The sequence below is a fragment of the Lucilia sericata genome, unplaced genomic scaffold (assembly GCF_015586225.1).
Source record: "Lucilia sericata isolate MDLA Ls3-8-SP2 unplaced genomic scaffold, ASM1558622v1 Contig001465F_arrow, whole genome shotgun sequence".
Classification (NCBI taxonomy): Eukaryota; Metazoa; Arthropoda; class Insecta; order Diptera; family Calliphoridae; genus Lucilia; species Lucilia sericata.
In genome coordinates, this window is record NW_023995394.1 from 1 (window position 1) to 122,229 (window position 122,229).

The following is a 122,229-nucleotide window of genomic DNA, read 5'->3' on the forward strand; positions in this document are numbered from 1 at the left end:
TTAAAAGAGGGACATTAAGAAAAAGAGCGGGGGGGCGAGAAACGGGAGGGGAGAAGAGACAAAGGAAAGGAGGGGGGAAAGAAAAGGGGGGAAGGAGGGGCAAGAGAGGGGGAAGGGAGGGGGAGGAAGAACGAAAACAGAGAAAAGGGAAACACGAAAGAAAAAAAGAAGGGGAAGGAAAGGAGGAAGAGGGCGAAGGAGAAGGGGCAGAAGGAGGGAAAACGAGCGAAAACGAGCGGGCGGGCGAGCGAGCGAGCGAGCGAGGAGCGAGCGAGCGAGCGAGCGAGCGAGCGAGCGAGCGAGCGAGCGAGCGAGCGAGCGAGCGAGCGAGCGAGCGAGCGAGCGAGCGAGCGAGCGAGCGAGCGAGCGAGCGAGCGAGCGACCGAGCGAGCGAGCGAGCGAGCGAGCGAGCGAGCGAGCGAGCGAGCGAGCGAGCGAGCGAGCGACCGAGCGAGCGAGCGAGCGAGCGAGCGAGCGAGCGAGCGAGCCAGCGAGCGAGCGAGCAGCGAGCGAGAGAGCGAGCGAGCGAGCGAGCCAGCGAGCGAGCGAGCGAGCGAGCGAGCGAGCGAGCGAGCGAGCGAGCGAGCGAGCGAGCGAGAGGACCGAGCGAGCGAGCGAGCGAGCGAGCGAGCGAGCGAGCGAGCGAGCGAGCGAGCGAGCGAGCGAGCGAGCGAGCGAGCGAGCGAGCGAGCGAGCGAGCGAGCGAGCGAGCGAGCGAGCGAGCGAGCGAGCGAGCGAGCGAGCGAGCGAGCGAGCGAGCGAGAGAGCGAGCGAGCGAGCGAGCGAGCGAGCGAGCGAGCGAGCGAGAGCGAGCGAGCGAGCGAGCGAGCGAGCGAGCGAGCGAGCGAGCGAGCGAGCGAGCGAGCGAGCGAGCGAGGAGCGAGCGAGCGAGCGAGCGAGCGAGCGAGCGAGCGAGAGAGCGAGAGAGCGAGCGAGCGAGCGAGCGAGGAGCGAGCGAGCGAGCGAGCGAGCGAGAGCGAGCGAGCGAGCGAGAGCGAGCGAGCGAGCGAGCGAGCGAGCGAGCGAGCGAGAGCGAGCGAGCGAGCGAGCGAGCGAGCGAGCGAGCGAGCGAGCGAGCGAGCGAGCGAGCGAGCGAGCGAGCGAGCGAGCGAGCGAGCGAGCGAGCGAGCGAGCGAGCGAGCGAGCGAGCGAGCGAGCGAGAGCGAGCGAGCGAGCGAGCGAGCGAGCGAGCGAGCGAGCGAGCGAGCGAGCGAGCGAGCGAGCGAGCGAGCGAGCGAGCGAGCGAGCGAGCGAGCGAGCGAGCGAGCGAGCGAGCGAGCGAGCGAGCGAGCGAGCGAGCGAGCGAGCGAGCGAGCGAGCGAGCGAGCGAGCGAGCGAGCGAGCGAGCGAGCGAGCGAGCGAGCGAGCGAGAGCGAGCGAGCGAGCGAGCGAGCGAGCGAGCGAGCGAGCGAGCGAGCGAGCGAGCGAGCGAGCGAGCGAGCGAGCGAGCGAGCGAGCGAGCGAGCGAGGAGCGAGCGAGCGAGCGAGCGAGCGAGAGCGAGCGAGCGAGCGAGCGAGCGAGCGAGCGAGCGAGCGAGCGAGCGAGCGAGCGAGCGAGCGAGCGAGCGAGCGAGCGAGGCGAGCGAGAGCGAGAGCGAGCGAGCGAGCGAGCGAGCGAGCGAGCGAGCGAGCGAGCGAGCGAGCGAGAGCGAGCGAGCGAGCGAGCGAGCGAGCGAGCGAGCGAGCGAGCGAGCGAGCGAGAGCGAGCGAGCGAGCGAGCGAGCGAGCGAGCGAGAGAGCGAGCGAGCGAGCGAGCGAGCGAGCGAGCGAGCGAGCGAGCGAGCGAGCGAGCGAGCGAGCGAGCGAGCGAGCGAGCGAGGAGCGAGCGAGCGAGCGAGCGAGCGAGCGAGCGAGCGAGCGAGCGAGCGAGCGAGCGAGCGAGCGAGCGAGCGAGCGAGCGAGCGGGAGCGAGCGAGCGAGCGAGCGAGACGAGCGAGCGAGCGAGCGAGCGAGCGAGCGAGCGAGCGAGCGAGCGAGCGAGCGAGCGAGCGAGCGAGCGAGCGAGCGAGCGAGCGAGCGATCGAGCGAGCGAGCGAGCGAGCGAGCGAGAGAGCGAGAGAGCGAGCGAGCGAGCGAGCGAGCGAGCGAGCGAGCGAGCTAGCTATCGAGCGAGCTATCTAGCTAGAGATCGAGAGCGAGCTAGCGATCGAGCGAGTATCGAGCTAGCTATCTATCTATCTATCTATCTAGCTATCGATCTATCTATCTATCATCTATCTATCTACTATCTATCATCATCTATCTATATCTATCTATCTATCATCTATCATCTATCTATCTATCATCTATTATCTATGGTTGGATTAAAAGTACCTTTGAAAATTACCTACAACACAGATTTTTACTAAAAATTTTGATTAGAAAATCTGAATCAGTTTTATATTTCAAAAGCAAATTTTGCCATTTTTTATTCGACTACCTGAGCCATTTGTGGTCGCCTATTCATTGACTGGCATCCATGCAGGTGGGATCCAAATGCATAACCAAATTGCACAACAACACACCATCACGTAGAGTCAAAGCTAAGACCCTTATTTCCGAGGGTGGGAGCATTGGCCATATGATCTGGTTGTATGATCTGGCAGCGAGTAAGCCAATCAAACACACTCACGCCATAAATCACTATTCGAGGAATTGTTTAAGGCGGCAGCCACAGCACCACTTACTCCGGGCATAGTGGCCACGCCTGTAGCAGCTGCTGCCGAGCCCACACTAGATCCGGAACTATTGTTGGCCATTTTTATAAAAAAACCAGACAGTTAGTTTTTGAGAAAGGCGGAGGGACAAGAGAAATATTCTAACAGGGTCACGGGGAAAATTAATAAAATAGTAACAAATGTTTCTTTTTATCAATTTGTTTTTGCAGTTTGTTTTTTGTTTGCTTTTTTGGAACAAATATATTTTTAGAATTTTCTTTTTTATTTATTAAATAAATATAGTTGGCTGTATGGTAGTGGTGGCTCATTAATTATTTGGAATTAAGTTAACCAACAACAAAAACACTTAATAGTAGCAGTAGCTAAAAAATTACAATACACTTTAGTACTACAATTAATTAATTAATTTCTATTGTAGTAAACATTTTATTCATAACACTTCTTTTTTAAATTTCGATTTTAATTAACATTTTTTCAAGATTTGTTTAACTTTTTGCATAAATTTGAATTATTTTTCTTTCTTAGATTTACTTTTATTTAACACTTAATTTATACACCACAGACAACAATAAAAAAATATCATCATCAAATCACAAATCAAATAGCAAAAAAACTTTGTACACTTTTGTCTGCTTTAATCTAAACGCCAAAAAAAATGGTTATAGCTATTTTATTCGCAGCCAGAATACAAGGCGTCCTTTCAGCTTGAATGTTTCCCAGCTTTTGATAGCAAAATATCCTTCAGTAGCTTTTTTAACAATTTTCACTCTCTTTTTTAAGATTTTCTTTGCATTCTATGAAAATTTCCCTGTACAGGAATTTTCTTTTGATTGTTGTTTTTCTTTTTTTATTTTCACTTGTATTTCCACTTAATTTTATTATCACTGCGCGATGTTAATAAAAAAATTCATATCGTCTATTCTGTTTTGTATAGAAATTCTTACTAGCTGTTTAAATGGAATGTCAAAAATGACATAATCATAATAAGAAAAATAATTAGAGATGAGAGTTTTTGTTTGTCAAAACAGAAACACAGGGTGTGGCAGAAAAATGAGAAACTTGAGTGTAAATAAAGTTATCGATTGGTATTATTGTTTTTAAATGTAATAAATTCATTAATTTGTTAAAGACCTATAATCTGTATTGTAGATAATAATACAATCTAGTCAAAAGGCAAGACTACAGATATGCTTATAGTCTGGACTATAGACAAGACTCATAGTCTGGACTATAGACAATACTATAGTCAGGATTATAGACAAGACTATAGTCTGGACTATAGTCTAGAATATAAACAAGATTATAGTCTGGACTATAGACAAGACTATAGTCCAGACTATAGACAAGATTATAACCTGTATTATAGACAGGACTCTAATCTGGACTATAGACAGGACTATAGTCTGGACTATAGACAAGACTAAAGTCTGGACTATAGACAGGACTATAATCTGGACTATAGACAAGACTATAGTTTGGACTATAGACAAGACTATAGTCTGGACTATAGACAAGACTATAGTCTGGACTATAGACAAGACTATAGTCTGGACTATAGACAAGACTATAGTCTGGACTATAGACAAGATTATAGTCTGGACTATAGACAAGACTGTAGTCTGGACTATAGACAAGACTATAGTCTGGACTATAGACAAGACTATAGTCTTGACTATAGACAAGATTATAACCTGGATTATAGACAGGACTATAATCTGGACTATAGACAAGACTATAACCTGGATTATAGACAAGACTATAATCTGGACTATAGACAAGAATATAGTCTGGACTATAGACAAGACTATAGTCTGGAATATAAACAAGATAATAGTCTCGACTATAGACAAGACTATAGTCTGGAATATAGACAAGATTATAACCTGGATTAAAGACAGGACTATAATCTGAACTATAGACGAAACTATAGTCTGGGTTATAGACAAAACTGTATTCTTTTCTTTTTAAAACTTTTAAAAACTCTAGTGACACTCTCAAATTCCAAATAAAAAACTTTATTTTTTGTGCTTTTGGACACTAGTATTGGACACTAAATCAAGACCAGCTGATCCCAGTTATTTATTATTTTTATTATTACTATTATAAAGGTATATAATAATACTAATTTTCTTTTACTTTTGTATACAAAAAAAAACAACAAACAAAATAAACGTTGAAGATAAATGGTTCATGTATAATAAAGATATAATAAAAATAAAGATTTTTATCGCAGATCAGGATCCTCATCAGCAGCTTTCTTGATACGCAATAAAATGGTAGTATACCATTGATCCAAACGTGAAATGCTATCATAGTTTTTCACAGCCTCGGTGAAACCATCAATATTTTGATCCTCCAAATGTTCACAAAGAACCTAGAGTATAAAATAATTAATATTTTAATTTTTTTAATTATTGATGACATGAATTACCTTAATCAATTTATATTCTCTGGAGTCTTGGAATGCTGGGTATTGATTGGAGTATTTCTCTATAGCATGTTGGGCATTTAATAAATCAATACTTAAATGACATAAGGCGGCCCTAAAGAAGTATTCCTTGGCACTGTACTTCAGTAAAGAACTTTCCAAGGAAGTGGCAGCCACCTGGTTTTTGTTTAGAATTGAATTAGATATTTCATGAAAGAAAAAAATCTTGCCTTTATTCATACCTGTTCATATATGGATATGGCTTTTTCATAATCTTCCATTTGTGCGGCATATTGTGCTACTTTCAGCATACATTTATTTGCTGAACTAACTGATTCTTCTCCCTTAAAATAATCTGCAGCTTGTTCATAATGTTGTATGGTTTTGGGTAAAGTATTGGGATCACTTTCATACATTTCCGCTATACTTTGATGATATTTAGCGGCCATGGTAAAGCGTCCCATGTCGGTGTAAATATCTATAGATTTTAATAAACATTCGACGGCTTTCTCAACATCAACCTTATGAAAAATTTATGGAAATTAATTTAATTGATGAGGAATTTAATGGAAAAAATAAATTTGTGTTACAGTGCGAAATAAAAGCAAAAAGATGTTTATATATGTATGTATATAAATCATATATGTATGTACGTCATTCATAATATACCTTTTTATAACAATTCGAGGCGTCGGCATAACCAATTCCAGCATCATGACGACTACCATTACGGGCATGTAAATTAGCAGCTTCACAAAAACATTCACCTGCCTTAGTCCAATTTTTTGACATTTTAAACATATTACCAGCTCGCTGGTAATGTTCAATAGCTTCTTCCAATTTATTGGAACCACTAAAAAGCAAAAAACAAATCAGCATAAATCATCGATAACCCATGGAATATACACAAATAATATCACAAATAATTTTAATTGCCAACATAACAACAAAGCTAAGTTTGTAAGTGTAGGGTGCATAAAATCTTAAACACTTTTTTAGCATAAGGTCAAGTTTCTTAATAATAAAAAAGTCACCATATTTTTTATATTATTTCCCTCTTGTGTTAAAATGACTAAAAATTTCTCCACACACAAACAATTTCTTTGTTGTCAATTATTTATTTGATCTTTATTACCCAAATAGTGCACTGAAGAAACCCTTTTGTTGAGTCAGCTTTTTCTCAGCCTCGGCCATCAGTTGCATGGCCTTTTCCTGATTATCACCCATTTTAGGATTTGCAATTTATATAACTTTTTAGGCACAATATTAAGCTCTTGAAAATGTCGTTGTTTTTTCACTTTTTTTTATATATATATTTACGATTATATTTATTTGCGTTTAAAGTAAATAATAAAAAATTGACTTTCGATATAGACTTTCTGGCAAAAAAAAAGTATGAACATCTGTCAAAATACGCAGAGTTGTATATTTTAGGCCTAAGTAGGGTTTCCACTGCTATCACTTACAAAACTACATATCTACTAGGGTTCTATAAATCGACTTTCGAATAATCGAACAATCGACTTTTGTCGAAAAAAGTCGAAGTCGACTATTTTGTTCCAAAAAAGTCGATAACTTTGTAAATAAAAGTCGAAAAAAGTCGAAAAGTCAAAAAATCGGAAAGTCGAAAAAGTCGAAAAGTCGAAAAAAGTTGAAAAGTCGAAAAAAGTCGATAAGTCGAAAAAAGTCGAAGAAAGTCGAAAAAAGTCGGAAAAAGTCGAAAAGTCGGAAAAAGTCGAAAAGTCGATAAAAGTCGAAAAGAGTCGAAAATTTTAAAAAAGTGGAAAAGAGGTCAAAAACTCTAAAATAGTCGGAAAAACTCGAAAAAAGTAAAAAATAGTCGAAAAAAAGTCGAAATAAATCGAAAATAGTCAAAAAGTCGTAAAAAATCAAAAAGTCGGAAAAAGCCGAAAAGTCGAAAAAAGTCGAAAAGTCGAAAAAAGTCGAAAAGTCGGAAAAAGTCGAAAAGTCGGTAAAAGTCGAAAAGTCGGAAAAAGTCGAAAAGTCGACCATTTATAAATACTAAAAGTCGAAAAGTCTAAAAGTCGACTTTTAAATAAATGAAAAAGGTCGATTTTTCGACTTTTCATAAAATGGAAAAAGTCGAAAAGTCGACTTTTAACTAAATGCAAAAAGTCGAAAAGTCGACTTTTCGTTCCAACTATAGAACCTTAATATCTACAATTTCAGCAATTTACTGATTCTCATCAAAACTACGGTTTTATATTTGTAACTTCTAAAATAAAATTTTCCGATCCTATAAAGACTATATATTCCGAGTCCGTACCATGTCGGTTGTTGTTGTTGTAACAATTCAACTGTGGCCGATAGTTCTTTCCTGGGAAAAAAAAACTTTTGATTGATACAGCTGTCGCTGGGTTTGACAATCATTGAACGACTCGGGTCGTTCCTGAGTGAAGATCCATACCGGTCAGTCCCTCTGTATGTCCATATGTATTTTGAAATTAGTTTTCTGAAATTTTTCTACAAAATTTAAATCTTTAATAATTGTATCAGACATGCTTTCTTGAAATTTCTTACTTAAAATCAGCAAAATCGGTTTTTTTTTATCATTGTTGATTAGTTTTGCCACAAACACAGATCTTTTTTGTTTTACAGGAGTTAACATGGTTGAAAATGATTTAAATGGGAAATACATATAACTCCTGCAAAATGGAGTTACATTCGAATATCGGAATTACTAAACATAAATCTAATATATATCAATAGATATCGTATTACTAACTAAAACCTGAATCGGCTTATAATTAACCATAGCTCCCACTATTCAGCGAAAGTTTTTCCGGATCGACATATAATTGGTCATAGCTTCCATAAAGTCCATTTCTCAAAATCACTTAATCTTAAATAAGTATACTCGAAAATGTTTAGTTTACAGTTCCTATATGAAGTTCACTTCTGAAAATCCCTTAATCTTAAAAAAGCATGAATTAATAATTATATCGGTATGCAATTTAAGATGCGAAATATTTTCCGGAACGGCCAGACCATTTAACGATGTCCGTAAGTATGTTGAAAACTATATTCTGAATATCACATTGAAATCCATTAAATTATTGAAACAACTACATAAAATTTTATTTCATAATAATCAAAAGTGCAGTAAAAAGTAATAAATTTAATTGAATTTCCATCTATTCCACATAAGCCGGTAATTCACTGCTATCCTTTAAGGTATCAGTACTATCCAAACGACGACGTGTAGACAAACCCAAACGTCTTGGTTTAAATTCTGAACCCATTGTAATGCTATCGGGTATTTTGCGACCCCTAAATGTAGCCGTTTCAAATGACGGAGGTGGCGTGGGATTTTTCTTCTCCGTATGCCAAACTTCGGATGCCTTTAGAGACGCATCCAAAGGTTTAACTTGTGTCACTGAACCCTTAACAGAAGTTTTGGGTAATTTTTTCTTATAGTAAAACACCTCCAAAGCCAAAGTAACCATAGCCAAACCCAAACCAAACAGTGTGGCTATAAAGACACCACCCAAACTTTCCAAAGTAATGCCTTCTTGTTCCTCCGATAAAGGACAATTGGCACGAGTATGATTCCAATATTTTGCCTTCAACTCCTCGAAATAGCGATCCTTTTGTAATTCCAATAAAGCATAGCTTAATTCGCTCTAAAATTTAGTAAAATTTTAAGGAAAATAAAAAAATAAATTGAAGATTAAAATATGAATCAGCCTACCGATAAATGTGAACCCTGCTGCACTGCTATGGCATAAGGTTGTTCGGCAAATACTTCGCCCACCTCGGTTAGATTACAATTTCTGGTAATTTCATATTTAATTTCCGATGAATCATGTATAAAGGCAAAATCAGCATTTATATGTTCATTAACTTTTCGAAAACCCTCCTCGGTATCTTTAACTGGCATAGAGCTATTTATAGCTAATAATATATGACCATATTGCTCCTTTATAGGATAATCCCAAATGCTGGAAACAAAATAAAAAATTTTAATATTTTAAGAAATATTTTCTGAATTCCTTAATTCAGACCGAAATTTATGGAAATCTCTTGAAGCATTTAGTGCCAACTCCTTCCACATGCGATAGAGTGTGTCTTCGGCAAATTTCATATTTATAAAATATTGATGTGTATCGGAACCATCTACCACCGTGTAATTTATACGCGACTGTCTAGCTAATTGTTCTAGAGATTGTACTGGAGTCTGCATTCTTTCCACGGTTAAAAAGGCAGCCAAATTTGCTGTAAATGTAGCCAACATTAAGACCACAAACAGCCAATAGGCGGCCACTAATATGCGTCCAGATACCGCTTTGGGTGCTTCACCACCTCCCTGCGGTGTAAACGAGGTCAGAGCAAACCAGAAACTTTCACGCAAAGTAAATTCTCTGGAGGTTTTGAGGGTAAATAAGATAAGGAAGATGTTTAAAATTAAGTTTAAATGGTAAAAATACTATATTTTTCCACACCCACCTGCACGGATACGGATAAGCATCCTTATTATTTCTCGAACTATACGGTGAATATTTATCCATTACCCAAATCATAACAGCAGTAGCCACCAGTGCAGCAATAATACTCATCCATACCTCCACTCTTAGGACGGTCATAAATTTGAATAGTGAAGTTTGCCTTACCGGATTACGCATTACAATCGATATGCCAGTTTGTTCAAAATACGGTGCAATAAAATCAATAACTTCCTCTCGTTCCGAATACATTTTCAAAGCGGTTATCGCCATATCTGTTTCACCACTAACCAAATCTCCCACAATACCATCCCAAGTTCCAGTGTCCGGATCACGTTTACCAAATTTTCCCTTTACCGGATCTATAAGCTCATATTCAAAGTTTAATTTTTCCGCCAGGGTTTCAATGAAATCGATGCAAAATCCCTCCCAAAGGGGTTTGCCATTAGAGTCTAAAATCTTTTCGCCAGTTTTTTCATCGCGACGATAATAGCTCCAGGGAATGGCCTGAAGAATGTGAGATTAGAATTATATATAAATAAGAAAGCGTAACGATTCAAATAAGTTTAAAGAAATTTCATATAATTCTGAAATATTTGTTAAACTGATGGATTATTAATGATATATACCTCTGTTGTCCCTATCCGGAAGAATCTCTTAGCCGGCGGTATAGCTGGTATTAATTTCTTCAATTCCCCATTTTGCCAATTAGCTAAATCGGTAACGGCATCATGTTCACTCGAATAGAAAGTTATGGTCATATTTACATTAAATGTTAAAGGCGGTATTACATCAACTTCATCATCAAATTGATTGGCGGGATTTGTAGTAGCAAAAGTCATAAAATTAGTAACACTAAAATGATCTAAAATATCAAAGTTCGGAGGAACAAACTGATCCGTTTCCTCGCTGGTGGTGGCATTACACTCAACGTTCAAAGGTTTCAGCCAATCTAAATTCGATTGTCTAATATCAATTAAACTGCGGAAAATGTCCAAGAGTAAAGCTCTTTGCAGCTTTAAAATTACAAGATCGTTATAAGATTATTAGCTTTTTAATATTAATAAAAAAAAAAACTTACTGTAAAACCACTTAAACAATAGGCATCTTTCATTTGCATGGACCGGCAAATGGATCTGGGATTTAAACCAAATTTATTGGCTTTTTCCACTTGTTTTTTATATTTGAATACTCTATCCTTGGTATCCAAATAGATTAAATGCCATTCGGGATTACGCAAAAATACATTACCGGCGGAGAGCTACAAAGGTTTATATAAAAAAAAACTGTTTTATTTATTCTAAACTTTAAGAACTGAACTAGAAGAGAACTAGAACTGATCTAGAAAAGAACAGAACTAGAACAGAACAGAACAGAACAGAACAGAACAGAACAGAACAGAACAGAACAGAACAGAACTAGAACAGAACTAGAACAGAACTAGAACAGAACTAGAACAGAACTAGAACAGAACTAGAACAGAACTAGAACAGAACTAGAACAGAACTAGAACAGAACTAGAACAGAACTAGAACAGAACTAGAACAGAACTAGAACAGAACTAGAACAGAACTAGAACAGAACTAGAACAGAACTAGAACAGAACTAGAACAGAACTAGAACAGAACTAGAACAGAACTAGAACAGAACTAGAACAGAACTAGAACAGAACTAGAACAGAACTAGAACAGAACTAGAACAGAACTAGAACAGAACTAGAACAGAACTAGAACAGAACTAGAACAGAACTAGAACAGAACTAGAACAGAACTAGAACAGAACTAGAACAGAACTAGAACAGAACTAGAACAGAACTAGAACAGAACTAGAACAGAACTAGAACAGAACTAGAACAGAACTAGAACAGAACTAGAACATAACTAGAACAGACCTAGAACAAGAACTGGAACAGAACTAGAACATAACTAGAACATAACTAGAACAGACCTAGAACAAGAACTGGAACAGAACTAGAACAGAAAAAAAAAATAAGATTTTATAGTAAATCATACCAGCTATGAGAAATTATATTTTTAAGTTCTTTAAACTATAGTTTTTTTAATATTTCCTTATAAAACTTGTAAATCTATTTACATAGTTCCGAAACCAAACATTTGTCAAATATATGTAAAATTACCAGGGACTTACCTTCTCATAAATTGTATTCATATTTGTACCCTTAGCAAAAATTGCATAATACGATGGACTCGGTCGTAAATCCTTTAAACGTTGTACAATATCCACATTACTATCGGCGGCATTCATTATCAGAGTTCGGAATGGATAACCCTCTACCACTTGCAGCAGAGCCTCCGTTCTATCCTGTTCGTTTTGTGTAATTAATACTACATCATTGCCGCCCTTTTGTTGTAGAAATTCACTAAAAACATGTAGGAATGGTTTAAGCATACGATCCACTCGTAAATAGGGTATATTACGGGCTTGAACATATTCCATACCCTGATTCCAGGGATGATAGGTAAAATCCAAAATAATCGATACTTCCAAAGTTGATAGAATATCGCAAACTAAAGAAAGAAATTGAAAAATCTTAGCAGATAATAAATCACCTGATGAAGTTAGATGTAACTACAAATCTTATTTGAAAAAAAAATCGTAGTTAAAAATTTCAGAAAATATCGTTTAACGCGTGATAAATCTATGTATTGAGTATCTCAGAAAGATTCTTTCATTTGTATTAAATTACTTAACTTTTCAATATAAGATTTCCGTCCGAGATACTGAACACGGCGTTATTTATGTATATCGTTCGAAAATTTTACAGTTATTAATACAATTTCCGTCCTGAAAGTTTGACTATATAGATTAGTAGTTATTCCTAACTAAAACTTAAAACTCTATCGTTATTAAGGGTGCAGGTTTATTTTAGATCTTACAAGTTTTCATATTTCTATTATTGACTTCATCCGCATCATCTCCTTCCATTGATTCCACAACCATAACCGCATCCGTTATTTCCGACTCTAAATGTAAATTATCAACTTCCTTCAAAGCGGCCGCAATATCGGAGTATATATCCCTTTGAACAGATTCTACCCAAAATACTGAAAATATATTTTAAATAATACAAATTCATTGCTTTAAAACAAACTCAATTGAAATCAAAAAAAAAAAAAATGGCTTTTCAATCCGCCGATTTTTGTCTTAAGAAGTATTTTTAACCATTTCTATCTTACCGATATTTAAATCATTGCTTTGTACTATATGGAAAATATTCCATAGTATAACCGCTACTTTAATCACAGACATTTTCTTACAACTTTTTCTTTGGAAATAATTCTGCTGCAATAAAATCAAAGTTAATCACTTCAAATTCAAATAATAATTTTGTAAATTATTAATTTTGCATATGATTGTTTTGGAAAAGGATTCCATATTTTGTCATGCACATTGCAAGAGTAGTGCAATCGTATTTAATGATTTATTAATAACATTGTAATTTGTCGTGATTTTTTTAAATTAAATTAACCTTAGTATTACTTACTGACTGCATAGAGGGCCATTCACACTTGACGTCAATAAAATAACTATATTCACAGATTTAATGACGTTGATAAAAGAGTTGACCTCATATTTTAGGCATTATTAAGGCTCATTTTAATCCAATAGAGAAGCGCATTTTGGAATTTAAGTCAACAATCTTTCAGCGGGTCATTTCATAAAATAATCTCTTTAGATTTCATGTCGTTTGTAGGATACTTGATTCTATATTTAAATAACGATTTGCAGACTTAATCGTCATCCTGTCGCTCTTCCCCTCTAGGTTGAAAGAAACAGAATTTCCTGTTGTTAGATTTGACAAACGTTCTAAGTAATATGCTCCTATCACTTCCTTAACTTTCAGTATCAAGTTAAATATGCCAGGACTATTAACAGCTTGGATCTAAACTTTGATTTATCAACTTCTGTTGGAACATAAGTTTGTATTGAGTCGAATACTGAGAGATTGAGAAATGTTCATACACATACTAATATTTCTCCAGATCATTTTGAAAAATTATAATATAGTTTTTTTTCATTAGATTTGATGTCGTTTGTTTGAGATCTCATCTCATATTTATAGGATTATAAGGGTCTGATTTTAACTCAACAGAAGCGATATTGATATCGATGTCAGCACTCCTTTCTTCAATATTTAGACACAATTTGGACGTTTTCTCTTCTTTTTTATGATAATTGCATCCCTTTGGGATATTCGTCATGAATTGAAAATTTAAACAGATTTTAACTGACTCGTTCGCGTGCTCTTTACGAAGTTGAAAGCAGCTAATAACATTCCCTTATTCGAATCGAAATGCAGAATATTGAACTTTCCAAACGTAAAAAAATTCCATTCGAATTGAAATGCAACGTTTACCGATTATAATGCATCGGATTCCTTTCTCTTGAAGTCTTCAATAGATCTATATGTATTTATATGGAAAAGCCAAAGAATCTGTATTAAATGTAGAACATACATATGCCAAAAGTTCTAGCTGGAACCACACATACCGAATACTGATACTTGTCGGAATCAAGCTATATAGATTACTATCCTTTTAAGTTTTAAAGCTATACAACCTTCCAGTCGATATTCTGATGTCCGTTGTTGATCATGATTTCTATGTTTTGGAAGTTACGGCATTATATGAAGGAGCCAAAGAATCTGGAACTATCAAAACTAACATACGCTAGAAGTTCGAAAGGGAATCATGATCACGATTGTGCTTACAAATGGTGTTTCCGGTTTACCAGATTTGGGGACGCTAACGTTTTTTACGGAACCAGCTACACAAGTACCTTGAAAAATTCCTGGAGTTGGTGTTGTGCTTTAAAGATTAACAGACAATGACGTAAACATGTAGGATCTGGGTGGTAATGGAATTGTTGACGTTGTAATGATGCCAGATGGATTAGATTTGGACTAATCATAGTACTTTGCGATATTGTTGTCCCCTGCGAATTCTCGAGACTGGACTGTTTGGAAACAATACGTTTAGTTTCGAATGTTATCTTTCCGGATGCTATATGAAATGCGTGATTAGGAAGAGATCGATCGATTATGATCCGTTCTTGATCATTATTTCTATGTTTTGGAAGTTACGGCATTATATGAAGAAGCCAACTAATCTGGAACTATCAAAACTAACATACGCTAGAAGTTCGAAAGGGAATCATGATCACGATTGTGCTTACAATGGTGTTTCCGGTTTACCAGATTTAGGGAAGCACACGTTTTTTACGGAACCAGCTACACAAGTACCTTGAAAAATTCCTGGATTTGGTGTTGTGCTTTAAAGACAATGACGTAAACATGTAGGATCTGGGTGGTAATGGAATTGTTGATGTTATAATGATGCCAGATGGATTAGATTTGGACTAATCTTAGTACTTTGCGATATTGATGTCCCCTGCGAATCCTCGGGACTGGACTGTTTGGAAACAATACGTTTAGTTTCGAATGTTATCTTTCCGGATGCTATATGAAATGCGTGATTAGGAAGAGATCGGTCGATTATGATCCGTTCTTGATCATGATTTCTATATTTTGGAAGTTACGGCATTATATGAAGGAGCCAAAGAATCTGGAACTATCAAAACTAACATACGCTAGAAGTTCGATAGGGAATCATGATCACGATTGTGCTTACAATGGTATTTCCGGTTTACCAGATTTGGGGAAGCACACGTTTTTTACGGAACCAGCTACACAAGTACCTTGAAAAATTCCTGGATTTGGTGTTGTGCTTTAAAGATTAACAGACAATTACGTAAACATGTAGGATCTGGGTAGTAATGGAATTGTTGACGTTGTAATGATGCCAGATCGATTAGATTTGGACTAATCTTAGTACTTTGCAACATTGCTGTGCCCTGCGAATCCTCGGGACTGTGAACTTCAAATTGTTCATGAAAGAAAATGATAAATAGTTGTGCGATTCACTGGCCAATCGACCACAAAATGACGCATTCTTGATTGTAATATCGATAGATAGATAGATAGATAGATAGATAGATAGATAGATAGATAGATAGATAGATAGATAGATAGATAGATAGATAGATAGATAGATAGATAGATAGATAGATAGATAGATAGATAGATAGATAGATAGATAGATAGATAGATAGATAGATAGATAGATAGATAGATAGATAGATAGATAGATAGATAGATAGATAGATAGATAGATAGATAGATAGATAGATAGATAGATAGATAGATAGATAGATAGATAGATAGATAGATAGATAGATAGATAGATAGATAGATAGATAGATAGATAGATAGATAGATAGATAGATAGATAGATAGATAGATAGATAGATAGATAGATAGATAGATAGATAGATAGATAGATAGATAGATAGATAGATAGATAGATAGATAGATAGATAGATAGATAGATAGATAGATAGATAGATAGATAGATAGATAGATAGATAGAGTAGATAGATAGAAAAATAGATAGATAGAAAAATAGATAGATAGATAGATAGATAGATAGATAGATAGATAGATAGATACCCCACATAGCGACGGTGTTCTGAAGAATCGATAGATTTGAATACTCTACATTGTCCGATAAGTACCTTCGTCCTCTCCTGTATGCGATCGAGTAGCCTCAAAATAGACTTTGAAGGTTGGGCCGAGACCAAAAACAATTATTTACCATAACACACCCTATTGAATGATTGGGAAATGTCTAGAGCCACCACTTTCGCCAAAACGATGAATGAAATCACACAATTTTTCCGAAAGGAAGGCTAATACGCCTCCCCTTGAGCAACCTAAGCGAAACTATACTTACCACAACTTTAGAAAGTGTAGAATAGATTGCTAGGGGCGATCAGCTTCTCTTTTTTTAGGAATTGGCGTTACACTGACAATCTTCCAGGCCACAGGAAATTTGACGGCATGGAATAGAATGCTGAAGAGATTAGATAGATAAAGCATCAAGACCAGTTGCTGGTCTGTCATCTTATTTATGTAGTGATCCCTTTAAACTGCTCAATTTCGAAAGAATAGTTTTGGCATAGTTACTAATACTCTAACCAGCTCGGGCATTGCTTGATTGTTTTCCGGAGTTGCTTGCAAATAGTCCAGCTAAAAGTTTAGCTTTATCCAAGGGTTTGGTGAATGTTTGGTTATCCCTAAAAAGAGTAGGACTTGAAGAATGACAAGAAAGTTTCTATAACCCGGTGAGCAATAAAAACCTTAGCACGAAGACGATGCTAGTATAAAGCTTTTTTCTCATCTTAGGTTAACAAAAATGTGGTCTTTTTGCGTAGCGATTCAGTTTCGAAGTCTGAATAATTTCTCTCTGGAGCTGATTACAAATTCAGATTGATAATTTTTCCAATGGAATGAATTCATTTCCAGCATAATTGTTTTAAATAAAACCACTTGAAGAAAGAAATTCTTATTTCAATATTTTCTTTTTATTACGAATATATTTTTTTACAAATATTTTACACAAACAATTTCTCTTTTAATGTTAAATAAATCTTAGCGAAAACTTATAATAATACTAATAATAAAAAATATACGTATGTAGTATAAGTATGTATAAACTATATTATTTAGTAATTAAATCAAAAAATGTAAGATGAAGATGCATTAAAAGCAATTTAACAAATTTTATGAGTAACAAGTAATTAAAACACCGAGTCTTAAAGCGTTTGCATTTAAAAAAAAACATATTTCGATCGTGTTTTGGCTTTATTATGTATTTTAATAAAAATGAATAAAATACTTTTAGTTTATGAAAGTATTTATAACAAAGTGAATTTTTAGAAGTAAAACTGCTGCAGTAACAATAAATTTTTATAAGGAAATGCTTTTCTTTTTTTTTTCTTCTTTAAAATATAATTATAATAAAAATTTACATAGATAATTATGTAATAAAAACCGTTTATATGATGTTTTTCTTAGTGATAATTAAATGATTTAATGACAAGTTATAATATATAGCTATACATTTATATATTTTCTGATATTAGGAGAGGGTATTAGTAATTTTTATATAATCGTGCAAAATTGTATGGTAATTATTTTATTTTGATCAACATTGCACTAATTTACTTAAAATTGTCGTTGTTTTATTTTTAAGTACCATGCAGATGTGATAATATTAATTCGATATCTTCATTTTGTATTTTTGGAGTTTCATTACTTGTATCTGCTAGAGGTTTTTTAGCCGTTTCAATTGGTTGCACTTTTGTTGTAGTCTTAGATTTAGAGCTGCAATGATATGTTGATGTTTGTTATATTAGAACTTTTGAAAGTTGTTGAGATTTAGTAGTTAGAATTGTCACACAGAATTAATTGGTCTAAAATCAAATAATTATATTCCTGCAAGAAGATTGTAGGTACTAGCTTCGAAGTCAACCCGAGACGCATCAACTGGATCTTTCAGGCAATAGTTAGGCTTGGAATATACTTCTCAACATTTACCCATTGAGCTAAAAACAGCTTCAACGAATGCATTGCTATCCCTATTATATTGGTTACTATACGCAATTAGATTAAAGGCCGACAGGAACCTTATTAACATATTAAATTGGTTACTATCTGATTTAAGCGCTGTTCAACTGGACCTATGCTCTGCGATTAGGTTAAAGGCTCATGAACCGAAAGGAACATTAAACACTCCAGAATCTATAAATATGTATGCCGATTACTGCTCCCTCTGGTGTGACGAACGTTTATACCGCAACCAGGCGGATATATCTGCTATGAGACGATCACTAAATAAGCCAATATCTGAGGATACCCAGCAAAAAAAGTGTGGAAAAAGATGTAGAATTTTCATCACAACCCAGCAAAAAAAGGCGTGCAAAAAAAGTAGTAAATACATGGGTTCAACTGATAATGAACTGGTTCATATTTAGGTGAAACATGCATGATTTTAACATTAGCGTGTCATTGGCGTGCATGGGTTCGTATTTGGAAAAATAGTTCGGCATTAAAATGAGTGCTTACAACCAATGAACATCCGATGATTCTCAAGCGAATTTTCATTGGTGCACTATATTTATTTTAAAATGCATTATTAAAGGTATTACGAATTAATTATTAATATTTAAATTAATATTTTAGCATGATATTGATAAAAATTAAATGTGATAACAAAATAAAACAAATTTTGAATTGCATTAAAATTCATTCGAAGTAAAAATACCCATTATAATTTAAAATCAGTCAGTCAAATGGACTTAATATTACTAATTTAACAAATATTAAATACAAAAATCTAATAAAATTAATGTTATTTTTAAATTTGTTGTATGAAATGCACGTTTCCTTTAAATTCTAAGAGTATACCAAATTATAGTGATATATTACAGTTCCTATAGTAGAGTTACATGAGTGAATTGGGTGCAATTTTTCATGCCTTCACTTATGACAAATTTATTAGAATTTAGGCATGTATTTAGAACGCATTAAATTGAATACGTACTAAAGAAATCATGAAAATATCCCTTCTTCTTGAACAACTTCAAAATTTTTTTGCTGGGAACTAGTAACCCGAAGTGCTTCAAATTCGGGTGTAAAACCTATGAATTTTACATTAGCGTGTCATTGGAGGGATGTTGTTCATTTTTGGCAGCTTTGAACTACATCTGATCTTATTTTTAGAAGCAGTAAAAATCCGATATTTGGATGTCAAAAATAAAACACATTCTCTTAATGACACGCTTATGTAAATTTCACTACTCTTTCACCAAATCATGATGTACTTCAAATATGTTATTTGTAATGACTTTTCCACATCTCTTTCCTCACTTTTAACTGGGGTTTCATTTGTAAGGAAATATTTGGTTTATAAAAGTGAAAAATATGAAATCGCATTTTAAGATGTGATTAAGATGTGGTTTGTAAAGTATGACATCAAATATTTTTTGCTGGGTATTTACCCATATACTGACAAACCTCACTGCAATACTCTGGATATCACAACAGGATCAAATACGAAGAGTGGCATCCCTACGAACTAAACCTGATGTATAATTATGTCTATAACATTTTCTGCAGCAGAACCTTTACATTTGATTCAGATGGACACCGAACTATAAGAAATTCATGAAGATATCAATACTCATTTCGCTGATATTCCGACGAATTCGTAATGCCAGTAACAACTTCAATCCCTGAATAGTAGAATACTAGACTAGAACTCATCTAATCTGATTACATTTTATTTTATTAGAGATACACTTGATGTCATCAATTAGATCTCTTTAGGTTGCCTTAAACGAATGTTCTGAAATTTTGCATCCATTTCCCAAACTCAGTTCCTGTAAGAAGGCTTCTGATGTTAATTTCAAATAAAACAATCAGGTGGTGTCGCGAACCTATATTACACCAAGACGGCATAATAGCAGAAAAAGTTTGTAATACTTTCCCCATTGTCGTGATAACTTCAGAAGTTGTAACATGAAAGAACAAATCTCGTAGCGTTATGATAAAAAAAAGACAGCGACCAGTACCACCAATAATATGTTTGGCTAGGGGAAAGAATATGAGTGAATCATGTTTTTGCCACTTGACCTTTGTCATTCATTCCAAAACGCCTATTAATCTCTACAGCCGTTTGTGAAGTTCCTGCACCTCTGCTGATGACCTGGTATTCCATAGACGGAAAGTTTAGAAATGTCCGATATTCAAGAACCAAATTGGCTGTTCTTTTAAAACAATCATTATAGATTTTTTTATTGTGCATTGATCATGTCTCATTTGGCTCACAGGACATATCTATACTTTAAGAACATTATTCTAAAATATTCCAAAACCTTTAGTGCGGTCTATGTACTCGTGACTTTATTGAAATTGTTAAAAACTTTTTAATTCTTATCAATCTGTTTCTATGTGTATTTAGATCGCGTATCTAGATACAAACCTCCTTTATACTCCAGTATCCCTAGTACATTTTTTCGGTTATTGAGCCATCTGAAATCTTTAAATGGCTAACTCACTGCATTCACATCTTATCTGACTTAATAAAGATATAATTAATAAAATGATCAAAGACATGTTATATAGATTTGTTGAGCCATTAGATGCGTAACTCTCTAAGAACCTCCTTCATCTTAAATAACTAATTCCGAAAATGTTCCGTATTTAAAATTAAATGAAGATGCTACTAATAAATTGATCACAAATATGCCAACCAAAGCAGTATCACTTGTCAGCTTTTGAGGTTCAACCTCTAAACTGTCTCTCTTTCTAGGATTCCTTAGATCTCTGAAAACCTTCGTAAGATTCTCTAGCTACATCTCGAAATACGTTATAGGTAAAATTAAATTGTGGTGCTACTAAGTTAAAACTTAATTAAAAAAAAAAATAATATTTATATATTCTCTATTATTTTTTAAATTCTCGACCAAAGTATAACTTCTCGACACTATTATCAACCACTTTGAACTTTAAAATAGTGTTAACCAAAAAGGTAAGAGTTTAGATTGGAATAAATTCATGTTAGACGTATAAAAATAAACATTTAAAAATAATATTTATAACACTTACCCTCCTCCTTCATCAGTTGAGCCGCTGTTTTTACCATTTTCCGCAATCGTTCTACTAGCAGATGCTGCCCCAGCCACAGGCGTTGAAGTAGCCGTTGGATTGTTGGTGGTAAAAGCTTTTAAAGCTGCTATTTTTGTATTAGGTTGCGCAATGGCGGTAACAGCCTTATTAGTCGTTACAGTTGTTATAGATGTTGTACGTATTTTACGCTTTTTCGGTATTGTTGCTGACACAGTCTTGGCTGGCAAACTGGGTGCACAACTAAATAAGCAGATACCCTCGCTAATACGCCATATATGCTTTTCGTTTTCGTCAATGGCCACCACCATTTGGAAATTAGAAAAATCATGACGTTGAGGACTAACAGACGGCGGACCATCAGGACCACTGTAAGTATAGTTAATAAATCTTTTGGTATCTGTCTCATCAAAAGTGGTAATTTCACAATCCTCTAAAGGATCGTCATCATCGTCGTCGTCATCAAAGTTATCATTTTCCTGTGCTGTGTTGGTTGCCGCTTTAGCCACAGTTGGCGTTTCAGGTTTAGTTATAGTGTTATGTCCTTTTTGTGCCTTTTCCTTTGGCTTATTTTGTACTTCTTCGACTAATACTTTTTCTGTTTTCTTGTTAGTTTCATCCACTGTTTCTTTTTTCGTTTCTATTTTAGTTTTATTCGATATCATGGCATTTCGGGCCTTAAGGTGGATTTTGGGTTTTACAGCACCCGCTGCTAATTTTTCCTCAGTCTCATCTACAAATTCTTCTTGTTCATTTTTATTTTCTAACGATTCCTCTTTCCAGTCTTCCAATAGCTCTTTCATTTCCTTTTCTAAAGGAGCTGTTTCTTTCTTTTTATTATTACTTCGTGTACGTGCCGCTTTTGGCTTAGCCACTGCTGCGGCCTTGGTTTTAGTATTTCTGGTGTTAGCTTTAGTTTTTTGTACAGGAGATTCGGCGGGTTTCTTGCCTCTTAGCTTGTTGGGTTTCATGAGACGCGGAGACACCCGTAGGGTTTGTTGTATAAAAGGTATAGAGGTTTCTTTACTTTTATTAAGAGTTTTCGTGGCAGCAAATTCTGCCAAAGTAGTGGTGGTGCTGTGTGAGTTTATTTTACCAGGAGAATGTATGACCTTGAATGCCAACGGAGTCCTTACAATTTTTTTACCCGATTTACGTATAGTTCTTGTCACCGGTCTGGCTTCTATGGGTAAGCACTTGCGTTGTGGTGTTTTATTTGTGTTCGAGGGAGAAATATTAAGTTTAGATTTTCCTTTGACAATTTCTGGTGATACAGCCACAGCATTGTCCTCCGCTGGCAAGGTCCGGGGTTGTTGTTTTTGTTGATTTTCGGGAGTTTTTGGCAAATGCTTTTTGGCCGATAGATTTAAGGCAGTTAGAACATCTAAGGAACGTTTATCTTGTGCCGTTTGTGTTTCATCTACTGCTGTTGGTTCTGTGTAATTTTGGTTTTGGAAACATGCTGGTTTCTTGCCTTTGTCACGCATGGAATGTAACATACGCGTGGCCGCCAAGGCAGCCGATATATTAGGTGCTGTTGTTGGTGCTGCAACGGTTTTATCTTTCTTCGTTGTTGTACTAGCATCATTTTTAAGTTTCTCTTTCATACGTTCTTTCTTTAATTCCAATTCCTTAACTTGTCTGTTTCTTTTTTCTGCAGATTTTAATGGTAGCGTTACTTTTATTGTGGCTGGCTTAGATTCCGCCAATGTGTTTTGAGAAACATCAGTTTCCTTAAAAGTTTTTGTTTCAATAATCATATTCTCTTTGATAGGCGTTAGCCAACTTCTTACCGGATAACGTACTTCACCATCATTACTAACGAGCTGAGAATTTTCATCATTATCGGTAACGGCTAGTTTTTGCCATTCTTCATCTTCTGTGCTGGAAATTTCGGATAAATTATCTAAATCATTTATATTGACTTTCTTGTTAGATTCTGCAGCCTCTTTGACAGCTTTGGATTTCACCGAAGCATTAGAACTAGATGAGGACGAGGAAGAAGATGATGACGAGGAAGATGATGAGGAAGAGGAAGATTTTGATGATGATGAGGATCCTGATGAGGAAGAGGAAGATGAAGAGGATTCCTCTTCGGCAGCAGAAATTTCTGGTAAACCTGACACTAGAGTATAATGTGGATCTATTTTAGCTGTCTCCATGCTATCAACTGCCTCGGTACCGAATGATTTTATACGTTTCAAGACTATAGGTTCCACTTTTAGTTTTTCTATAGGAATTTCTACTTCGATTTCATCCATCATTTCCACATTATGCTCATTTTCTATTGGTTCACTTACAATTTCACCTTCTTCTCTTTCTTCCGGTTCCACATTATCGGTGTCATTGGCTTCTTCTGTATCTGGCTTCTTTTGTGCTGAGTTCCTTAGCATTTTATCGATGTTACGATCCAAATCTTCACTTTCATCGGGTTTATAGTAAGAACCACCTCCCGAGGAATAGTCTGTGCCGGGTACACTTTTCGGAGTGCCTATATCTTTCAAACCAAAAGGTGTAAAACGAAATCCTGGTGTTATGGCACTCATTAAAGGAGTATCCAACTCGCTTTTAGTAATAGAACCAAATAAGAAAGAAGCTGAGGCTTGCATATCATCATGAGGATCTTTTTGTTTACCAGCCGGTGTCTCCAGAGAAGGAGCAAATATACCCGGAGTGGGTGGTATACAAGAGCCAAGATTGGGATCTTTAAAGGGTGTTTCTAAGAGGAAAGCCATGTTTGCAGTTCTTTTTTCACGTTCCAAGGCTTCATTGACATGTGGTGGTGGTGGTTGAGAAATAGTTTCGGTATTATGACTTTGAGTAGTGGGTTTCAAAGTATTTTCCAAGGGAGCCTCAATTGGTTTTGTCACTTCTTCGGTTTTCTTTTCATGCTCTTTAGCTTTTTTATCTGGTTTTATGGATTTCCCGACTGTTTTCTCATTTTCATTTTGAGTAGTAGAAATTTTGGCATTTTCTGCTACTACAGGCTGTTTTTCATTTTCCGCTAAAGGTTTTTGTTCATTAACCATAACGCTTTCCTTATTAATTGGCTCGTTTAAGTTAACATTATCCTGGTTTTCATTTAACGGTTTGTCGATGGACTCGTTAAGCTGTTCATCCATTTCCAACTGTTCTTGTGATTCATTATGTAGTTCTCTAGATCTTTCCAATTCTTCAGCTTCCTTCGCCAATTGTTTTTCTTTTTTCTTAATCGCCGCCGGTTTTTTACGCCTAACACGCTTTTTGGTATTAACTTTCTTGACTTGTTTTGATTGTGTCGAGGCATTGATCTCTCGTAGTCGTACATCCAAATCGACTTTTTTGCATGTACTGCGAAAACGTATCCATTCTTGCATCATATCATTGTCAGCAGAATTTCCATCAGCTTGCGGCGGCGATTCCTCAGTTTTTTCATTTTCCTTTTCCGCTTTCTCTTCTTCGAGTAATTCATCTTCATTTGAAGACTTTGACAGTTGTCTTTTGCAAGATCTTACGGCTGTTTTGCGGTATTGTTTGCGTTTTGGTGTATTTTCATCGGCTGTAGTTTGGGTTTTGGAGATATTTGTTAAGGCTTTGGGTTTTAAAGGTTCCTTTTGCACATCCTTTGAAGCTGTTATCTGTTTGTTTATAATAGTTTGGTTGCTGCTCTCCTCGCTGACGAAGAGGGGTGGTATGTTGCTGGACTCATTTGCCGAGACACTGGTGTTCTCTGTCATAGTTTCGCTGTTAGCATTTGCCGCGGAATTTGCTATGGTTGGCAGTATTTCCACAGTTTTTATGACAGCCTTTTCGGAGGCATTATTTTCCTTTTCATCCAGTTTTTCCGCATTTTCCACTGTTTTAACTTTTTCATCCTCTGCCATGACTTTTGGTAAAGTTCTCTGGAAACGACTTATGGCCTCCCTTCTGGTGGATAATGGTGTACCCGCAGTACCCAAAGAATTAGGATCTCTGGGCGAAAATGTTAGTGTTCTAACATGAGAAGTACGTTTGCGTGGTGTCGACAAACTTTTAAAAGCTTTAGTATTAACAATGCCACTTGAGGAGGGGGTAGCTTTGTCACACAACAAGCGATTGTCCGTTGAAGTGGGCGGCACCGTATTACAGTGCTTTACATCTGCCTCCTTAATAGTTTTTTCCACCGTTTCAGGATTTTCAACAATAGCTTCCTTATGAGCACTACTTAAAATTATAGAATTGGGAGGCAATTGATTTGCACTTACCACTATAGGTTCGCTTAAGGGAATTTCTAGACGTGATCCCTCTAAATTACCCAAATTATTTGGTTGTAATTGTTGATTAACAATTTCATTATTGATAAGGAAGGGAAAATTTGTCAATAAACCATCGTTGGTTAGGAAAATGGGAAAAGTTAGCTGACCGGTGGTAGTGTCAAAGTAAACTTGTTCATCTGAGGAATCCACAATACCACTGGTGGATAATTGACTTATTAGGTTATCAGCTGTGGTATTACCTATGCAATTTTCCGGATGCTGCTTCTGAGCACTATCATTTGAGTTTAAAACAATTAATTTTGAAATGGAAAAATTAGGATCGATCAACGGTCCAAATGAATTATTCGCCAACATTGTGGGAGGATCTTGAGCAGTCAAAGCTGTTGCACTTGTTATAGAAGTGTTGGTAGCAGTTGCTGATCTTATTATGACAGGAGTACGAGGTGGTGGTACATTTGTTGCAGGTATATTTAACATATTCCTGGTTGTCATTACATTTCCTGTTTGCGCTGAATCACCTTCAGTAGGCGGTACTGCAGGTGCTGGTATTTGCTGCAACTGTATTTGTGTTGCCGTTTGTGTCGGCATTAGTGGTGGTGGTTCTATCATTGGGTATGGCAAGGGTACATTTTCTACTGCCGGCAAATTTGTATTTGTATTAATATTACATTGTATTGCTGCCGATTGTACTTGAGGCTTATTGGCTGCCTCTACCACCTCTTGTATGATGTCATTAAAACTGGGTTCCTTTTCGGTAGCATCTAAGATATTTTTGATCATTTGATCTAAAAGCTGACTTGAGGTAATTTCTTCACCAGTTAATGGCGGTCCGCTTAAAGGGGGATTCGAATTTTCCGTTTGATTGGAATTTAAAGGATGTGTTGTAGTTTCGCTGCTAGATTTAGTTAAAGCTTGATTGATGTTTTCCACTAATTTTTGTTGAAATTCCGGATTGTCTAATATAGCTTGAGAAATATCCTGTGAAATATAGAAATAGATTTTAAAATGGAATACAGAAAATAATGTATTATAGTGAATAAAAAAGTTCTGTAGGAAAAAATTTGGAAAATGTTTTTGTAAAGCAGCATACTATGGAAACATAATTTTCGGAATTCTTAATGAAAAAAACTTTTCTTCCTAAAAAAGTTTTTTGTAAAAAGACTTTTCTGAGAAAAGTGCATTTTATGAAAAACTGATTTTTGCAGGAAAGCTTTTTCTAAGAAAGCTTTTATTGAAAAAAAAAGAAATTTGAGAAAGCTTTTTATGAAAAAACTTTGTCTTTCTGTTATATGTTTTTTAAAATTAAAAAAAAATTATGACAAGCTTTTTACGAAAACCTTTTCTGAGAAAGCTTTTTATAAATAAGAAAGCTTTTATTAAAAAAAATAAATAATAATGCAAAAAATCCCAGTGATTTTTTTTATAAAAAACTTAAAAAACTTTTTTCCGTGAAAGCTTTCTGTAAAGAATTTTTGTCTGAAAATTTTTTGATCTAAAAATGCTTCTAATGAAAAAGCTGAGAAACCTTTTTATGAAAAACATTTTCTTGAGATTCTTAAAAGCTTCAATCTAGAGATCTATGGAAATTATTACTCACCGGTAGAATGGGTGGGGCCACCAAATTCTCCGCCTTTCTATTCGATCTATTTCGTGGAGTTGACTCCTTTGAAGGCTTTTCACCATTGAATATTTCATCACCATCACATTCTTCATCAACCTGTGACTCTTCCTCAGTAACACTAACATCTTCACCGTTGTCATTACTCGACTCTTGCGATTCTTCTTCAACATCCTCTTCTTCCTCGACATCTTCTTCTGTGGTAGAGGCACAAGCTTTTGTATAATAACGACGTTTATGACGCTGTAAAGCTTTGGCCGATAAAAAACAATATGGCTGTAGTACACGTCTTTTCTTCGTATAGGGCCCTAAGCGAGATGAAGTTAATTTGTGTCTCTTATTTGTATTCGTATCAGAAGCCACTTCATCATTCGATGAATTGTTAGAACACTCAAAACTTCTTTTACGTTTGGCCTGGCAGCCATCCTTTTCATCGGCTGTATTATTGCTTTGTGAGTTGGCCACAGTGGAGGCACTACTTTTGAGGTCATTCTTATTGTTACTCAGATTAGAGCCTAGTATGGCTTGTGAACCACGTTCTAAAAGTTCATTGACTTTTTCCGACAACTTGCACGGTTGCAATTGGGAACGTAAGGCATCGGTCAATTTGGGCAGCAGTTGTTCAACTTAAGTTAAAAATTTAAAGAAAGTTCTTAATGGAACTGTACTTTATAATTATAGTTCTAATATGAATATTTTACCTTTACGTGATATTTTTACATATTCACAAATAATTTCCTGTAGTTCAGGAAAAAATGAATGTGTCTGCAAGCCCTGTTTGTAGGCCGAGAATTCCTGTTTCAAATATGGTGAAGTCTTACAAAAGGTGTGAGTGGCCTTTTTCAATTTTTGAGACTTCAAATAGTCTGGCCAATGAAACAAAAACATGTTTCCAATTGTTAACTTTTTTCATTTAAAAAAACCATTAAAACAAACTTACCCAATACCAAACGTGCTATATCACTATTTAACACCACAATTTCCATGTTTTGTAATAATAAATTCAACAGAAATTGTTGTAAATTCTTTTTTTTATTTTTTGATAAATTTTCGTTCTTATTGTTTTGCGTGCTTTTTTGTGTTGTTGTTCATCACAATTTTTCCAATTTTCAACATTCACTGCATAGTTTTACTTTATTCTTAGTTTTCCTTTGATTTGATACTTTTTCTGTTTATTTATTTTAATTGTTTTTGTTGATATTATTGTATTTTAGATTTTAATATATTTTGCAATAGTTTTCAAGAATAAAAAAATTCTCAACAAATAATCTTTAAAAATCGAGCGTCACTTTGCAATTTTTTGTGCCGCTTCTTCTTATCTTAATGTTTGCGCTTCTCTTCTTTTCGTCTTTTTATTTTGACAGATGTTTATTTAATTCTTTAAGACACAGGGTTACCGAAGTTGTTTATTTTTAAAAGGATTTTCGACCATAGAAAAGGTAGGGTTCTATAGTTGAAACGAAAAGTCGACTTTTAGACTTTTCGACTTTTAGTATTTTATAAATATTCGATTTTTCGACTTTTTGACTATTTTCGACTTTTTTCGACTATTTTTTGAGTTTTCGAGTTTTTCCAACTATTTTCGAGTTTTTGACTTTTTTCCACTTTTTTAAAATTTTCGACTATTTTTGACTTTTTTCGACTATTTTCGAGTTTTCGACTTTTTACGACTTTTAGACTTTTTTTACAAAGTCGACTTTTCAACCTTTTTCATAGACTATAGTCGAGTTATCGACTTTTTTGGAACAAAATAGAGTTATCGACTTTTTTGGAACAAAATAGTCGACTTTTCGACAAAAAGTCGATTGTTCGATTATTCGAAAGTCGATTTATAGAACCCTAAGAAAAGGTATTTATTTTTCTATGTTATCGACAAAGCAAATACTAGGTGTCAGGCAGTACCTTAGTACTTTTTTATATCGAAAATACCCCCACGACATTTTCGGTACTTTTTCTAACATAAACATTTGATAAGTGGTCTACATATTAGTCAATAGACCGGTACATATTTAATATTTAGTCTAGTCTGTAGACTAGTCTCTTGTTTTGTCTAATCTATAGTCTAGTCTATATTCTAGCACATAGTCTAGTTTACAGTCTAGTCTACTATACATTCTAGTCTATAGTCTAGCGGAAAAATAGTTAAGTACGCTAAATTCTTAAAAGTACTATTTTTGTTATAATTTAAGATTTCAATTTCCCATGCCTGATAGAGATGCCATTTTTGGCGTTCATTTGACATTTTGGAAAATAAATAAACAATATGACCAATTGGCAACGTTAATCAAAACAAAATCCGTGTGAAAACTTTTGGACAGTGAATTTCTAAACGCTTTTCCACAATTTATTTATTTTTTTCTTAAATAATAATATAAACTTTTACCAATGGGTACCAAAAATAAACACAAAAAGAGTACAAAGCAGAAAGAACAAAGTACGGAAGAGAATAAACAAGATGTGATCAAAACTGATCAAGAAATAGCAGTGGGAGAAGGACCAACCGATATAAGCATGGCTGAAGAGCCGGCTGAGGAAGGAGAACACAAGAAGAGCTATAGGAAACGTAAAAAGCATTACTACAATGCTATAAGGGCACAAATGGAATTTTACTTTGGTGATGCTAATTTGACCAAAGATCGTTTTTTAAAACAACAGCTCGATAAAGATCCATGTAAGTTTCAATGGAATGGAATGGAATGAAATAACATTGTACTTCATTAAATTACTATTTTTAGATGTTCCCTTGGAGATTTTTATGACATTTAATAAAATGAAAGCTTTGACCTCCAAAGTGGAGGATATTGCAAAATCTTTAAGCAATTCTGAGCTGCTGGAGTTGGATGAAACACAGCAAAAGGTCAAGCGTAAAATACCGTTAGCTGAAAATCGTAATGTTGATGAGAAAACATTATATGTGGAGGCTTTGCCTTCAACAGCGGATCATGAATGGGTGCGGCAAATTTTCGAAAGATTTGGCAAAGTTGCCTATATCTCCCTGCCAAAATATACCAAATCACGCAAGATCAAAGAATTTGGTTTTGTGGAATTTGAAAAAGAGGATAGCGTTAATAAAGCTATTAAAGCTTTCAAAGAGTTTAATGGTGTCCTTAGTATGCAAGAAAAAGATCCCTCAGAACTAACCAGCGTAAAATCTTACATTAAGGAACAGTCAGGAGAAAAGGAGGAGGAGGACACTACATCAAATGCTACAGACAGCAGGAAAAGAACTAAAAATGATGATACTATCGAAGAAACCGAACCTAAAGCCAAGAAATCTAAAATTGAAACACAAGATGATACTGAAAATTCGCAAACAGACAATGCTACGACTTCTCAATCGGAAAGCGAAATAAAGGCTGAGGGTTTGGATGATAAAACGGTCGAGGAAGGACTTAAGAAAAAGAAACGCAAACGGAAGAAGAAATCTAAAACCACCGAATCCCTAAAACTTAAAGCTGAGCTCAATACTGATGTGGCCTACTATGAACTAAAAATATTGCCGAAAAGAGATTGGAAACGACTACGCAATAAATATCTTAACCTACAAAGAGAAAAAGTGACCGAACTGAAACGTAAAGCTTGGCGTGAACAACAAGAACTAAAGCAGCAAAAAGATGCCGCACTGGTGGAAGACAATAACTCTTTACCAGGTGGACAGCAGGAACAAAAGAAAAATTCTAAAACTGGTAATAAGCATAAATTACAGAAAATGAATATGAATTTCTATGGGGCAGCCGAAGAAGAGCCTCCCACAAAAGTAAGCATTAGCGAGAAGGTACCAAAACAGAATCCCGCATTGGAAAGGACACCCTTATTTAGCTATGAACCGGGTCTTATAGTTGAAATTTCATTTCTAGAGCCTTGTGTTAATATTAAGGAATTTAAAGCCGATATGCGTCAATATAGCTCGGTAAAATATGTGGATATCAAAGAAGGTGCTATGCAAGCTTATCTACGTTTAGAGTCTTCTCAGAAAGCAGTGGAATTTATGCAACAAATCAGCTGTGCTGAATATCAATGCAAAATATTATCCGATGAAGCTGAGGCAAACTATTGGCAAAAAATTGAAAAAGATCGAGAGCAAAAGCTAAATAAACAAGTAAAAATACCACAGAAACGGGGCAGGGAGAAGGTAAAGAAACTAATTACTAAACATATACGTTTTGGAGATGATGATGAGTGAAATACAGTAATAACTAAAAAGTTCTATAATAAAACTATATAAAGGAGAGGGTAAAATATGAAATAAAAAGAAAAAATTATGCAATTGTGGTATAATATTAAAAATATTTGAGTATATTTTGGTTTATTTTTTAGTTTTTCTTTATTATTAACATTTTAAACTTAACTTAAGGCCTAGAGTTTTTTGCTATTATATTCCCTTAAATATACAAAGAACCATCAGCAGGTCCCAGATAATGCAATGATATTAATACTACATCTATTATCGTCCATACACCCAAACCACCAAAACTAAACAGTTTACCAATACCTTCCTGCCAATGGCCCAAATAAAAGCGATCGGCTCCGAAACCTCCCAAAGTTAAACTTATTATTACAGCCGTACTCCAGCGATAACCTTGTGTCCAATTACACTTAATATTGCGCGAAAACGAACGGTTACCCAGACAAAAAACATCCGGACTAACGGTACAGTTGGTTTTATAATATTGGCCATTTACCGAATTGCAATTGCCTTTTTGAACACATTTCTGTTGCCATTTCTCGGTTTGATAGCAATAACGACAATTCATTTGATGCCAAAACCAACGGCTACCCTGGCACTCCACCTGATGCAAAGCCGAACAGTTGACATACAATTCTTGACCATAGTGGCAGGTGTAATTGTAGTAACATTTTATGCATGGAAACTGCAGTTCACTACAATTTATATTGGCTGTATTCTGACACTGGGATAGCTGCTGCGACGTTTCATTAAAGTTGCGTATCACATAGGGAGCCACTTCGCTATTGTTGCTGGTGGTAACTTTGTTGTCTGCATCATCCGTGTAACTTTGTCGTATGCCACTCAGCACGAAAATCCAGATTAGCATTAAGGCCGACTTACGATTTATCACAATACAACGTACCATTTTCTTCGGTTTGTGGAAAATTCTTAAAAGTTTTTTGTTCGTTACTAATTAAGTTTTAATGATTGTTAAATTCACAGTTTTTGAGTTTTTCTTGCTTTTTTAGGCTGTAGTCATATTTTTTACATTTTTCGTGTCAGCTGTGAGTTATATTGTTTTGTTTTGTTTACATCAATCAGTTCAGAATGAATTTTCTAGGGGTGCTTGTGGTAGTACAACTCAAAGTAAATTAATAAAGTAGCATCACTTGAACAGCTGACTATTTTTTTAAACTAGATAAATGAAGCAAATTGTCAAAGTTTGTTTTGAAAATTGTTAACATTGTTTACGTCGCCATTTTTAAATTGTGTTTTGCTATTTGTTAAAATTTGTGAAAAGTTGAAAAAGTGAATTAAAAGTGGTTTTAAAGTAGTTTAAAAGTGTAATAAATTGTATAATATATAATAATATAATTAAATCGTTAATATCTTTAACTTAAAAGTAATATTTTTTATTTATGTTTTGTTCACATTGTTTTTCAAGGAAATTTTATTTTGACACAATCTTAAATTTTCCAAAAACAAAATACATGTGGTTGTTGTAGATGTTGTTGTACAACAAGAGATGTCGCTACTTTATTAATATACTTTGGTACAACTGCTGAAGGCCTAAATGTCATGCTTCATATACAAAAAATATTATTGGGAACACTGTAATGTCAAATTGTTTATAAGCAAATCCGTTATAATTTGCTCATGTTGTTATCGTATCTAATTCGCTTTACATCAGCTCTCAGAAAACTGGCAATCAATGTCAACACCTGTGATGTCAATTTAGCTATTTCGAATAATCGAACAATCGACTTTTTTTCGAAAAAAGTCGAAAGGTCGAAGTCGACTATTTTGTTCCAAAAAAGTCGATAACTCGACTATCGTCTATGAAAAAAGTCGAAAAGTCGACTTTGTAAATAAAAGTCGAAAAGTCGGAAAGTCGAAAAAAGTCGATAAGTCGAAAAAAGTCGAAGAAAGTCGAAAAAAGTCGAAAAGTCGGAAAAAGTCGAAAATAGTCGAAAATTTTAAAAAAGTGGAAAAGAGGTCAAAAACTCTAAAATAGTCGGAAAAACTCGAAAAAAGTAAAAAAATAGTCGAAAAAAAGTCGAAAATAGTCAAAAAGTCGTAAAAAATCGAAAAGTCGGAAAAAGTCGAAAAGACGAAAAAAGTCGAAAAAAGTCGAAAAAAGTCGGAAAAAGTCGAAAAGTCGACCATTTATAAAATACTAAAAGTCGAAAAGTCGACTTTTAAATAAATGAAAAAGGTCGAAAAGTCGAAAAATCGACTTTTCATAAAATGGAAAAAGTCGAAAGGTCGAAAAGTCGACTTTTAACTAAATGCAAAAAGTCGAAAAGTCGACTTTTCGTTTCAACTATAGAACTCTACTCAGGATGCACTTATTACATAAAGCTTTTGCAAGCATTGCCTAAAAATTTTGGCAACAATAAAAAATATGAAGATGTTTTCTTCGTGTAGATGTATTACTTTTTACCTTTGTTAGAAAATTTGTTGTTTTTGGAAAAATCTCTAGAGTTTCCACGTTTTAAAAATCGCTAGATTTGAAGATAATTTTACCAAATTGTCAACACTTTAAAATACTTTTCAAAAGAAATTTCCCTAGTTTGCAAAAAAACCGTTTAATTTTTGCTAAATTCTAGTGATAAAATAACAGTAATGGTTAAAGTTGATGTGGAATATTGGTAAGATGTGTATTTAGCTATTGTACTACTTAATAATTGTAAAAAAAAATATTCAAAAAATAAACAGCGGCAAATGCAACTTCGAGTGGCAGTGCAGAATGTTGCAAAACTTTTTGCTTGAACAAAAACCTGATACGGAAATGTTGTGCCACAAAGGACGACAAGGGTCTTTCGAAGTTAAAATCAATGACACTTTAGTTCACTCCAAACTACAGTCACTAGCCTTTCCCGATCATCAAAGCGTATTGGAGAATGTAAAACGAGCCGAACAGGGTGAACCGCTGGTAAAGACAAAAGAACAACCTATAGAAAATTGTATGATAATGTGATACTTTTAACACTCTAAAGCACAAATTATGTAAATAATTAGTAAAACCGTCCTGATGTTATAATTATATAACTCAGCTTGCTTGTTACATTTTATGGTACAACTATTGAATCGATTTACATGATATGATGAGTTTAATGAATATTAGATTTTGATTTGAGGCACGCACCTATTTACATACATTCTTCCACCGTATAATTTCCTTTCAATAAATGTCCAAACGTGAAGATAATGAAAATCACATACATTGTCGTTTCCCAATTAAAAACTTAAGGTCCAATTGAGAAAATACCGAAAATATATGATCATTCATATTTTTCATTGAAAATTGAACTTTATCAAAAAACCTAATAATTGAGGAAATAGCTCAAATCTGTAATCATCATACTTTACGAAAAAAAAATATTTTTTAAGAAAAGCTTTAGTTTCTTAAATAATGCTTGAAATAAAATTATGTACATTTGTATTTAGTAGTTTAGTTTATTCAATATTTTTCTTTTTTATGATAATTCTATCACCGCACGAAATTTGCGTCTCATTTTCGGGTACCTTAAGTAGTGAAAGATAAATACCAAAACGTATTTTACCATTAAACTCACGAGCAATAGTTCGTAAAGGTTCTGCTGTTTTCTGTCCCGTATGCTGGTCTATGCAAATCATTTGGCAGCGAGTGCAAAAGCCATCTACTTTAAAAACCGTTTCACCTATGGTCAACATATCAAATTCTGTCTCCTCCAGGGCAATAGGAGTCTCGATCACTAAATTTGCTCTAAATCTTTCAACACTACCATCCAATGGTTCCTTTTCCGAAGTAATTTTATGTGTCAGCCATCTTACTGAGGAACGATTAATTAATAGAAATTGTGCCTGATTAGCTAAGGCTATATCTTTGGCCGTACCAGTTTGAGCACGTCTTTGGGCATACTGTTTGATTAATCTTAAACCCGGTGTTTCTAAGCAATCACTCAACCACAGAGCCACCTCCTCGCCACAATCATAACCGGACACTAAATCATCGCAAACTTTACTTTGACAGAAGGAGTTATTAATAAAATCTATCTGTTCCTTAGACACTTCTAAACTCACTTGCACCGATTTCATGCCCGTAAAAGTCAATTCCATAAAACCTTTTTGTTGATTAATGATAGGTTTAATTAAACACAATCTAGTTTGATGTTTTTGTGTTATGGCCATACCGGCAGCATCCACTATCATCCAACCACGATCATACAGGAAACCAGTATTTGTTAAAGGCCAAGAATCTTTAACCTTAAATGCTCCACATGATTTAATGGGATAAATGCAAATTTCTTTCAATTGTGGCTTCATTCGTTCCGGTATATGTTTCAATTCTTTTGGTAATTTCTCCAGATCCATGTGTTTTAATCTCTCCTCAGATGAGGATAAATAGCACTCCTCTATCATTTTAACAAGTTTGTCTACATCTTGTTTACGTGTCATGTAACCAAATGCCACCCTTACGGCTCCAGTGGGTTGTCCCTCAATCAAATCATTGTAATCACTGCATATATGACCCGAATCATACTGTTTACGTATATCACTATTGGACAGTTGTAAAAACCATTGACAAGCTCCTGGATTACAAAAGCAACCAGTACGTAGTTGTATATTAAAAACAGCTGCCAGACAGGCTACTTCAGCAAACCCTACAAAGGCACCATCTTCATGTAGAATATTAAAGGTAATTACACCACCTTGATATTTGTAATCGTCATAACCATTATGATTGTAAAACTTTATCAAAGGCTGGCCATTTGCGTGCTTTAAAATGCTTAACTTTTCATAACCATATTTAGCTAATTGATAGACATAACGACTAATTCTTTCCATTGTATTCTTCCCCTCTCTTGCAGGTATCAAACGCTCCAAAGTGTTGAAGCCTTCTAACAAATTTGCAATGGTTAGAAAGGATAAAGTGCCATCTTCAAAGTGTGATGAGAAGCCCACGCGTTTTTCATGGAAATTTTCTCTAGTCATGGCTATATTGACGGTACCGCCACCGTAATATTGCTTACGTAGCACAGATTGACCGCGTCTGCTGACAATTAAAGCTCCCACACCAGTGGGATAGCTAAAAATAAAGCAATTAATTTTGTGCTCAATAAATTTTGTTTAAATGCTAAATGAAATGAAACTTACCCAAACAATTTGTAAAACGATACGCAAAAGAAGTCGGGTTTATATTTACCTACATTCAAATAACTAGAACCCGCAAAAGCTGCTGAATCTAGGAATATATAAAAATTGTTTAAATCTGGCTGCTTTTTTTGAGGTTGGCCGGAAATTTGAGTGCCCCGTTTAAATAAACCCTGCCGGTGGACAACATCTATTAAATCCAGCGGCATTTTATAGCCACTAAAATTACATTGAGCGGAAAACACCAACAAGGAGTTGCCTTTACTAGTACCAGCCAGTAACTCTTTCCTCTTTAGCAGATTTTCCAATAGCTCTGGTTGCGTCAAGACATATTTATTTTCAGTTTTAATCACTTCACGCATACCCAACACAGAAGTGTGATTTTCCTGACAATAATAAAAATTACCCTGTTCTTCATCGCCAAAATCAAATGTTTCAGCAACAGTTTTTATGGCAGCCGTAGCATTGTTAGTGAAAACAACCGTGTATTCCAAAGGATCGGCATTGAAATGTTGCAGAATTCTAGGTTTAAAATAGAATTTATAAATGTGAAACACATAATGTATGGAAAACTTTACCTATAACGTACTTGATCAACAAAATCTCCTGTTATTTTACAGGTATGAGGATTACAAAATAAATTCTCTTTTAATAATTTGCCACAGGCGTCTATTTGACTTTCCGCATACAATGTACTGCCCGCATGATCCAAGTAAGTGTTATCTATCAAGAGCGTCACAATTGTTTATTAATTATTTGTAATAAGAATTCAATGATGACATGCAAGTTTGTTTACACGAACATTATAAAAGTATATTATGTAAAATTACTTTTATTATAAATGAATTGATTGAAATTTACCTCCTAGTCTTAGAAATTCTTTTGCTATTGCCTTTTCCTCGGCCTCAGTTAATTCCCAGTTCATAGTCATTTTTGTTTTTGAATTAATAAAACAAATAATTGTTAATAAAGATGAATTTCGTTGAGAATGTGAGAGATAAGTTAACAAAAAACACTTGTACGATCAACTGTTTGTTATGGACTGAGTGGAGTGGAATCAGCAGAGACTTATTTTTATCTAATACAATCGGATTTTATTAGAGTTGCCATTTAAATTGAAAATATAGCATGAAATGTATTTTAGAATTGAAATTGTGCTGGGAATCTTATTGTGTTCACATTACAGAACTCTGCTTTTTGAAAAATGTTTTATTTTAAGTAATATTATTTTGAAAATGTAATTAGTAGAATTAAATAAAATATTTTATTAATTTATCTCAATATTTTTATTCATATAAGAAAATTTTAACCACTTCTAATGGCGGAAATAATAATTCAGTGCTAAAATCCAGTTTTCGAATTAGTTTTTTTTATATGTATAATCTTTTCTCCGGGAATGATTTCACTTCTTCCTCTTTCCACTTAACCCTTGGTAGCTTTTAAACGCATTAAAGTTTTACAGGCAGCATTGTGTATTTTAGGATCAATTTGATCTAAAAGAATTTAATTTTTTTTAATTTAAAATGTAGGAAATAATTTCAACTTCTTTATTCACTACTTACATATCTTATGTTGTCCCTTAATTGGAAACACTACCGGCAATTGTTCAAAGTTTGAGCAAACAAAAACATAAGGAGATTCGGATTCTCCTTCAGGATAAATATCACGATACTCTTCCTGGGCCAAACAATCATCAACCTTAACACAACCCAATAGACAACCGGTGGGGTAATGTTCGGGAAATTTTATTGTGGGATCTGCAGTTATAGATTGTAAAAATTACTGTTTTTAGATTTTTTAAATCATTTACCATTGTAGTATTGTTTATAAAAGTTTTCTAGTTCTTGTATTTCTTCTGGTCTAGGCTCTTTGGCTGTAGAAGCAATCCATAAGCGACCACGATGTTCACTGTACCAGACGCGGCCTTCATGTCTGAATTGGAAGAAATTTTATGAAAAATAAATCTTGTTTCGATAGGTTTCCAATTCTATCTATCTGTCCATCTGTCCATCTATCTATCTATCTATCTATCTATCTATCTATCTATCTATCTATCTATCTATCTATCTATCTATCTATCTATCTATCTATCTATCTATCTATCTATCTATCTATCTATCTATCTATCTATCTATCTACCTATCTATCTATCTATCTATCTATCTATCTATCTATCTATCTATCTATCTATCTATCTATCTATCTATCTATCTATCTATCTATCTATCTATCTATCTATCTATCTATCTATCTATCTATCTATCTATCTATCTATCTATCTATCTATCTATCTATCTATCTATCTATCTATCTATCTATCTATCTATTCTATCTATCTATCTATCTATCTATCTATCTATCTATCTATCTATCTTTCGATCTTTCGATCTTTCGATCTATCTATCTATCTATCTATCTATCTATCTATCTATCTATCTATCTATCTATCTATCTATCTATCTATCTATCTATCTATCTATCGATCTATCTATCTATATATCTATCTATCTATCTATCTATCTATCTATCTATCTATCTATCTATCTATCTATCTATCTATCTATCTATCTATCTATCTATCTATCTATCTATCTATCTATCTATCTATCTATCTATCTATCTATCTATCTATCTATCTATCTATCTATCTATATATCTATCTATCTGTCCATCTATCTATCTATCTATCTATCTATCTATCTATATATCTATCTATCTGTCCATCTATCTATCTATCTATCTATCTATCTATCTATTATCTATCTATCTATCTATCTATCTATCTATCTATCTATCTATCTATCTATCTATCTATCTATCTATCTATCTATCTATCTATCTATCTATCTATCTATCTATCTATCTATCTATCTATCTATCTATCTATCTATCTATCTATCTATCTATCTATCTATCTATCTATCTATCTATCTATCTATCTATCTATCTATCTATCTATCTATCTATCTATCTATCTATCTATCTATCTATCTATCTATCTATCTATCTATCTATCTATCTATCTATCTTCGATCTTTCGATCTTTCGATCTATCTATCTATCTATCTATCTATCTATCTATCTATCTATCTATCTATCTATCTATCTATCTATCTATCTATCTATCTATCTATCTATCTATCTATCTATCTATCTATCTATCTATCTATCTATCTATCTATCTATCTATCTATCTATCTATCTATCTATCTATCTATCTATCTATCTATCTATCTATCTATCTATCTATCTATCTATCTATCTATCTATCTATCTATCTATCTATCTATCTATCTATCTATCTATCTATCTATCTATCTATCTATCTATCTATCTATCTATCTATCTATCTATCTATCTATCTATCTATCTATCTATCTATCTATCTATCTATCTATCTATCTATCTATCTATCTATCTATCTATCTATCTATCTATCTATCTATCTATCTATCTATCTATCTATCTATCTATCTATCTATCTATCTATCTATCTATCTATCTATCTTCGATCTATCTATCTATCTATCTATCTATCTATCTATCTATCTATCTATCTATCTATCTATCTATCTATCTATCTATCTATCTATCTATCTATCTATCTATCTATCTATCTATCTATCTATCTATCTATCTATCTATCTATCTATCTATCGATCTATCTATCTATATATCTATCTATCTATCTATCTATCTATCTATCTATCTATCTATCTATCTATCTATCTATCTATCTATCTATCTATCTATCTATCTATCTATCTATCTATCTATCTATCTATCTATCTATCTATCTATCTATCTATCTATCTATCTATCTATCTATCTATCTATCTATCTATCTATCTACCTATCTATCTATCTATCTATCTATCTATCTATCTATCTATCTATCTATCTATCTATCTATCTATCTATCTATCTATCTATCTATCTATATATCTATCTATCTATCTATCTATCTATCTATCTATCTATCTATCTATCTATCTATCTATCTATCTATCTATCTATCTATCTATCTATCTATCTATCTATCTATCTATCTATCTATCTATCTATCTATCTATCTATCTATCTATCTATCTATCTATCTATCTATCTATCTATCTATCTATCTATCTATCTATCTATCTATCAATCTATCTATCTATCTATCTATCTATCTATCTATCTATCTATCTATCTATCTATCTATCTATCTATCTATCTATCTATCTATCTATCTATCTATCTATCTTCGATCTATCTATCTTTCGATCTATCTATCTTTCGATCTATCTATCTATCTATCTATCTATCTATCTATCTATCTATCTATCTATCTATCTATCTATCTATCTATCTATCTATCTATCCTACTATCTATCTATCTATCTATCTATCTATCTATCTATCTATCTATCTATCTATCTATCTATCTATCTGTTTTAAAAAATCTACTCACTTCTTAATCCCTGCTACCAGCAATGACGCCCATGGTTGATGCATAGACAAACACTGTCGCATATCTTGCATTTCCATTAGTTCCTTATCCTGCACCCGATTATAAATGCGCTCAAGACCATCATTCAAAGTAGGACCCTTACTCTTGGCCTTTTCCTCCGCAGATGGTCTATAAATAGGGCGAGCAGCATCCATATTGGGATCTAAATCACCAGTATTATCCCATTTGTCTGAATGTTTGCGGTTAGACCAATTGCTAGAATTATCACTTTTAGCATTCACTGCAGCCACCTCTTTCAAAACTTCACGTTCATATTCCTGGCTAATTGTAACGTCTTCATCCACTTCACGACCGGCAAAATCCACTTTAATCTTACGATTAATACGACTGGCATGTTTACGTTCATGCATTTCCTGCTTCAGCCTTTCAAATGTGGCTCTCTGTTCGTCTGAGTGCCAAACTGAGTTTTCTTCAAAATAGTCCAGTTCATCATCGATTACAGTGGTACGTTTTTCACTATTACGATCGTACTCCAACAAACGATCTCTTTGTTCTAGGGCCTTTTTCAAGGCTTCTCCACCACCCTTTTCTTTGAGGGATTTTAAGAGATTGTCACTTTTCTTGCCTGATGATTTGAGTACCTGCTGTTCCTCATTGGTGCACACTAGCTCACCACAAAACAGGCAAGGACCACTACCCTCTTGTTCGCAAACAATACGTCCACAACTTAGGCAATTGTTTACCAGTTTATGCTGAGAGGCCTGGCAGTTGCACAGACGTCTTCCCTTTAGCATTATGGCATCGACTACATTACCATCGTTGGTATATAGGTTTACATACTTGGTTTTCTTTTTTGCTCCTTGTGACTGGGGGTTCTGTTGATTTTGATTAGTATCATGCGTTTTGTGGCTTGCACCACTATTACTAGATTGATTTTGTTTTATTACGGAAGAGCCATGTCCCTGAGCTTTCTTTTGATTGTTGGAATTTTGTTGTTGCTTTTTATTGGGCAAAGCTTTACTAAAAAGCCGTTGCTTACAATCGGCCAAAAACAAACGATGATCTTCACATTCCTTATTCAGTAAAGTCTCGAAATATTCATCGAACTCGGCGGAAGATTTCATGGATGTAATGTATTTAATCATATCATCTGGTACCTCAAAATCCAGACAAGTGGACAAACGATCTCTTAACCATTTATCCATGTTTTTTATTTACTTTTACCCAATTTATATAAAGAAATTGAAAAAATAAACTAATATTAGGAAATTATGAAGTTTACAAATGTTGAAATTAACTAAACAGCTGTTCGGTGTATGTGTGGCATTCAGTAGGTATTGATAGCAGAGCAAATGTAAACAAATGATTGAGTATATGTAAAAAAAAATTATCGTTATTTTTAAAATATTTTTTGTAAAATTTTTAATACATTTTTTGTTGAAATATAAACATTTATATAAGATAATATAATAAGAAAATATAATACATACTTGAGTACATATTTGAGTGTAAGTGAATTACTCTAAACTCCACTCTAGTCATATTAGAACAATATTTTTATCATGACTAGTTGAATTTTTCCGTTAAAAATCTCTTTATTTTTTGTTTTTTCAGATTAAAAAAACAACTTTTTTGGAAAATCAATAAATATTAAATAAAAAATTGTAAAATATATATGTACTGAATATTTTAACTTATTTGTATATTATAATTTTGTAAAACATTTATAAATTCCCTTAAGTCTAAACCACTAAGCTGTTTCAAGTAGTCAACACCATTCAACTCAATTGCCTCATATTTACCGTCATGACACAAACCTTCCACATCATCCCAATAAAATTTCTTACTCTCTACCACTAGGGTGGTATCGCGTACTAATACTTTAAGTTCGGGCTTACGTCTCAGCAGCTCTTTGCGCAAAACCATTAATTTATTTTTACGTTTACGCTGAAACGGCGATATTTCCGGTTCTATAAAAATGCCCGTATCTTTTAATTTATGCGCTTGACGTAATATGGCCTTACAAGCTTGAGAACTATCTAATTCTATGGATAGGCACTCTTTGTGCGCTGTGTTAGCAGTGGTTTTCGTTGAGGGTATTACGCAGCAATTCAGAATTTTGATATCGTCTAGATTCAAAATGTTGCTTAATAATTTTTGTACCGATTCTAAAGGTTGCTCCGGATCTTTTACTGTTAGATTTCTTATAATAAGTTTACGTTCGTGCAGTTGTCGCTCCACGGTTAGTAGTTCGTTCTGAAGCTGGCGTTTACTAGCCTGAGACTGTTGTAGGGATACACGTAATACAGCACATTCCTTTTTTAAATTATCCACTTCTATTTTTAGTTCCGATAAAGCTGCATACGTGCTAACATCACTAGAAGGTTGTTTTTTAATTATTTCATTGAATTTACCATTTAATTGTTCATATTCCTTTTGTTGGACATAATTTTGCAATTTTTCCTCTATCATTTGTTGAAATATTTCTAAAGTTTTTGCTGGTAATTCCTGAGCAACACATTCTTTATTATTTACTACTTGCATTTGTGATTCTAGGCAACTTTTCTCTTCCTCATTTTCATCTGAAGACTCATAAATGGCGGAGGCAGCTTCTAATGGATTATCCACTTCATTAAATTGATTAGTCTCATCATTTGAATAGGTAGCATTACTGTCTGAACCTGATGCAAAATTTGTAGTTATATTGTGTGTTTCTTGTATTTGTGCTAATGTGGGAAATTGACCTGCTTTTATTTTGTTTGCTTTATAGTTTTCATAGATTTGATTAACCTCCGGATGGGCACGTTTCATGTGTTTAATAAAATTGGATGAAATACCACGATTGCCTTTTACGATTCTGCCGCAAGAGTAGCAGCGAGCTGCAATAGCTTCTTTTTGAGAGGGTAATATAAATTTCTCCACCTTAAATATAAATTACATAGATTAAATGTCAATTAAAGAAATATTGTTTTAAACATGTTACCAATTTAAAAAACGGCGGATTAAATAACACACTTTCTTCTAATCTTTTATATTTCTTTAAACGTCTGCAGTCCGATGCATTTGGCTCTGGCATATTATAATCCTGATTAAAACCTCCATTTTCTATGTCTATCTGATGCGTTACATGATTAACTTCTCCAAAAAAGTTATTTAGATGATGTTGCTGTTTGTTTCTGCTATCTATCATGTCCTCATAAGTCCTTTTAAAACTTTGTGGATTATGCATTTTTAAGCCATTGACATTTTCCTGTTCACAATATAAGGTTTCACATGGTTCCGATTTGATGCTGGGTTCCATAATATTTCTTTTTATTGCTACTAGTTTTATTTTTCACGTTTTTTATTTATTTTGATTTAATCAATACACACTTCAGACATGATTATAAATGGAGTTTCTTCAATTTGTATTTTTTCATTTAATTAATTGAATTTTCAGTGTTATCTTTTGTTTCTGTTCGTATATATTTTGATTTTGGTTTTCTTTTACTCGCAAATGTTGCCATACACTCGTAACATCAGTGAAAATCACAAAAAGGAAAAATATGTTGCCTGATCAGAGATGGAAAATATATTGTAATTTTAATATGATTTTTTAATACAAAGTTGCTTTGTACAAAATTTTTGTACAACAGATTCTATAAATAGTTTGCGTTCAACGATTCTTATAGAAAATATACATCTAAATATTTTACAATAGTTTTACTACAGAAAATTTGAATTTGTGTTGGAGCAGATTTTTTCGTAGAACATTTTTTATATAAAACGTTTTTCGGAACATAGCTCGAACCTAGATATTACTTATAAACACATTTTTGGTATATACAGGTTGTAGGAATTTTCTCCTCTTTGATGAATCGGATATTGGCTACGCTACAAAATTTTTAGTCTCACACTTATCAAACTAAAAGAAAAACATTTTACTCTGCTAGGCGTACAATTAAAAATCGAAACTAGGAATGTAATTAATAAAATTCCAATTAGAATAAACGCCAAATTTATCCCTTTAGTTGAAAACAAAAACCATCTGGTAGCGTTACCAACTCTTACTAAAGAAAAATGTCAGAATAAGAAAAATCCCAACAAGAGAAAATTAGTTTTTTGCATTTCGTTTTAAAGTGTGCAGCATCTCCCAATTCTTTGTCATAAATAAATGGCTATCAATTAAAATTAAAACAGATTAATATATAATTAAAAGAAACAAGTGTTTGTAATAAGATTACAGCTATTTACGCGGTTTAAAGCGAAATATTTCGCAAATATAAACTTTAAATAGAAAACCCAGTGAATGGTGCAAGGTGTATGTGTGTATGTATGTAAACGAAAATGAGACACTGGTAAAAAAACAGCAAACAAGAAAAAACGAAAGGTGCTTAAACCGAAATAACAAAGAAATGTAAAATATAAACAATATATTACAAAAAAACAAGAAATAGTAATTAAATACTTGTAATTTTTTAACAAAAAGAAAAATAATTAAAATTTAATTACCTATTTGGAATAGATTATTGATGATGGCTTTTTTGTACCAGAAAAATTAACGGTTTATTATTTTCATTTTTGACTTTGTGTTTTTGTACTCTTGGTTATTATTCTTTATTTCTTTTTGTTATGACTCTTTGTTTAGCATTGTTTTTGTTGTATGTGTTATTGCTCCTTTTCTGTTTTTAATTTTTTTGTGTGTAAAAAAGTGGGGAGAGCTTGCTAAATAATTTCTGAGTGTTGTTTTTTTTTGTGTTTTCTGGAGCTGTCAACGTGACAGTCTCGCGCCTTCATTGTTTGCTAGTGGTGAAGCTATTTTCAGCGGTTTTTTTTGTCTGATATATCGTGTGTGTATTAATATTTTTTTTGATAAATTTTCAAATTTAATGTTTTAGTTTTGTGAAATAATTTTTAAACATACAAATTTTGCCTACTGTGCAAAAATATAACACAAATTTAAAGAAATAAGATAATAAAAAGAGAAGCAAAAAATTAAAGTGTATTTTTTTCTAAATAAGGTGAAAGTTTTCAACAAAAATATTAAACTTTTTTTTGTGTGTGTAAAAAAACAACAATAAAGTGAAAAAAATCATACATAAATAATAAAATAAAGAAAAAATCATTGTCGCTTTTCAGTTTTTTTCTTTTGTATCCCATCATACCGGTATTTTTTGGCTGTGCGTGCTCCAACCAGCTGAGCCACCTTCAAATTATTGACATTTTAGTTTACGCCTGCGTTTGCAAAAATAAGAAAACAATAACAACTAAAACAAACAAGTACTCATAAAAATAACAACCAAAGGAAAACTTCCATAGTTATATATATTCCCTACACGGCATCTGCGAAAAACACCCCCATCACCACCTAACAACTTTTGTGGCGTCATTTTTAACTCCATAAAACGTTAATATGTATCGCATAGGGCCCATTGGCCGTAAATCAAATTTCCATTCCAAGGAAAAATGCCTCATTGGTTTGGTATTGGCCACTCTGTGCCTGCTTTGTTTTGGTGGCATATTCCTGTTACCCGACAACTTTGGTGGCGAACGTGTTTTAAAGGTTTACAAACAATTTCAAAAAGCCGGTCCTGAAATCTTTATACCGGCACCACCCTTGGCGGCCCATTCGCCCAAAGATCTTGATCCCCATTTCATTAATGATCGTGTTAAATTGCAAGCTAAAATTAAAGAAGAATTGGGTGAAATAATGGATAAACCACAATTACAACAAGACACCATGGATAGTGGTAACGATGCTGCCGCTGAACAGGATTCGCCACAGCAATTCGATGAAACTGGTATGCAACAGGGAGCCGCTCCACCCCTTAATAATGCAGCCAAAACAAATGACAACAATCATTCTCCGGATGATGTAGCTGCTTTGGACAATAATAATCTACCCATTGGCAATGTTAATTTACAAATGCCCTTGGGCGGTCATGCCGACACCGATCCCAGTGTAGAGGATAAACGTTTAAAAGTTAAAGAGGTAAGTTCGATACAACATAGGTATTTGTATTATTAGTATTTTTATTTTAATGTTGATTTTCTTGTCTCTGCCCATAAGGGATTTTATATTTCAATGCTATGGGAATTGTTTTGAATACCTATAAGGGCTTAGTTTTTTTGTGCATAATTCTTTAACCATCATTTATCATTGTTAATAATGTTATAATTTGTTGTTTAAATAATAACAAACGAAAAAAATCATCAATTATAATTAGCGTTATAGTGTAAAACAGTATTGTCCATTTGATTTTGGTTTTCGGAAAGAAAATATTCTTAAAGTTTGGCATCTAGTTTTCAACTAAACTAATAGATTTTAATAATTGTGAATACATATTTATATTTAGAATTGAGAAGCTTCTAAGATATTTTATGTTTTATGAGAAAAGGCTGTAAGTTGTTCGCGCTTTTTTAGAAAGAATTGGGTTTTAAACATTGTTGCTAGACTATAGACTAGACTATAGACTAGACTATAGACTAGACTATAGACTAGACTATAGACAAGACTATAGACTAGACTATAGACTAGACTATAGACTAGACTATAGACTAGACTATAGACTAGACTATAGACTAGACTATAGACTAGACTATAGACTAGACTATAGACTAGACTATAGACTAGACTATAGACTAGACTATAGACTAGACTATAGACTAGACTATAGACTAGACTATAGACTAGACTATAGACTAGACTATAGACTAGACTATAGACTAGACTATAGACTAGACTATAGACTAGACTAGACTAGACTATAGACTAGACTATAGACTAGACTATAGACTAGACTATAGACTAGACTATAGACTAGACTATAGACTAGACTATAGACTAGACTATAGACTAGACTATAGACTAGACTATAGACTAGACTATAGACTAGACTATAGACTAGACTATAGACTAGACTATAGACTAGACTATAGACTAGACTATAGACTAGACTATAGACTAGACTATAGACTAGACTATAGACTAGACTATAGACTAGACTATAGACTAGACTATAGACTAGACTATAGACTAGACTATAGACTAGACTATAGACTAGACTATAGACTAGACTATAGACTAGACTATAGACTAGACTATAGACTAGACTATAGACTAGACTATAGACTAGACTATACTAGACTATAGACTAGACTATAGACTAGACTATAGACTAGACTATAGACTAGACTATAGACTAGACTATAGACTAGACTATAGACTAGACTATAGACTAGACTATAGACTAGACTTACTAGACTATAGACTAGACTATAGACTAGACTATAGACTAGACTATAGACTAGACTATAGACTAGACTATAGACTAGACTATAGACTAGACTATAGACTAGACTATAGACTAGACTATAGACTAGACTATAGACTAGACTATAGACTAGACTATAGACTAGACTATAGACTAGACTATAGACTAGACTATAGACTAGACTATAGACTAGACTATAGACTAGACTATAGACTAGACTATAGACTAGACTATAGACTAGACTATAGACTAGACTATAGACTAGACTATAGACTAGACTATAGACTAGACTATAGACTAGACTATAGACTAGACTATAGACTAGACTATAGACTAGACTATAGACTAGACTATAGACTAGACTATAGACTAGACTATAGACTAGACTATAGACTAGACTATAGACTAGACTATAGACTAGACTATAGACTAGACTATAGACTAGACTATAGACTAGACTATAGACTAGACTATAGACTAGACTATAGACTAGACTATAGACTAGACTATAGACTAGACTATAGACTAGACTATAGACTAGACTATAGACTAGACTATAGACTAGACTATAGACTAGACTATAGACTAGACTATAGACTAGACTATAGACTAGACTATAGACTAGACTATACTAGACTATAGACTAGACTATAGACTAGACTATAGACTAGACTATAGACTAGACTATAGACTAGACTATAGACTAGACTATAGACTACTATAGACTAGACTATAGACTAGACTATAGACTAGACTATAGACTAGACTATAGACTAGACTATAGACTACTATAGACTATACTATAGACTAGACTATAGACTATACTATAGACTAGACTATAGACTAGACTATAGACTAGACTATAGACTAGACTATAGACTAGACTATAGACTAGACTATAGACTAGACTATAGACTAGACTATAGACTAGACTATAGACTAGACTATAGACTAGACTATAGACTAGACTATAGACTGGACTATAGACTAGACTATATAAGTTCTAGAATCCAAATTGTGAGAGATTAGTTTTAACAGAAAGTAATTCTAATAAATTTCTGAGTTTAGTGGGATCACTTTAGTTTATAATATCCCTTGAACTTGAGTTCTTCTTTTCTTTTTTAGTTGGGTCAAGATTTTAATTTACTTTTATTCTCTTGATATTATTTAAATACACGAAACACTAGTTTCATTTTCAACAAAACTTATTTTCAATATAAAAATGTTCAACAAAACCCACAATTCTTGTTTCATCATCTATCATTTACTTATCGCACACCAAAAATCTTTTTAAATTCAACTTTAATTAAAATAAAAACAAATTTCTATAAACAATTTACAAAGTAAGACCAGCGGACTCAACGTTAAAAGTAAAAAAAATAGAATTAAGAAATAGAAAAATTAATTTACAAAACTTTAGTTGTTTTTGCCATAATCATCATCAAGTGGCGTTATTTTAGTTTCTTACGTATATTTTTCTCATACGTTATTTTAGGTCTTTATTTTTTGCATGATGTGGGTCAGTAGTTTGAGTCTGTTTTTTTTCTTACTTTGAATGATTAAAGATTAACAAATGAGTCTTAGAATAGTAGAAACTAAGAGGAGACAAAAAAGAAAAAATATATTTTAAATAAAAAAACAGCATACGTAAACAAATAGAATCAATTAAGAAATGTATGCATATAGAGATGTTTTAAAGTTTCTAACTATATCTACAGACAAGCAGTTATAACTGAAAATGAGTCATACTTTTAGCTTTTACTTTTAAAAAGAAAAACAATTGAATGAATTTTTTAATTGTTTAAACGGGGTTTATTTGTTTAATTATATAAACAATCTTTCCCAGACTTCAATGAATCTTTCTGTTTGTGAATATTTTTTTGTCGCTTATCTTTGTTATTTTTTTTAGAAAATCTAATTTTGGGAGAGTAATAAATTTGGCTTTTCTTTCATTACTACAGTGTAACTAATTTGTATAGACTCTACATTTGTAATAGTTGTGTATCTAATTTGTTTACAAATTGGAGTTTTTAACTGTCAACAAATATCTAACCTAGTTGGTGGTCTATTTCTTGAGTTCTATTGTTATTTTTATAATAAAATTATTATTTATTAATATTCGATGGAAAAAACTCGAATATTAAGTCTATTTTAATATTGTTATTTAAATAAAATAGCTAAATTATACAAAAAAGGCTTAACATTTTTCAAATAAAAACTACTTTTGTTTCAAATTTTTCTGTTGAATTATAGAAAATTGTTTTATTTAAAATTCAATTTTGCGTTTATTAAACTAAACTTTTAATTGTTAAGAGATTATAGATTATTATAATATAAATAATAAACTGTTTGTAGATAATTGACTGAATATATTTCAATGAAACTATCATAACACAGATCAACAAAGTTTTAGCCCAGAGAGCGCTACTCAATTCTTTAGAATAGTATCTAGGCTTCGTCTTTTTTCAATTTTTGTTTTGTAATTTTTATTTCTAACTATTGTAGTAATTATTTCATTACAGCCTGTTCAAATACAAACATATTTCAATTATTTCTGTTGTAGATTTCCAACACTAATTACTCCACCTTCATTTCACAGAGAAAGCTGAACTATTTTTATTATTTATAGGTAATTTCTGTTTTTTCTCCCAAATGTTTTCCTAAGAAACCATTTATATTTAGCTATTTATTTTTAACAAAAATTGATATAATTAAAACTTGTTTTTTGTTATCACAACTAGTGTTTAATAATGTGTTAAATTATGTTTGTAAACTATTTAAAGCTTTCTCATAAAAAACCAGAAATAGCTTATTGTATTTTTATTATATACAAAGTATTTTTTTCTAAAATAAAAGCGCAAGTAGTGAATTTTTGAAGTGAACTTCATTAGGTTTCAGGGTTATATTTCTTACCAAAAAAATTATGTTATTTTGTATTTTGGTTTTTGATATATTTTTATTTAAAAACATTTTGAAAAGAGTAAAAGTTTTTTAATTGTTAACCCTTTAAGGGCAGGGTGTATTAGGTTAGCTCTATGTTTTTTAACAAATTTTAAAGCTTTACTTTATTTTTCCATATTTTTTTTATCGAATTTAAATATTGGTCTTGACTATAGACGGGTCTATAGTCTCGACTATAGATCATCCTATAGTCTCGACTATTGTCGGTTTATAGTCTAAACTATATCAGTCTATAGTCTGAACTATAGGTTATTCTATAGCTTCAACTTTAGATCTGTGTATAGTCTCAACTATAGATCAGTCTATAATCTCAACTATAAATCAGTCTATAGTCTCGACTATAGATCAGTCTATATTCTCGACTATATATCGGTTTATAGTCTCGACTATATGTGTATAGTATCCCCTGTAAATCAGTACATAGTCTCCACTATAGATCAGTCTATAGTCTCAACTATAGATCAGTCTATAGTCTCAACTATAGGTCAGTCTAAAGTCTCAACTATAGATCAGTCTATAGTCTCAACTATGGATCAGTCTATAGTCTCAACTATAGATCAATCTATAGTCTCAACAATAGACCAGTCTATAAACTCGACTATAGATCAGTCTATAGTCTCGACTATAGATTAGTCTAATGTCTCGACTATTATGTCTCAACTATAGATCAGTCTATAATCTCAACTATAGATCAGTCTATAATCTCAACTATAGATCAGTCTATAATCTCAACTATAGATCAGTCTATAATCTCAACTATAGATCGGTCTATAATCTCAACTATAGATCAGTCTATAGTCTATATTATAGAACAGTCTATAGTCCCGACTATAGATTAGTCTAATGTCTCGACTATTATGTCTCAACTATAGATCAGTCTATAATCTCAACTATAGATCAGTCTATAATCTCAACTATAGATCAGTCTATAGTCTATATTATAGATCAGTCTATAGTCCCGACTATAGAGCAGTCTATAGTCCCGACTATATATCGGCTTATAGTCTCGACTATATGTGATTATTCTCCACTATAGGTCAGTCTATAGTCTCAACTATAGATCAGTCTACAGTCTCAACTATAGATCAGTCTATAGTCTCAACTATAGATCACTCTATAGTCTCAACTATAGATCAGTCTATAGTCTCACCTATAAACTAGTCTATAGACTCGACTATAGATCAGTCTATAATCTCGACTGTAGATTAGTCTAATCTCTCGACTATTGATCAGTCTATAGTCTATTATTAAAAAAACGGATTTTTATTGAAAATTGAATTTTTTACAGAAAAATCGGATTTTTATTGAAAAGGACAATTTTTAGTGAAAATTAAAATTTTTTTATAAATTTCGAATTTTTGTTCAAAAATTTAGTTTTTTAGTAAAATATACAATTTTTAATGAAAAATGGAATTTTTATTGAAAAATTTAATTTCTATTGAAAAATAAATTTTTATTGAAAAAAATTTTATCAAAAAATTTAATTTTTATTAAAAAATTTAATTTTTATTGAAAAAATGGAATTTTTACAAAAAAATCGAATTTTTATTGAAATGGACAATTTTTAGTGAAAATTAAAATTTTTTATAAATTTCGAATTTTTTTCAAAAATTTAGTTTTTTAGTAAAATATAAAATTTTTAATGAAATATGGAATTTTTATCTAAAAATTTAATTTCTATTGAAAAATAAATTTTTATTAAAAAATTTCATTTTTATTGACAAATTTTATATCAAAAAATTAATATTTTATCAAAAAAATTAATTTTTATTGAAAAGTGGAATTTTTATTGTAAAATTTAACTTTTATTAAAAAATTTAATTTTTAGTGATTTACGAAATTTTATTAAAACTTTAATTTTTAGAAAAATATGCAAAAACCATACTTTTTAGCCACATTTGAAATGTTTTATCATAAAAGTCAAAATTGAGGTTTAAGCTCTGTACTCGTAATTTTCAAATTACCCTCGTAAATTTATAAAAACACTATTTACTATTCGGAAAATAAAACAACTTTTTAAAAGTTGATTGCTATCTTCAATTAACTAATGAATCGTGGGGGTATAATTTCTGAAGTATCAGTCCTCAAGAGTGCACTTAGTTATAATCCCTTTGTAAAGTATATAATATGAACCATTTTAGTAGTATATTAAGTTAAATTGGAACATCTGTTAATATTTTTTTTTATAAATAATATTGGAAAATTTTACAAAGTTGGCAACAAATGATAGAAGAGAATTTCTATGTGTGATCGATGATATCGGTCAAGATCAAAATAGGGAACTTTGTCAAAAGTTTTTTCTATATTTATTCCTCTTTTTATACCTATCTGAAGTTTTGCTTGAAAAAACTAAAACAAGTGTTATTTTTTTTTTTGTTTTGTTCCCCCTATTAAAATTTCTCTCATGTGTGAAATACTTTTAACAGTCGCGCACCACTCACACACTCCCCATTTGACAATGATCATGAAATTTATAATTTTACATACAAACTAAATAAAAAACCAACAAACAAATGCAGCATTAAACCGTAGATAATTGTATAAAAGAATACTGTACAAGCAAGAAGACCAATGTCCACATTTTATTCCATTAGAGAAATAATTAAAATATTATTGCATTCAAGCGTAACATTTTATTATTAACAAAGTCTTTTTATTGTTGTTATTGCTGCTATTATTATTATATAGATTTTTATACTAGATCTAGAACATATTTATAAGTTACTGACCGAACTGCTGCTGCCAGCCGGCCGGTTGGTAAAATAACAATATAGACATTAGTATGAATGTTGAAGCGAGAGTAAATTTATTCAAATTTATAATTTAAATATTCTCAGCAAATTGTTACTAGTATTTATTTTAAATTCAATTATTTGCGAGAGTAGTATTTATTTATATTGTATGTATATTTATATATTCATGTGAGCACAAGTACGTCGACGTAAAGTTAATGTTGTGTATTTTTTTTATAATTAGTTTTGAAATTAAATTAACTTGAAATAATTTAGGTATTAGTCGGTTTGTGGGGTACTCTACTAAGGAGAGAGGTAAGTGAAAGCTAGCGCCATTAATAGGGCTACAACTAGGACTAGGATTAGGAATAAGATAATGACAATGACAACGAATTCGACCAAGACTGGGACTAGGAATAGAAGTAGGAGTAGGACTAGGAATAGGACTAGAAATAGAAGTAGGAGTAGGACTAGGAATAGGACTAGGAATAGGACTAGGAATAGGACTAGGAATAGGACTAGGAATAGGACTAGGAATAGGACTAGGAATAGGGCTAGGAATAGGACTAGGAATAGGACTAGGAATAGGACTAGGAATAGGACTAGGAATAGGACTAGGAATGGGACTAGGAATAGGACTAGGAATAGGACTAGGAATAGGACTAGGAATAGGAATAGGAATAGGACTAGGAATAGGACTAAGAATAGACTAGGAATAGACTAGGAATAGGACTAGGAATAGGACTAGGAATAGGACTAGGAATAGGACTAGGAATAGGACTAGGAATAGGACTAGGAATAGGACTAGGAATAGGACTAGGAATAGGAATATGAATAGGACTAGGAATAGGAATAGGACTAGGACTAGGAATATGACTAGGAATAGGACTAGGAATAGGAATATGACTAGGAATAGGACTAGGAATAGGACTAGGAATGGGACTAGGAATAGGAATAGGACTAGGAATAGAACTAGGAATAGGAATAGGACTAGGAATAGAACTAGGAATAGGACTAGGAATAGGACTAGGAATAGGACTAGGAATAGGACTAGGAATAGGAATATGACTAGGAATAGGACTAGGAATAGGACTAGGAATAGGACTAGGAATAGGACTAGGAATAGGACTAGGAATGGGAATAGGAATAGGACTAGGAATAGGAGTAGGAATAGGACTAGGAATAGAACTAGGAATAGGACTAGGAATAGGACTAGGAATAGGACTAGGAATAGGACTAGGAATAGGACTAGGAATAGGACTAGGAATAGGAATAGGACTAGGAATAGGAATAGGACTAGGAATAGGACTAGGAATAGGACTAGGAATAGGACTAGGAATAGGACTAGGAATAGGACTAGGAATAGGACTAAGAATAGGAATAGGACTAGGAATAGGACTAGGAATGTGACTAGGAATAGGACTAGGAATAGGACTAGGAATAGGACTAGGAATAGGACTAGGAATAGGAATAGGACTAGGAATAGGACTAGGACTAGGAATAGGACTAGGAATAGGACTAGGAATAGGACTAGGAATAGGACTAGGAATAGGACTAGGAATGGGACTAGGAATAGGACTAGGAATGTGACTAGGAATATGACTAGAACTAAGAAGAAGACTAGGACTAGGAATAGGAATAGGAATAGGACTAGGAATAGGACTAGGAATAGGACTAGGAATAGGACTAGGACTAGGACTACGAATAGGACTAGGACTAGAAATAGGACTAGAACTAAGAATAAGACTAGGAGTAGGACTAGGCATAGAAGTAGGAATAAGACTAGGAATAGGACTAGGACTAGGAGTAGGAGTAGGAGTAGGACTAGGACTAGGACTAGGACTAGGATTAGGATTAGGAATAGGAATAGGATTAGGAATAGGACTAGGAATAGAACTAGGAATAGGACTAGGAATAGGACTAGGAATAGGACTAGGAATAGGACTAGGAATAGGACTAGGAATAGCACTAGGACTAGGAATAGGAATAGGACTAGGAATAGAACTAGGAATAGGAATAGGACTAGGAATAGAACTAGGAATAGGACTAGGAATAGGACCTGGAATAGGGGATAATATTTTGTCTTATCCGATCACATTTTGAAAGAAGAAAATCAGTCATGCCAAAATGTTTGTCCAATTAATAATACTAAAATTTCAACAGGTTACATTTACATTTGTACCAAATGTAGCATACATCTACTAACCATCAACAAATAATTTATATCCAGTTATTGTACTATATTGTCTAGCACATGTAACCATTAAAAAACCTATACGCGGAAATAATTGACGATTTAAATACTAACGGAAATTGCTGGGGCATTTTAACTATACACCTATAATAACTGAACATAAATTCATGTACTTTTATTATTACATATATTATAAATGTGATTATTTATTGATAAGAGGTATTAAAAACATTTTAAATTGTGATTTTGGTAACACTTCAGCAAACATACAACTACATTTAATTACCAACAAGTTAGTTAAGTTCATAGTTATTATCTTTATAAGGGAAATTAAACAAATACTATAAATAATATTAATATAACTGAATGAAATTCCCAGTTAACTTATTCCAAACCCTTTATTTGTTTCTATCTTTTCCATAAATAAATTTACAAACAAAAATTAAATCCTAATATTTTCCTAGAATGATAAATGGCTTAAAACAAATAAATAGAAACATAATAACGATTATTGTAATTGTAAATGTCATTTGTCAACTAATTGATTTTTATATGACAACCAAATGAAAGCTATAGCTATGTAATAATTTATTTCGTTGTCACCTTTAGGGGAAGAATCTTTCAAAAGAAAGTTAGTATTTTCGTGTTAAGTTTTTTTTTTTTTGAGATATTAAAGAGTTGTAAAATGTTTTTGAACTTTTATGAGGAAATAATAATAGTAATAATAAACAATAAAATAGTTCTTTTTATATAAAAGATATACAAAAACTAAAAAGTTATTCAAATAGTAATAAAACCTAAACTTACATCATACTTTCTATTAAAGCAAAAAGAGTAATTATAATTCATTGTCACGTTATGATGACAATTAAAATGTGTATTTTAATTTCTAACCCCTATAGAGGCTTAAGCGGCATACTTACTTGACTTGTTAAGATGTTTGGGTATAAAAATATGGAATTTGAATGTAAATAAATGGAAATGGAATATGACTAGCAATAAAGTTGGGAATAGGAATATGACTAGAAATAGGAAAAGGAATATGAATAGGAATAGGACAGAATGAGACAAGGAATACGACTAGGAATAGGACTGGAAAAAAGACTAGAAAAAGGACTAGTAATAGGGCTAGGAATATAATTAGGATTAGCACAAGGAATAGGACTAGAAATATGACTAGGAATAAGACTAGGAATATGACTATGAATAGGACTGGGAATAGAACTAGGAATAGCACTAGTCCTAGTACTAGTCCTAGTAGTAGGACTAGGAATAGGACTAGGAATAGGACTAGTAATAGGACTAGGAATAGAAATAGGAATAGGACTAGGAATAGGACTAGGAATAGGACTGGGAATAGGACTAGGAATAGGACTAGGAATAGAACTAGGAATAGGACTAGGAATAGGACAAGGAATAGGACTAGGAATAGGACTAGAATAGGACAAGGAATAGGACTAGGAATAGGACTAGGAATAGGACTAGGAATAGGACTAGGAATAGGACTAGGAATAGGACTAGGAATAGGACTAGGAATAGGACTAGGAATAGGACTAGGAATAGGACTAGGAATAGGACTAGGAATAGGACTAGGAATAGGACTAGGAATAGGAATCGGAATAGGACTAGGACTAGGAATAGGACTAGGACTAGGACTAGGACTAGGACTAGGACTAGGAATAGGAATAGGAATAGGACTAGGAATAGGACTAGGAATAGGACTAGGAATAGGACTAGGAATAGGACTAGGAATAGGACTAGGAATAGGACTAGGAATAGGACTAGGAATAGGACTAGGAATAGGACTAGGAATAGGACTGGACTAGGAATAGACTAGGAATAGGACTAGGAATAGGACTAGGATAGGACTAGGAATAGGACTAGGAATAGGACTAGGAATAGGACTAGGAATAGGACTAGGAATAGGACTAGGAATAGGACTAGGAATAGGACTAGGAATAGGACTAATAATAGGACTAGGACTAGGAATTGGACTATGAATAGGTCTAGAAATAGAATAGGAATAGCACTAGAAATAAAAATAAGACTGGGGTTATGACTAGCAAATTTGACTAGCATTAGGACTATAAAAAATATGACATGGTAACGTTTGATAGAGATCATAACATACTCGCCTATTATGAACTTTTGTCGAATTGGTGGGACATTTTTTCAAAAAGTATTTTCTTTTGAAAACTACAAATATTCTTATTACCCTTAGAAATACATATTAAACCAATTACCCAACATACTATTTTCAAAGAACTAGAGCAAATAATAAAAATTTGTTAATGCGTTTTATCAAAGCAACCAGCGAACTAACGAACAAATGACAACATATTTATCGTTTTAATTCTTGTTTAATTAAATTTCATTGTCACCAATAAAGTGCACGTCATTTAGTTGTAGCTGGTGTTGCAGTGGCAACAAGCAAACCATATTCTAAACAACAAAAAACATAAACATACTTGAACAAAATGCCGCCATCGTAATGCGGTACAACAATTAAATGATAAAATAGTTTAAAACAAAAACTAGACAAAATAATTCCCAAGTTATTTATTTTTCTATGCGAACATATTTATATCAACTTGTGGTGCATTTTAAATCGCCATGCAATGGATTTTCCACTTTTATCTCGAACTTGTGAATAAAAGTACAAAATTGTACGTCATGGTAGAAAAACGTTTGTTCGAATTGAGTGAGTGCTTGTTTGTGCCTGCACAAACATGTTTAAACTGCATAACGAACGGCTTTTTGCTTCTTCTTCTTTCTGTGTTCTCGTATGCGTAAATTTTTACGACCCAAACGGACGGACAGACAGACATAAACACAATTAAAAATTATGATAATTGGTGCATAATAATATACATACAAATACACGAACTACGTAAATGCATTTATGTGCATAACTGACAATTAAGCGTTGTAGAGTTGCATTGGGAGTCAAATGTACAGTGGAAAGTTTATATGATTGTCTGTAATGAAAAAATCTAGTTTTGTATGAAAAACCTAAAATTGTAAAATTAGGACTAGGAATAGGACTAGGATTAAGGCTAGCAAGAGGACTAGGAATAGGGCTAGGGATAGGACTAAGAATAAAACTAGGACTAGGAATAGAACTAGAAATAAGACTAAGATTTGGGATAGCACTAGCAATAGAAACAGGACTAGGGCTAGGAATAGGAATAGGACTTGGAATAGGACTAAGAAGAGTTCTAGGAATAGGACTAGGAATAGGACTTGGAATATGACTAGGAATAGGGCTAGGACTAGGAATAGGACTAGGACTAGAAATAGGACTAGGAATAGGACTAGAAATAGGACTAGGAATAGGACTAGAAATAGGACTAGGAATAGGACTAGGAATAGGACTAGGAATAGGACTAGGAATAGGACTAGGAATAGGACTAGGAATAGGACTAGGAATAGGACTAGGAATAGGACTAGGAATAGGACTAGGAATAGGACTAGGAATAGGACTAGGAATAGGACTAGGAATAGGACTAGGAATAGGACTAGGAATAGGACTAGGAATAGGACTAGGAATAGGACTAGGAATAGGACTAGGAATAGGACTAGGAATAGGACTAGGAATAGGAATAGGAATAGGACTAGGAATAGGACTAGGAAAGGAATAGGACTATGACTAGGAATAGGACGAGGAATGGGACTAGGAATAGGACTAGGAATAGGACTAGGAATAGGACTAGGAATAGGACTATTCCTAGTCTAGGACTAGGACTAGGGCTAGGAATAGGACTAGGAATAGGAATAGGACTAGGACTAAGAATAGCACTAGGAATAGGACTAGGAATAGGACTAGGACTAGGAATAGGACTAGGACTAGGAATAGGAATAGGACTAGGAATAGGACTAGGAATAGGACTAGGACTAGGACTAGGAATAGGAATAGGACTAGGAATAGGACTAGGACTAGGAATAGGACTATGACTAGGAATAGGACGAGGAATGGGACTAGGAATAGGACTAGGAATAGGACTAGGAATAGGACTAGGAATAGGACTATTCCTAGTCTAGGACTAGGACTAGGGCTAGGAATAGGACTTGGAATAGGACTAGGACTAGGACTAAGAATAGGACTAGGAATAGGACTAGGAATAGGACTAGGAATAGGACTAGGAATAGGACTAGGAATAATGAATAATGCTAGATATAGAACTGGGAATATGACCGCAGAACATTTATTTGGACTATGAAGTCCAAGTCCTAGGATGTAACGATTCACGCGTTGTGCCCTATCCTTTAGAAGACCTGTGCTACCTGTTATTCCGACCGTGCTCAGGGTTTGGGGTGGTGTTCTTGTCTCCATCAAGTGTGTCAAATGTTCGTCAAAAGTCTGCGAAACAACAAGTAAGTCATCTAGATATACAAAAACGTGAGTTTTTAAATTGTACGGAATGACCATGTCCATTAGTCGGCACAACGATTGCGGTGCGTTACATAAATTTAATGGCGCCCAACGTGGGGCCTCAGCTAAATAGTTCTACATGCCTTTGGTAAACACTTAGGACATATAATTTGAACAATTTTATTTACATCTTGGCTGAAGTTCCAAACAAAACAATCAATCGTGGTATTAACTAACTTTCTCTTTATTTTGTTTTCCTCAATTCCGTTTTTGAAAATATTTTGGATTTTCAGATTTTTTTTAAATAGAATTCTGAACCAAATATTTAATAAAACTTCTATCTTTTGTATGATTTTTTGTTTGAGATTTTTGATCTGAGTTTTATTGAGATCTTACTCGCGAATAACATACATTATTTTTGGGTAAATTTTTAGTTTTCAAAATTTTTGCTTAGTTTTTATTATGATCGGGATTTTTGTAATTGGAGTTGTTTTGATTACCTACCCTCATATAATAACTGAGATTTTTCCTCTATATTTTCTATACTTTCTTAATGAGATTTATTTGTTGATATTTATTTGTCAATAAAATACTCTTTGGAAAGTTTAGATAAGCCTTATTTAATTTTTTTGTTTTATAGTTTGAATTTAGGTCATATTTTTTTTATTATCTGGTTCCTAACTATATGTTAATTAACCGAGTAGTGGAATATATATTTATCTTTACTGAGTTTAAATACAATTTTAAATATGCCTTTGACACGAAGTCAAGAAAATTTATCGAATATCGATCAGCCAACTAATGTGAGCTTCACGGTAGATATGGACTCATCAAATACCGGTGTAAGAACACGATCTAAAAGGACAACACAAACACAAAACGGTACCAATGACAATTCGACGACAACAAACGAAACTCAAATAAGACAAATTGTGACAGAATCTTTAGGATCATTTCGAAATGAGATGATGAATATGATTTCAAATGAACTGTCTGCAATAGTTCAAAATATCAATGTGGAAAATAATCAACATCAGAACAGATATGATGACAATAACAGGGACAGAAATACCTCACCAAGAACAAATCGACCTAATCACGACGCAGAACAAGAACCATTTCTTGCTGAGAAAGTTCTCAATATAATTCGCAATTGGCGAATCAAGTTCACCGGACATGACAATCAAATGACAGTGGATGAATTCATTTACAGAATTAATATTTTGACGACCAACAATCTTCGAGGAGACTTCGATATTTTGTGCAAACATGCACACTGCCTCTTTGAAGGCAAGGCCCTCGAATGGTATTGGAGATACCACAGACAGACATATGACATGGACTGGCATTCTTTAACAACAGCATTACAGAACCAGTACAAGGATGACACGACGGATTTTGACATCCTTGAAGACATTAGAAGACGAAGACAGAAACACAATGAAAATTTTGACGAATATCTAGACTCAATTTTGGCAATGACAGATAGACTTAAGACCCCTATTACAGACAGAGACTTATGTGAGACTTTAATTAGAAATTTAAAGACAGAAGTTCGTCATGAACTTCTACATTTAGAAATTTCCAGTGTTTCCCAACTTCGTAAAGAGGTTAGGAAACATGAAAAGTTCATGAAGGACGTACAAAAATACGATTATCGCAAGACTGACAGAGGACGTATTTCGGAAATTGACGGCGAGGACAATGACCTTGACATTAATAATACAGACATTTGCGCACTTCAACAAGTTAAATGTTGGAATTGTGACAAAGATGGACATACATATTTCGACTGTATGGAACCAAGACGAATCTTCTGTTACGGTTGTGGTGCCAAGGACATATACAAACCGAACTGTACTAAATGCTCGAAAAAGCATTCGGGAAACGGACAGAAGGATGTTCGACGGACGCATTAAGAACATCCAGTGATATTGGACATAAAACTTCGGACATTAACTCGGACAACGAAAACGGGACTGATACTAAAGACAATAAAACAGAAAACGTACACCCTCTGATGAAGCCATATCACATCCGTTTGGCTGAATATAAGAAAGCTCGTGCGAGGATTTTCGGTGAAAACAAGATTAGTAGATCTTCAAAAAGAATTAGAGAATTTTATCGCAAAATTAGGAAGTTCAAAATTTATACAATTTCTCCAATTATTTCTCAAGAATTTGATAGTAGGCCCTACATTAACATAAAAGTTAATGATAAATTCCATTTGGCTCTTTTAGATAGTGGCGCGAATAAGAGCGTAATTGGAGGAAATTTAGCGTTAGAAATTCAGAGTGAACCAAATTTTAGTAAATGTTTAGGCAACGTACGTACTGCAGACGGGCAACGACAGAACGTTTTAGGGACAGCGACATTAGACGTGACATTTCAATGACAGACTAAACATTTTGAATTTTTAGTGGTTCCGACGATCAGACAAGACATAATTTGTGGCTATGACTTTTGGACAGATTTTGGACTAAAAATTTCTTTGCCAATTGTTGGTGAAATTGATTGTGCCGAATCTGACCCGGACAAACTTCAACTGACTGCTGAACAGAAACATAGACTAGACAAAATTATTGTAACGTTCCCTAACTCTGAAGTAGATGGTTTAGGCTGTACTACTCTTATACAGCATAGTATTGACACGGGTGATGCAAAACCTATAAAACAACGTTATTATCCGATTTCACCGGCGGTAGAGAAACAGCTTTGTGGGGAATTAGATCGTATGATTTCTCTCGGAGTTATAGAGGAAGCTCCAAATTCACCTTGGTCATCCCCAACAGTCGTTGTTGTCAAACCTGGAAAAGTTAGGATGTCAGAAATAAGCGGTTTCGTGAAGGAAATAAAGGTAAATAACATGGTTTAAATTTAGTGACCATAATTAATAAATTTTCTGTATAGGTTTTGGAAAGGAATTTATCATTATTTCTTTCAACTTTGAACAATCTTTTTACTATCTATTGTCTGTTAAATTCTACAAGCCTAATTTCACTAAACCTGAATATCATTTCAAATCGAACAAGAATCATTCGGAATAATCATCTCAACTTTGAAGTTTTGTGAAACAAGCATCGATAAATCCTCAGCGTCTTTCTTAAATCCTACAAGAATCAAACTTAAACTAAACTACAACTAATTATCTTACTTAAAACCTACTTAAACTTAAAAATCTAATCTAATTTAACCACCAAAACCTACTTAAACTTACTTAAACGCTAAATCTAAACTAATTTTATCTTCAAAAAGCCTCTAAAACTAATTTGGTTTAATATAAACGATAAACTAAAACTAATTTTATCTTAAAACAACAAAAAATTATCTTTTTATCTAAAAAATTATCTTAAATTTTATCTAATTTAACTTAAAATCTAATTAATTTATCTTAAAACTAACTTTTGTTAAATTACTAAAATTTTTTTACTTTACTTGCATCTATCTTAACTTAAAACTTTAATTTTCTTAAATTTTGTCTTATATTAGATAATAATCTAATTTAATCTTAACTTAATTTCAATTTTTAACTTAATTTCAATTTAATTAACTTAATTTTATCTAAAATTAAACTTAATCATAACTTAAATTAACTTAAAATTGTAATAACATTTATACACTAACATTTTATACACTCTACACACATAAACACTAACATATATACATAAATACACTTAAAATCTAAAATCTATAAAAATATGAGAATTTAAAAATTCAAAATTGTAATTTAAACCCAAATTCAACAAACTACAGGCCTGTTGTCATCGTTGGATTATGTTTGGTAAGTTTTAAATTGTGTTTACTGTTCATTTAAATTCTCTATGTATTTAAGTGTTCTAAATTGAATATTTTTTTGTTAATGTTAAAACAATTATGTTATTAACATAATATCTTAAAGCATTATGTTAGCAACATTTGAAAGTAAAATTAAAACTTTTCATTGTTGAATATTTCAATTTAGAATACTTAAAAATAAAATAAACAAATTACACTACACAACAAAAAATTAACCAATAATTTTTATTAATGTTAAATATGAAGTTTATGAACATGTTCAGTTTACATTTTAATAATAAATTTGTTTAATTATTAGACTTTAATAATGACAATCTAAATTAAATTTTATTCCACGAAAGGTTAGTTAAACATGTAGATAGGGAATCATTATAGGGTTATCTTGCAGATTTTTTTTTTTAAAGATAGTTAGGTTGGGAGGGTCTAGAATGAGAAGAAATGCCACCATCTTCTCGAGATTTTTAAATTCAAACTTTCTTTATTTTTTTTTTTTGGTTTTAGTTTAGTTAATATTTTAAAGCTACCTTTTTAAATGAATGTGCGGTTCTTAGCCTATCCTGATGGAGACAAGAACACCACCCCAAACCCTGAGCACGGTCGGAATAACAGGTAGCACAGGTCTTCTAAAGGATAGGGCACAACGCGTGAATCGTTACAAGGACGAGGATTAGGACAAGGAAAGACTAATAACAGGGTAATATGACTAGGACTACGACTAGGACTAGGAATATGACTAGGAATAGGACTAGGAATAGGACTAGGAATAGTACTAGGAATAGGACTAGGAATAGGACTAGGAATAGGACTAGGAATAGGACTAGGAATAGGACTAGGAATAGGACTAGGAATAGGAATAGGAATAGGACTAGGACTAGGACTAGGACTAGGAATAGGACTAGGACTAGGACTAGGAATAGGAATAGGAATAGGACTAGGAATAGGACTAGGAATAGGACTAGGAATAGGACTAGGAATAGGACTAGGAATAGGACTAGGAATAGGAATAGGACTAGGAATAGGACTAGGAATAGGACTAGGAATAGGACTAGGAATAGGACTAGGAATAGGACTAGGAATAGGACTAGGAATAGGACTAGGAATAGGACTAGGAATAGGACTAGGAATAGGACTAGGAATAGGACTAGGAATAGGACTAGGAATAGGACTAGGAATAGGACTAGGAATAGGACTAGGAATAGGACTAGGAATAGGACTAGGAATAGGACTAGGAATAGGACTAGGAATATTACTGTGAATAGGACTAGGAATAGGACTAGGAATAGGACTAGGAATAGGACTAGGAATACGACTAGTAATACGACTAGGAATACGACTAGGAATAGCTGTAGGCCCAGAAAAATTTCTAGGAGTAGGTTAATGAATAATGCTAGATATAGAACTGGGAATATGACCGTAGAACTTTTATTTGGACTATGAAGTCCAAGTCCTAGGACGAGGATTAGGACAAGGAAAGACTAATAACAGGGTAATATGACTAATAAATTTGCTAATAACAGGACTAGGGATAGGAGTATGACTTGGTTTTTAAGCATGTAGATATTTGTTGATATTAATACATATTTATATGATCTTTAACATATCTTTTCTTTTGTTTTCTTTTACAGGTATGTTTCAAAATTCAGTTTCATAAAATAGTACGTAAGTATTTTTAAACAAAATCCATTACTTTTATTCCCCAATTGTCCATTAATACAGTATCTACTGTATTTTCACAACAACAATGGATTTATTTATATTCAACCACAACCAACTGTTTCTTATACATAATTTATTATAAAAATACTTGAGTTTAATGTTTTATATACTTAAGATCCATTTAAAGTGGGTAAAAAGACGAAAAAAATCAGTTTAAACATTAATACTCACATAACTTAAATAACTTTTATTCATTCATAAGTTTTTGTGTTTTTCCACATATTAATGTATGGCAAAATATTTGTCCGTCCGTCTGTTTAGTTGCTGGTCTGTAATTTATACAATTGCGCATACTTTTGTATCTTTATTATCACATTTGTTGCTGCTGTTTAAATACAACCAAACCATAAATTCATAAAGTTAACTGGCCAACAAGACCACAACTACTGCTGTTGTGTTGTTGCTGGTTGGGTTCAATAACCTGGTTAATAAAACAAAAAAATCATTTGTTTTTATTTTTATACGTTTTTTTTTTTTTGCTCTTGTATTTTTTTATACAATTTGTAGGTACAAATGAGTGAGTAAAAAGGCAGGCATTTAAATAATTATTTTTGAGGTTTAGGTTTGACGCCCTTAATGAAAAGAAAAATATTTAAAAATTATTATATGGTCAATTTTGCAGACATAGTTTTGTGGCTTTGAACATTTGTTGGAAATGTTTATTTGGTTAGTTTTTTTTTATATAAAATGTGGGTTGGAAAGGGAAGCTTATTGCTTTGTGATCTGTAAATTTTTGGTGGTTTCAGGAACTAAGTTCATTCTTTCTTTTGGTAATGTAGCAAGTAACCTATTTGTCATAAATCTATCCTAAGGCCTTGAACCATTTCTGTTCTTGAGATTCGCATCTGGTGATCTTTACCTTCTCCCATGATACTGATGCACCCTTTATGATTTTAATTCATACGCTTCATAAGTATTAGGGTGGATGAAGGCACAGTGTAGTTCGAAAATTAATTAATTGGATAGAGTTTGCAACTCCTCCAGACTCCTTTTTATGGATTATTTCATTTAATGACTGAGCTCATCAGCAAAACTTCAAGGTATCCCATGTTTGCTTAAAGGTAATCCTCGAAGTTGACCTATATAGAAAGCTGGGAATCTTAAAGACTTAAATCAAATTTGAATGTTTAATTGCAAATCACTAGTACTCCACCAGTAAAGTTGAAGATTTTAATTGGTCTCCTCCAGGTTATAAACGATTTAAGTATTTTATGGTAAAGAAAACAAGCCAGTCCGACCTTTAAAAATAATGAGGAAGTCGCTTGAATTGCTCTGCTTCATTCCTTATGAACAACAGCAACATATTCGTTGAGGATTAATATGTAAATCCTTGACCAACTAATTAAGAAACTATTTGATCGTACTTTAAGAGTGTTACAAATGTTGGAAATATATGAAACCAATACTGATTTGGAAAACTTAACCTTGTCTCTTCGTGTGCAATTATTAGAATCCTTTATTTAGGATCCTAATAGTTCTTAGTGGGTAGGAAGTAGGAACAGGAAGATCACAAACTGTCATTCGAAAATTGGAGGGTTTGACAACTAGAGTTTGACAAGACCATGTATGTAGTTTTTATAGAACCTTCTAGATTCTTTATGATTTCAAATTTGATAATCTTGATCGAACTGATTTAGAGAACTTAACATTTTCTCTTGTATCTTCTGCGCCCTTGTACAATTGTCAAAGTTCTTTATTTAGATCCTTAATAATTCTTAGTGGATAGGAAGAGGGAACAGGAAGAACACAAATTAATATGTGAAAACTCTAGCTAAATCACCTCCAATTTAGCTAGAGTTCGACAACTACGTTAGGGTTAGTCTTCAACTAAGATTTTGGTATTTTACACAAATCTTTTCCGATCATTTTCCCCCAAAAGCCATCCATCGATGTATGGGGTTAATTACACTCTTTGATGTTGCAAGCTTAGTTGCTGTTGGTAATCTGGTTGATAATTTGAAGTGGTCTAAGGGAACTGCGATTTTATGCCTTAATTGTGGAAGAAAAAACAGAACCAGTTAGAAGCCCTTAACTTCTATATCGTTTGTTAGCTTCCGAACTAGACAAAAGTTGAAACTGAATCTTAGTAGCCGTTCTTAAATAAAAGGCAATTGCTACTGAGTTTGAATCTTGACCGTTGAAATTCAAAAGAAAATAGGGATCTTACGCTGTAAGGTTGAGAACGGATAGTTCTTAGTTTCGGAACTTCAGGGGAAGATATGCATCTGGATGTGTACTAGTGTGGTAAGTGAGATATCTCAGTTGGTCATAAAGTCTAGAGCCAAATAGCTCAACTAGTTTGGATAGTTCGTGGATTCTGTTTTTCCCATAGAGTAGCTGAAAGGCTGTTTCTTCTGCGATAATAGCCGTTAAAGGGAATTCAAACTCGACTTTCACTCTTCAAAGTCTAGTTATTACTGCCAGCAGCCTCGATATATCCCTTCTATTATGGTAATATGTTGCGTGGCCCGTTTTTCATGAAATTAGACCACATTGATTCCTCCAATCTGCATGTGCTAGATTACGCCCTTTTTTTTCAGCCTTTCGAAGCATGAACCTAAAGATACCTACTGCATTCAATAGAATTCTGCGGAAATCTATTGAAATAGCGTTGAATATAGGTACATATTAAGACAGACGACCTAACCTTGATAGCTCTTTCTTACACTGTCTGACCAATAGTGACGAATATGCCAATAATGCGATCGTAGGGTACCTTACAAACTGCCGATATTGACCCAAATAGCTCAACTAGTTTGGATAGTTCGTGGAATCTGTTTTTCCCATAGAGTAGCTGAAAGGCTGTTTCTTCTGCGATAATAGCCGTTAAAGGGAATTCAAACTCGATTTTCACTCTTCAATGTCTAGTTATTACTGCCAGCAGCCTCGATATATCCCTTCTATTATGGTAATATGTTGCGTGGCCCGTTTTTCATGAAATTGGATCACATTGATTCCTCCAATTTGCATGTGCTAGATTACGCCCCATTTTTTCAGCCTTTCGAAGCATGAACTTAAAGATACCTACTGCATTCAATAAAATTCTGTGGAACTGCAACTGAAATCGCGTTGAATATAGGTACATATTAAGACAGACGACCTAACCTTGATAGCTCTTTCTTACACTGTCTGACCAATAGTGACGAATATGCCAATAGTGCGATCGTAGGGTACCTTAAAAACTGCCGATATTGTGAAAAAACACTGTATTCATTTGAAAGATGGCGAGAGACACCTATCCCTAAATCTACATGCATATAACCAGGAATTTAGAGTATTTCTTGCTATTCCCAACCACACATTCATATATTAGAGTTGTATAAAACTTGCAAAATCAAGATTCAATTCATTAATTTTTAATCGAAAATATTCTCATTTTTCTTGGGACCCCTCTAATAAAGCCAACACATTAAAGTTTACAATAAACTGCATGCATATTTTTAGTATTATTTTTGAATGTTTTGCTTTAATTTATTTGCCCGTACAACCAGCGGCAACATGAGCAACAACAAAAACATAAACTAGAGTAAAATGTTCACTCGCTTCGAGTCATACTTTCAAAAAAAAAAAAAAAAAGTGGCCTTGAGCTTTGGACAATTGATACACAGCGTAATAATGAAGATGATGCTGATACGGCCGCCGTGTACAAGTAAAAAAATAAATTAAAAAAGAAGAAAATAATAATTACGTTCATAAGATGATAATGATGATTAAAACGAATGAAAAAAAAATACAGTCTCTACAACGTGGAATACCAAAATGCAATAACAACTACGTCAACAAAATACTACAATGAAACACATGAATTTCATGAAACGAAAGAAAATTTTAAAATCTGAAAAAAGCTTTATTTTTGTTCAGTTTACAACTTTGGCACAAGCTTGAAACAGAGGAATGAAATGAAATGGTATAGAAACATTGCTATAACGGCAAATGAAATTTTAATGAATTGTTTATGTTTAGAAAAGCTTTTCCAAGTAATTTTAATAAAAAGGGGAAAAATTAACGAAGAGGAGAAAGTATAAAAAAACTTTCAAACTTTATACGAATTTTTAAAGCTGCCACCTAAATAAAAGTTATAAATAAAAAAGCGTTACTTTGCTTATACTTATAACAGAGAGTTGAAAAATTTGGCGCGCTTTTAATGAGTACAAGAAAGCTTTGTATAAAGAGAGTGAGAGAGCAATTTTCAGTGTTTATTGTTTATATCCTTTTGGACTTCGTGTTCGTAGCTCGGTGTAGGGATTTGTTTTCGTATTTGGATTTGTTGTTTTCAATTTATTGCCTGTTAAACTTGTTTTTGTTGTGGTAGTCGTGTTGTTGTCTGCATCCTTTGTATATCCTTCGCATACAAAAAGAAAGCAAAAAAGCCAAAAAAAGCATAACAAAACTGCGTAACATTGATGTTAATGACAAAAGAGCATTCATTTCAGTTGTTTACCGTTAGTTCAACTTTGCTGACCGTTAAAACGTAACGGGATATTAAAAACCGTAAATAAACGTGCAATAACGGTTGAGTGCTTTTTGCTTAAAACAAAAAAAACAAAAATCATAAAAAAAATACAAAAAAAAATTTTACCAAAAAATTTATAAAATTTCCTTAAAAAAAAAAAGGAAATATTAAATTTATTCTTGGAAATTGAAAAAAAAAATCCTTAAAATATGTGAATGTGTTTCATTAATAAAAGTGCTTAAAAACCATATAATTCCTTTGAAATTTAAACTTAAAACAAATATTAACAACAAAAAACTTGTTCCAGTTTTTTTTTCTACAAATTTACGCAATACTCTTCTTCTTTTTTCTTTTTTTTAACTCTACTACTATTACTACTACTAAATACTTTTACTCTCAATACTGTGTCCATGTTATCTTCTATGATGGCCACTTCTTCGTTACCACTCTGCTGCAAAAAATGTTGTTTAATTTATCTTTTATTTTATCCTCTTGGCCAACGTTAACATCATCAACAAGATACAATAAGTTGGTCAAAAGAATCTTTGGTAGAGTGTATTGTTTTTTTTTTGGTGCAAACAAGAACAACAAGTTTTAAGAGTATTATTAGTGAATGGTATTTTTATAATTTAATAATAAAATTATTAAAATTTTATCAAAATTTTTATATTGTATTACATAAAATATTTCAAGAAGTGTTGAAAAAAAGTGATCAAAAATCTTGGTTTAAGTTTTAAACTAAATATGATTATTCTGAATACTAGTTTCCCTCTTAAAATGAAATCAAATGTAATCCGCCAGAAGGCTATTCTATGGGAAATGTTGCTTCAAATCTAAGCAATTTTCTATAGGAAAATTTTTTAAGTAAAGTTGCTCTTATTCAGAGAAATTTTCTATAGCAGAAGTTGCACTGATTTAAAGCAATTTTCTAAAAAAAACTATGGAAAAGTTGCTCTCATTCAGAGCAATTCCTTATAAGAAAAACTGCTCTGATTCAGAGCAATTTTCTTCAGAAAAAGTTTCTATAGGAAGTGTTGCTCTGGTTCAGAGGAACTTTCTATGGAAATTTTCTTTACATGAAAAATTGCTCTGATTCATATCAATTATCATGAGGAAAAGTTGCTCAGATTAAGAGTAATTTTCTATAAGTAAAGTTGCTCTGATTCGGAGCAATTTTCAATAGGAAAAGATTATTTGATTCAGATCAATTTTCTATAGGAAAAGCTGCTCTGATTCAGAGCAATTTTTTTAGGGAAAAGTTGTTTGGTTTTTGTAAAGGAAAAGTTCTTTATAGGAAAAGTTGCTCTGATTCAGGTCAATTTTCATTAGGAAAAGTTGCCCAGATTAAGAGTAATTTTCTATAAGTAACGTTGCTATGACTGGGAGTAATTTTCAATAGGAAACGTTTCTCTGATTAAGAGCAATTGTCTATAGGAAAAGCTGCTATGATTCAGATCAAATTTCTATAGGAAATGTAGCTTTGATTCAGAGCAATTTTCTATAGAAAAGTTGCTTCAATTTTTTAAAGGAAAAGATAAAGTTCTTTATAGGAAAAGTTGTTCTGATTAAGATCAATTTTCATTAGGAAAAGTTGCTCTGATTCAGAGCAATTCTATATAACTAAGAAATATATTCTTGTGAAAAATTGATATGATTCATAGCCAATTGGGAATATTGCTGAGATTTCATATATTTTTAGGATTAGTTGCTTAGATTTTGACAACTTTTCTATAGAAAAAGTTGCCCATATTCTAAAAGCTTTTGTATTGAAATAGTTGCTCTTTAATATCTTTTCTATAGGAAAAGTTGCTTAGATTCCGACTAATTTTCTATGGAAAATGTTGCTCAGATTCTCCAAAATTTTGTATAAAAACATTTACTCGGATTCTGATAACTTCTCTATAAAAAATTTTGTTGTTTCTGTAGAAAAAGTTCGCTCAGATTTTGAGAACTTTTCTATAGACACAACGTTTTAATATCTTTAATTTATGGTGTGAATAATATTGAATACAATACTAATTAATATTAATCATACGCCTACGACAAAATTAACTTTTGTAAACTAAGCTTTTTTCAAATTTTCTATAAAAAAATGTAATAAGATTCTAATTCTAAAAAAGTAGCTTCCAACAACTTTTATATAGAAAATGTTGCTCTGACAAGAAAAAGTTTGCTCCGATTTCGTCAGCTTTTCTAAAGAAACACGGTTCTAATATGTTTATTTTTTGTGGTATGAATAATATTGAATACAATACTAATTAATATTAATCATACGCCTACGATTAAATTAACTTTTGTTTAAAGTTTTACATTTACCATATAGATGATTTTAAATTAACATAATTTGAACATTAGAGATTATAGACAATAGTTAACAATGTTAATAATTTATAGACATTATATGTGACACAATTACGAAGTGAAACCAACCATACTGATTATAGTCACCTTTATAAATATTATTACAATCTGCATGACCATAAATATCACTTAAGTCCATGAGTAATCTCATTATAATCCTAGTGCATATTACGCTTTTTGCTGTATAACAAATAGTATACAATTTCAAAAACCGCAAAACCATAATTAACGAGGATGAATATAGATAAAGGGGTTTGAAAATACAATTAAAACAATAAGGAGATTTTTGTGGGAATAAAACTTTAGAGTAAACAGTATATAGCGTTCACTGATTTGCCCACCCTCGTATATATTTAATATTAACTTGTTTTGTGAGACTTATGTGTGTGACAGTTTAGGCGGTTATTTTTGACATATCAATTAAAATCAAATTAAAACTTCGTCTCTGTTAGTTATTGTAACAATTTAATTTAAAATTAGACAAAGAAAAGTTTAAAATAAAAGATTTATTATTAATACAATTATTTTTAACCTTGAAAATTCAATTCAACAAAAATCTTATTAAAATATTAAAACAAACTTTAAATAAAATTAAAAACAATATTCTCTTCTTCAAGTTAAATGTTTTATTTTTACTTAATTTCCTTAAAAGCATTCCATAATATAAAATATATATTTTTATGTTTAACAAAAAACATACATGAACCCTTAAAATTATACACTCAATTTATAATAAACAAAAGGCGGCCCCTAAAGTATGCACTACATTTAAAATGTTTTCAATTGTCTTTTATATTCAATGACTCTTTTGCTGTGTAAATTAAAAACAAACTAAATAATAAATATACATATTTTTTTATATTTTTTATAAAATAAATTTCATATTTTCTATAAAATGATTTCAGTTTATTTTTTGTTTGTTTTATAATAAAATTGTTTTGTATATAAAATAACACACTATTAAAAGTTGCTTAAAAAAGTAGAATATTGCATAAAATATATACACACAAACTTATGTAAAATTTATACATACATTCTACATTCTATACAAAGTTGTAAACAAAATATTTTATATGCCTTAACAAACAACAACAACAAAAACACATATATTAACACATTTTTACACTTACTATACTCGTTCTCTTTTGCAAATAAATTTGAAATTTCATATTGTTGCTTGCACCACTATGCACACTATGCACCCTCCTACTACTGTTGCATCATATACGACTTGTATCTAGGATTTTTAATACTTTCATAATACTACAACAATTCTTAGTTTGTTTTTGGTTTCAGTAGAATAAAGGAATAAACACTTTCTATGGGAAAAGTTGCTCTGATCCAGAGAAATTTTCTATAGGAAAAGTTGCTTTGATTCAGAGCAATTTCTCATAAGAAAAGTTGCTTTCATTCAGAGCAATTTTATATATGAAAAGTTTCTTTGATTTATAGCATTTTTGTACAGGAATAGTTGCTTTAATGCAGATCAATTTTCTATAGGAAAAGTAGCTTCTTTGAAAAAGTTGCTTTAATACATAGCAATTTTCTATAGGAAAAGTTGCTTTGATTCAGAGCAATTTTTTATAGGAAAAGTTGTATTGATTCAGATATATTTTTTATAGGAAAACTTTGATTAAGAGAAATTTTCTATAGGAAAAGTTTCTTGGATTCAGAGCAATTTTCTATAGAAAAAGTTGCTTTAATTCAGAGCAATTTTCTATAGGAAAAGTAGCTTTAAGTCGCAACAGTTTTCTATAGATAGATTTTCTTTGATTTAGAGCAATTTTCTATAAGAAAAGTTGTTTTGATTTAGAGCAATTTTCTATAGGGAAATTTACTCTCTTACTTCTATAGGAAAAGTAGCTTTGGTTCAGCGAAAATTCTTTGGAAAAGTTGCTCTGATTCAGAGCAATTTTCTATAGGAAAAGTTGCTCTGATTCAGAGCAATTTTCTATAGGAAAAGTTGCTCTGATTCAGAGCAATTTTCTATAGGAAAAGTTGCTCTGATTCAGAGCAATTTCCTATAGGAAAAGTTGCTCTGATTCAGAGCAATTTTCAATAGAAAAAGTTGCTCTGATTCAGAGCAATTTTCTATGGGAAAAGTTGCTCTGGTTCTGAGAAATTTTCTATAGGAAAAGTTGCTCTGATTCAGAGCAATTTTCTATAGGAAAAAGTTGCTCTGATTTAGAGCAATTTTCTATAGGAAAAAGTTGCTCTGATTCAGAGCAATTTTCTATAGGAAAAAGTTGCTCTGATTCAGAGCAATTTTCTATAGGAAAAAGTTGCTCTGATTCAGAGCAATTTTCTATAGGAAAAAGTTGCTCTGATTCAGAGCAATTTTCTATAGGAAAAAGTTGCTCTGATTCAGAGCAATTTTCTATAGGAAAAGTACCTTGTATTTAGAGCAATTTTCTATATTAAAAGTTGCTTGGATTCAGAGCAATTTTCCATAGGAAAACTTGCTCTATATACATATGTATATAGATAAGAACTTTATCTAGAAAAACTTGCAAAGCTATGTGTAAGATTTGACTCTTTTAAAACATGATGCTTATGTATGATGATGGCTTATGCACAGTGTGTAAAGTTAATGCAATGCTTTGCACTTTTAAGCCAGGTTAAGTGTTGTTTGCTATACACTTGAATACTTTAGTATATATTTTTTTTTAACTCTTGCAATCATACTCTCACAACTACAACATCAACACAATACATTGCACAAAAACCTGCACTTTAAAAATGTACAATATGTTATAGTGTGTGTATGTGCAAACTTAAGTTTGTATTAATCCCACTTTGTATTACATTGAAAAAAGCGGGTAAATATTTTTTTCTTATGTTAATACTTACTGACATTACTAAAACTTTTGCTATTGCAACCCTATGACATTGTTTGCTGGTATATGGCTGAGTTCATGTTTTTTTTTGTATGTACATATAAAGTGACATTTTGATGTTGTATAACACTTCCGGTTTATCAATATCTTTCATTTATGTATAGAGCAACAACAACAAAAAAAATATTGATGGGGAATTATGCATACACAAACAGTCATACACATACATATGTATTTATATTTGTTTACTGGTGTCTGTTTGTATTTGAATTTTATACTCACACTTGAATTCTATACAACCACTACACATACACTTGTACATGTTAACCAATCTCTTGTGTGTAAAACATGTGTTTGTTATAAAAATATTGAAAATGTTTTTTGACAATATTTTTTTCTTCTTCTTTCCATTTACATAAAAAATCGTAGTTTATATGAGTGTTGTGTGTTAAAGGGGTGAAGCGCACTCATACTATTCAACTTTCTACTAAATAAATTTACAAAAAATGTCAGTTTTTCTGACACACATTGTATATTGAGATGGAGTCAATGTCAGCATGTTGCATGCCAGAAAACAAAATTCTATATATTTCTTTATAAATCATGGATTTTTCTATTCGCTGTCAGCGAAACAACTAGAAAAAAATTAAAATACAAAAAAATATTTATAGAAATAAAGTGGCATTGATCAAATACCATTGTATATTCGGATTAGTTATACAAAATCAATTCAGATTTACGGCTTTATATTTATTTTTGTTATATTATAAAAGTATTTGTTTGTCAATTGCCTGGTAGACATTCTAAGAGTTAATTTAATAAGAAGGGAAGTCAACTTTTATAGGAAACGTTTTTCTGAATAAATGGATTTGTTTATATTATTTGATTCAGATTCAGAGCAATTTTTATATAGGAAAGTTGCTTAGAATTTGACAAAATTTCTATAGGGATGTTTTTCTGAATCAGGAAAATATATAAGAAAAGATGCTCCGAATTAGAGAAGTTTTCTATAAGAAAAATTGCTTGGAATCAGAGGAACTTTCTATAGGAAAAGTTGCTTTAAATCAGTGCAATTTTCTATAGGAAAAGTTGCTCAGAACCATAACAATTTTTCTATTGGAAAATTTGCTCACAATCATAGCGATTTTCTATAGGAAAAGTTGCTCAGAATCGGAGAAATTTTCCATGGGAAAAGTTGCTCAGAATCAGCAATTTCCTATAGGAAAAGTTGCTCAGAATCAGACCAATTTTCTATAGGAAAATTTGCTCAGAATCAGAGCAATTTTCTATAAGAAAAGTTGCTCAGAATCAGAGCAATTTTCTATAGAAAAAGTTGCTCAGAATCAGAGCAACTTTCTATAGGAAAAGTTGTTCAGAATCAGAACATCAGATAGGAAAAATTTTCTGTAGGAAACGTTCCTTTGAATCAGAGCAATCTTTTTATAGGAAAAGTTCCTCTGAATCAGAGCAGTTTTCTATAGAAAAAGTTGGTCACAATCAGAGCAACTTTCTTTAGGAAAAAGTTGCTCAGAACCAGATCAATTATCTATAGTGAAAGTTGTTTGAAATGAGAGCACTTTCTATAATAAAAGTTGTTTGAAACAAATCCTTTTCTCTAGGAATAGTTGCGTTGAATAAGCGAATTTTTCTATAAGAGAAGTTGCTCTGAAGCAGAGCATAAGTTCTTCTGCATCAGAGCAATTTTCTATAGGAAAAGTTCCTATAGAACAACTTTTCTATATGAAAATTTTCTAGGTTAAAAGGTGCTTTAAATCAGAGAATTTTTTTCGTAAAAAAATTTACTCTGAATCAGAGAATTTGCTCTACTATAGAGTACTTTGTGAGGTTTCCTTAGACATAAGAAAATTGCCATTCATCAACCATCGTCAATTAAAGCTTCAACTCTAATTGATGTGCGACATCCTAATATAGAGTTTGACCTAATAGAATTTTCTTATTGTTTAGTTTGCTTTACTTTCTCTATCTAAACTTCCAATTACTATTTGCTTTTTTTCATTTCCTTGTACAATAAAGAAATGACATCTTTAACATTTTCTGTCCTTTTATATAGCCAGAGATTTTTGTTTAGTTTTCTTCTCTGTTCTTTGCTATAGAGTGTGTCTATTAATAATTCATAAAATTGCAGTTTGCTACTACTGTTTATTTTAGTTTTTCCCAAACCCCGCCTCAACTTATGTCATAGATGTTACGCACTAATGATGGCCTAAAAGTATACTTTAGATTGTGAAAGTGTTTTTTATGAGTTTTCTGTACCTACTTATAATCTCGAATGTTTACATGTAGCATATGTTAAGGGATTTAATCTTTTAATATTTATATTTTTTTCAAAATTTATCTCTTTCTCTCGTTCTCTCATACTCTTTGGTTTATTTTTACTAATTTTTTTTTTATCATCATGAGCATACAGAAAACAGTAAATATATTCTATATAAAAATAAATAGAATTTTTTATTTAAACTTTTTGTCTATGAAACAACTACGACAAAAACAACAAACTTAAAAACTGTAACGTACTGTTTTATCTTTAATCTAAAAACGTGATAAAGCACAAAATGTTGTTATAAACATTTGTGATATTTTCAACGTTTTTTTTTCTTTAATTTTTATTTCTCCATATACTAGTGGTTTATGTTTTGGCATTATAATATATTTTAATATTTAAAAAAAAGTAAATTAAATTTTTGTATATAGTTTTTATGTTTCCAGAATTGCATAGGATTTTATTGTAGGTCAAGGTGAAGTGAGTAAATTTCTATAGGAAAGGATGCTAATAATCAGAGCACACTTTGATCTGAGTCAGAGTACTTTTCTATAGGAAAAGTTGCTCTGAGTCAGAGTGCTTTTCTATAGGAAAAGTTGCTCTGAGTCAGAGTACTTTTCTATAGGAAAAGTTGCTCTGAGTCAGAGTACTTTTCTATAGGAATAGTTGCTCTGAGTCAGAGTGCTTTTCTATAGGAAAAGTTGCTCTGAGTCGGAGTACTTTTCTATAGGTAAAGTTGCTCTGAGTCAGAGTACTTTTCTATAGGAAAAGTTGCTCTGAGTCAGAGTACTTTTCTATAGGAAAAGTTGCTCTGAGTCAGAGTGCTTTTCTATAGGAAAAGTTGCTCTGAGTCAGAGTACTTTTCTATAGGAAAAGTTGCTCTGAGTCAGAGTACTTTTCTATAGGAAAAGTTGCTCTGAGTCAGAGTACTTTGCTATAGGAAAAGTTGCTCTGAGTCAGAGTACTTTTCTATAGGAAAAGTTGCTCTGAGTCAGAGTACTTTTCTATAGGAAAAGTTGCTCTGAGTCAGAGTACTTTTCTATAGGAAAAGTTGCTCTGAGTCAGAGTACTTTTCTATAGGAAAAGTTGCTCTGAGTCAGAGTACTTTTCTATAGGAAAAGTTGCTCTGAGTCAGAGTACTTTTCTATAGGAAAAGTTGCTCTGAGTCAGAGTACTTTTCTATAGGAAAAGTTGCTCTGAGTCAGAGTACTTTTCTATAGGAAAAGTTGCTCTGAGTCAGAGTACTTTTCTATAGGAAAAGTTGCTCTGAGTCAGAGTACTTTTCTATAGGAAAAGTTGCTCTGAGTCAGAGTACTTTTCTATAGGAAAAGTTGCTCTGAGTCAGATTACTTTTCTACAGGAAAAGTTGCTCTGAGTCAGAGTACTTTTCTATAGGAAAAGTTGCTCTGAGTCAGAGTACTTTTCTATAGGAAAAGTTGCTCTGAGTCAGAGTACTTTTCTATAGGAAAAGTTGCTCTGAGTCAGAGTACTTTTCTATAGGAAAAGTTGCTCTGAGTCAGAGTACTTTTCTATAGGAAAAGTTGCTCTGAGTCAGAGTACTTTTCTATAGAAAAGTTGCTCTGAGTCACAGTACTTTTCTATAGGAAAAGTTGCTCTGAGTCAGAGTACTTTTCTAAAGGAAAAGTTGCTCTGAGTCAGAGTACTTTTCTAAAGGAAAAGTTGCTCTGAGTCAGAGTACTTTTCTAAAGGAAAAGTTGCTCTGAGTCAGAATAATTTTGTATGGGAAAAGTTGGTCTGAGTCAGAGTACTTTTCTATAGGAAAAGTCAGAGTACTTTTCTATAGGAAAAGTTGCTCTGAGTCAGAGTACTTTTCTATAGGAAAAGTTGCTCTGAGTCAGAGTACTTTTCTATAGGAAAAGTTGCTCTGAGTCAGAGTACTTTTCTATAGGAAAAGTTGCTCTGAGTCAGAGTACTTTTCTATAGGAAAAGTTGCTCTGAGTCAGAGTACTTTTCTATAGGAAAAATTACTCTGAGTCAGAATACTCTTCTATAGGAAAAGTTACTCTGAGTCAGAATACTCTTTTATAGAAAAAGTTACTCTGATCAGAGTAGTTTTCCAAGTTGCTCTGAGTCAGAGTACTTTTTGATAGAAAAATATGCCTTGATTAAGATGCTGAGAATCAGAGTACTTTTCCGTAATAAAATATCCTCTAAGAGTATTATTCTCTTTATCTTTAAATTTTCTAATTCAACAACATTCTTAAATTTACCAAAATCTATACATTTAGTTTAAATTTTTCTTTTAATCTTTCTGCTGCATTTACTACAACCCTTTACTTTAAATCGTCCTTCCTTTCATTTATCCATTCATTATCGTCATTAGTTGTATGGATTTTTTTCCTTCTTTACTCTGACATTTATACTCATACAAAATGAAAGGAGGAATACTTTTATATATTTGTATGTGATCGGTGTGTGTGTGTGTCGGTATATGTGTCGACTTGATTTGTTCCAATTATTTTGTCATTTCTATAAAACTTTTTTTGTCGTTGTTGCATTTCAATGCCTGTGATTACTTTTCATATTCTTCTTACTTTCAACATTTACAATTTGTACTGTCGTTGTTGTGTGTTTGGTTGTGTTTTCTAATTTTTTCTCTAGATTTTTTTTGTTGTTGCATACATCAAGGTCCTTTTTTTGCTGTTTTATTTATTTTTTTTTTTTAACATAAAAACAAAGTAAAAAAAGTATAACAACTAAAATCATCAACTACCAAATGCCCAGTTTTTTATATGTGTTTGTTGGAAAATCTTTTCTGTATTAATATATATTTTTTTCTTTTTTATCGCAAAATTTCCATTTCTAATTGAAAATCGATGTTGTGTTTTGTGTGATTGTAGGGAATCTTTTGCGGTTGAAAATTTATTTTGTTTTTTAGAGAACATTTTATAGTAAAATTTCTGAACTTCTCAGCAATGTTTTAGAAAAATTGTTCGAGTCTAAAGGATTTTCCTCCAGGAAGAGTCCCTGAATCTTGACAAAATCATCTGAGGCAAAATTTGTTCTAGTCGGCTCAGTTTTCTATAGAAAAGGTTGTTCAGAACACTTTTTTATAGGAAAACTTGATTTGATTCAGAGCAATATTCTATAGAAAAAGTCTAATTTTCTAGAGAATAAGTTTCTTTGATTCACAGCTATTTTTTATAGGAGAAGTTTCTCTGAGTCAGACCAACTTTCTATAGGAAATCCTGGTCTTATTCAGAGCAATTCTCTAACGGAAAAGTTGCTCTGATTCAGAGCAATATTCTATAAGAAAAGTTTTTCTTATTCAGATTAACTTTTTATAGTAAAAGTTTCTCTGATTCAGAGCAATTTTCTATAGGAAAATATGCTATAATTTAGAGCAGTTTTCTATAGAGAAAGTTGCTCCGATTCAGAGCAATTTTCTATAGGAAAAGTTGCACTGATTCACAGCAATTTTTTTATAGGAAAAGTTTCTCTAATTCAGAGCAACTTTCCATAGGAAACATTGTTCCAATTCAGAGCAATATTCTATAGGACAAGATGTTCTGATTCGGAGCAATTTTCTATAGGAAAAGATGCTCCCATTCAGAGCAATTGTCTATAGTAAAAGTTGCCTTGATTCACAGCAATTTTTTATAGGAAAAGTTTCTCTGATTCAGAGCAACTTTCCATAGGAAACATTGCTCCAACTCAAAGCAATATTCCATAGGAAAAGATGTTCTGATTCAGAGCAATTTTCTAAAGGAAAAGTTTCTCTGATTCAGAGCTATTTTTTGACTCACAGCAATTTTCTATAAGAAAAGTTGCTCCGATGCAGAGGATTCAGATCAATTTTCTATAGGAAAAGTTGCTCTTATTCAGAGCAAATTTCTATAGAAAAAGTTGCTCCGATTCAGAGCAATTTTCTATAGGAGAAATTGCTCTGATTCGGAGCAATTTTCTAAAGGAAAAGTTTCTCTGATTCAGAACAATTTTCTATAGAAAAAGTTTCTCTGATTTACAGCTCATTTTTATAGGAAAAGTTGCTTTGGTTCAAAGCAATTTTCTATAGGAAAAGTTGTCCTGATGCAAGGAATTTTGTGTAGGAAAGGTTTCTATATGGAAAGTTGCTCTGAATCGGATCAATATTATATAGAAATAGTTGTTCTGATTCATAGAAATTTCTGTAGAAAATGTTGCCCAGATTGAAAGGAACTTTAACTCATCTTAAGTGTCTTAATATTTAATATTTTTCCTTTCATAGTTTTGGGTTTGTTAAACTCAAGTTTGTTTATCTTTGAACTGTCCTTGTGTTGAACTATCCTTAATATTATTGACATTATATGACCATTATTAACACAAATGCTCCGTTCGTATCAAGTATGTATCAAATATCTTTTCTTATATTTAACTTAAGAACTAAATAAATTGTCAACATTCAATTCAATAAGAAAGAAAACAAACTTCATAAACCAGAAAAAGAAAACTTTCCATCGCCATAAAATTAATCTCAAAAACAAACTTACAAGAACCACGAAGGTCTTTTTCATAACTGGCTTTATTTTTGTGTTAGTAGTAAAATACTGAATTAATTTCTATGTGTGTGTGTAAGAGTAATTAAATCATTATGTATTTTATTAATTTATGTACTTTCTCTAAATGGCTTTTTCCTCTTTTCGCTTGAAAAGGTCTTAGTTAATGTTCGCTGCTAAATATATTCATAACTAGAGAGCAAGCAAGTAACAGACGACTCCTTTTACGTCATCATAATGATAATTTAATAGAGACTAAATAACACAATCAAATGCAGACATAAATGTTGCCATAACAAAGGACATGACCTTAACTGTTAAAAAAGGAGGCAGGCTGGCAAGATGATGCTAAATTCTAGGGGGGCTTTTTTGTGCCTCAACAATAACGAGATATGAAATATGAATACAAGAAAAAAATGTGTCTAAAATATGATACAATAATAACTATAAACATTTATGATGTGTTATATTTTAATTATTGTTGTCATTATCCTTGCACACATACACACTCAGAAAAAAATTCATTATGACACTCATACAACATGTACATTAACTTAAATCATATGCTGGCGTTGTAAACAAATTTTTATGTTCTTAAGGCTTTATGTGGCAAACGAATGAGGGAGGAGAGGGGCTCTTTCCCATTTACATGTTTAAAAGTATGCTCATCAGTTTAGACCTTGGAAATACATTTTTGGTGGTAATGGTTTCCAACAGAGCATTTTATGACTTTTTCTTCATAACATTTTACTTAAAACCTCAAATATTAGACTTTATTTTATCTATTGTTTGGCAGTAATATACAAGACCTTGAAAGAAATTACCCCCCAAAAATTTCTTCTTTCATTTAAGTTTTCTCTTACTAAAGATTTGAATTTTAAACCTTCTTAGAAAATTATAAATTGTATTGTTCATTTTATATATTCACATGTAACTTTATTGTCTTCTTAATTTCCTTCATCACATACTTTTAACAAAATGACAATTTAATCAGTTTTGTTATATTTTAATATTTTGCCAATAATGTTATTAAAAATTTAACTGAAAACATTAAAAACATTGTTTTAAGTCTTTGATAAAAGTTTTAATTATCTGTGTGTTTAGCTAAGAAAGACATTTCCAGACAAAACCTTGTGACATTGACAAACTAAAGTTAACCCAGCAGTTTAAAAAATAGTCAATGTATCGCAAATCTTGAATATATAAGTTTATTCTGAATCAAAGTAAATTTCTATAGGAAAAATTACTCCGAATCAGAGTTCTTTTCTATGGGAAAATATACTCTAAAACAGAGTGCTTTTCTGTAGGTGAAGTTGCTCTGAATCATAGTACTTTTCTATAGGAAAAGTTATTCTGAGTCAGAGTTCTTTTCTATAGGAAAAGTTATTCTGAGTCAGAGTTCTTTTCTATAGGAAACGTTACTCTGAATCAGAGTACTTTTACTATAAGAAAAGTTACCATGAATCAAAGTACTTTTCTGAATCAGAGTAGTTTTCTATAGTAAATGTTACTCTGATTCAGAGTATTTTTCTAAAGGAAAAGTTATTCTCAATCAAAGCATTTTTCTATAGTAAAAGTTACTCAGAATCAGAGTACTTTTCTTTAAGAAAAGTTACCCTGAATGGAAGTACTTTTCTATAGGAAAAGTTACTCTGATTCAGAGAACTTTTCTATAGAAAAAGTTACTTTGAATCAAAGTACTTTTCTATAAGAAAAGTTACCCTTAATCAAAGTACTTATCTATAGGAAAAGTTACTCTCATTCAAAGTACTTTTCTAAAGGAAAAGTTACTCAGAATCAGAGTAATTTTCTATAGAAAAAGTTACTTTGAATCAGAGTACCTTTCTATAAGAAAATTTACCCTGAATCAAAGTACTTTTCTATAGGAAAAGTTTCTCTGAATCAGAGTACTTTTCTATAGGAAAAGTTAATCTGAATCTGAGTACTTTTCTATAGTAAAAGTTACCCGGAATCAAAGTACTTTTCTATAGGAAAAGTTACTCTGAATCAAAGTACTTTCCTATAGGAAAAGTTACTCTGAATCAAAGTACTTTTCTATGGGAACAGTTACCCTGAATCAAAGTACTTTTCAAAAGGAGAAGTTACTCTGCATCAGAATACTTTTCTATAAGAAAAGTTACTCTGGATCAGGGTACTTTTCTATAGGAAACGTTACCCTTAATCAAATTACTTTTCTATAGGAAAAGTTACTTTGAATCAAAGTACTTTTCTGTAGGAAAATTTTTTCTAAATCAGATTTCTTTTCTATGATGATTTTGTGATAGAGCAAAGTTCCCTTTAAAACTCTAAAAAATTAACAAATCTAAATTTGTTCTTTAACATAAAATAAAACTCCCCTAAAAGTAAAGAAACATTTTTCTCTCCGTTTTCTATTCCAAAGGGATCTAATTAAGAACTCAACCAGGGACCCTGCATAGTTCTGCACTGTTAACAATACCAATATTGCTTTTAAGCAGCTTAAAATGCCAAAATTTCTAAGACGGAATGTAATATGTATTTATCTTATCACTCATACGCTACGTATGTCAATCATACCGATAGTCTGTACATGGAAGTTCTCTTGTTTTTTTTTTTGTTACACGTCTCTTTAAAAACTTTTATTTAAATTCTTGCTTTTATCTTTTCAATTTCTTTTTTGTCACTTATTTTTTTTTTTAACCTAAAGCTTTAACACACAACAATGACTTGTTTCTAATAACGCATCACACCACCGCCCCCAACACGCAACATTGGTAAAACCATAGGGATCTTCTTGTTGAATGAATTTTCGGTATGGAATTCTTGTCAATTTAATGTCGAAACATGAATATGCTGGTTGGTTGGTTTCAAATTTTGCCAAAAAATATGCGAATGAAAAAGATTTTTTCACAAAATACAGCTTAAAGTCATAAAAAGATATAAGCGTGTGTGTTTGTAGGTATTTATACATGCATATGTATCTATAGGAGAAAAACAGTCTAAGTAAAAAAAGAAAATAATATAAAATAATTAAGTTGCTTTTTTTGTTATTAAGTTCTTAATTGTGTACACGAGACTCCTTAAAGGCTTAAGTGAATAAAGCAACATACATTTCTAAAAACACATATAGATGGTGTTTTCATGTGCGTGTGTGTGTGTGTGCATTTAAGTCTATAAGTATGTATGTTCTTTACAGTTTATATGAATGACTTTATACAGAGTTTATGTTAATAAAATGTTGTTCTCTATCATGTGACCTTTCTAATGGGAACAAAACAGAAAATTTTCATCGCTATTCTAACTACTTCTTGTTTCATTATTACGTTGTTTTGTTATTGTACTTAGAATTTTGGTTCCATGTGGTTGTGTGTTGATATAATTAAATGTGTTTAAATAATTACACTTGTATAAGTGTATATGGTGTGCTTGTTTAGTCACTCGTTTGTATGTGGATACGTTTGTGAGAACGCTGGTAAACAAAGTGAATTTCTTATTAATCCTTCTATGACTGCGTATGTATCGTTTATTTTATACTCAAATGTAAATATGAGGCTGAATGTAGGAGTGTTAGGTTGAAAAGTATTTTTTTTTTCAAAATTGATGGCGGAAGGATCCTTTGAAGATTTCTATGAAATGTACTTTTCTATAGGAAAAGTAACCCGGAATCAATGTAATTTTCTTTAGGAAAAGTACCCCCTTAATCAAAGTACTTTTCTATAGGAAAATTTATTCCGAATCAGAGTACTTTTCTATAGGAAAAGTTACTCTGAATCAGAGTACTTTTCTATAGGAAATGTTCCTCTGAATCAGAGTACTTTTCTATAGGAAAAGTTACTCTGAATCAGAGTACTTTTCTATAGGAAAAGTTACTCTGAATCAGAGTACTTTTCTATAGGAAAAGTTACTCTGAATCAGAGTACTTTTCTATAGGAAAAGTTACTCTGAATCAGAGTACTTTTCTATAGGAAAAGTTACTCTGAATCAGAGTACTTTTCTATAGGAAAAGTTACTCTGAATCAGAGTACTTTTCTATAGGAAAAGTTGCTCTGAATCAGAGTACTTTTCTATAGGAAAAGTTACTCTGAATCAGAGTACTTTTCTATAGGAAAAGTTACTCTGAATCAGAGTACTTTTCTATAGGAAAAGTTGCTCTGAATCAGAGTATTTTTTATAGGAAAAGTTCCTCTGAATCATAGTACTTTTCTATAGGAAAAGTTACTCTGAATCAGAGTACTTTTCTATAGGAAATGTTCCTCTGAATCAGAGTACTTTTCTATAGGAAAAGTTACTCTGAATCAGAGTACTTTTCTATAGGAAAAGTTACTCTGAATCAGAGTACTTTTCTATAGGAAAAGTTACTCTGAATCAGAGTACTTTTCTATAGGAAAAGTTACTCTGAATCAGAGTACTTTTCTATAGGAAAAGTTGCTCTGAATCAGAGTACTTTTCTATAGGAAAAGTTACTCTGAATCAGAGTACTTTTCTATAGGAAAAGTTGCTCTGAATCAGAGTACTTTTCTATAGGAAAAGTTACTCTGAATCAGAGTACTTTTCTATAGGAAAAGTTACTCTGAATCAGAGTACTTTTCTGTAGGAAAAGTTACTCTGAAGCAGAGTACTTTTCTATAGGAAAAGTTACTCTGAAGCAGAATACTTTTCTATAGGAAATGTTCCTCTGAATCAGAGTATTTTTTATAGGAAAAGTTCCTCTGAATCACAGTACTTTTCTATCGGAAAATTTTCTCTGATTCGACGTACTTTTCTATAGGAAGAGTTCCTCATATTCAGAGTTCTTTTCTATAGGAAAAGTTCCTCTGATTCAGAGTACTTTTCTATAGAAAAAGTTCCTCTGATTCAGAGTACTTTTCTATAGAAAAAGTTCCTCTGATTCAGAGTACTTTTCTATAGAAAAAGTTCCTCTGATTCAGAGTACTTTTCTATAGAAAAAGTTCCTCTGAATCACAGTACTTTTCTATCGGAAAATTTTCTCTGATTCGACGTACTTTTCTATAGGAAGAGTTCCTCATATTCAGAGTACTTTTCTATAGGAAAAGTTCCTCTGATTCAGAGTACTTTTCTATAGAAAAAGTTCCTCTGATTCAGAGTACTTTTCTATAGAAAAAGTTCCTCTGATTCAGAGTACTTTTCTATAGAAAAAGTTCCTCTGATTCAGAGTACTTTTCTATAGAAAAAGTTCCTCTGATTCAGAGTACTTTTCTATAGAAAAAGTTCCTCTGATTCAGAGTACTTTTCTATAGAAAAAGTTCCTCTGATTCAGAGTACTTTTCTATAGAAAAAGTTCCTCTGATTCAGAGTACTTTTCTATAGAAAAAGTTCCTCTGATTCAGAGTACTTTTCTATAGAAAAAGTTCCTCTGATTCAGAGTACTTTTCTATAGAAAAAGTTCCTCTGATTCAGAGTACTTTTCTATAGGAAAAGTTCCTCTGATTCAGAGTACTTTTCTATAGAAAAAGTTCCTCTGATTCAGAGTACTTTTCTATAGGAAAAGTTCCTCTGATTCAGAGTACTTTTCTATAGAAAAAGTTCCTCTGATTCAGAGTACTTTTCTATAGAAAAAGTTCCTCTGATTCAGAGTACTTTTCTATAGAAAAAGTTCCTCTGTTTCAGAGTACTTTTCTATAGAAAAAGTTCCTCTGATTCAGAGTACTTTTCTATAGAAAAAGTTCCTCTGATTCAGAGTACTTTTCTATAGAAAAAGTTCCTCTGATTCAGAGTACTTTTCTATAGAAAAAGTTCCTCTGATTCAGAGTACTTTTCTGTAGAAAAAGTTCCTCTGATTCAAAGTACTTTTCTATAAAGAAAGTTTCCTGATTCAGAGTACTTTTCTGTAGGAAAAGTTATTCAGAATCAAAGTATATTTCTATAGAAATAGTTACTCTAAATCGGAGTACTTTTCTATAGGAAAAGTTACTCTGAATCAGATAACTTTGCTATAGAAAAAGTACGATAGAGTGCAATTGCAGGATCAGAAATATTTTTTAAAACCCTTTTCAATTTGCCCCCCTACAAAGAATTAATTTCACAATATTTGAGTTTGTGTGTGTGAATGTACCCTATATAATTTCACAATGTGTGCGTTTATGCGTTTCTAGTGTACCAGAGTGTTAAATCCTTTTGTGTTCATTACGAGTGAATTGAATTTTCTATAATTAAGTTTTAATTGTTTGCGTTTTTGTTCGTTCCACTTTTATTTAAACGACCCAACGAAAGTCGTTCATTCATGATATTTACCACTGTTCTCTCTCTCTCTCTCTCTGTATGTCATGACAGAAGTATTGTTTTGATAGCACTTTAAGTGACTTGTTGTTTAAAATGGAAATTGTAATTGACATTTTTTTGTTGCTCTAATTTAAGTCTGTATAATTAAGGTTTAATTTTGAGTTTATCAGTATAAAACAGATTTTTCTTTAGGGTATTACTTTATTCTAGTTTTGAAAATTTTTTTGTTTTTCAAAAATTTTCTTTAGCTTCGATGCTAACATTCTCTTCATGACTCTCTTGTGCTTAAACTTTGTAGAAAATGTTTATGTTTAAATTTTCAAATTTCAAAATAAGGAAATATGTCTAAATTAAAACTTTTTTTATTACTGTCACAGTCTCTTATTTGTCTTTAGGCTAAAAGTTTCTGACAATTTGCTAATTTTGTGTTTTTTTATATTATATAGAAAAAACTTTTACATATTGAGGTGGTTGATTATTTAAAAAAAAAATTTACCAAAGTTTTACCTCAATATAATTTTTTTATATAAATTTTTGGTATTTAACCACAAAAAACTATGTTCAAATTACCTTTTTAACGTCATTAACTTCGTATGGTGCATGAGAGTAGTATTTGGCGCAAAATAACATAATTACGTGGATTTTGTTGCAACCTTCAAACAAAGTTGCACAAATACAAATAACAAAGATGTGTTTTTATTAGCTATGGTCTCTCTCTTTCTTTCTCTCTGGAAAAAAGAAAAAACAAAAATATATATTTAATTTTTCTATGAAAAATAACCCTAATTAAACTAAAATTATTTGAATTAGTTTTTGTGGTTCTTTATTATTTTTTTTTTTTTTGAAATACACGTTATTTTGGCAGTTTTTGTGGTCTTAGAAATTTTGTTTTAACTTTATTAAATTGAAATAGCTATTATTTTAATGAAAAGCTTTTGTGAGAAGCTGTGTACCTAGGTAAAGTGTTGTTTGTTATAATATAACAAAGAAAATTAGATAAGAATTTTTAATGTTTAAAGAAAAACTAAAAGCGTATCTGTTTATAAGTTTTAGCTTAGGGCAATACAAAAGTGAAATAAGAAATAGTACGAAAAAAAAAAGAAAAGTTCTTTTTATAAGGAACGAGGGGCTAATAAGCAATTTTTTAAGGCCTACGACATCAGAGCTAAAAACATTTTGGCTCCGTCAGCACACAAGTCATCAGCAAAATTTTTCGTTTAAGAAATTTTTTGGCATCAATTGAGGACCAATTTCCTCTCTACAAACTTGTTCTAGAAAACATTTTGACTTCTATAAAATGCCTGTTTTTGGTAGAAGAAACGCTTTAGCTTCGATATGTTTTGTCGTTTCAATCGAAGTCCAGTTTTGGTTCAGGAATCATGATAGTGTCAATCAAAAGACAGTTTTCGTCTACGAAACAAGTTGGATTCGATCGAAGGTCAGTTTTCCTTCAAGGAAACTTGCTGAATTCGTCCGAAGACCTGTTTTTGTCAGGATATAAGTTGCCTTCTATTAAGGGCATGTTTTTCATTGAGGAAACTCGTCGGATTTGGCCACAGGCTAGTTTTTCGTCTTTAAAACGTAAAGCCTTCGATCAAAGGTAGGTTTTCTTCGATGGAAGACCAGCTTTCCGTCTAGGAAATGTGTTGGCTTCGATCGATGGCCAGTTTTCCGTCTAGGAAACTTGTTGACTTCTATCGAAGACCAGTTTTCCGTATTGGAAACTTGTTGGCTTCGATCGCAGGCCAGTTCCGTTTAGGAAACTGGTTGGCTTCAATCGAAGGCCAGTTTTCCGTCTAGGAAACTTTTAGTCTTCATCGAAGGAAAGTTTTCCGTTTTGAAAACTTGTTGGCTTCAATTCCGTTTAGGGAACGTATTGGATTCAATCGAAGGCCAGTTTTTCGTGTAGGAAACGTTTTGGCTCCGACCGAAGCGCAGTTTCCGTCTAGGATACATGGTAATTTTAATCGTTTTCCGTTTAGGAGACGTGTTGACTTCGATTGAAGACGAGTTTTCCATCTTCAATCGTGTTGGCCACAATCGTAGGCCAGTTTTCCTTCTAGTAAACTTGTTGGCCTCAATCGAAGGGCAGTTTTCCTTCTGGTAAACGTGTTGGCTTCGATCGAAGGCTAGTTCCCGTCTGAGAAATGTGTTGGCTTCGATCGAAGGAAAGGGTTCTGTCTAAGAAACTTGTTGTCTTAGATCGAAGGAAAGTTTCCCGTCTAAGAAACTTGCTGGCTTCTATCGAAGGTTAGTTTTTCGTCTAAGAAACTTGTTGACTTTGATCGGAGGCCAGTTCACCGTTTAGGAAACTCGTTGGCTTCGATCAAAGGACAGTTTTTCGACAACGAAACAAGTTGGATTCTATCGAAGGTCACTTTTCCATCAAAGAAACTAGTTGCCATCGTTCGAATTCCTGTTCTTGTCAAGAAATAAGTTGGGTTCGATTAAAGGCATGTTTTCCATCTAGAAATCGTAAAGAGTTCGATCAAAGAAAGGTTTTCTTCGATGGAAGGCCAGTTTTCCATCTAGGAAACTTGTTGGCTTCGATCGAAGGTCAGTTTTTTGTATAGGAAACTTGTTGGCTTCAATCGAAGGCCAGTTTTTCGTCTAGGAAACTTGTGGCTTCGATCGAAGACAAGTTTTTCGTCTGGGAAACTTGTGGCTTCGATCGAAGGCAAGTTTTCCGTCTAGGAAATTGTGGCTTCGATCAAAGGCAAGTTTTCCGTCTAGGAAACTTGTGGCTTCGAGCTAAGGCAAGTTTTCCGTCTATAAAACTTGTTAGCTTCTATCGAAGGCTAGTTTCCGTCTAGGAAACGTGTTGGCTTCGACAGGCGTCATGTTGATCGAAGTTTGTAGTCTTCGATCGAAGGTCAGTTTTTCGTCTAGGAAACATATTGGCTTAGATCGAAGGTCGATCGGCCTATGAAATATGTCAGTCCAGAAAACATGTTTGCTTAATGCTTTCCGTCTAAGAAACATGTTGGCTCGATGATTTTCGTCAAAGCAAAATGTTGGCTTTGATCGATGGCGCAGTGATTCGTCGTGGAGGAATCGTGTTGACTTCGACCGATGGTTGGGTTTTCATTTAGGAATCGTATTGGCTTCGATCAAATGCCAGTTTTCCCTATAGGAAAGGTGTTGGCTTCAATTGAAGACCAGTTTTCCGTTTAGAAAATTTGTTGGATTCGATAGGACAACCTTCAGTCTAGAAAATGTGTTGTCATCGATCGAAAACCAGGGGCCAAATTACCCTATAAGCGATTAGGATTCGATCGAAGATCAGTTAAGCAGCAACTATAAATTTTGTCTTCGATCGAAGTCATGTTTTACGTCTTTTTTCCCACGTTCTATTTTATGTCTTGGTAACAAATTCTGTGTTCACTTTCCCTCATGAACCATATCTAAACTTTAGTTTAAACTAAAGTTCTTTTAATCCTTTTTCCAAGCATTGCTTTTTGATGGCAATTTTTTTTATTAATTTAATTCACATTTGTTTATATTTATTTGCGAACCCTCGAGGCGTATGTGTGTTTTTTTTGCGTTAAATAGATTTTTATTTTATGATAAAAATTGTGTCTCTTAAATGTAGTCATTGGCGAAAAAAAACAACAAATGTTTTTTGTGCAATTTAAATATTTATCGCTTTTGATTCATTTAACAATTGTTTAAAATTGTTTATTTAATTTAAATTTATTTATTTCTATTTTACCAAATAGAGAAATTTATTGTTTTTTTCGCTGTTTGCTGCTGCTAAACATGTTTTATTTAATTTCAATTGACCCTTCGTGCTCGAATCAAATTTCTATAAAATAAAAACGAAACAAAAAATTACATGATGACTATAATTGTGGTTTATTTAGTAGTTTTTAGTTTTTATTATTGTTATTGATGTAATTGTTGATTTTTTCTGTTGTTGTTGTTGTTGTTGTTGTCGTTCTCTTATTTGTGGCTACAACAGTTTTTGCCTAACTGCTGTTGCTGTCGCTCAAAATTGTCATTTGATAAATGCAAATTATTCATGATAAATCGATTTCATGATGATCAAGCAAATTATTAACTGTTTAGAGAGAATGCATATGAGAAGCAAGTATATAGGGGGAAATTTAGTTGTTTTTGTTTAAAATCGAGCAATTAGGAAGCAAAAAAAAAAAAAAACAATTTATAGTTTTATAAAATTATATTGTCAGCTGTAATTTTTTGTTATCTGGTAATTAAAAGGTAATTTAATTGCAGTTAATAAATATTTCCTAGTATATTAAGCGAAAATGTATGTTAAACAAGAATTTCATACTTAAAAATTCCACCAACAAACCAACCATTCATTCATTCATCCAGACAGCCATGCATCCAACCAACCAACCAACCGACTGCTGTGTAAGTGTCATTGTCATTTACACTTCACTAATTTGTTGGTCTTGTTTTTTTAACTGATTTTATGTTGTTTTTTCAATTATCACACTATTTTAAATGATTTTTTTTGCTGCTTCTCAAAGTTGTTGTCGTTGCATTTATTATAATCGAAGTAGTTTTTGTTGTCGTTGCGTTTGTATGCAACAATTCACACCTTTGTTTGATTAGGTATTTTTTTTTCTTTGTACTTTGTTTGATTTTCCCAAAGTTTTGCTCTTTTTGAAAATTTTTTATTGCAAATAAAATGTTTCTCTTGTCTTGGTAACTCTCTTATTCTCACAGTTGGATGATCTGCGAGATTGTGAGAATGGAAGATAATTAGTCAATGTTGCTAATTTAGTGTTTTTTTGGAAGACGAGAACCAACTCATGCTGGAATATATGTTGGCTTCGATCTAGTTTTTCGTTTAGAAAACGTGTTAATTTCGATCGAAGGCCAGTTTTTCGTGTAGAAAATCTGTTGGCTTCGATCAAAGGTCAGTTTTTTGTCTAGAAAATCTGTTGGTTTCGATCGAAGGTGAGTTTTTCGTCTAGAAAACCTGTTGGTTTCGATCGAAGGTAAGTTTTTTGTCTAGAAAATCTGTTGGGTTTGATCTAAGGACAGTTCTTCGTCTTAAAATTCTGGTGATCGAAAGCATGTTTTCCTTCTAGGAAACTTTTTAGCCTCGATCGAAGGCCAATTTTCCGTCTATAAAACATGTTGGCTTCGATGGCCAGTTTTTGGTAGAGAATCTGTTGGCTTCGATCGAACGTCTGTTTTTCGTCTAGAAAATCTGTTGGCGTCGATCGAAGTCCAGTCTTTCGTCTAAAAAATCTGTTGGCTTCGATCGAAGGCCAGTTTTTCGTCTAGAAAACCTGTTGGTTTCGATCGAAGGCCGGTTTTTTGTATAGAAAATCTGTTGGCTTCGACCGAAGGTCAGTTTTCGTCTTAAAATTCTGGTGATCGAAAGCATGTTTTCCTTCTAGGAAACTTTTAAGCCTCGATCGAAGGCCAATTTTCCGTCTATAAAACATGTTGGCTTCGATGGCCAGTTTTTGCTATAGAATAAGTGTTACCTTCACTCAAATTCATGTTGTCCATCTAGAAAACCCATTTGGTGCGATAGAATACCAGTTTTTCGTCTAGAACATTTTTGTGTCGATCGAAGGCCAGCTTTTCGTCTAGAAAATCTGTTGGTTTCAATCGAAAACCAGTTTTTCGTCTAAAAAATTTGTTGGCTTCGACCGAAGGTCAGTTTTCGTCTTAAAATTCTGATGATCGAAAGCATGTTTTCCTTCTAGAAACTTTTTAGCCTCGATCGAAGGCCAATTTTCCGTCTATAAAACATGTTGGCTTCGATGACCAGTTTTTGGTATAGAATAAGTAGTGTTCTATAAATCCACTTTCGAATAATCGAACAATCGACTTTTTGTCGAAAAAAGTCGAAAAGTCGAAGTCGACTATTTTGTTCCAAAAAAGTCGATAACTCGACTATCGTCTGTGAAAAAAGTCGAAAAGTCGACTTTGTTAATAAAAGTCGAAAAAAAGTCGAAAAATCTGAAAGTCGAAAAAAGTCGATAAGTCGAAAAAAGTCGAAGAAAGACGAAAAAAGTCGAAAAGTCGTAAAAAGTCGGAAAAAGTCGAAAACTCGAAAATTGTAGGAACAAGTCAAAAATAGTCGAAAATTTAAAAAAAGTGGAAAAAAAGTCAAAACTCTAAAATAGTCAGAAAAACTCGAAAAAAGTAAAAAAATAGTCGGAAAAAAGTCGAAAGAAGTCGAAAATAGTCAAAAAGTCGAAAAAATCTAAAAGTCGGAAAAAGTCGAAAAGTCGACTATTTATAAAATACTTATAGTCGAAAAGTCTAAAAGTCGACTTTTAATTAAATGAAAAAAGTCGAAAAATTGACTTTTTATAAAATGCAAAAAGTCAAAAAGTCGACTTTTAACTAAATGAAAAAAGTCAAAAAGTCTAAAAGTCGACTTTTCGTTTCAACTATAGAACCCTAAGAATAAGTGTTTCCTTCACTCAAATTCATGTTGTCCATCTAGAAAACCCATTGGGTTACAGTTTTTCGTCTAGAAAACGTGTAGACTTTAATCAAAGGCAGGTTTTAGTATATAATAGGCGTTGACTTCGATCGAAGGCCAGTTTTCGGTCTAGAAAACATATTGACTTCTATCAGTCGTGTTGGCATCTGTCCCAACAATTGACATTACTGTTTAAAATGCGTTTTCTCTCTTCTGTTAGTTGCATTTCAAGAATCTCTCACTGCATGTGTTGTTCTCTTGAACAACTCTTCATTAGTTTTTTTTTTTCTATATTAAATATTGCACAATTACAAAAAAAAAAAAAAAAAAACGCAAAACAAAGAAATATCAACAATAGCAACAACAACAACAATTTCCTTGTCGTATGTCTTGTTCAATTCTTAACATCATGTTCACAAACAAACAAAAAGTTGGTACAACAAAAAAAAACTTCTAGTTGTCATGTTTAGTTGTTGTTGCTGGATAACTTACATTGTTGTAGTTGCCTTCTTAAATTCTTTTTTTTTCGGTCGTTTTCTGATATTTTTCCAGTTGCTGTGTTTATTATTTTAAGCCTTATTTCTTGTTGTTGCTTTTGCTGTTGGTGGGTTCTTCTACAACACGTATGTTTGTTTGTAACTTTAGGCCTTATAAATTTTTCGTCGTAGTTGTCGTATTTTTTTTTTTTGCGGAGTTATTTTTTTCTTCTGTTCCTTCGCTTTAATTCAACATGTTTGTAAGTTGTCTTGTTTCTTGTTTAATAAACATTTTTTGTTGTTCTTGTGATGTTGCTGCTTTCTGGCTTTATTTGTTCCTCTATAGAGGTCTACAGCTGTTAAAGACTTGAGTCGATCGATGTTGGGTTTGTTAGTTGCTTGCGTAGTAGTGGTAGTTGTAGTTTAAGGAATTTTATGTGTAATTTTTTTGTACCTGGTATCAGTCACTCTGTTCTGTTCTTGGTTTCCCCTACTTACTTCCCAGATGTCTTCTCATCATGTGTTAAAAGACATTTTCATATAACTTAAATCTGTAAACAGTATGTTGTCATTGAATTAAGACTTGAAAAAAGTTCATTGCAGCAGTTCTAGGTCAGTACTAATTCAGTTCTAGTTCAATTCTAGTTCAGTTCTAGTTCAGTTCTAGTTCAGTTCTAGTTCAGTTCTAGTTCAATTCTAGTTCAATTCTAGTTCAGTTCTAGTTCAGTTCTAGTTCAGTTCTAGTTCAGTTCTAGTTCAGTTCTAGTTCGGTTCTAGTTCAGTTCTAGTTCAGTTCTAGTCAGTTCTAGTTCAGTTCTAGTTCAGTTCTAATTCAGTTCTAGTTCAGTTCTAGTTCAGTTCTAGTTCAGTTCTAGTTCAGTTCTAGTTCAGTTCTAGTTCAGTTCTAGTTCAGTTCTAGTTCAGTTCTAGTTCTCAGTTCAGTTCTAGTTCAGTTATAGTTCAGTTCTAGTTCAGTTCTAGTTCAGTTTCTAGTTCAGTTCTAGTTCAGTTCTAGTTCAGTTCTAGTTCAGTTCTAGTTCAGTTCTAGTCAGTTCTAGTTCGTTCTAGTTCAGTTCAGTTCTAGTCAGTTCTACTTCAATTCTAGTTCAGTTCTAGTTCAGTCTATTTCAGTTCTAGTTTAGTTCTAGTTCAGTTCTAGTTCAGTTCAGTTCAGTTCTAGTCAGTTCTAGTTTCAGTTCTAGTTCAGTTCTAGTTCAGTTCTAGTTCAGTTCTAGTTCAGTTCTAGTTCAGTTCTAGTTCAGTTCTAGTTCAGTTCTAGTCAGTTCAAGTTCAGTTCTAGTACAGTTCTAGTTCAGTTCTAGTTCAGTCTAGTTCAGTTATAGTTCAGTTCTAGTTCAGTTCAGTTCAGTTCTAGTTCAGTTCTAGTTCAGTTCTAGTTCAGTTAGTTCAGTTTCTAGTTCTAGTTCTAGTTCAGTTCTAGTTCAGTTCTAGTTCAGTTCTAGTTCAGTTCTAGTTCAGTTCTAGTTTAGTTCTAGTTCAGTTCTAGTTCAGTTCTAGTTCAGTTCTAGTTCAGTTCTAGTTCAGTTCTAGTTCAGTTCTAGTTCAGTTCTAGTTCAGTTCTAGATCAGTTCTAGTTCAGTTCTAGTTTAGATCTATTACAAACTTTTTTAACATTTTTAAAAATCTGTTATAATTCCTAGATAAGCTACTGTCCATCACATATATTTTTTATGAGTCATTTCATATGTGCTGGACTGTCAGAAGGAGTATTAATTTTGGTATCGCATGTGTGAGTGTGTGAACATACGATTAGTATCATAACTCTTTGAACTGAGTGTTTTTAGATGTAAACGTGTGAGTATAACAGTTTATGTGGATGTATATATCCATAAGTATAGCTATATAGCAGTTATAAAGTATAATATTGGTCATAAAAATGTGACAAATTATTTAAGTATAGCAGAAACATACAAACGTACAAAAAAGTATCTCACACACAGGGGGAGACCCAAAGACGTTTGGTCAAATAGACAGACTATTGGGATGGACAAACTGATATCCATACTCATACATATCCCAATACATTTATAATAAAGTTATGTATGCTGCTCTGCTCTCCAATCATATTTTTATTATAAAGAACACATACTCAACTGTCTGTTTGTTGGTCTTTCGTTCAGTTTCCTAGTTCAGCAAATTTTTGTTGCTGCATGAGTAGTTGTAGTAAATTGGATAGAGATAGATCGATTCTTGAACGGTTGGTTTGGTTAATATGTGTGTCGTTGTCTATAAATGTTTAATAAATTACTAACAACAAATTATCGGGTGTTAAAGTTGAAAATAATACAAAAATATTTGAACACGTACAATTACTTGCATTAATATCTTGTTTATTCTCGCTGCTGTTGCTGCTTTTTTATTGAGTTGTGGGAATTTCTTTTAATTTGTATGACAAATATTTATTGGGCAAAATGTTGTAGTTTTTTCCGTAGGTCTACAAATTAACTCGAACTATTATTTATATAAGTTATTGACAAGGTTTTCTTTACAGTTTTCTGAAAAGTAAATCAATTTGTTTTTATGGAAAATAATAGAATTGAAAAAATATTGGAAATAACTTTAAAGAGTTAATGTTGATGTGTTAAGAGATTTTGACATCTAAGAAAGTGTCAAATGAATCATTTTTGTCTATTGGGTATTTTATTTAGAAGAATTGTGTTTTACTTCTAACACTATTGATATCTGAAATTGTATATTATTAAGGAAACATTCCGTCAAGATAATATGTTGTGTTCGTTCGTCTGGGACAGATGTTGGTTATATCGAATGTTGGTTCGTTAGTCTGGGACAGATGTTGGTTACATCGGAAAGAAGGATTTCGTCCAAGAAAGATTATTGAAGAAGATTGTTCTAGTTCAGTTCTAGTTCAGTTCTAGTTCAGTTCTAGTTCAGTTCAGTTAGTTCAGTTCTAGTTCATAGTTCAGTTCTAGTTCAGTTCTAGTTCAGTTCTAGTTCAGTTCTAGTTCAGTTCTAGTTCAGTTCTAGTTCAGTTCTAGTTCAGTTCTAGTTCAGTTCTAGTTCAGTTCTAGTTCAGTTCTAGTTCAGTTCTAGTTCAGTTCTAGTTCAGTTCTAGTTCAGTTCTAGTTCAGTTCTAGTTCAGTTCTAGTTCAGTTCTAGTTCAGTTCTAGTTCAGTTCTAGTTCAGTTCTAGTTCAGTTCTAGTTCAGTTCTAGTTCAGTTCTAGTTCAGTTCTAGTTCAGTTCTAGTTCAGTTCTAGTTCAGTTCTAGTTCAGTTCTAGTTCAGTTCTAGTTCAGTTCTAGTCAGTTCTAGTTCAGTTCTAGTTCAGTTCTAGTTCAGTTCTAGTTCAGTTCTAGTTCAGTTCTAGTTCAGTTCTAGTTCAGTTCTAGTTCAGTTCTAGTCAGTTCTAGTTCAGTTCTAGTTCAGTTCTAGTTCAGTTCTAGTTCAGTTCTAGTTCAGTTCTAGTTCAGTTCTAGTTCAGTTCTAGTTCAGTTCTAGTTCAGTTCTAGTTCAGTTCTAGTTCAGTTCTAGTTCAGTTCTAGTTCAGTTCTAGTTCAGTTTCTAGTTCAGTTAGTTCTAGTTCAGTTCTAGTTCAGTTCTAGTTCAGTTCTAGTTCAGTTCTAGTTCAGTTCTAGTTTCAGTTCTAGTTCAGTTCTAGTTCAGTTCTAGTTCAGTTCTAGTTCAGTTCTAGTTCAGTTCTAGTTCAGTTCTAGTTCAGTTCTAGTCAGTTTCTAGTTCAGTTCTAGTTCAGTTCTAGTTCAGTTCTAGTTCAGTTCTAGTTCAGTTCTAGTTCAGTTCTAGTTCAGTTCTAGTTCAGTTCTAGTTCAGTTCTAGTTCAGTTCTAGTTCAGTTCTAGTTCAGTTCTAGTTCAGTTCTAGTTCAGTTCTAGTTCAGTTCTAGTTCAGTTCTAGTTTCAGTTCTAGTTCAGTTCTAGTTCAGTTCTAGTTCAGTCTAGTTCAGTTCTAGTTCAGTTCTAGTTCAGTTCTAGTTCAGTTCTAGTTCAGTTCTAGTTCTAGTTCAGTTCTAGTTTAGTTCTAGTTCAGTTCTAGTTTAGTTCTAGTTCAGTTCTAGTTTAGTTCTAGTTCAGTTTCTAGTTCAGTTCTAGTTCAGTTCTAGTTCAGTTCTAGTTCAGTTCTAGTTCAGTTCTAGTTCAGTTCTAGTTCAGTTCTAGTTCAGTTCTAGTTCAGTTCTAGTTCAGTTCTAGTTCAGTTCTAGTTCAGTTCTAGTTCAGTTCTAGTTCAGTTCTAGTTCAGTTCTAGTTCAGTTCTAGTTCAGTTCTAGTTCAGTTCTAGTTCAGTTCTAGTTCAGTTCTAGTTCAGTTCTAGTTCAGTTCTAGTTCAGTTCTAGTTCAGTTCTAGTTCAGTTCTAGTTCAGTTCTAGTTCAGTTCTAGTTCAGTTCTAGTTCAGTTCTAGTTCAGTTCTAGTTCAGTTCTAGTTCAGTTCTAGTTCAGTTCTAGTTCAGTTCAGTTCTAGTTCAGTTCTAGTTCAGTTCTAGTTCAGTTCTAGTTCAGTTCTAGTTCAGTTCTAGTTCAGTTCTAGTTCAGTTCTAGTTCAGTTCTAGTTCAGTTCTAGTTCAGTTCTAGTTCAGTTCTAGTTCAGTTCTAGTTCAGTTCTAGTTCAGTTCTAGTTCAGTTCTAGTTCAGTTCTAGTTCTAGTTCTTCTAGTTCAGTTCGTTCAGCTCTAGTTCAGTTCTAGTTCAGTTCTAGTTCAGTTCTAGTTCAGTTCTAGTTCAGTTCTAGTTCAGTTCTAGTTCAGTTCTAGTTCAGTTCTTGTTCAGTTCTAGTTCAGTTCTAGTTCAGTTCTAGTTCAGTTCTAGTTCAGTTCTAGTTCAGTTCTAGTTCAGTTCTAGTTCAGTTCTAGTTCAGTTCTAGTTCAGTTCTAGTTCAGTTCTAGTTCAGTTCTAGTTCAGTTCTAGTTCAGTTCTAGTTCAGTTCTAGTTCAGTTCTAGTTCAGTTCTAGTTCAGTTCTAGTTCAGTTCTAGTTCAGTTCTAAGACAAGGTTTAAAATGTTGATAAGATTACCCTTATACAATCAGTGAGTAATTTTTTACCTTTTTTGTATTCAACTCTCTCTGTTACGCTTTTTACACGGAGAACAGTTTAAATACCAGTAAACATTTTCCGTATTTTCTGCTTAATTATTACTGCTATTTAGTCACTTAACTTGGTTTCTACTCACATGTGTGGAATCTGGTTATTTATGACCACCGTGAAACATTTCTTGAAATATTTTTGTCATTTTTTTTTTGTGATTTTGTTTATTTTTTTGCTTTTGTTGGCATATTTTTGAAAACACTCCTTGTAAACATTTTGATTATTGTGTGTGTGTGTGTTTGTCTTTAACTAAAAAGCAGAAAATCTTCTTAAAAAATTGCTGTTGTGCTCTTCTGTGTAACAACAAAAAATAAATGACAAACCATTAACAAACGAAAAAATACAAAGTGGACAAAAAAATAAACTTTTTTTGTGCGAGATAATATTGTTGTTTTAGTTAATAAATGTTAAAAATATCTACAAGTTGAAAGAAAAACAAAAACTTATAAATAAAAGTTACACCCAACAATAACTACAACAATAAAGATTAACTTCTGAACATCATTAAATAATAATAAAACAAAATAAAAAAAAAGGAAGACAAAAGACAATAACAACAAAATGCTAAACAATGACCCACCTCAAAATGAGGCAACAGCAGCAGGAACAACAGCAGCTAAAATCACAACAACAGCAACAACAACATTATTATTTAAAGTATCATTATCATCAAATGAATATTTTGATGTCAACTGTTGTAAAAATGATCAATGTCCAGGTACAATAACAACAAAAAACCAACAGCAGCAACAACTTTAATAACTTTTTAAAAGTTTTGAGTGAATAATCCAGCAAACAGACAACAACAACTACAACAAACCCCAACTACAACATCATCGTCATCCTACCGGTGAGGGAGCTAGTTGACTTTGACTGTCTTACAAACTACTACAACAACATTCTATGTGATTTATTAAATAAAATAACAACAGCAACAACTAAAAGCCGGCATTTTTTTTCTTTCTTTAACTTGAAAAAAGAGACATTTTGCACAAAAAAGAGCGAAACTTTTTAACTCAAAGAGTTAAATTTCTTTATTTTTGCATTGATTTGTATGCTTTCCTTCATATTTTCCTATTGGTGTGTGATCTTGTTTACATGTATCAATAAAAAGAGAGCAAGGTGAGCTAAAAGTGTTTGTCGCGAGTGTTTGTGTGTGTATGTATAAGTTTGTTGCGGTTATAAAATGAAACTTTATTGCGAGTATTTGTTGTTTCTTCCTGCTCATTTGTTGTTAAAACCTCAAACCTAACAGACGCTGGTTTTTTGTTGTTCGTGTTTTGTTTCTATATTCGTATTTTTGTTTTCCTCGTTTATTCGTTCATTCATCTGTATGCTTTGTTGGCTCAATCTGGCTTAATCTTGTTTAATAAAACCACAACATTTAAAACGTTAAAGAAAAAAGAGTTAAATTACTAAAAAAATTTAAAATTTTTATAAAAAAATAAGAGGAAAATTATAAATAAATAACAGCAATTTAACAATTACACTAAACCAGTAAAACTTATACCAACATAAAAAATATTTAAAAATAAATTTTCACCGGAAAACCTATAAATTCAATAAGTTTTAATAAAATAATTATAAAAATTAAAACTTTATAATACTTTTCACATTAAAGTAAAGGCAAAATACAAACTTTAAACTTAAAAATTATAAAACAGCATGAAAATTTAAACAATTTTGTAAATAATAACAAAAAAATAAAATAGTAATATATAAAAAAATTGTTAAATAAGTTAAACAAAAAAAAAATATATATAAAATAAATGTTGTTATTTTTATAACACAAATATATTTAAATAATTGTCTAAAGTAGTGCAAAAGTTTAAATTTAACAAAAAATTTAAGTCAAATTATTTTGTGTTGAAAAAACTTAAAAATCGCAAAAAAATCTTTTTAATCTTTGAAAAATAAAAATAAAATATTTTTATAAAAATTTGCTGAAATCTTAAAAATTAAACAAAAAAAGTTTTCCTTAAAATTGTTTGTTAAAAAGTTACCACCATTATCCAATAAACAAGCACTTCAAATAAGTTTAATGAAGATCAATTATTAAATAATATAATATTAGTGTAAAAAAGCTTTAATTTAAAACAAAAAATAAAATAATATAAAATACATAAAAAACATAAATATTTAAAAAAATAATTTTAATAAAATACAACTAGAAGATCAATCAAAATTCGTTAAGAAAAGTAAGAAACTTTAAAACTATTAAACTCTCTACCATGGATGCGTCAATAGGCGGTAAAAAATTGGTTGCAGTGCAGTTCTAGTTCAGTTCTGGTTCAGTTCTAGTTCAGTTCTAGTTCAGTTCTAGTTCAGTTCTAGTTCAGTTCTAGTTCAGTTCTAGTTCAGTTCTAGTTCAGTTCTAGTTCAGTTCTAGTTCAGTTCTAGTTCAGTTCTAGTTCAGTTCTAGTTAGTTCTAGTTCAGTTCTAGTTCAGTTCTAGTTCAGTTCTAGTTCAAGTTCTAGTTCAAGTTCTAGTTCAGTTCTAGTTCAGTTCTAGTTCAGTTCTAGTTCAGTTCTAGTTCAGTTCTAGTTCAGTTCTAGTTCAGTTCTAGTTCAGTTCTAGTTCAGTTCTAGTTCTAGTTCAGTTCTAGTTCAGTTCTAGTTCAGTTCTAGTTCAGTTCTAGTTCAGTTCTAGTTCAGTTCTAGTTCAGTTCTAGTTCAGTTCTAGTTCAGTTCTAGTTCAGTTCTAGTTCAGTTCTAGTTCAGTTCTAGTTCAGTTCTAGTTCAGTTCTAGTTCAGTTCTAGTTCAGTTCTAGTTCAGTTCTAGTTCAGTTCTAGTTCAGTTCTAGTTCAGTTCTAGTTCAGTTCTAGTTCAGTTCTAGTTCAGTTCTAGTTCAGTTCTAGTTCAGTTCTAGTTCAGTTCTAGTTCAGTTCTAGTTCAGTTCTAGTTCAGTTCTAGTTCAGTTCTAGTTCAGTTCCAGTTCAGTTCTAGTTCAGTTCTAGTTCAGTTCTAGTTCAGTTCTAGTTCAGTTCGAGTTCAGTTCTAGTTCAAGTTCTAGTTCAGTTCTAGTTCAGTTCTAGTTCAGTTCTAGTTCAATTCTAGTTCAATTCTAGTTCAGTTCTAGTTCAGTTCTAGTTCAGTTCTAGTTCAGTTCAGGTTCTAGTAGTCTAGTTCAGTTTCTCGTTCAGTTCTAGTGCAGTTCTAGTTCAGTTCTAGTTCAATTCTAGTTTCAGTTCTGTTCAGTTCATTCAGTTCAGTTCTAGTTCAGTTCTAGTTCAGTTCTAGTTCAGTTCTAGTTCAGTTCTAGTTCAGTTCTGGTTCAGTTTCTAGTTCTAGTTCAGTTCTAGTTCAGTTCTAGTTCAGTTCTAGTTCAGTTCTAGTTCAGTTCTAGTTAGTTCTAGTTCAGTTCTAGTTCAGTTCTAGTTCAGTTCTAGTTCAGTTCTATTCAGTTCTAGTTCAGTTCTAGTTCAGTTCTAGTTCAGTTCTAGTTCAGTTCTAGTTCAGTTCTAGTTCAGTTCTAATTCAGTTCTAGTTCAGTTCTAGTTCAGTTCTAGTTCAATTCTAGTTCAGTTCTGGTTCAGTTTAGTTCAGTTGTTTAGTTTAGTTCTAGTTGATGAGATCAGTCTCATCTTTTAATAGAGTCGATCAGTATCAAATCTATATAAATATGATCAGTCTTAACCCCATATAGAAGCGATCAGTTTTAACTCTTTTTCTATATAGAATCGTTTTGTCGTCGATATACATAGATATGATCAAACATAATTCCATATGGTGGATTAGTCTTAACTCTATAAGAGTTTATGAGTCTCAATTCTATAGGTACTTGATCAATATTAAGTCTATATAAAGTCGGTCAATATCTTCTCTATATCATATTATTAAGTGTGAACAATTAATAGAATAGTAGATCATTTTATATCCAGTTGGTCAGTATCAACTCTACGTAGGACTTCATTTCGACCGTCATCAACTAATTGTCAAAACAAATGAATGACGCTTTTATAATTAGTAAGATTCCCTTCAGGAGAACAAAAGATCATCATGAAATCTGTGTTTATGTATATCATCAGAATCGTTTGGCTAGTTAAAGAGAAACTTGTTTGAACCGTCCTTTTAGCTTCGTTCGTTTGATCTTTATTCTATATTGACCAATATATGTTCAATAAATCACCCAATTTATTGTAGAATCTGTGAGGTGTCCAGCACTTGGCCGGTATAGGAACTGCATGGGCTAGGTTGGCTGCTACTGTGAACAAGGAAATTTATATTCAAACAGCTATTATAGTAAATTTGTATCGTCCTATCATTAAAGGCCTTGAATCAAAAGTGTTTAAAAACTGCCTTCTTTATTCCGCCTCCGCAATATAAAAATAATATCAATACAAATTGACTTTCACTTTTAATTTGGCAATAAATTCCTTAGGTCTAATAATCTCTTAACTTTCAGATTTTATCAGTAGATCACATCTTCTTTTTTATAAAAGAAAATCAATATTTCTCTTATGACATTTAAATTTATTTCTTTATCACATTGTCAACACACTTTGGAAATTACATTAAATATATATTGTCTTATAAATGACCATAAAATAACAATAACAAATAATGTTGGTTTTATACTGATCATTAATTCTTTTGTTCAAAACAAAAAAAAAAAAAAAATGTTTGTGTGTAGGCTAAACATAGGCAAAATAATTAATAAGAACTGAGACAAATATAGATCTTAAGCTGAAATTATAAAAGCATTTGATGTGATCAATTTAAATTTATTTGTTATATGAGTAGAGTTATTAATCATTTATTGTCAAATCATTAATAATAATAGTAAAACAATAGTTTTAAATAAAATATTTTGAAACTATTTTTGTTATACTATAGTTTTATTATAGTTAAGTGGACAAATGAGACATCTGATTAATGCGATTTTTTGGGGCTTTTTATAGAGCCTACAATTTTTTGTTTGCGGGAAAATATTAGTAAAACTTGCTTAATTTTAAAATAGATTAATCTATTGTCTGATCTATAATACAGAATATAAACTAATCAATAGTCCATAATATAGACTGATCTACAGTCCAACCTATAGACTGATCCACACTACAGACTGTTGTAGTGTCATATCCACACTATAGACTAATCAATAGTCCAAACTATAGACTGATCTATGGTTTTGAATATAGACCAGAATAAATACTGATCCATAGTCCAGAATATAGACTGATCTAGAGAGTGATTTATATTGTAGACTACAGACTGTTTCATAGTACATATTATAAACTGATTTATAGTCCAGACTATAAAATGATATATAGTTCAGGCTATAGACCGATCTACAATCCAGAATATAGTCTGATCCACACTATAGATTGATCTATAGTCCAAACTAAAGATTAATATATAGTCAAAACTATAGACTGATCTACCAGACTGATCTGACCAGACTGTAGACTGCTCGATAGACTATAGACTTTTTCGTTAAGACTATAGACTGATCTATAGTCCAGACTATAGACTGATTTATAGTCCAGACTATATACTGATTTATAGTCCAGACTATAGACTGATCTATAGTCCAGACTATAGACTGACATATAGTCAAGACTTTAGACTGATCTATAGTCCATACTATAGACTGATCTATAGTCCAGACTATAGACTGATCTATAGTCCAGACTATAGACTGATCTATAGTCCAGACTATAGACTGATCTATAGTCCAGACTATAGACTGATCTATAGTCCAGACTATAGACTGATCTATAGTCCAGACTATAGACTGATCTATAGTCCAGACTATAGACTGATTTATAGTCCAGACTATAGACTGATCTATAGTCCAGACTATAGACTGATCTATAGTCCAGACTATAGACTGATCTATAGTCCAGACTATAGACTGATATATAGTCAAGACTATAGACTGATCTATAGTCCAGATTATAGACTAATCTATAGTCCAGACTATAGATTAATCTATAGTCCAGACTACAGACTGATCTATAGTCCAGTTCCTATTAAGACCAAAACAACAATGAAGTGAACTTTGATCCAGATTAGACGTAGACTTAACACTTTTTAATTAAACTTACCAAGTTTGACATAATAAGTATCTAGAGAGAATTAAAATCATTCGGACAACCCTCCTATATCAATAAAACTGTCAATATTTTACTTGTCACTTAATATTCAATTCTTTTCCACTGTACACACGTAATTTAAACTTCCGCCTAAAATTTGATTCATTGATTCACTATAATCTCCTACATCAAGAAAAAAAATGTTCATTAAACAATTTAAAACCGGGATTATAGAGAGATAAAAACGTAAACTGAATTAATGAGTTGAAAAAAAACAACAATAATAAAGGGTTAAATGAAGAAAATGCTAAAAACAGATTCAATTTTAATTCAAACATACATGGTACAGAGTTTAACAGAAAAAATTTATACAAAAATAAAATTTTAAATAACAACAAAAATTAAGCCTTTGTTTTTAAAATTTGCAGAAAAAAATACAAATAAAATTAACCAAGAAAAAGAAAAAAAAAAAAAATTAAAACAAATTATGTTAATAAATATTGTGCCTTAACAAAAAAAATAAAAACCTAAAATAAGCTTTTGCGTGAGTGTTTTTTGATCATAACAATTTGTCGTCATATCAAACAACGTCGTCGTCACCAAAACGTCCATAAATACAACAACAACGTCTTCTCATTTGTTCCTATAATACAAACACACACATAATCAAAAAACACAACCACAACGACGACGACAAACGAGAGGATACGGTTGCGCCAAACAATGTGCACAAAAAAATGTTTTCGCATGCCAACGTTAGTCATATTCGGTGTCATTCTCACAATCGTCTTAGTCTTCATTACCGGCATCACATTAACAAACAGTATTAATATTTCAAATATTGTTAAGCTGCGCGAAAAAGTTGCCAGTGATTCAGCGGCGGCCAATAGTGTCAATGCAGCACAAACGAGAGCAGCTTTGGTGGAGCAACAGTATTCGACATTGCAACAGCATCATTTGTCACGAAGTGATTTAAATTATATAACAGCTAATCATCCAAAAAATTTACAACGTTTCCTGCAAACGTCTCAAACTCAACAACAACAACCACAACAGCCATCAGCACAGCCGCCGCCCCTGCAACATTTGCCACCACCAGCTTCTCAACCAGCAGTTGGTGCGGCGGCAAACAGCAACAACAATAATAACAATAATAAAATAATAATTGAAATTGGCATACGTAATTTTACTGCAGCAGCTGCTGCCGCCGCTGTGGCAGCACATCGAGAACAGCAACAACAATTGCTACAAACAAATAATCGTTCCTTGTCTTCAGCATCAGCATCATCGTCATCGTCAGCCTTGTCTTCCTTTGATAGTAATCAAACATTAGTGGAAAGAAATGTGGTTAGTGCGGCTGGTGCAGCCACAATTGTTGAACAGTTAGTGGCGCCTTTTGATGGCGCCATTATTGATGGTAATATAGAATCCATATCAGTGCCAGCCACTTCGGAAATTCGACAACAATTAAATGAAACTTTGAAATATTTAGCCGAAAATGACAAAACGGTGACATCTCTTGAAAGTAAAAATTCCTTAATGTTAAATCGATTACCTCCGCTGAACAGTAGTATCACAACTACGACCACTTTGAAACCATTAAATTCCAGCTCAAATGCAACAGTAACTTCAACTCCATTGCCAACATCATCAAATTTAACATTAAATGCTACGGCAACTTCATCATCATTAGTGGCAACTACTAAAAGCTTTTTAAATAATTCTTTAAATTCTTCAACAACATCATCAAATGCTGCCGTATCCACTTTGTCATCGACAACAACAGCAGTTCCAGCATTACCTGCTGCTTCTGCTTCAACAGCGACAAGTACCCTAACAGTAACTACAACAATAACTCCTGCATTAACGGCTGCTTTAACTACAGCAGCAAATCAATTAAGCATTGAAGATCATAATCCCGGCATGATTGATTTCGAAAAACGTAATTATGTTAAAGAGGTAAAAATAATATTTTTTTTGGTTGCTTTTTCCCTTCTTTCCTCTTTGGGTGTACTTTTCCTGTGCTTTTAGCTTTATTCGCTTCAAATGTGAAAGCAATTTACATGCTTTCAATTTATTTAAGCATTTTAAAATGAATATAATTGATTTTTTTTGTAATACAGAATTGAAGTAATGTGACCAACTAATATAAACCTTTATTGATAATGATCTACGACCCGATGTGGATCTTTAGTTCAAAGTAGCATGTCAAGTTCAGATTATACTATAGTTCAGACTATAAACTAATCTATAGTCAAGAATATAGACTGATTTATAGTCCAAACTATAGATTGATCTATAGTCAATACTAAAGACTGATCTATAGTATAGACTATTGACTGACTTATATTCCAAACTACAGACTATACACTGATCTATAGTCCAGACTATAGTGCAGACTATAGACTGTTCTATAGATCAGATTAAAGACTGCTTTGTAGTGCAGACTAAAGAGTGATCTATAGTCCAGCATATAGAGTGATCTATAGTCCAGCATATAGAGTGATCTATAGTCCAGCATATAGAGTGATTTATAGTCCAGCATATAGACTGACCTATAGTCCAGACTATAGACTGACCTATAGTCCAGATTATAGACTGAGCTATAGTCTAGACTATAGACTGAGATATAGTCCAGACTATAGACTGAGCTATAGTCCAGACTATAGACTGAGCTATAGTCCAGACTATAGACTGAGCTATAGTCCAGACTATAGACTGAGCTATAGTCCAGACTATAGGCTGAGCTATAGTCCAGACTATAGACTGAGCTATAGTCCAGACTATAGACTGAGCTATAGCCCAGACTATAGACTGAGCTATAGTCCATACTATAGACTGAGCTATAGTCCAGACTATAGGCTGAGCTATAGTCCAGACTATAGACTGAGCTATAGTCCAGACTATAGACTGAGCTATAGCCCAGACTATAGACTGAGCTATAGTCCAGACTATAGACTGAGCTATAGTCCAGACTATAGACTGAGCTATAGTCCAGACTATAGACTGAGCTATAGTCCAGACTATAGACTGAGCTATAGTCCAGACTATAGACTGAGCTATAGTCCAGACTATAGACTGAGCTATAGTCCAGACTATAGACTGAGCTATAGTCCAGACTATAGACTGAGCTATAGTCCAGACTATAGACTGAGCTATAGTCCAGACTATAGACTGAGCTATAGTCCAGACTATAGACTGAGCTATAGTCCAGACTATAGACTGAGCTATAGTCCAGACTATAGACTGAGCTATAGTCCAGACTATAGACTGATCTATAGTCCAGACTATAGACTGAGCTATAGCCCAGACTATAGACTGAGCTATAGGCCAGACTATAGACTGAGCTATAGGCCAGACTATAGACTGAGCTATAGTCCAGACTATAGACTGAGCTATAGCCCAGACTATAGACTGAGCTATAGTCCAGACTATAGACTGAGCTATAGCCCAGACTATAGACTGAGCTATAGTCCAGACTATAGACTGAGCTATAGCCCAGACTATAGACTGAGCTATAGTCCAGACTATAGACTGAGCTATAGTCCAGACTATAGACTGAGCTATAGTCCAGACTATAGACTGAGCTATAGTCCAGACTATAGACTGAGCTATAGTCCAGACTATAGACTGAGCTATAGTCCAGACTATAGACTGAGCTATAGCCCAGACTATAGACTGAGCTATAGTCCAGACTATAGACTGAGCTATAGTCCAGACTATAGACTGAGCTATAGCCCAGACTATAGACTGAGCTATAGTCCAGACTATAGACTGAGCTATAGCCCAGACTATAGACTGAGCTATAGTCCAGACTATAGACTGAGCTATAGCCCAGACTATAGACTGAGCTATAGTCCAGACTATAGACTGAGCTATAGCCCAGACTATAGACTAAGCTATAGTCCAGACTATAGACTGAGCTGTAGTCCAGACTATAGACTGAGCTATATTCCAGACTATAGACTGAGCTATAGTCCAGACTATAGACTGAGCTGTAGTCCAGACTATATACTGATCTATAGTCCAGACTATAGACTGATCTATAGTCCAGACTATAGACTGAGTATTTTTGAGTCCAGACTAAAGACTGATCTATAGTCCAGACTAAAGACTGATCTATAGTCCAGACTAAAGACTGATCTATAGTCCAGACTATAGACTGATCTATAGTCCAGGCTATAGACTGGTCTATAGTCCAGGCTATAGACTGATCTATAGTCCAGGCTATAGACTGATCTATAGTCCAGGCTATAGACTGATCTATAGTCCAGACTGATCTATAGTATTGACTATAGACTGATCTACAGTCCAGACTATAGAGTGACCTAGACTCCAGACTATAGACTGATCTATACTCCAGACTATAGACTGATCTATTGTTCAGACTATAAACTAATCTATATATAAACATGGAAATTCTTTAGCACTACATACCTAGTAATGATTACATTAAATAATTTATAACTGTTAGTTGATTAATTGATTATATTAATTAATGTATAACTGTTAATTGATTTATTCAATTTATTTGCTCCAATTTAACTTTATTTTCAATGCATTATTTAAAATATTTCTTATCAATTGTAATTCATAATTCATCATACACTCTGATGGTTGATTTCTTTTGATCATAAATTACTACCCGCGTTTTTATTTACAAAATAATATAGATTAAAATATACTGAGCTCCTATGAACTGCAAATAGTAATAGTTTTTTTTTATTATAAATATTTGTTAATAATTATTATTTACCTTTTTTTCATTGCAGGTATGTTTCATATTTTATTTACACTTGAACAACAATACAAATAACAGATAAGTATTAACGTTTTTGTTGCGTTTTGAATTAAACATTAACCACCATATTCATAAATGCCTAATAAGGTTGTTGATGGTTTATTGTAGAAATTTTGTATGGAAAATGTGTGTTATAAACCTAAAATAAGCGATTTATATCTTTATGAATAAGGGGATAAAACAGTAATTGTTATATGTATGTACATATGTGAAAAAACCTTAGCATATTTTGAACCTAATGGCTCTTATTTTTGGTACCCTACGTGTATCTAATTAAAAAATGAAGACACAAAATATATAAAAGAATTTATAGGGAAAAGGAAATTTGGTGTATCAGTAATATTTTTGAGCCCAAGCTTTAGGATCGAGTTTCTCATAATAATATTCGATTTGAATTAGGATTGAAATCTGTTATAATCTAGTTCAGTTCTAGTTTAGTTCTAGTTCAGTTCTAGTTCAGTTCTAGTTCAGTTATAGTTCAGTTATAGTTCAGTTCTAGTTCAGTTCTAGTTCAGTTCTAGTTCAGTTCTAGTTCAGTTCTAGTTCAGTTCTATTTCAGTTCTAGTTCAGTTCTAGTTCAGTTCTAGTTCAGTTCTAGTTCAGTTCTAGTTCAGTTCTAGTTCAGTTCTAGTTCAGTTCTAGTTCAGTTCTAGTTCAGTTCTAGTTCAGTTCTAGTTCAGTTCTAGTTCAGTTCTAGTTCAGTTCTAGTTCAGTTCTAGTTCAGTTCTAGTTCAGTTCTAGTTCAGTTCTAGTTCAGTTCTAGTTCAGTTCTAGTTCAGTTCTAGTTCAGTTCTAGTTCAGTTCTAGTTCAGTTCTAGTTCAGTTCTAGTTCAGTTCTAGTTCAGTAAAATGCAGATGCTTATATGTTATTAATTTAAAGATGTGAGATGTAATTCTTTCTGCAGTGAGGATATTTCATGATGTACATGGAAGTGATGATCACTTAACCAATAATTATTCAACTCGCTGATGGGGAGTTGGATAATTATCTGCTGTATAATTGGGTTATTTCAAACATTGGGTTTTGAACACATTCGGCTTACGAATCTAATGATCCATGGGAAATAGAGTGAATAATTAATTAAGGTTTCATTGGGATACATTTTTGATCATGAGTCATGACTTAAAGAGTTTCTAACAATATTGAGGAGTTTTGCTTCTTCTTTTTTTTTGGTTACTTCAGCATGACATTAATGATGATGTCGATGAGTTCGGCTGACGACGGCTATGAGAAAACTTGAAAAATGATTAAATATTTTTTAAAACGTAATGAATTTTCAATTCAATCATGTGAAAATGTTAATTATCCGTATTATTTAACCATCATTAAATTCTGTTAGCATTTTTCTTTTTGTTATTTTTTTGTTGTGGTCCTACTATGTAGTATTTTTGGAAGTCAGTTAGTGTGGTTTTTGGCGGCAATGTAATGGCTGCTAGTTTCAAATTACAATTATTCTTGAGTGATACTGATGCTGCTGCGTTGTACTTAAGTTTAGCACCTTTATTTGTTGTTTTAGCTGATTAATTGCTTTGATGCTGCTTAAGCATTATTTATGTCGCCGTTACGGAGTCGTCGTCGTCGGCGTTGTAGTCGTTATCGTTGTCACAGTCCATTGTTGTTTACTGAATATTCAATAGTTGACAGTCGCTTTGAGTTGGATTGTAGGTATTTGTGTGTTTTTCTCTATAGGTTCAAATAGTTTATAGGGAATTAATTTTTATTCTGTTTTTTTTGATGTTTTATTTATTACATGATCTTTTATTTTTAGTTGTTTTTTATCGTTTTACTTTTAATTACAGTTGTGATTTAATTTGTTTTGTATTTTTTTCTATTGATTCTAAATAACATGCATAAACGTGCCATGCAATGTTTACATTTAGTTGATATTACCGCAATTAGATTTAAATGTAAAACAATAAATAAGTCGTTGTTTTTATTATAAATTGAACTTTGGTTTGTGACAGATGTCTCAAAACTATCGTTAAATATTAATTTTTGACAGATTTTATTTGCTACGATAAACCTTAACCCAAACACAACTCCAACTTTGCCATATATCATCAAAATGACATATTTTCAGGAGTGTCAGTTTCGAGGTGGTCCTTCAAAATTTGTCATTTCAAGTGCAAATTTTAAAAGTGAACAAAACCTCACATTTCTACTCATACCTTTCTACCTTCAACTTCATGCCATTACAACCATATTTTCTTTGTTTTTTTTTTGCTGCAATCTTTAAGATCTTTGGATCAATCATTTAGTTTGACATAAAAATGCTTCTTTTCCACAAAAAAAACCAAAAACATGATTGTTCTTTCGTGTTGCAATTTCGTTTTAAAAATAGTTTTTTTATTGTTTTTGTTTCCTTTTAATATGTTTTGCTTTATATAGTTAAATATTTTTGTGGCTTTTTGATTATTTGTAATGACCGTATTATTATAATTTCTTAATTTAATAAACACTGTAATCATGTTGCCTCTCATGCAAACACATGCTAAACGTTTTGGTTAGTGGAGAGCTCATTTGTAAGAAGGTGTTATTTATATTTATACGTTGTAAAGTATAGCAACACCGTTGCTAAACTTGACGAAATGCAACCACTAAAGTTGGTGCAAAATAAGAAATTGAAATAAGTTGTTGTTTCCATTCATTACACATACATACTTGACTTGGTTTGGTTGGTTGCATTGTATATACATATTTTAATGCTGCTGTGTGATGCTTGACTCAGAAGTATGCAATTGAAATTAGAGCGGTTTAAACTACAGACCGCGATTAAATTGAGTTTTTCGAAAGATTATAGTCCAGTCTGTGGTATAGGCTGTAGTCTAGTATATCCTAGACTATAGACAAGGCGACAGCCTAGACTACAGTCTACACTATATACTATTCTATAGACAAGACTATAGCATAGATGGGAGATTAGATTTGCAGTCTAGTCTATAGTCTAGTCTATAGTCTAGTCTATAGTCTAGTCTATAGTCTAGTCTATAGTCTAGTCTAGTCTATAGTCTAGTCTATAGTCTAGTCTATAGTCTAGTCTATAGTCTAGTCTATAGTCTAGTCTAAGTCTAGTCTATAGTCTAGTCTATAGTCTAGTCTATAGTCTAGTCTATAGTCTAGTCTATAGTCTAGTCTATAGTCTAGTCTATAGTCTAGTCTATAGTCTAGACTATAGTCTAGTCTATAGTCTAGACTATAGTCTAGTCTATAGTCTAGTCTATAGTCTAGTCTATAGTCTAGTCAATAGTCTAGTCTATAGTCTAGTCTATAGTCTAGTCTATAGTCTAGTCTATAGTCTAGTCTATAGTCTAGTCTATAGTCTAGTCTATAGTCTAGTCTATAGTCTAGTCTATAGTCTAGTCTATAGTCTAGTCTATAGTCTAGTCTAGTCTATAGTCTAGTCTATAGTGTAGTCTATAGTCTAGTCTATAGTCTAGTCTAGTCTATAGTCTAGTCTATAGTCTAGTCTATAGTCTAGTCTATAGTCTAGTCTATAGTCTAGTCTATAGTCTAGTCTATAGTCTAGTCTATAGTCTAGTCTATAGTCTAGTCTATAGTCTAGTCTATAGTCTAGTCTATAGTCTAGTCTATAGTCTAGTCTATAGTCTAGTCTATAGTCTAGTCTATAGTCTAGTCTATAGTCTAGTCTATAGTCTAGTCTATAGTCTAGTCTATAGTCTAGTCTATAGTCTAGTCTATAGTCTAGTCTATAGTCTAGTCTATAGTCTAGTCTATAGTCTAGTCTATAGTCTAGTCTATAGTCTAGTCTATAGTCTAGTCTATAGTCTAGTCTATAGTCTAGTCTATAGTCTAGTCTATAGTCTAGTCTATAGTCTAGTCTATAGTCTAGTCTATAGTCTAGTCTATAGTCTAGTCTATAGTCTAGTCTATAGTCTAGTCTATAGTCTAGTATATAGTCTAGTCTAGTCTATCTAGTCTACAGTCTAGTCTATAGTCTAGTCTATAGTCTAGTCTATAGTCTAGTCTATAGTCTAGTCTATAGTCTAGTCTATAGTCTAGTCTATAGTCTAGTCTATAGTCTAGTCTATAGTCTAGTCTATAGTCTAGTCTATAGTCTAGTCTATAGTCTAGTCTAGTCTATAGTCTAGTCTATAGTCTAGTCTATAGTCTAGTCTATAGTCTAGTCTATAGTCTAGTCTATAGTCTAGTCTATAGTCTAGTCTATAGTCTAGTCTAGTCTAGTCTAGTCTAGATCTAGTCTAGTCTAGTCTAGTCTAGTCTAGTCTAGTCTAGTCTAGTCTAGTCTAGTCTAGTCTAGTCTAGTCTAGTCTAGTCTATAGTCTAGTCTATAGTCTAGTCTAGTCTATAGTCTAGTCTATAGTCTAGTCTATAGTCTAGTCTATAGTCTAGTCTATAGTCTAGTCTATAGTCTAGTCTATAGTCTAGTCTATAGTCTAGTCTATAGTCTAGTCTACAGTCTAGTCTATAGTCTAGTCTATAGTCTAGTCTATAGTCTAGTCTAGTCTAGTCTATAGTCTAGTCTATAGTCTAGTCTATAGTCTAGTCTATAGTCTAGTCTAGTCTATAGTCTAGTCTATAGTCTAGTCTATAGTCTAGTCTATAGTCTAGTCTAGTCTAGTCTAGTCTATAGTCTAGTCTATAGTCTAGTCTATAGTCTAGTCTATAGTCTAGTCTATAGTCTAGTCTATAGTCTAGTCTATAGTCTAGTCTATAGTCTAGTCTATAGTCTAGTCTATAGTCTAGTCTATAGTCTAGTCTATAGTCTAGTCTATAGTCTAGTCTATAGTCTAGTCTATAGTCTAGTCTATAGTCTAGTCTATAGTAGTCTATAGTCTAGTCTATAGTCTAGTCTATAGTCTAGTCTATAGTCTAGTCTATAGTCTAGTCTATAGTCTAGTCTATAGTCTAGTCTATAGTCTAGTCTATAGTCTAGTCTATAGTCTAGTCTATAGTCTAGTCTATAGTCTAGTCTATAGTCTAGTCTATAGTCTAGTCTATAGTCTAGTCTATAGTCTAGTCTATAGTCTAGTCTATAGTCTAGTCTATAGTCTAGTCTATAGTCTAGTCTATAGTCTAGTCTATAGTCTAGTCTATAGTCTAGTCTATAGTCTAGTCTATAGTCTAGTCTATAGTCTAGTCTATAGTCTAGTCTATAGTCTAGTCTATAGTCTAGTCTATAGTCTAGTCTATAGTCTAGTCTATAGTCTAGTCTATAGTCTAGTCTATAGTCTAGTCTATAGTCTAGTCTATAGTCTAGTCTATAGTCTAGTCTATAGTCTAGTCTATAGTCTAGTCTATAGTCTAGTCTATAGTCTAGTCTATAGTCTAGTCTATAGTCTAGTCTATAGTCTAGTCTATAGTCTAGTCTATAGTCTAGTCTATAGTCTAGTCTATAGTCTAGTCTATAGTCTAGTCTATAGTCTATAGTCTAGTCTAGTCTAGTCTATAGTCTAGTCTATAGTCTAGTCTATAGTCTAGTCTATAGTCTAGTCTATAGTCTAGTCTATAGTCTAGTCTATAGTCTAGTCTATAGTCTAGTCTATAGTCTAGTCTATAGTCTAGTCTATAGTCTAGTCTTAGTCAGTCTATAGTCTAGTCTATAGTCTAGTCTATAGTCTAGTCTATAGTCTAGTCTATAGTCTAGTCTATAGGATCAGTCTATAGTCTAGTCTATAGTCTAGTCTATAGTCTAGTCTATAGTCTAGTCTCTAGTCTAGTCTATAGTCTAGTCTATAGTCTAGTCTATATCTAGTCTATAGTCTAGTCTATAGTCTAGTCTATAGTCTAGTCTAGTCTATAGTCTAGTCTATAGTCTAGTCTATAGTCTAGTCTATAGTCTAGTCTATAGTCTAGTCTATAGTCTAGTCTATAGTCTAGTCTATAGTCTAGTCTATAGTCTAGTCTATAGTCTAGTCTATAGTTCGTCTTAGTCTAGTCTAGTCTATAGTCTAGTCTATAGTCTAGTATAGTCTAGTCCGATAGTCTAGTCTCTAGTCTAGTCTTATCAGTCTATAGTCTAGTCTAGTCTATGGTCTAGTTTATAGTCTAATTAAGAGTCAATGATGTAAACTTCAATGTACTAGAAAATTGTGTGTGGCTTTGCCGTAGTCGCTGCAATTGCAGTTAGATCTTGGCTCTTAATTTAAATTAAAATTTTGTTCGCTTGTTGTTACCCATTAAACGTTTGTTCTCACATTCACATTGCCTGCCAAGTTATTGGCCTTGTGTTTATGGCCGCTGTGTATTGCTCTTTTTTTGTATTCTCTACTTTAAGGATCGTTTTGTGTTTTTATTTTTCTCCATATATTTGGCCAACATAATTTTGAATAATGTTTGGGTTATTATTTAACTTATGACATATTTTTTGCTCAACTTTTCCTATATTTTGGTTTTTATTAATGTGAAGATTTTTTTCACAAAAACGATTGTTTTTTTCTTTCTTTTTACACTTTTTTAAGTGTTGTTTTCTCAGTTTTAAGTGTTTTTTTTTTGTATTACAGCTAATGAGTTTCGTTTTTATTTAAGCGACTGCTGCTATTTTACGTTTTGTCGGCCATTGGAGGTGTGGAGCATTTTAATGGCAAAACATTATGGTGGTGGGTGGTCGTAGAGGTTTTTTTTACTTTATTGTATCTTGTTTTGTTTTGAGTTGCCAACAACTTTAATTAATTGTACTTAATGAGTGTACCCATACATTAGCAGACAGCGTAAAATGTTTCCGGGAAATGAAAGAGAAAATTTTCATCTAGAATGCATTTTTGCTGTTTTTAATAAATGAGATTTAGATTTATAGTGGATTTTCATAAAGAAAGTTCAAAGGTTGTATAGTTACTTTTGGTCTTATGAAAAGAAAGTTATTTATTGAGATTAGTAAAAGCTTTTAGAATGTTTCTAGTAGAAATATAGTGTTAAATTTATAACAATTCATTTTTAATTGCCCCAAATGCCAATAAATTATTTCCAAAAATATGTCTGAATTTCCATAATAAATATTAATTGTTTATTTGTTATGCAATATACTCAAATTACATAATAATTATTAATTAATTCACTTTAAATAATTTTTTTAAATAAAAATTATTTCACCCTCTAATTCTCTGGCTTTTCTACAAACAAAACAAAAACTGTAAATAAAAATTTAAAATAATGTGCAAATAAAAAATTGCATAAATAATTTTTGCTAATTTTTCCCACAAATAATTGTTGAATAAAATCAGCAAATTAAAATAAAAACAAAAACTGACTAACGCCACGTTTTATGTCTATTTTTTGTTATTTATTTGTTTAATAAATTATTAATTATTTTTGTGTGCACAATATTTTGTTGTTGTTTTTTTCAATCGCAACTATAAAAACACTAGAATTTTAATTGAAATTAATCTCATCAGTCATATGGAATAAGAGAAAAAATTAAAACGGGTAACAGGAACGAACACGTCAAACTCTAATTTATTGTATTAATTAAATTAAATTTGAAATTAAAAAACAAATTGTAACAAACACAGCTTTGTACGACAAATGATGACGATTAAAACATTAGCATCTAAAGATCTAAAATAAATTGTCCACATTATGGATGCACAAATTTTGAGTTACACGATGGACTTGACTATAGCCTAGAGTATAGACTAGACTATGGACTAGACTATAGACTAGACTATGGACTAGACTATAGACTAGACTATAGACTAGACTATAGACTAGACTATAGACTAGACTATAGACTAGACTATAGACTAGACTCTAGAGACTAGACTATAGACTAGACTATAGACTAGACTATAGACTAGACTATAGACTAGACTATAGACTAGACTATAGACTAGACTATAGACTAGACTATAGACTAGACTATAGACTAGACTATAGACTAGACTATAGACTAGACTATAGACTAGACTATAGACTAGACTATAGACTAGACTATAGACTAGACTATAGACTAGACTATAGACTAGACTATAGACTAGACTATAGACTAGACTATAGACTAGACTATAGACTAGACTATAGACTAGACTATAGACTAGACTATAGACTAGACTATAGACTAGACTATAGACTAGACTATAGACTAGACTATAGACTAGACTATAGACTAGACTATAGACTAGACTATAGACTAGACTATAGACTAGACTATAGACTAGACTATAGACTAGACTATAGACTAGACTATAGACTAGACTATAGACTAGACTATAGACTAGACTATAGACTAGACTATAGACTAGACTATAGACTAGACTATAGACTAGACTAGACTATAGACTAGACTATAGACTAGACTATAGACTAGACTATAGTCTAGACTATAGACTAGACTATAGACTAGACTATAGACTAGACTATAGACTAGACTATAGACTAGACTATAGACTAGACTATAGACTAGACTATAGACTAGACTATAGACTAGACTATAGACTAGACTATAGACTAGACTATAGACTAGACTATAGACTAGACTATAGACTAGACTATAGACTAGACTATAGACTAGACTATAGACTAGACTATAGACTAGACTATAGACTAGACTATAGACTAGACTATAGACTAGACTATAGACTAGACTATAGACTAGACTATAGACTAGACTATAGACTAGACTATAGACTAGACTATAGACTAGACTATAGACTAGACTATAGACTAGACTATAGACTAGACTATAGACTAGACTATAGACTAGACTATAGACTAGACTATAGACTAGACTATAGACTAGACTATAGACTAGACTATAGACTAGACTATAGACTAGACTATAGACTAGACTATAGACTAGACTATAGACTAGACTATAGACTAGACTATAGACTAGACTATAGACTAGACTATAGACTAGACTATAGACTAGACTATAGACTAGACTATAGACTAGACTATAGACTAGACTATAGACTAGACTATAGACTAGACTATAGACTAGACTATAGACTAGACTATAGACTAGACTATAGACTAGACTATAGACTAGACTATAGACTAGACTATAGACTAGACTATAGACTAGACTATAGACTAGACTATAGACTAGACTATAGACTAGACTATAGACTAGACTAGATAGACTATAGACTAGACTATAGACTAGACTAGACTATAGACTAGACTATAGACTAGACTATAGACTAGACTATAGACTAGACTATAGACTAGACTATAGACTAGACTATAGACTAGACTATAGACTAGACTATAGACTAGACTATAGACTAGACTATAGACTAGACTATAGACTAGACTATAGACTAGACTATAGACTAGACTATAGACTAGACTATAGACTAGACTATAGACTAGACTATAGACTAGACTATAGACTAGACTATAGACTAGACTATAGACTAGACTATAGACTAGACTATAGACTAGACTATAGACTAGACTATAGACTAGACTATAGACTAGACTTTAATCTATATTATACTTTCAAAATTGTCTACATATTATCTACACATTAACATAAATTTACAATTTATTTAAATTTCTCCTTTTAAAAAACTGTTTCTTTAAAACATGTCAATGCCCGCAATTTCATGTTAAAATTCACTTGCTTTTACTGTAAACAATAAATTTTAAATAAACTTAATAGTTTCTCTAATAAATTATTTAAATTTTTCTATTGCACAAAGTTATTTTCTTTGAGCAATTTATTTAGTTTTTTACTTCTTCGTACCCAACTTTGTTGCTGTAATAAAAATATAAGAGACCTGAGAAAATAGTATAATTCTTAATACTTTTTTTTATGAATATTGTCGTCGTTTGTACTTAAGAGTTCCCAGTGAGAAAAAAATTTTAAAATTACATTGATGTTGTGTGTTGTTGGTGCTGTTATTGCTATAGCAAAAGTTACAACTTCTTAAACCATCAATTTTATTAGTGTTTAACAACATCTTTTCCGATGTGTTTAGTTAGGATGGATGATGATGTGGTGAGTGGGTCAATTGTTAAGGGAATTGCAAGAAAAATTTTAAATAATTTAAAATTTTTTTATTTAAAGAGAATTAGTTTTCTATGAAGAAAGAATATCTTCGAATCCAAGGAGAATCAACATGATCAATGCTGACATTCTTTGACCGAATTGGACCTTGTTATTAGTAGGCGATGTGGGAGATGGTAGGGTTGTTCATGTGTGAGCAAATTTTTTTTAATGATCTTGTATTTTGTTTTAAACAATATAATTGCCAATTGATCCTCTAAATAAAATGTGTGAGTTTTGTTTTTTCCAATTCATTTCCATCCCCATTGCGTGTGTGTGTTCATGACCATGTTTATGTCTCATCTCATACTCGTATTATTGGTAACTTTATGCGTGTAAAATGGTATTTTTTTTTTTTGTTGCTGTTGTACCAACTCTTGGCAATTGCCTTCCTGTGCCAGACGCTGTCCGATCAATTTTTATGTCTGTCCATCCGTACGTCCGTCCGTCCATCTGTCGTTTACATTGCTGTCGTTGTGTTCTTCTTTTACAAATCTCGTAAACATTAATTCGTCGTAGTTTATAGTTTATTATTGTAAAGTGTTAAGAGAACGAGAGAACAACAACAAAAACGAAATAAAATTAAAACTTGTTTAAAAAGAATTTTTATGCTTTTATATTTACGAAAACCGCTAAGTTCAAAGTTTTCTTTTTAACTACTACTACTTCTCACCAGCCAACTAAATGATGTTGCAGCAACAACTGCCACAGCAATTACCAACCACCATGGTCGTTAGAGCAGGATGGAAGGGAAGTACATAGTTGTAAGAAAAAGTATTCGTAACTTAAAGTTTAAATATGGTTACGGAATTAGTGCGTGTTTTGTAAGAATTTAGATGTATTTAATTGCTTATTGGCTTCCGTTCATAGTTCGAAACTTTTTCGTTTTGTTTTTGTTCTAAAAAATATGACTTTAAAGGAATCATTTGGGTCATTGCTACATTAAATACTTTAATATTGTTGCTTTGCTTGTCCAAGGAAATGTTTTCTTGAGAACAATTTTTGCTTTTATGTAATTTTAAAAGAATTTTTTACAACAGCTTTTAGAAAATTGTAAGGTGTTAAGAAACTGTTGTACCA

The 122,229-nt window shown here is 32.7% G+C and overlaps 11 protein-coding genes and 1 pseudogene across 28 annotated transcripts; 4 read left to right on the forward strand and 8 right to left on the reverse strand.

The window, feature by feature from the left end:
* Positions 1-2,407: 2,407 nt before the first annotated feature.
* On the reverse strand, positions 2,408-2,812 carry LOC119611498 (annotated as a pseudogene).
* Positions 2,813-4,682: 1,870 nt separating this feature from the next.
* On the reverse strand, positions 4,683-6,482 carry LOC119611497 (alpha-soluble NSF attachment protein). Its single transcript, XM_037967087.1, has 5 exons — positions 6,221-6,482; positions 5,755-5,938; positions 5,328-5,606; positions 5,089-5,262; positions 4,683-5,031 (listed from the first exon to the last, which is right to left on the reverse strand). The coding sequence occupies exons 1-5, from the start codon at positions 6,310-6,312 to the stop codon at positions 4,882-4,884; spliced, it is 879 nt and encodes a 292-aa protein (XP_037823015.1). The 5' UTR covers positions 6,313-6,482; the 3' UTR covers positions 4,683-4,881.
* A 1,734-nt stretch (positions 6,483-8,216) lies between these two features.
* Positions 8,217-12,823, reverse strand: LOC119611493 (glutamate receptor 1). Its single transcript, XM_037967084.1, has 9 exons — positions 12,746-12,823; positions 12,446-12,613; positions 11,697-12,076; positions 10,630-10,809; positions 10,178-10,564; positions 9,553-10,055; positions 9,111-9,467; positions 8,798-9,047; positions 8,217-8,729 (listed from the first exon to the last, which is right to left on the reverse strand). The coding sequence occupies exons 1-9, from the start codon at positions 12,816-12,818 to the stop codon at positions 8,241-8,243; spliced, it is 2,787 nt and encodes a 928-aa protein (XP_037823012.1). The 5' UTR covers positions 12,819-12,823; the 3' UTR covers positions 8,217-8,240.
* Positions 12,824-16,980: 4,157 nt separating this feature from the next.
* LOC119611492 (serine-rich adhesin for platelets) lies at positions 16,981-28,290 on the reverse strand. The gene is made up of 5 exons (XM_037967083.1): positions 27,890-28,290; positions 27,651-27,815; positions 26,929-27,575; positions 21,079-26,309; positions 16,981-17,793 (listed from the first exon to the last, which is right to left on the reverse strand). Exons 1-5 carry the CDS (start codon positions 27,933-27,935, stop codon positions 17,658-17,660), a joined length of 6,225 nt encoding a protein of 2,074 aa, XP_037823011.1. The 5' UTR covers positions 27,936-28,290; the 3' UTR covers positions 16,981-17,657.
* Positions 28,291-29,220: 930 nt separating this feature from the next.
* LOC119611494 (la-related protein 7) lies at positions 29,221-31,152 on the forward strand. Its single transcript, XM_037967085.1, has 2 exons — positions 29,221-29,620; positions 29,685-31,152. The coding sequence occupies exons 1-2, from the start codon at positions 29,335-29,337 to the stop codon at positions 31,130-31,132; spliced, it is 1,734 nt and encodes a 577-aa protein (XP_037823013.1). The 5' UTR covers positions 29,221-29,334; the 3' UTR covers positions 31,133-31,152.
* Positions 31,153-31,216: 64 nt separating this feature from the next.
* On the reverse strand, positions 31,217-32,229 carry LOC119611495 (TM2 domain-containing protein almondex). Its single transcript, XM_037967086.1, has one exon. It carries the CDS (start codon positions 32,040-32,042, stop codon positions 31,332-31,334), a length of 711 nt encoding a protein of 236 aa, XP_037823014.1. The 5' UTR covers positions 32,043-32,229; the 3' UTR covers positions 31,217-31,331.
* Positions 32,230-33,631: 1,402 nt separating this feature from the next.
* LOC119611505 (migration and invasion enhancer 1) lies at positions 33,632-34,220 on the forward strand. Its single transcript, XM_037967112.1, has 2 exons — positions 33,632-33,768; positions 33,836-34,220. Exons 1-2 carry the CDS (start codon positions 33,743-33,745, stop codon positions 34,095-34,097), a joined length of 288 nt encoding a protein of 95 aa, XP_037823040.1. The 5' UTR covers positions 33,632-33,742; the 3' UTR covers positions 34,098-34,220.
* A 332-nt stretch (positions 34,221-34,552) lies between these two features.
* On the reverse strand, positions 34,553-37,451 carry LOC119611500 (molybdenum cofactor sulfurase). 2 transcript variants are annotated; one of them, XM_037967090.1, is made up of 4 exons: positions 37,115-37,451; positions 36,832-36,976; positions 36,257-36,775; positions 34,553-36,188 (listed from the first exon to the last, which is right to left on the reverse strand). In XM_037967090.1, the coding sequence occupies exons 1-4, from the start codon at positions 37,182-37,184 to the stop codon at positions 34,577-34,579; spliced, it is 2,346 nt and encodes a 781-aa protein (XP_037823018.1). In that variant the 5' UTR covers positions 37,185-37,451; the 3' UTR covers positions 34,553-34,576. The 2 variants fall into 2 exon arrangements, with proteins under 2 accessions (XP_037823018.1, XP_037823019.1); XM_037967091.1 differs by lacking the exon at positions 37,115-37,451 and having other exon boundaries at positions 36,843-36,972.
* Positions 37,452-37,524: 73 nt separating this feature from the next.
* LOC119611501 (activating signal cointegrator 1) lies at positions 37,525-42,009 on the reverse strand. Its single transcript, XM_037967092.1, has 4 exons — positions 40,704-42,009; positions 38,064-38,185; positions 37,816-38,010; positions 37,525-37,746 (listed from the first exon to the last, which is right to left on the reverse strand). Exons 1-4 carry the CDS (start codon positions 41,906-41,908, stop codon positions 37,676-37,678), a joined length of 1,593 nt encoding a protein of 530 aa, XP_037823020.1. The 5' UTR covers positions 41,909-42,009; the 3' UTR covers positions 37,525-37,675.
* A 90-nt stretch (positions 42,010-42,099) lies between these two features.
* Positions 42,100-45,238, reverse strand: LOC119611502. 2 transcript variants are annotated; one of them, XM_037967094.1, is made up of 4 exons: positions 45,195-45,238; positions 43,687-44,255; positions 43,448-43,625; positions 42,100-43,384 (listed from the first exon to the last, which is right to left on the reverse strand). In XM_037967094.1, exons 2-4 carry the CDS (start codon positions 44,002-44,004, stop codon positions 42,393-42,395), a joined length of 1,488 nt encoding a protein of 495 aa, XP_037823022.1. In that variant the 5' UTR covers positions 44,005-44,255; positions 45,195-45,238; the 3' UTR covers positions 42,100-42,392. The 2 variants fall into 2 exon arrangements, with proteins under 2 accessions (XP_037823022.1, XP_037823021.1); XM_037967093.1 differs by having other exon boundaries at positions 42,100-43,625; positions 45,195-45,235.
* Positions 44,784-100,658, forward strand: LOC119611503 (mannosyl-oligosaccharide alpha-1,2-mannosidase IA-like). 16 transcript variants are annotated; one of them, XM_037967102.1, is made up of 5 exons: positions 44,784-45,015; positions 45,581-45,703; positions 45,822-46,674; positions 63,969-63,996; positions 100,600-100,658. In XM_037967102.1, exons 3-5 carry the CDS (start codon positions 46,096-46,098, stop codon positions 100,641-100,643), a joined length of 651 nt encoding a protein of 216 aa, XP_037823030.1. In that variant the 5' UTR covers positions 44,784-45,015; positions 45,581-45,703; positions 45,822-46,095; the 3' UTR covers positions 100,644-100,658. The 16 variants fall into 16 exon arrangements, with proteins under 16 accessions (XP_037823030.1, XP_037823023.1, XP_037823027.1 ...); XM_037967095.1 differs by lacking the exon at positions 45,581-45,703 and having other exon boundaries at positions 44,784-45,099; positions 45,704-46,674; XM_037967099.1 differs by lacking the exon at positions 45,581-45,703 and having other exon boundaries at positions 44,784-45,099.
* A 1,659-nt stretch (positions 100,659-102,317) lies between these two features.
* On the forward strand, positions 102,318-111,215 carry LOC119611499 (integrator complex subunit 6 homolog). Its single transcript, XM_037967088.1, has 3 exons — positions 102,318-102,540; positions 106,784-108,336; positions 111,150-111,215. Exons 2-3 carry the CDS (start codon positions 107,101-107,103, stop codon positions 111,198-111,200), a joined length of 1,287 nt encoding a protein of 428 aa, XP_037823016.1. The 5' UTR covers positions 102,318-102,540; positions 106,784-107,100; the 3' UTR covers positions 111,201-111,215.
* Positions 111,216-122,229: the final 11,014 nt, after the last annotated feature.

What these genes read in the sequence shown, in the direction of transcription:
- LOC119611497 (XM_037967087.1), bottom strand. Translation starts at nt 6,312, where the DNA reads ATGGGTGATAATCAGGAAAAGGCCATGCAACTGATGGCCGAGGCTGAG. An exon ending in TTCTTCAGTGCACTATTTGG is followed by an intron (nt 5,939 to 6,220) that starts GTAATAAAGATC and finishes TTTGCTTTTTAG; the next exon opens with TGGTTCCAATAAATTGGAAG. An exon ending in CCTCGAATTGTTATAAAAAG is followed by an intron (nt 5,607 to 5,754) that starts GTATATTATGAA and finishes ATTTTTCATAAG; the next exon opens with GTTGATGTTGAGAAAGCCGT.
- LOC119611493 (XM_037967084.1), bottom strand. Translation starts at nt 12,818, where the DNA reads ATGTCTGTGATTAAAGTAGCGGTTATACTATGGAATATTTTCCATATA. An exon ending in GCTTATCCGTATCCGTGCAG is followed by an intron (nt 9,468 to 9,552) that starts GTGGGTGTGGAA and finishes CAAAACCTCCAG; the next exon opens with AGAATTTACTTTGCGTGAAA. An exon ending in AGCAGGGTTCACATTTATCG is followed by an intron (nt 8,730 to 8,797) that starts GTAGGCTGATTC and finishes ACTAAATTTTAG; the next exon opens with AGCGAATTAAGCTATGCTTT.
- LOC119611492 (XM_037967083.1), bottom strand. Translation starts at nt 27,935, where the DNA reads ATGGAAATTGTGGTGTTAAATAGTGATATAGCACGTTTGGTATTGG. An exon ending in TGTAAAAATATCACGTAAAG is followed by an intron (nt 27,576 to 27,650) that starts GTAAAATATTCA and finishes TTTTAACTTAAG; the next exon opens with TTGAACAACTGCTGCCCAAA. An exon ending in TCAACTGATGAAGGAGGAGG is followed by an intron (nt 17,794 to 21,078) that starts GTAAGTGTTATA and finishes ATATCATTGCAG; the next exon opens with CTCTAAATCTAAGACTACAA.
- LOC119611494 (XM_037967085.1), top strand. Translation starts at nt 29,335, where the DNA reads ATGGGTACCAAAAATAAACACAAAAAGAGTACAAAGCAGAAAGAACAA. An exon ending in ACAGCTCGATAAAGATCCAT is followed by an intron (nt 29,621 to 29,684) that starts GTAAGTTTCAAT and finishes TACTATTTTTAG; the next exon opens with ATGTTCCCTTGGAGATTTTT.
- LOC119611495 (XM_037967086.1), bottom strand. Translation starts at nt 32,042, where the DNA reads ATGGTACGTTGTATTGTGATAAATCGTAAGTCGGCCTTAATGCTAATC.
- LOC119611505 (XM_037967112.1), top strand. Translation starts at nt 33,743, where the DNA reads ATGGTTAAAGTTGATGTGGAATATTG. An exon ending in AAAGTTGATGTGGAATATTG is followed by an intron (nt 33,769 to 33,835) that starts GTAAGATGTGTA and finishes AAAAATAAACAG; the next exon opens with CGGCAAATGCAACTTCGAGT.
- LOC119611500 (XM_037967090.1), bottom strand. Translation starts at nt 37,184, where the DNA reads ATGACTATGAACTGGGAATTAACTGAGGCCGAGGAAAAGGCAATAGCA. An exon ending in GTTGATCAAGTACGTTATAG is followed by an intron (nt 36,776 to 36,831) that starts GTAAAGTTTTCC and finishes TTTTAAACCTAG; the next exon opens with AATTCTGCAACATTTCAATG. An exon ending in TCGTTTTACAAATTGTTTGG is followed by an intron (nt 36,189 to 36,256) that starts GTAAGTTTCATT and finishes CTTTATTTTTAG; the next exon opens with CTATCCCACTGGTGTGGGAG.
- LOC119611501 (XM_037967092.1), bottom strand. Translation starts at nt 41,908, where the DNA reads ATGGATAAATGGTTAAGAGATCGTTTGTCCACTTGTCTGGATTTTGAG. An exon ending in CTGGTAGCAGGGATTAAGAA is followed by an intron (nt 38,186 to 40,703) that starts GTGAGTAGATTT and finishes CTTCCAATTCAG; the next exon opens with ACATGAAGGCCGCGTCTGGT. An exon ending in TAAGGGACAACATAAGATAT is followed by an intron (nt 37,747 to 37,815) that starts GTAAGTAGTGAA and finishes AAATTCTTTTAG; the next exon opens with ATCAAATTGATCCTAAAATA.
- LOC119611502 (XM_037967093.1), bottom strand. Translation starts at nt 44,004, where the DNA reads ATGGAACCCAGCATCAAATCGGAACCATGTGAAACCTTATATTGTGAA. An exon ending in ATCCGCCGTTTTTTAAATTG is followed by an intron (nt 43,626 to 43,686) that starts GTAACATGTTTA and finishes TTTATATTTAAG; the next exon opens with GTGGAGAAATTTATATTACC.
- LOC119611503 (XM_037967095.1), top strand. Translation starts at nt 46,096, where the DNA reads ATGTATCGCATAGGGCCCATTGGCCGTAAATCAAATTTCCATTCCAAG. An exon ending in AACGTTTAAAAGTTAAAGAG is followed by an intron (nt 46,675 to 63,968) that starts GTAAGTTCGATA and finishes AACAAACTACAG; the next exon opens with GCCTGTTGTCATCGTTGGAT. An exon ending in TCATCGTTGGATTATGTTTG is followed by an intron (nt 63,997 to 100,599) that starts GTAAGTTTTAAA and finishes TTAACTAAAAAG; the next exon opens with CAGAAAATCTTCTTAAAAAA.
- LOC119611499 (XM_037967088.1), top strand. Translation starts at nt 107,101, where the DNA reads ATGTGCACAAAAAAATGTTTTCGCATGCCAACGTTAGTCATATTCGGT. An exon ending in AACGTAATTATGTTAAAGAG is followed by an intron (nt 108,337 to 111,149) that starts GTAAAAATAATA and finishes TTTTCATTGCAG; the next exon opens with GTATGTTTCATATTTTATTT.